The sequence below is a fragment of the Oryctolagus cuniculus genome, chromosome 14 (genome assembly GCF_964237555.1).
Source record: "Oryctolagus cuniculus chromosome 14, mOryCun1.1, whole genome shotgun sequence".
NCBI lineage: Eukaryota > Metazoa > Chordata > Mammalia > Lagomorpha > Leporidae > Oryctolagus > Oryctolagus cuniculus.
The window spans coordinates 34,500,802-34,619,126 of NC_091445.1; the positions used below are offsets into that span (position 1 = coordinate 34,500,802).

The 118,325-nt window shown below is 39.8% G+C and overlaps 1 protein-coding gene and 1 pseudogene across 1 annotated transcript; one reads left to right on the forward strand and one right to left on the reverse strand.

The window, feature by feature from the left end:
• The first annotated feature begins 37,818 nt into the window (after positions 1-37,818).
• Positions 37,819-103,244, forward strand: LOC100353853 (butyrophilin-like protein 3). Its single transcript, XM_051853905.2, has 8 exons — positions 37,819-38,247; positions 42,168-42,515; positions 81,103-81,384; positions 100,791-100,904; positions 101,551-101,589; positions 101,995-102,012; positions 102,096-102,127; positions 102,874-103,244. Exons 1-7 carry the CDS (start codon positions 38,172-38,174, stop codon positions 102,107-102,109), a joined length of 891 nt encoding a protein of 296 aa, XP_051709865.2. The 5' UTR covers positions 37,819-38,171; the 3' UTR covers positions 102,110-102,127; positions 102,874-103,244.
• LOC138845236 (twinfilin-1 pseudogene) lies at positions 54,918-68,738 on the reverse strand (annotated as a pseudogene).
• Positions 103,245-118,325: the final 15,081 nt, after the last annotated feature.

Genomic DNA, 118,325 nt, shown 5'->3' on the forward strand with positions numbered 1-118,325 from the left:
CTCTCTATCTCTCTCTCCCCCCCCGACAAAAAAATACTAAGTTTATGGAAAGAGTGTGGAATGCACCACTCACATAAATGGAAAGACTTAATATCTGACTGACGTCATTTCTCTCTAAATATATAACCATCATGATCCTGTTTTTTTTTTTTTAAAAAAAAAAGCAAATCTTCTTTGATAGCCCACTACTGATTCAGAGGTTCCTTTAGAAAAGTAAACAGGTTTGTGCTTGTTTGTTTCCATCCTGAAAATCCCTGAAAGAAAAAAAAAAAGCTATATGTGATGGTGCTACTTAATGCATATTAATAATTAATCTTGTAATTCTGAGGCATAAATATAAACCCTAGAAATAGGCCTAAATACCATGAGTATTTTGTATCTGATAAAGGCAGCATTTCAAATCAGTGGGGTGTAGGGAGGTAAAGGAAGGAGGTAGAATCAAATGGTGTAGGGACAACTGTAAAACAAAAAATTGAACTAGATCCAAACCTCAATCCTTGTACCAAAATACACTGTAGATTTATCAAAGATGCATCAAATGTAAGATCTGCTACCTCCTCCATTAAAGTGTTAGGAAAAAACCACAGGAGATTTCTTTGATTATATTGAAGTAGAGATGATTTTTCTTTTTTGTGATAACACAAAACCCATAAACCAAAAAAAAACATTTTCAAATATATAATATATTTTTATGTGGTAAAACCTCTATAAGGAAACTGAAACAAACTGGGGAAAAATATATGCACCTTATAAAGGGCAAATTTCCCTAATACACAGAGAACTTCTCCAAAACTGATAAGGAAGTTGAACAACCTGATATGGGATCAGCTGAGCTGGAGATCACAAACCACAAGGCCCTGCCCCATGTAATTCTATCCTATTTGTCAGAACTCCCCTTTCCCAGAATGCCCTATTTTCATTTGGGACCTGGGGAAGGGTCGACATGGAAATATGTGTATTAAGCTCCATGTGAAATTTTATGGAGATGTCATAAACTTCCTAGGTGACTACATCACCTCCTAAAAGGAGGTGCTGGGAGGTACTCACACTCTTCCATCAGAGAAAAGGACTAGAGTTGATGCTGAGGGTGTCCCCCTCTCTCTACTTCCCCTTCTCCACCCACTTCCTTTCTGACCACTCCAACTATGCCCACGTGTGTGTGTGTGTGTGTGTGTGTGTGTGTGTTTGCTTTCTTACCTTCTGAGGAAACTTTTATCACTTTGTGCCACCATATATGTGCCTGTGCTTAAAATACTTTTTAAGTAAAAGACAAGGACCTAGATTAATAAAATCAGACCCCACTTCTCCCATGTCAAACCCAATGGAAAAATGGGTTGTTTATGCACCAATAATTATCCTGCCAAAAGGGAAATCAAGAAAGCAATTCTGGGTTCAATGTTGTGGCACAATGAGATAAACTGCCTCCTTCAATGCAGGCATCCCATATTGGATCTCTGGTTTTAGTCCTAGCTGCTCAACTACTGATCCAGTTCCCTGTTAATGTATCTGGGAAAGCAGTAGAAGATGTCCCTGGTTGGGGACCGGGATGGAGCTCCTAGCTTTGGTCTGGACCAACCCCAGTCATTGTGGCCATTGAGGAATCAATCAGCACATAGAGGATCGCTCTCTGTCTTTCAAATCAATAAATAAATCTTTCTTAGAAAGTTGTTAAAAAGAAAGCAATAATAAATAAAATATTTAGAAATATTTTCAAAAACATTATTTATTTTGAAAGGTAGAGTTACAAAGAGAGAAGGAGAGACAGAGAAAGACAACAGCTGGGTTGGGGCCAGGCCAAAGCCAGGAGCCAGGAGCTACTTCTGGGTCTCTCATGTGGGTGCAGGGCCCAGGGACTTGGGCCATCATCCGCTGCTTTTCCAGGTACATTATAAGGGAGCTGGATTGTAAAGCAGCCAGGACTCAACTGGCACCCATATGGGATACCAGCATTACAGGCCACAGCTTAACTCTGCGCCACAGCACCAGCCTCTAGGAATAAATTTAAACAATTAAGTGAAAGATTTCTACAAATAAAATTATAAACCACCAGTGAAAAATCATACAGGACACACAAAAAATGAAAAAATATTTCATATTCATGGACTGGAAGAATTTATATTGTTAAAATACCCATACTACCTAAAGCAATCTACAAATTCAATCTAATACCTATGAAAACATCAATGATATTTTCTACATAATCAGAACAAAAAAACAATGCTAAAGTTGATATGCAACCACAAAAGACCTAGAATAATCAAAGTGATCCTAAGCAAAAATAAATAAAAAAAGCTGGAGACATCACAATAACTGATTGAAAGTATACTAAAAAGTTGTAATAATTAGGGGCCAGATTTGTGGCATAGTAACATACTGGGATAAGCCACAGCGTGTGATGCTCTTATCCCATATGGGTGCTCATTTGTGTCATGGCTACTTCACTTCCAATTCAGCATCCCTGCTGATGTCCTGGGAAAGCTGCAAAAGATGGTCCAAGTGATTGGGCCCCTGCCACCCACAAGGGAGTCTCTGAAGAAGTTCCTGCCTCTTTGTTCTTTCCTAGCTTAGTCCCAGCTGTTGTGGCTATTTGGGGAGTAAACAAGTAGATAAAAGATTCTATCTCTATCTCTATCTCTATCTCTATCTCTATCTCTGCAACTCTGTCTATTGAATAAATAAATATTTTTTTAAAAAGCTACAATAATTAAAATACTTGGTACTGGTGTAAATTAATTCATATACATACAGTAAGCTGATTTTTGACCAAGATTTTTTTTAAAGATTTATTTTATTTTTCTTAAAAAAGTTACACAGAGAGAGAAGGAGAGGCAGAGAGAGAGAGAGAGGTCTTCCATCCGCTGGTTCACTCCCCAGTTGGCCTCAATGGCCAGAGTTGAGCCAATCTGAAGCCAGGAGCCAGGAATGAGGAGCTTCTCCCTAGTCTCCCATGCAGGTGCAGGGGCCCAAGGCCCATCTTCTACTGTTTTCCAAGGTCATAGCAGAGAGCTGGATTGGAAGTGGAGCAGCCGGGACCTGAACCAGCGCCCAAATGGGATGTCAGCACTGCAGGTGGCAGCTTTACCTGCAATACCACAGCGCCAGCCCCTGACTAAGATTACAAATTGCAATAAGGGTAATCTTGTCAATGAATAATGCTGAGAAAACTCAACATATGTACGTAGAAGAATAGTTCTTGGAGGAGATTACTGTCTTTAGATAAACTATCTTCTTGTATATTTTGTGCAGTTTTTGTCCATTATAAGAACACATTCTGTATTAAAGAAATTCACATTTTGAATTTGTCATGAATGTTGCTATTCTCTTCATCCTTGCCCTTTAATGGCCATGACTTATTTTTTTATTTTTTTAAACTTTTATTTAGTAAATATATATTAGCAAAGTACAGATTATGAATTACAATGTATTCCCCTCCCATAACTTCCCTCTCACCCGCAACCCTCCCATCTCCCGCTCCCTCTCCCATTCCATTCACATCAAGATTCATTTTCTATTCTCTTTATATACAGAAGATCAATTTAGTATACATTAAGTAAACATTTCAACAGTTTGCACCCACACAGAACATGAAGTGTCAAATACTGTTTGAGTACTAGTTATAGCATTAAATCTCAATGTACAGCACACTAAGGCCAAAGATCCTACATGAGGAGTAAGTGCACAGTGACTCCTATTGTTGACTTAACAAATTGACACACTTATTTATGGTGTCAGTAATCTCCCTAGGCTCTAGTCATGAGTTGCCAAGGCTACTGAAGCCTTTTGAGTTCGCCGACTCTAATCTTATTTAGACAAGGTTATAGTCAAAGTAGAAGTTCTCTCCTCCCTTCAGAGAAAGGTACCTCCTTCTTTGATGGCCCTTTCTTTCCACTGGGATCTCACTTACAGAGATCTTTCATTTACGGTTTTTTTTTTTTTTTTTTTTTTTTTTTTTTTTTTGCGACATTGTCTTGGCTTTCCATGCCTGAAATACTCTCATGGGCTTTTCAGCCGGATCCGAATGCCTTAAGGGCTGATTCTGCGGCCAGAGTGTGGTTTAGGCCATCTGCCATTCTATGAGTCTGCTGTGTATCCCAGTACCCATGTTGGATTTTTCTCTCCGTTTTTATTCTATCAGTTAGTATTAGCAGACACTGGTCTTGTTTATGTAATCTCTTTGACTCTTAGACCTATCAGTATGATCAATTGTGAACTGAAATTGATCACTTGGACTAGTGATATGGCATTAGTACATGCCACCTTGATGGGATTGAATTAGAATTCCCTGGCACATTTCTAACTCCACCATTTGGGGAAAGTCAGCTTGAGCATGTCCCGAGTTGTACATCTCCTCACTCTCTTATTCCCAATCTTATATTAAACAGCGATCACTTTTTAGTTAAAATTAAACACCTAAGAATAATTGTGTGTTAATTACGGAGTTCAACCAATAGTATTAATTAGAACAAAATAAATACTAAAAGGGATAAAGTATTAAATTGTACATCAAAAGTCGGGACAAGGGCTGATCAAGTCACTGTTTCTCATAGTGTCCATTTCACTTCAACAAGTTTCCCATTTGGTGCTCAATTAGTTGTCACCAACAGGGAGAACATATGATATTTGTCCCTTTGGGACTGCATTAATTCATTCAGCATGATGTTTTCCAGATTCCTCCATTTTGTTGCAAATGACCAGATTTCATTGTTTTTGACTGCTGTAAGGTATTCTATAGAGTACATGTCCCATAATTTCTTTATCCAGTCTACTGTTGATGGGCATTTGGGTTGATTCCAGGTCTTAGCTATTGTGAATTGAGCTGCAATAAACATTAAGGTGCAGACTGCTTTTTGTTGGCTAGTTTAATTTCCTTTCGGTAATTTCAAAGGAGTGGGATGACTGGGCTGTATAGTAGGGTTATCTTCAGGTTTCTGAGGAATCTCCAGACTGACTTCCATAGTGGCTTGACCAATTTGCATTCCCACCAACAGTGGGTTAGTGTTCCTTTTTCCCCACATCCTTGCCAGCATCTGTTGTTGGTAGATTTCTATATGTGAGACATTCTAACCGGGGTGAGGTGGAACCTCATTGTGATTTTGATTTGCATTTCCCTGATGACTAGTGATCCTGAACATTTTTTCATGTGTCTGTTGGCCATTTGGATTCCCTCTTTTGAAAAATGTCTATTGAGGTCCTTGGCCCATCTCTTAAGTGGGTTGTTTGTTTTGATGCTGTGGAGTTTCTTGATTTCTTTGTAGATTCCGGTTATTAATCCTTTATCTGTTGCATAGTTTGCTAATATTTTTTCCCATTCTGTTGGTTGCCTCTTCACTTTCATGACTGTTTCTTTTGCAGTACAGAAACTTCTTAATTTGATGCAATCACAAATGTTATTTTTGCCTTTGACTGCCTGTGCTTCTGGGGTCTTTTCCAAGAAGTCTTTGCCAGTACCTATATCTTGCAGGGTTTCTCCAATCTTCTCTAATAATTTGATGGTGTCAGGTCATAGATTTAGGTCTTTAATCCATGTTGAGTGGATTTTTGTGTAAGGTGAAAGGTAGGGGTCTTGCTTCATGCTTCCGTACATGGAAATCCAGTTTTCCCAGCACCACTTATTGAATAGACTGTCCTTACTCTAGGGTTTCTTTTGTTTTTACTCTGTTCCATTGGTCTATCCATCTGTTTTTGTACCAGTACCATGCTGTTTTGATTACAACTACCCTGTAGTATGTCCTGAAATCTGGTATTGTGATGCCTCCAGCTTTGTTTTGTTGTACAAGATTGCTTTAGCTATTCGAGGTCTCCTGTGTCTCCATATGAATTTCAGCATCATTTTTTCCAGATGTGAGAGAATGTCTTTGCTATTTTGTTTGGTAACACATTAAATCTATAAATTGCTTTTGGGAGAATGGACATTTTGATGATATTGATTCTTCCAATCCATGAGCATGGAAGATTTTTCCATTTTTTGGTATCTCTTCTTTCTTTCTTTAAGATTTTGTAATTCTCATCGTAGAAATCTTGAACGTCCTTGGTTAAGTTTATTCCAAGGTATTTGATTGTTTTTGTAGCTATTCTGAATGGGATTGATCTTAGCAGTTCTTTCTCAGCCGTGGCATTGCCTGTGTATACAAAGGCTGTTGAGTTTTGTGCATTTATTTATATCTTGCTACTTTCCAAACTCTTCTATGAGTTCCAATAGTCTCTTAGTAGAGTTCTTTGGATCCCCTAAATATAGACTCATATCATCTGCAAGGAGGGACAGTTTGACTTCTTCCTTCCCAATTTGTATGCCTTTAATTTCTTTTTCTTGCCCAATAGCTCTGGCTAAAACTTCCAGAACTATGTTGAATAGCAGTGGTGAGAGTGGGCATCCCTGTCTGGTACCAGATCTCAGTGGAAATGCTTCCAACTTTTCCCCATTCAATAGGATGTTGGCCGTGGGTTTTTCATAGATTGCTTTGATTGTATTGAGGAATGTTCCTTCCAAACCCAGTTTGCTTAGAGTTTTCATCATGAACCGGTGTTGTATTTTATCAAATGCTTTCTCTGCATCTATTGAGATAATCATATGGTTTTTCTTCTGCAGTCTGTTAATGTGGTGTATCACATTGATTGTCTTGCGCACATTAAACCATCCCTGCATACCAGGGATAAATCCCACTTGGTCTGGGTGGATGATCTTTCTGATGTGTTGTTGCATTCTATTGGCCAGAATTTTATTGAGGATTTTGCGTCTATGTTCATCACGGATATTGGTCTGTAATTCTCTTTCTTTTTTTTTTAATTTTATTTAATGAATATAAATTTCCAAAGTACGATTTATGGCATACAATGGCTTCCCCCACATACCGTCACTCCCACCCACTACCCTCTCCTTTCCCACTCCCTCTCCCCTTCCATTCACATCAAGATTCATTTTCGATTATCTTAATATACAGAACATCAGCTTAGTATACATTAAGTAAGGATTTCAACAGTTTGCTCACACAAAAACAAAAAGTGAAAAATAATAGATGATTTTTTAAAATGATGATGAAATCAGATCAGACCTATTGTCATGTTTAATCCCAGTGAGAGTCAAGTTGGGAGTTGACAATTTTTTTTTTTTTACAGAGGATCAGTTTAGTATACATTAGGTAAAGATTTCAACAGTTTGCACCCCCATAAAAACACAAAGTGAAATATATTGTTTGAGTACTCGTTATAGCATTAAATCTCAATACACAGCACATTAAGGACAGAGATCCTACATGAGGAGTAAGTGCACAGTGACTCCTGTTGTTGACTTTACCAATTGACACTCCTGTCTATGGCATCAGTAGTCTCCCTATGCTCCGTTCATGAGTTTCCAAGGCTATGGAAGCCCTCTGAGTTCTCCGATTCTTATCTTGTTTAGACAAGCTCATAGTCAAAGTGGAGGTTCCCTCCTCCCTTCAGAGAAAGGTACCTCCTTCTTTGAAGACCTGTTCTTTCCACTGGGATCTCACTCGCAGAGATCTTTTGCCAGAGTGTCTTGGCTTTCCATGCCTGAAATACTCTCATGGGCTTTTCAGCCAGATCCGAATGCCTTTAGGGCTGATTCTGAGGCCAGAGTGCTATTTAGGACATCTGCCATTCCATGAGTCTGCTGAGTATCTCACTTCCCATGTTGGATCACTCTCCCCTTTATTTATTCCATCGGTTAGTGTTAGCAGGTACTAGACTTGTTTTTGTGCTCCCTTTGACTCTTAGTCCTTTCATTATGATCAATTGTGAACTGAAATTGATCACCTGGACTAGTGAGATGGCATTGGTACATGCCACCTTGATGGGATTGAATTGGAATCCCCTGGTATGTTTTTAACTCTACCATTTGGGGCAAGTCAGCTTGAGCATGTCCCAAATTGTGTATCTCTTCCCTCTCTTATTCCCACTCTTATGTTTAACAGGGATCACATTTCAGTTAATTTTTAACACTTAAGAATAACTGTGTATTAATTACAGAATTAAACCAGTCATATGAAGTAGAACAGACAAAAAAACTACTAAGAGGGATAATGTATTAAGTTGTTCATTAACCGTCAGGGCTATGCTGATCAAGTCACCGTTTCCCATAGTGTCCATTTCACTTCAGGAGGTTTCCTTTTTGGTGTTCAGTCAGTTGTCACCGATCAGGGAGAACATATGGTATTTGTCCCTTTGGGACTGGCTTATTTCACTCAGCATGATGTGTTCCAGATTCCTCCATTTTGTTGCAAATGACTGGATTCATTGATTCTTACTGAGGTATAGGATTCTAAAGAGTACATATCCCATAATTTCTTTATCCAGTCTACCGTTGATGGGCATTTAGGTCGGTTCCAGGTCTTAGCTACTGTGAATTGAGCTGCAATAAACATTAGGGTGCAGAACGCTTTTTTGTTTGCAAATTTAAATTCCTTTGGGTAAATTCCAAGGAGTGGGATGGCTGGGTCGAACGGTAGGGTTATCTTCAGGTTTCTGAGGAATCTCCAGACTGACTTCCATAGTGGCTTGACCAGTTTGCATTCCCACCAACAGTGGGTTAGTGTGCCTTTTTCCCCACATTCTCGCCAGCATCTGTTGTTGGTAGATTTCTGTATGTGAGCCATTTTAACCGGGGTGAGTGAAACCTCATTGTGGTTTTGATTTGCATTTCCCTGATGACTAGTGATCCTGAACATTTTTTCATGTGCCTGTTGGCCATTTGGATTTCCTCTTTTGAAAAATGTCTATTGAGGTCCTTGGCCCATCTCTTAAGTGGGTTGTTGGTTTTGTTGTTGTGGAGTTTCTTGATCTCTTTGTAGATTCTGGTTATTAACCCTTTATCTGTTGCATAGTTTGCAAATATTTTTTCCCATTCTGTCGGTTGTCTCTTCACTCTCCTGACTGTTTCTTTTGCAGTACAGAAACTTCTCAATTTGATGCAATCCCAATAGTTGATTTTGGCTTTGACTGCCTGTGCCTCCCGGGTCTTTTCCAGAAACTCTTTGCCTGTGCCAATATCTTGAAGGGTTTCTCCAATGTTCTCTAGTAACTTGATGGTGTCAGGTCGTAGATTTAGGTCTTTAATCCATGTTGAGTGGATTTTTGTGTAAGGCGTAAGGTAGGGGTCTTGCTTCATGCTTCTGCACGTGGAAATCCAGTTTTCCCAGCACCATTTATTGAATAGACTGTCCTTGCTCCAGGAATTGGTTTTAGATCCTTGATCAAATATAAGTTGGCTGTAGATGTTTGGGTTGATTTCTGGTGTTTCAATTCTGTTCCATTGGTCTATCCATCTGTTTCTGTACCAGTACCATGCTGTTTTGATTACAACTGCCCTGTAGTATGTCCTGAAATCTGGTATTGTGATGCCTCCAGCTTTGTTTTTGTTGTACAAGATTGCTTTAGCTATTCGAGGTCTCTTGTGCCTCCATATAAATTTCAGCACCAATTTTTCCAGATCTGAGAAGAAGGTCTTCGGTATCTTGATTGGTATTGCATTGAATCTATAAATTGCTTTTGGGAGAATGGACATTTTGATGATATTGATTCTTCCAATCCATGAGCATGGAAGATTTTTCCATTTCTTGGTATCCTCTTCTATTTCTTTCTTTAAGGTTTTGTAATTTTCATCGTAGAGATCTTGAACGTCCTTGGTTAAGTTTATTCCAAGGTATTTGATTGTTTTTGTAGCTATTCTGAATGGGATTGATCTTAGAAGTTCTTCCTCAGCCATGGCATTTTCTGTGTATACAAAGGCTGTTGATTTTTGTGCATTGATTTTATACCCTGCTACTTTGCCAAACTCTTCTATGAGTTCCAATAGTCTCTTAGTAGAGTTCTTTGGGTCCCCTAAATAAAGAATCATGTCATCTGTAAAGAGGGATAGTTTGAGTTCTTCCTTCCCAATTTGTATCCCTTTAATTTCTTTGTCTTGCCTAATAGCTCTGGCTAGAACCTCCAGAACTATATTGAATAGCAGTGGTGAGAGTGGACATCCCTGTCTGGTACCAGATCTCAGTGGAAATGCTTCCAACTTTTCCCCATTCAATAGGATGTTGGCCGTGGGTTTTTCATAGATTGCTTTGATTGTATTGAGGAATGTTCCTTCCAAACCCAGTTTGCTTAGAGTTTTCATCATGAACCGGTGTTGTATTTTATCAAATGCTTTCTCTGCATCTATTGAGATAATCATATGGTTTTTCTTCTGCAGTCTGTTAATGTGGTGTATCACATTGATTGTCTTGCGCACATTAAACCATCCCTGCATACCAGGGATAAATCCCACTTGGTCTGGGTGGATGATCTTTCTGATGTGTTGTTGCATTCTATTGGCGAGAATTTTCTTGAGGATTTTTGCATCTATGTTCATCAGGGATATTGGTCTGTAATTCTCTTTCAGTGCTGCATCTTTTTCCGGCTTAGGAATTAAGGTGATGCTGGCTTCATAGAATGAATTTGGGAGGATTCCCTCTTCTTCGATTGTTCTGAATAGTTTGAGAAGAATTGGAGTTAGTTCTTCTTTAAATGTCTGGTAGAATTCAGCAGTGAATCCATCTGGTCCTGTCCTTTTCTTTGTTGGGAGGGCCTTTATTACTGTTTCAATTTCTGTCTCAGTTATGGGTCTGTTTAGGTTTTCTATGTCTTCCTGGTTCAATTTAGGTAGGTTGCATGTGTCCAGGAATCTATCCATTTCTGATAGGTTTCCCTGTTTGCTGGCATACAAGACCTTATAGTAATTTCTGATGATTCATTTTATTTCTGTGGTGTCTGTTGTTACGTTTCCTTTTTCATCTCTGATTTTATTGATTTGGGTCTTTTCTCTTCTTTTTTTAGTTAGTTGGGCCAATGGGGTGTCAATTTTGTTTATTTTTTCAAAAAACCAGCTCCTCGTTTGGCTGATTTTTTGGAATGTTTTGATTCAATCCTGTTGATTTCTTCTCTGATTTTAATTATTTCTCTTCTCCTACTAGATTTGGGTCTGGTTTGCTGTAGGTTTTCTAGATCCTTGAGGTGAATTGAAAGCTCATCTATTTGGTGCCTTTCCAATTTCTTGATGTAGGCACCTATTGATATAAACTTTCCTCTTAACACTGCTTTTGCTGCGTCCCATAAGTTTTGGTATGTTGTGCTGTTATCCTCATTTACTTCCAGAAAATTTTTGATTTCTCTTTTGATTTCTTCTATGACCCATTGTTCATTCAGTAGCATGTTGTTCAATCTCCATGTGTTTGCATATGCTCTAGGGATTCCTGAGTTGCTAATTTCCAACTTCATTCCTTTATGGTCTGAGAATCTGCATGGTATGATTCTAATTCTTTTGAATTTGCTGAGACTTGCTTTATGGCCTAGTATGTGGTCAATCCTAGAGAAGGTTCCATGTACTGCTGAGAAGAATGTAAAATCTTTAGCTGTAGGGTTGAAAGTTCTGTATATATCTGTTAGATCCATTTGGGCTATAGTGTCATTTATATCTACTGTATCCTTGTTGATCTTCTGTCCTATTGATCTGTCTATTTCTGAGAGTGGAGTATTGAAGTCCCCCAGTACTATTGTATTGGGGTCTAAGTCTCCCTTTAAGTCCGTTAACAAATCTTTTAGATAAACCGGTGCCCTGTAGTTAGGTGCATATACATTGATAATTGTTATATCTTCCTGTTGAATTGATCCCTTAATCATTATATAGTGTCCCTCTTTGTCTCTCTTAACGGTTTTTGTGGTAAAGTTTATGTTGTCTGAAATTAAGATGGCTATGCCTGCTCTTTTTTCATTTCTGTTGGCATGCTATATCTTTTTCCAGCCTTTCACTTTCAGTCTGTATGGATCTTTGTTGGAAAGATGAGTTTCTTGTAAGCAGCAAATAGATGGGTTTTGTTCCTTAACCCAATCAGCCAATCGGTGTCTTTTAAGTGGACAGTTCAGGCCATTCACGTTCAATGTGACTAATGATAAGTGGTAACTTTGCCCTGCCATTTGCCAAAGATAAGTTCTAATATATGCTTTGAATTCCCTGTGATCTTTTGCTGTGAGCTTTCCTTCCTTGGTTTCCTTCCTTTACCTTCTTTCATATTGATGACCGTGTTTCTTTGTTTCTGTGTGTAACACATCTTTAAGCATCTTTTGCAGGGCTGGACGAGTGGCAACAAATTCTTTCAATTTCTGTTTGTTGTGAAAAGTCTTTATTTCACCTTCATTCACAAATGATAGCTTTGCAGGATATAATATTCTGGGCTGGCAATTTTTCTCTCTTAGTACCTGGGCTATATCTCGCCATTCCCTCCTAGCTTGTAGAGTTTCTGATGAGAAGTGAGCTGTGAGTCTGATTGGAGATCCTCTGAGAGTAATCTGACGTTTCTCTCTTGCATATTTTAGGATCTTTTATTTATGTTTCACTGTGGAGAGTTTAATTACAACGTGTCGTGGTGAGGATCTCTTTTGGTCGTGTTTATTAGGGGTTCTGTGAGCTTCCTGTACTAGGATTTCTCTGTCCTTCTCCAAACCTGGGAAATTTTCTGCTAATATCTCACTAAAAAGGCCTTCTAATCCTTTCTCCCTCTCCATGCCTTCAGGAACTCCTAGAACCCGAATGTTGGGTTTTTTAATAGTATCCTGAAGATTCCCGACAATATGTTTTAGAATCCTAATTTCCTCTTCTTTTCTTTGGTCTGACTGTATCCTTTCCTGTTCTCTGTCTTCTAAGTCCGATATTCTCTCTTCTGCTTCACCCATTCTGTTTGTAAGGCTCTCTATTGTGTTTTTCATTTGATCTATTGAATTCTTCACTTCAGTCACTATCCCAGTTTCCTGTTGTGCTAGTTGTTTCGTTTCATTTTGATTCCTCCTTAATATTTCATTTTCACGAGAGATTTCTGTAGTTCAAGAATTTGTTTTTGAGAACTTCTTAATGTTCTTATCAATTTTTTGAGATCTGCTTCTTGCATTTCTTCTATCTCATCATCTTCATAATCTTGAATTGGGGTGTCTTTTTCATTCTGGGCATCATGGTGACTTCCTTGTTTTTATTACCTTGGTTTTTGCGTTTGTTATTTGGCATATTGGAGATATTTGGTTTCTTCACTGTGGTGCTTTTTCTTGTTATACTATGACTCTAGATTAAGTGGACTATCTGTTTTTGATGGAGCCTTAGGGCTTGAGATGGGTGTGGCCTGAGAGCTCTGTTTGGTGTGCCAAAGGTGACACTCCCAGGTAAACCTCTCTCTCTCTCTCTCTTTCTTTTTTTTTTTTTTTTTTTTGATTCAAAAGGGAAGTTATTCTGCACAGCTGAACGAAGTTGGAGGTAGTTAGCAGGCAAATGATATACCCACAGGAGCCAGAGATCAGAAGCTCTTTCCCAAGGACCACACAGGGAATCTGTTCGGCCCTCAGAGTGGGCTCAAATTCTCCTTCAGTCTCCAACTGGGTTGCCAAAGTTACGGAATTATAGCGTCTCTGGAGAGTGCTCACGTGAATTCCGTGAGTTCTCTCCCCCACCGTCTCTTTTTTCACAGTCTCAGTTCAGTAGCACCACAAATTTACTAGGTCCTAATCTCCTGTTAATTCGCCCCGCCCAGAGTCAGGTTTTTCTGCTAGGCTCAGGGCCGGTGCAGACCTGAGGTCGCTCTGCTTATGACATATGTCCACAATGGTGCCTGCTCTTTGTCTTGCTCGCCCTTGAGAGGTGAGCGGAGAGAGAGAAACCCGTGTCCGTGCCAGTCACCTTTTTTTTTTTTCCCTCTCTCTCTTCCAGTTAGCCTGGTGAAGTTCCCCACCCCCCGGGGGTCGTTCCCTCTAGTCTCCTCTCTCCGCTTGCCTGCCGGTGTCTCGGGCTATTGAGGTTCGGCTCACCTCGCGTTCCAGCGGCTCGGTCCCGCGGCTCGGCTTGCGCAGCTCGGTCCCGCGGCTCGGCTTCCGCGCGGTGGGCGACCTTGTTCTCCCAGTAGGTCCTCCGATTCATGACCCCTCAATCCAGAAGGGTTTCCTCTGCAATATTTTCCTGGTTCTTTTTTCTGAGGCTACCGTATCTCCCCTTTTATTAAACTAAATTTTCCCGGACTATCGGTGCGTGCCTTCACTATTCCGCCATCTTGGCTCCGCCCTTGGCTGGGACTTTAACAGCAGCCTGTAATTCTCTTTCAATGCCGCATCTTTCTCAGGCTTAGGGATTAAGGTGATGCTGGCTTCATAGAAAGAATTTGGGAGGATTCCCTCTTTTTCGATTGTTCTGAATAGTTTGAGAAGAATTGGAGTTAGTTCTTTAAATGTCTGGTAGAATTCAGCAGTGAATCCATGTGGTCCTGTCCTTTTCTTTGTTGGGAGGGCCTTTATTACTGTTTCAATTTATGTCTCAGTTATGGGTTTGTTGAGGTTTTCTATGTCTTCCTGGTTCAATTTAGGTAGGCTGCATGTGTCCAGGAATCTATCCATTTCTGATAGGTTTCCCTGTTTGCTGGCATACAAGTCCTTGTAGTAATTTCTGATGATTCATTTTATTTCTGTGGTGTCTGTTGTTATGTTTCCTTTTTCATCTCTGATTTTATTGATTTGGGTCTTTTCTCTTCTTTTTTTAGTTAGTTGGGCCAATGGTGTGTCAATTTTTTTAAATTTTTCAAACAAACCAGCTCCTCGTTTGGCTGATTTTTTGGAATGTTTTTCTTGATTCAATCCTGTTGATTTCTTCTCTGATTTTAATTATTTCTCTTCTCCTACTAGATTTGGGTCTGGTTTGCTGCAGTTTTTCTAGTTCCTTTAGATGCATTGAAAGCTCATTTATTTGGTATGGCCATGACTTCTTTTCACACATGGAAACTTTACATGGGTTTGTAAGATCTGTGTGCCTACTATTGATACAGAAGGGAAAATATGTCACCAGCAACTCTGAAAGGCCAACTCACAATCCCTGGAAAAGATCTGGCGGGAACAAGCAGCTTTCCTATGGTTCTTATTTCTGGGTCCTATACAAAAGGAGGAGTGCTTTTTCTTAGAAGTCCTGGCTGAAAGCTGCGTATTAAATTCCAGTCAACAATGGTGAGCACTTTTATGGAGCTTATTTTGCACCAAGCATTGTTTTAAGTGCTTAATGTATAGTCATGTATTGAATCTTCTCAACAATTTTGTAATGAAGGAACTGTATATATCCCCATCACACAGATGGAGAAATGGAGAGGTTAAACAAACCACCCAAGCATACATAGGTGGGCAGACTTGAAGTTTGTATCTTTGACATTTTTAAAATGCTGTGTACTAAAAACATCTTTAGAACATGCAAAACCAAGTCCAGCTGGCTTTTTTTCCCCTGGAGAAGCTGTTCTGTAGCTGTTTTTCACAGACCGCTTGGGATCTAACTCTAGAGGTCACAAGGATGCAGGAAGGCCTCTTCCAACTTGTCAGGGAAAGGGAATTTTTTTTAAAGTAATTTGACTTCTTGCTGTTTACATATAACTCACAGCTTTATGAAACCTTGGGGAAACTGAGAACCAAATAGCTTTCCTTTGCTTCCCTAATTTGGAAGGTGAGTTCTTGGCATATTGGTGCCTTTCTCCATGGTATTTTTGAGTCCATGTTGGATTCTGAGTTTCCTGTGGCACTAGATAGGCAAGTGACCTTAGATATGGCAAGACAGAGTCGCTGTGCTTTTTATGCCCTGTCTATGAAGTTGCACTCCCACTTCCTCTGTATGCCATTTGTTAGAAGCAAATCACTAAGTGTAGCCCACAGTAAAGAGGAGGGGAACCATCTCTTTAAAAAAGCAGTAGGAAAGAATCCTGGACAATTTTTTTTGACAGGCAGAGTGGACAGTGAGAAAGAGAGACAGAGAGAAAGGTCTTCCTTTTGCCATTGGTTCACCCTCCAATGGCCGCCGCGGCCGGCACACCGTGCTGATCCGATGGCAGGAGCCAGGTGCTTCTCCTGGTCTCCCATGGGGTGCAGGGCCCAAGCACTTGGGCCATCCTCCACTGCACTCCCGGGCCACAGCAGAGAGCTGGCCTAGAAGAGGGGCAACCGGGACAGAATCTAGCGCCCTGACCGGGACTAGAACCCAGTGTGCCGGTGCCGCAAGGCAGAGGATTAGCCTATTGAGCCGCGGCGCTGGCCTAAAAAAGCAGTAGGAAAGAATCCTGGACAAGTTTTAAAGCAACCACAATCCTCCTAGAACTTAGATTAGCAAATGAATTTCCCTCCTTGGCAAAGAACTTGTTGAACTATTATCACTTACTGGTTATTTACCTTTCCCATTGACTTGAGCTACCTAATTTTCTCATATCAATATATAGATAGAAAAGAGCCTATTATGGACCACATTATATTTATTTACATTGACCTGTTATTGTCATATGCAAGAAATTTTAATTACTGAAGTATTCATAAAACTTTAAGCCAGGTTACAAACACTTCTATCTTTTAGAGTGACTATAATATGGTATACTAAGTGTAACAATAAAGTAGTAGCAAGCTGAGGAATAGGGGGAGGTGGTTAGTAATGGCTTCCCAAAAAAAGGACGCTGACACCGTCTATCCTTGAGTGCAGTAGCAAGAGAGGGATACAAGCTGTGGCTCAGGGAAGGCCTTGGTCATGCTGAGAGTGAAGTGAACTAGAGTGAGTGTATATTGATGAATTGATGGTAGCAATTGATGGTGTGGATGGATGGCAGGGGATGGAGTTGGGGTGGGGAAGAGTTCAATACACAGGACTTGACGACAAATCAAATAGGGGAAGGGGCCAAGAATTACAGCTGAACTTCATCTTTTGTTAGAATCCCAAACTCTCAGCTTGTGAAGTATAGTGTACTATCTGATTAAAGAGTTGAATTGTGAATACATCATCATCTGTATTCCATAGAGATGGCCTGTGGAACAGTCCAAGACAAAACAAGAAGATGGCCTATGGCAGCCAGCACTGTGGCATAGCAGGTAAAGTCACTGAGTATGAAATACTGGTTTGAGTCCTGGCTGCTGCACTTCCAGTCCAACTACTGGCCTAGAAAAAATAGCAGAAGATTGTCCAAGTACTTGAAACTTTGCTACCCATGTAGGAGATGTTGGTGAAACTCTTGGCTCCTGACTTCAGCCTGGCCCAGCCCCAGCCCCAGCTATTGTAGCCATCTGGGAAGTGAATCAGTGGGATGTAAGATTCTCTCTCTCTCTCTCTCTCTCTCCTCTCTCTGTAACTCTTTCACATAAATAAATCTGAGAGAAAAAAGCAGCAGCAGCAGCAGAGCAAAAAGGTGGCATGTGAGACTGGCAGGAGGCACAGGCATCACATATAAACATATCTAGGACACTTGCTAGGACCAGGGTGAGGTTTATGACTAAAGCAAGGAAGAGACATGCTCTGAGCTGAGTAGTTTGCCCCTGATATTGGGACAGAGCCACAGAGCCACTAAAGCTGATGCTTGGTTCCAGGACCTCTTTCTTCTACCTTGAGAAATTTCAGTTCAGCTATACATGGAGTCCAGAGCAAAATATCCTCCCCCAACCCCATGAAACAGAGAAACAGGAGGAAGAAGGGTAACATCTGACAATTAAAGTATTAAATGTCAGGCATAATAAAGAGAAGCAACTTTTGAGATAATAAGCCCAGAAACTATCTTCAAATATTGTTGAGTTAATAAACACCCCAAACTCCCAAAGAAGCCAAGAGTGTAGACCTGGATCAGGATTTTCTTGGAACTGTGGCTGATGTTATTATTTGCCTCTCCAGTGGACATTCCTAACTCTCTTCTTGGTGAACACAGCCCCAGATTGTAAGAGGCAGAAATATACCCATACCAATCATAATGGGTGTAAGACCACTAAGCACAATGACCCTCATTCTCCTTTTCCAGATGCACATCTTCTTTGGCCCTTGGAGTCATAGGAAGCCAGTTTAGTCAAAGGTGATCAGTTTGGGCTATTGAGATGTGTAGAGAACTCTACTGTAGATTTTAGGAGTTTGTTTTAAATAGAAAAAAGAAAATTAGGGTATAAGAATTGATTGGCACTGCCTCTTCCCTCTTCTTCCTGCTTAGGTTCCTGGATACCTGGAGTTCCTTTAGTCTTATAATTATGAAGCAACACACAGGGAGATCCACAGGCATGCTGGGGATGATGAGAGCAGGTTAGGAAGTTGAGGTATGCTAACCAACTTTATGCATAATTTTGGGTCACAGGGATCACAGGTATTTGGTAAAACCTAATTCTGGGTTTCTGTGAGGGTGTTTCTAGATGAGATTAACATTTAAATCAGTAGACTGCATCAAGCAGATTGCCCTCCCTAAAGTGGATGGCCCCATCCCATAAGCTGAAGGCCTAAAAAAAATAAAAAGGCTTACACACACCCCACATTCATGCAAGAATGTTCTTCTTGCCTGACAGTCTTGGAACTAGGAACTGAAATGTACCCTCTTCCTGGGTCTCAAGCCTACCAGCCTCCAGATAACCACTACATCACTGGCTGTCCTGAGTCTCTGATTACTGACTCTCTGTGCAGATCTTGGAATTCACTGGTCTTCATAACCTTATGAACGAATTCCTTATCATCTCTGTCTCTGTTTCCCACATCTCTCTCTCTCCCCCTCCCGCTGACTTCCATATATGTTATTTGTTTTGTTTCTCTGGAGACTCCTCATTAATACGTGGGTAATCTTGTATCTCTATTGATGCTGCTGGTCTGCTGCAGCAGACCTGACCTACCCATGTCCATTCTTTTGACAAGGACAAAAATTAAGTGTCTTTTTTGTTCTAGCCATTTAGTCAGTCTTTTGTTTCTTCCAATAAAAAAATATTCCTAATGGTCCCTAGTTATTGCACTAACTCTTCTCCAGTGCTCAACTGAGGCATAAAAACCAATCACCCTAGGACTCCATCCTCCAAAAATGTTTTAACAGCTCTGGGTAGTGCCTAAGAATGCATTTGTTATAAACTTCCCAAAGAATTGTTAGCCTCTGAGAATCCTGGACTGCAGAAAAGAGGGAGATAGCAAGCATGATAGTTAAAGATAGAACATATATGTTTAAAAGAACAAGATAAAAGGCTAAATTTACTTCAAATGGTGTAGCTAAATAGTATTCTAAATGGGCAAAAATCTAGAAAGAAATTCAAAGTATTGATCAGTTGCTTCAAAGTGATGTGATTTTGACTTTTTTGTTTGCTTGCTTTTCATTTCCTTTACAAACAAATCTCTCCTTATTCCTGTGTGTGGTTATGCAGGAAGAACCAATATGACCATCAGACAACTAATTCAGTTTCCCAATTACCAAGGAAAATCAAAAGGACTATCTACAAGCTTCTCTATGGAAATAGTTCAGCCTTTTACACATGTTTTCTCACCATAAATTATTAAATTAACACTTATGTTGATATATCAGCTATGTAAGGATAGGAGAGCAGCACAAAGAGGAGATAGAATAGGGACTCCAACCAGACAGGCTTATTTAGAGAATAAACCTGAGAGGGGCTCACTGCAGAGAGCACACTGGGCAAACACATGGCAGAGAGCAGAGCCCCTTTACAGGCTGGAGCTTATAGTAGAGGAAGCCGAGGGCCGTGGTGGGGAGGGTGTTGGGTAGTGAGCCCCTGGCACTGGCTTTTCAAACTTGGCTGGCCTTCCTCTCTGTGGACTGCTTGGTTGGAGAAGAAAGCAGGGGGAAGGGAAGTCCCTTGTGGGAGGGGAGGAGTTGGATCTACTTTAAGTCATTTAGGCAAAGAACTAAAATGGCTCTATGTCAAGCTGTGAGTCAGATAAGAACAAGATTCAGAATCTTACATCTAGACTCTAGCTTGAGGCCAGGTAAGACCTAGAAACAGGGAAGATTGTACACAACATCCCCACTAACTGCAACGAACGTCAGCTAAGCACCTACTACATCACAGATGGTCTCATTTAATCTCTAGGACAACCAGAACTGGACTGGCAACACAGGTTGGGTCAACACATGACTTTGTTAGGAATTACACCACTAATCTCAAAGGTGCAGACTCAGGTGAAAAAAAAAAAAAAAACAAGACAAAACGTTGGAGAAAATGTTAAAACTGCAGAAGTAAGAAAATGTTGGGAGAACAGAAGCTTGGTGGTGGGAGCGGGTGGGAGGTGCAATCTGAGACTGCAGGTAACCAGTGCTCCCTAGCCTGCTAAAGGACCTGTTACAGCATCAGCAAGATTGATCTCTTCTTCAGATGCATCACCCAAAGAAGGCAAAATTCAAAAATCTCTCCTGTGCTTTAGCCCTACCTAATCCTATAACCTTTCAGGAATAAAACTTTAAAAATCTGAGCTGAAGAAGGGAAATTGCAATGCAGTTATCAGAGTAGGGTTGGAGGATTGTCTTCACTACCCATCCAGCTCTCTGCTAATGAACCTGGGAAGGCAGAGGAAAATGGTCTAAGTGCTTGGGCCCCTGCACCTACATAGGAGACCTGGACAGAGTTTCAGGTTCCTGGTTTCCATGGGCCAGGGTATCAGGGCCATTTGGGGAGTGAACCTGCAGGTGGAAGATCTCTTTCTCTCCCTCTTTCTCTGTCACTGTATTTTTCAAATAAATTATTATTTTTAAGTTAAAATGTTGACACTCCATGCTGTCACTGGGAAATTTCTCTAGGACCAGCTAAAGCAGGCCTGAAATGCCAGGTTCTCTTCCTGCCTGGCTCCAGTCCTATCACTGCTGGCCTCCAGGACTTGCAAAGAAGCTTCCAGCTGGGCCCACTCCAACCAGCAAAGATCACAGGCATCACGGAAGGCTCTGTTATGTCCCGGAGGACAAGCCAGAGCCCTACCCTCTTCAGCCCTTCACCCTCCCTCGCCAGCTGTTCCCTCCCTGTACCCTCTAGTAAATTCAGGAGGGCTGGTGCGCGACCCCTACCACGGACCTGCACCCAGACCCGCGCTCCCGGCCCTGCGAATGTGGAGCAAGGCAAACGGGTTGCCATGGCATAAAGCACAAGAGCACCTCCGTCACAGTTCACATTGGGTGCTAGGAGAGTGAGTGGACCGAGGCTCCCTGGTTTGGTTGCCCTGCTGTCTTCTACACTATGCAGGTTGGATCTCTGGTAGTTTCTCTCAGTGAGGATTGCTCCTAATTAAACCGCGAATTCGGGATGGCTGTGCGTAGTTAGAAAAGGACTGAAGTCGTCAAAAGATGTAGGCCGCCACTTTCTGAGTTAGGCCTTGTAGAAATGACGACATATAAACGTGGTTCTTCACGCAAAAGAACTACGGATTCTTGGAGAAATGACTGATTCTGGGTATGGAGAGGAACCGGGCCTGATCCACAGAGCACAGAGGCTCCCAGTGAGCCTGTTTCAAGAAGACAAGTATTTGCAGTGGACCGCAACACACCTAATACGTTTAAATCCACAAACCCCGAATGGCGCTGAAAACTCCTAATAACCGCATTGTCAATCCTATGGAGGGTGCTAAGGAATCGCCTCATTATTTTAAAACTAGGAAAACAGAAAGTGGAGAAAAATCAAGCATTTTTCCCATATCTGAATACAATCAAATATTTTGAGGCGCTCTTATGAAACTTTCCTGATAATCAGTGAGGTAAGTGTTGGGGTTAAGATAACATTGTCACCCATAATGAATGAATGGCTGTAGATACAACAAAAGCAAACATACAAACAAGCAAACAAAATCCCTGAATCCATAAAGCCTCTAAATCCAAGGAAATAAAGAAACTGAGGAACATGTTAAAGATATTTAGCTGGCATCATGGAGACTGGGAAATTACCAAAAAACGACTCTTCAACAAAAAGTTGTAAAGACACTTAAGAGATAATGCAATTAGTTATTAGGTTCGAAATTGATTTGGATGCTGGTTAAACACAAGCTAAATATTTGTGTATACAAGTGTGGAAATGAGAACAATGGCTGCTGGATAATAAGAAGTGTTATTATTATTTTAAACAACGGACAACAGAATTGTGGCTAATTATTTTTTAAATAACTCTAAAGTTATCCATGAAGTATTTAGGGGTGAAATAATTCAAATTTGCTTCAAAAGTATGTGGATGTTTGAGGGGATGTAGGTGGGAATTTAGATGGCATGAGATGGCCAGGAGTTGGTAATCTTTGAAGCTAGTGATGATCTAAGTTCATCATATTTTGCTTTATATATTTGAACATTTTAAAAGTGAAAGTTAAAAACAACTAATTGAAGTTGGTTTGGAGGATGGGCACAATCTAGTTCATGTTACTCAATCAGATGATGATAAAGACAGAGAAACAGCAGAAAGTGCTGGCTCATTACTGTCAGGAATAAGTCCAGGTTCCCCACTCTACTTCCTTGACATCCAAGGTGGGAAGGGGCTCTTCATGACTACGTAACTTCCCACTAGGCTCCACGGATACCACCCTGGTTTCCTTACTGTTCTCAGGCACCCTTCTCTAACACCACCCCAAGAGGAAGGCAAGGGATGCCTCATTAAGGCATGAAATTCCAGGATCTAATCCTGTGGCTATTGAAGGACGTGCTCAGTACTGGTCTTCTGTGCTATTGTTTCTTTTGGAGTGGTGGGAGCACCTCATTACAGCCTGTGAGTAAAAGTTAAAAAAATAAAAAAGGACAGATGGGCTTATGAGGAGTAGATGTTGGTAAAGGCTTACCTACAGCCTCAGCAAGGCACTCGAGGAATTGCACACTTCGGTCTCAGATCCTAAGGTATTTTGACAAAACTCAATCAGTTTGGCTAAGAACTGAAGCAATTACATAAATATATCTGAATCTGTTCCAGTTACTGCTTCTTTTACTTTTGTTCTGCAATTTCACATTTTGAAAGGAATCAGTTTCCTCTCTGTTCCTTCCCCCAAATTTTGGCATCCCAAGAAAATCTCTTTCCTCTTTATTGTGAAGCCAGTCCTGATTTCTTTCAGTAATAAATATCTATATTTTCTATAATGCTTGTTTTGCTCTTCTAAGGATACAAAAAAGATTATTCTTCCTTTTTAAACTTTTATTTAATGAATATAAATTTCCAAAGTACAGTTTTTGGATTACAGTGGTTCCCGCCGCCCCATAACTTCCCTCCCACCCACAACCCTCCCTTCTCTCACTCCCTCTCCCATTCCATTCACATCAAGATTCATTTTCAGTTATCTTTATATACAGAATATTCTTCCTTTTAGTCTGCCTATAGTATTTAATCCTTACATGGGAAAATTATGAAAAGAAGTCGAGAACTGTATTCTGTTATTACATTTATATAAAACTCTAGAAAACTAAAACAAAATAATATTGATAAAGAAAATCAGTGGTCATTCAAGGATGCTTGAATCACAAAGGGGCATTAGCGTGCTTTTAGAAAAACTTGCAGAGTTGTAGAAGAATTGAACAAAATTATCAAGCAATTGACTTAATTCCCATCTCTAGAAAATTCAGACATCAGTAAGAGAATATATGTTACTCTCAAAAGCATATGGGAACAATATCCTGGACATAAACAAACCTTAAAAATTAAAGAGAATTGCAAATATATAAACACTATGGTGTCCAACAAAAATAAAACCAAAGTAGAAATAATAACAATGATATCTGGAAGATTCTAAGTATTTGGAAATTAAACAATGCATTTCTAAATAATCCATAGACTTCACCCCTCACCCACCCCGGCATTTGTCCTCTCACTGGTTTTGTTAAATAGACGTCCTTAATTTTTTTTCCTTTCAACTTTTATTTAATAAATATAAATTTCCAAAGTACAACTTTTGAGTTATAGCAGCTTTTTCCCCCATAACTTCCCTCCCACCCACAACCATCCCAACTCCCACTCCCTCTCCCATCCAATTCTTCATCATGATTCATTTCTTTATATACAGAAGATCAACTTACTATATACTAAGTAAAGATTTCAACAGACTATACCCACAAAGACACACAAAGTATAGAGTACTGTTTGAGTAGTATACACTATACAAAAATTGACACACAATGGATCAAGGATCTGAACGTAAGACCTGAAACTATGAAATTATTAGAGGAAAACAGTTCTTGTACAGGGGAAGTACTGCAAGACATTGAATAGGCCAAGTATTCTTGGGTAAGACCCCAGAAGCGCAAATAATAAAAGAAAATATAGTGGGGAGATTCCAAGCTGGCAGAAGGAAGAGGGAGCTTATTGATCTAGTCCAGGAGAAGATAGTTTAATAAAAATTGTGATAGTGTAGTCTCAGGGAAGAGTTAGGAAAAATCAGCAGAGGAAATTTTTCCATAATTAGAGGGACACAGTGGACCTACGTGGAGGGCATGGGTGCCCACAGCTCGGAACTCCAGCAGCTGAGAGCCTCCACACCAGTGCGGGAAAGTGAGGTGAGATGAGAGCACAGTAGCTCGAGACACTGGCAGAAAAGCAGCAGGAAGAGCCTAGAGGGAATGGGGGTTGAAGCCCTGTGGGGAAAAGTACACCAGCCTAACTAGAGGAGAGAAAAAATAAAAGGGATGGTGCAGACACGATTCTCTCTCCCCAGTCACCTTACAAAGGAATATAAGCCAATAGAGCAGGCACCATTTTGGACATAGGTAACAGCTGTCCAGCTCATGTCTGCACCTGGCAGTCACTCAAGCGGAGAAATCTGACTCTGGTGGGGAAGGAGGCTAAGACCTAGTGATGGTGTGGAGCTTCTGAACTGGGACTGTGGGAAAAAAAGGATCTGCGCAGATCCTTTGTGTATTCCTTGGGACAGAGCATACGAATATTGTACTCACTGGGGCTAGCACTCAGGCACTGATTGCCATCAAGGAGAAGAACTCAGCTGAACAGAATTACTTCCCCTCTGATTAACAAAAAAGAGGGAGAGAAGATTTACCACACCAAACCTGGGTGTATCACCTTAGGCACACACTTAACCCTGAAGAACTAAACAGAGCACTCTGACCACACCCACCAAAGTCTCTAGATTCACTGAAAGCAGGCAGTCCACTTATCTACAAAGTTATAGTGCAATTATAAAAGCAGCCAAGCAGAAAAAAGAAGAAACCAATGAGTACCTCCACAAATGCCGAACAAGAAATGCAACAATCCAAAAAACAAGAATAAGGAAGACAACATAATGCTCCCAAAAGAACATGACACTTCAATACAAGATTATGAAGACAGATGGAAGAAATGCAGGAAATGGAACTCAAAAAATTGATGATAAGAATGCTTAGAAGTACTCAAAAGCAAATGCATGAACTACTGAAATCTATTCAGGACATGAAAGAAAATATCACTCATGAAAATGAAATTTTAAGGAGGAATCAAAATGAAATGAAGAATTCAGTAGAACTTGAAATTGAGATTTTGAAGAGAAATCAAGATGAAATGAAGAATTCAATAGAACAAATAAATCAGTTGAGAGCCTAAAAACAGAATCAGTGAGGCAGAAGAGAGAATATCAGACTTAGAAGACAGAGCACAGGAAAGTATATAGTCAAACCAAAGACAAGAAGAGGAAATTAGAATTCTAAAAAATATTGTTGGGAATCTACAGGATACTATTAAAAACCTAACATTTGGGTTCTAGGAGTTCCTGAAGGCATGGAGAGAGAGAAAGGATTAGAAGGCCTTTTTGAGATACTAGCAGAAAACTTCCTGGGTTTGGAGAAAGAAAGAGACATTCAAGTACAGGAAGCACACAGAACTCCCAATAGATATGACCAGAAGAGATCCTTGCCACAACACATTGTAATCAAACTCACCACAGTGAAACATAAAGAAAAGTTTCAAAAATGTGCAAGAGAGAAATGCCAGATTACTCTCAGAGGATCTTGGATTAGACCTCTCATCAGAAACCCTACAGGCTAGGAGGGAATGGCGAGTTATAGCCCAAGTACTAAGAGAAAAAAACTGCCATCCCAAAATATTATATCCTGCAAAGCTCTCATTTGTGAATGAAGGTGAAATAAAGACCTTTTGTAGCAAACAGAAATGGAAAGAATTTGTCACCACTCATCCAGCCCTGTAAAAGATGCTCAAAGATGTGTTACACAGAGAAACACAGAAACATGGTCATCAATACAAAAGAAGGTAAAGGAAGAAAATCTCTCAGTAAAAGATCACAGGAAGTTAAAACTATATATTAGAAATATTTTTGGAAAAATGGCAAGGCAAAGTCACTACTCATCAGTAATCACATTCTATGTAAATGGTCTCAGCTCTCCAGTTAAAAGACTGGCTGAATAGGTTAAAAAACAAAACCCATCTATTTGCTGCTTACTAGAAACACATCTTTCCAACAAAAGTGCATGCAGACTGAAAGTGAAAGGTTGGAAAAAGATATTCCATGCCAACAGAAACCAAAAAAGAGCTAGCTAGCATAGCCATATTAATATCACACAAAATAGACTTTAACACAAAACTGTTAAAAGAGATAAAGAGGGGCACTATATAATGATTAAGGGGATCAATTCAACAGGAAGATGTAACTATTATAAATGTATATGCACCTAATTACAGGGCACCGGTTTCTTCAAAATATATGTTAAGATGCTTAAAGGGAGACTTAGACTCCAATACAATAGTATTGGGGGACTTCAATACTCTACTTTCAGCAACGGACAGATCAACTGGCAGAAAATCAACAAGGAAACTGCAGGTTTAATTGACACTCTAGACCAAATGGATCTAACAGATATTTACAGAACTTTTCATCCTACACTTGAAGAATACACATTCTTCTCAGCAGTACATGGAACCTTCTCTAGGATTGACCACATACTAGGCCATAAAGCAAGTCTCAGCAAATTCAAAAGAATTTGAATCATACCAGGCAGCTTCTCAGACAACAGTGGAATGAAGCTGGAAATTAGCAACTCAGGAATCCCTTGAGCATATGCAAACACGTAGAGACTGAACACTCCTGAATGAACACTGGGTCATAGAAGAAATCAAAAGATAAATCAAAAATTTTCTGGAAGCAAATGAATATAACTACACAACATTTCAAAACTTACGGGATACAGCAAAAGCAGTGTTGAGAGGAAAGATTATAGCAATAGGTGCCTAAATCAAGAAATTGGAAAGATACCAAATAAATAAGCTATCAGTGCATCTCAAGGATCTAGAAAAACTGGAGCAAACCAGACCCAAAACTAGTAGGAGAAGAGAAATAATTAAAATTAGAGAAGAAATAATCAGAATTGAATTAAAAAATACAAAGATCAACAAAATGAAGGGCTGGTTTTTTTAAAAATAAACAAAATTGACGCACAATTGGCCCACTAACCCAAAAAAGGAGAGAAGACCCAAATACATAAAATTAGAGATGAAAAAGGAAATGTATCACAGACACCACAGAAATAAAAAGAGTCATCGGAAATTACTACAAAGAATTGTATGCCACCAAACTGGAAAATCTAGAAGAAATGGATAGATTCCTGGACACATATAATCTACCTAAATTGAACTATGAAGACATAGAAAACCTAAACAGACCCATAACTGTGTCATAAATTGAATTAGTAATAAAGGCCCTCCCAACAAAGAAAAGCCCGGGACCAGATGGATTCACTGCTGAATTCTACCAGACATTTAAAGAAGAACTAACTCCAATTCTTCTCAAACTGTTCAAAACAATTGAAAGACAGGGAATCCTCCCAAATTCTTTCTATGAGACTAGCATCACCTTAACTCCTAAACCTGAAAAAGATGCAGCAGAGAAAGAATTACAGACCAATATCCTTGATGAACATTGATGCAAAAATCCTTACAAAATTCTATCAGATTATCAAACAATACATCCAAAAGATCATCCACCCAGACCAAGTGGAATTTATCCCTGGTATGCAGGGATAGTTCAACATTCTCAAATCAATTAATATGACACATCACATTAACAAACTGAATAAAAGAAACCGTATGTTTATCTCAATAGATGCAGAGAAAGCATTTGATAAAATACAATACCCTGTCATAATGAAAACTCTAGGAATTTTGGGTATAAAAGGAACATTCATCAACACAATCAAGACAATTTATGAAAATCCCACAGACAGCATGCTATTGAATGAGGAAAAGTTGGAAGCATTTCTGTTGAGATCCAGAACCAGACAAGGATGTCTACTCTCACCATTTCTATTCAATATATTCCTGGAAGTTTTATCCAGAGCAATCAGGCAAGAAAAAGAAATCAAAGGGATACAAATTGCGAAGGAGGAAGTCAAACTATCCATATTTGCAGATTTCATGATTCTATATATAGGGATCCAAAAGACTCCACCAAGAGACTATTGGAACTCATAGAAGAGTTTGGTGAAATACCAGTATATAAAATCAATACACAGAAATCAACAGTCATTTTATACACAGGCAATGCCACATCTAAGAAAGAACATCTAAGGTAAATCCCATTCACAATAGCTAAAAAAATACAGATATCTTGGAATAAATTTAACCAAAGATGGCAAATATCTCTATGACAAGAATTACAAAGCAGTAAAGAAAGAAATAGAATAAGATACAAAAAATGCAAAAATTTTCCACGTTCATGAATTGGATCAATCTCACAAAACGTCCATTATTCCAAAAGCAATTACAGATTCAATACTATAGCAATCAAAATACCAAAGATATTCTTCCCAGATCTAGAAAAAACAATGCTGAAATTCATATGGAAACATGGGAGACGTCAAATAGCTCAAGCCTTCTTATACAACAAATACACAGCTGGAGGCATCACAATACCAGATTTCAAGTCATACTACAAGGCATTTAAAATCAAAACAGCCTTGTACTGGTACAAAAACAGATGGACAGATCAATGGAACAGAATAGAAACACCAGAAATCAATCCAATCATCTTATATTTCATTAAGAAGCTAAAAACAATCACTGGTCCAAGAACAGTCTCTTCAACAAATGGTGCTGGGAAAACTGGATTTCCACATGCAGAGGGATGAAGACCCTTACCTTTCACCTTACACAAAAATCCACTCAAAATGGATTAAAGAATTAAATCTATAAACCAACACAATCAAATTATTAGAGAACATTTGGGAAATCCTGCAAGACATTGTCGCAGGCAAAAGTTTGTGGAAAAGACCCCAGAAGCACAGGTAGTCAAAGCCCAAATTAACAAATGTGATTACATCAAATTGAGAAGTTTCTGTACTGCAAAAGAAATGCTCAGGAAAATGAAGAGGCAAATGACATAATGGGAGACAATATTTGCAAACTATGCAATTGAAAAGGATTAATAACCAGAATATATAAAGAAATCAAGAAACCCTAAACAACAAAACAAACAACACAGTTAAGAGATAGGCAAAGGTCTTAAACAGACATTTTTCAAAAGAGGAAATCCATACGGCCAATAGACACATGGAAAAATGTTCAGGATCACTAGCCATCAGGGAAATGCAAATCAAAACCGCAATGAGGCTTCCCCTCACCCCGGTTAGAATGGCTCACATACAGAAATCAACTAACAACAGATGCTGGCGAGGATATGAGGAAAAAGGCACACTAATCCACTGTTGGTGGGAATGCAAACTGATAAAGCCACTATGATAGACACTTTGGAGATTCCTCAGAAACCTGAATATAGCCCTACCACATGACCCAGCCATCCCTCTCCTCAGAATTTACCCCCCAAAAATTAAAAGAAATAAATAAATGAGCTATCTGCATTTCAATGTTTACTGCTGCTCAATTCACAATAGCTAAGACATGGAATCAACCTAAATGCCCATCAACAGTAGACTGGATAAAGAAATTATGGGACATGTACTCTATAGAATACAGCAGTAAAAAAATGAAATCCTGTCATTCCTCAAATGGAGGAATCTGGAGCACATCATGTTGTGAAATAAGCCAGTCCCAAAGGGACAAATATCATATGTTCTTCCTGATCTATGACAATTAACTAAGCACCTAAAAAGAAACTTGTAAAAGTGAAACTGACACTACTGAGAAACAATGACTTGATCAGCCCTTGTCCTGACTGTCGAGGAACAGCTTACTACTTTATTCTTTTTAGCATTTTCTTGTTCTACTTAATACCATTAGTTGAACTCATTAATTAACACACAATTATTCTTAGGTGTTTAAGTTTAACTGAAAATTGATCCCTGTTAAAAATAAGACTGAGAATAAGAGAAGGTGGAGATGTACAGTTCGGGACACGCTCACTCGGACTTACCCCTACTGGTATAGCTAGAAACTTGCCATGGGACTCCAGATCCCATTTCCTTTGGGTAAATTCTAAGAACTGGGATTGCTGCGTTGTCTAGTAGCGCTATATTCAGGTTTCTGAAGCATCTCCAAAGTGTCTTCCACAGTGGCTTTACCAGTTTGCATTCCCACCAACAGTGGATTTGTGTCCCTTTTTCCCCACATCCCCACATCATTGTGGTTTTGATTTGCATTTCCCTGATTGCTAGTGATTCTGAACATTTTTTCATGTGTCTGTTGGCCATTTGGATTTCCTCTTTTGAAAAATGTCTATTGAGGTCCTTGGCCCATCTCTTGAGTGGGTTGTTTGTTTTGTTGTTTTGGAGTTTCTTGATCTCTTTGTAGATTCTGGTTATTAATCCTTTATCAGTTGCATAATTTGCAAATATTTTCTCCCATTCTGTCAGTTGCATCTTCAATTTTCTGACTGTTTTTTTGTAGTACAGAAACTTCTCAATTTGATGTAATCCCAATTGTTAATTCTGGCTTTGACTGCCTGTGCCTCTGGGGTCTTTTCTAGGAAGTCTTTGCCTGTGCCTATATCTTGCAGGTTTTCTCCAATCTTCTCTAATAATTTGATGGTGAATTAAGGTGATGCTGGCCTCGTAGAAAGAATTTGGACAGATTCCCTCTATTTCAATTGTTTTGAATATTTTGAGAAGAATTGGAGTTAGTTCTTGAAATGTCTGGTAGAATTCAGCAGTGAACCCATCTGTTCCTGGGATTTCTATGTTTGGAGGGTCTTATTACTGATTTAATTTCTGTTGGTAATGGGTCTCTTTAGGTTTTCTGTCTTCATTGCTCAGTTTAGGTACATTGTATGTGTCTAGGAACCACTCCGTTTCTTCTAGGTTTCCCGGTTTTTTGGCATACAGCTCTTTTTAATAATTTCTGATGATTCTTTTTATTTATGTGGTTTCTGTGGTTACATTTCCTTTTTCAAATCTAATTTTATTGATGTGGGTCTTCTCTTTTTTGGTTAGTTGGGCCAATGATTTGTCAATTTGTTTATTTTTGTTTGCTTTAAATATTTTTATATATTTGAAAGTCAGAGTTACAGAGAGAGGAAAGACATAGATCAAGAGAGAGCCCTTCTGTCTGTTGGTTAACTTCCCAAATGGCTGCAACACCCAGGGCTGGACCAAGCTCAGCCATGAGCCAGGAGATTCATCCTGGTCTCCCACATGGGTGGCAAGGGCCCAAGCACCTGGGTGATCCTCTGCCATTTTCCTAGGCACAGTAGCAGGGAGCTGGATCAGAAGCAGTGCAACTGGGATTCTCCAGGGCTCATATGGGGTGGCAGATTTACCTATTGTGCCATGTGGCTGGCCCCTTGGAGCACATCTTTAAGGACCTCAGGCTCAGCTTCCTTGCTGGTGGAGCAGCCCAGGGGGTCTCCCCTCAGTGCTGTCAGCAGGGCCGGGTCAGAGTCCCCTGTGCAGCACATACCTTACCTGTGAGTGGGAAGGACCCAGAGCTAGCCCTCTCTGTTCACCAGTTCTGTCCTAAGGGGATACCCCCATGCTGTCCCCCAGAATCAACACACAAGAGAGCAGGCATCTTGTTCAAGTCTGCAGGGGAGAAGCAAAGAGAACATGGAAGCCTGGATGACTTGGAGAGCTCAGGGCCCCTGTCTAACTTTAAAAGAAACCATATATTTCCTTCAGAGTTTCCTACACTACCCAGAGTTGGGGGGGTGGGGAACATTCCAGCAGGAGACTCCAATTCAGCTCCAACTCTGAGCACAGGACAAGGCCAGTAGGCAGGGCATCTGGGGTAGGGAGAGGAAGAGGTGTATATGGTTTACAGTGGTCTGGATATGACCAATCTGATGGCAAAGGAGAAACTCTCATGACTGCCACAAAGCATTTCTCCAGCCTGATGCCCTTGAACTAGCACCCTGAGGGACTCACTCTGCACACCCAGCCCCACAGACATACCTGCATTGTTCAGAGTGACAGGATCCTCAAATTTTAAAATAAAGCACGGTCTTCTGTAGCTGAGTCTTTTTATGTTTTTCTTGCTTCCGTGTGCCCCTTGATAGATTCTACCTCTCAGGGAAATCAATACAAGCTTTAATCAAGAATTAAATAAAATCCCAAACTGCCAACATTACATGGCAATGCTCACCGAAGCCACTTGGACCTAGAATTTCCTTCCTTTTTTCTTTTTTTTTGGGACAGGCAGAGTGGACAGTGAGAGAGAAAGAGACAGAGAGAAAGGTCTTCCTTTTTGCCGATGGTTCACCCTCCAATGGCCACCGTGGCCAGCGTGGTGCGGCCGGCGCATTGCGCTGATCCGAAGCCAGGAGCCAGGTGCTTCTCCTGGTCTCCCATGGGGTGCAGGGCCCAAGGACTTGGGCCATCCTCCATGCACTCCCGGGCCATAGCAGAGGGCTGGCCTGGAAGAGGGGCAACCGGGACAGAATCCAGCGCTCCGACCGGGACTAGAACCCGGGGTGCCGGCGCCGCATGGTGGAGGATTAGCCTATTGAGCCACAGCGCTGGCAAGAATTTCCTTCTTCTCCTTGACCAGCCTTATAATTTTTAGGAAAATAGATATCATCTTTTGAGTAGTTTGGGACATCTCATCATCACAGAAAACAAGTTCTTAGTGTATTTTATTACAAAGGTGAAAATGAGGCCTCCAATTGTGTCTGCCCCCCAAGAAAGTGATAGGCCATGGACAGCATAAAGAACACAAGTAGAGTAGCTCCAAGTTATGTAATGCACAGCTGCGTGCCATGCTCCTGCCCATGGGCATAGGCTTCGAGAGCTCAGAGTCAATCATGATCAGAAATATTCCTGGAACACAGAGAAACATCCCCCATTATCATGGGACCCAGGGGCGTCTGAGAATGAGGGGCCTGCTTCACACCAGACATGGCTTCCTCAAGCCATCACACACTGCAGTTGGCATTGACCCCAAACAGTGCACCTCTTCCCACCCCTTGTAGGAGGCCAGGCCCCTAGGTGGTCACACCCATCACCACCATCACTCAGCAGCCATGCGTGTCCAGGATTGTGCACCTGCACACAACCTTCATGATGGGTGGGGGACTCTGAGCTCCCTGGGAGTTTCCTAGAGTCTAACTCAGTCTCCCTATGTTTCCTGTGATCGTGTCCTATGTCTTCAGGGTGAGCTTCTCAGGTTGTGCAAGCACTCCTTGGGAAAAGAAAACAGAGGTAGAAAATGGGCCTGGAGAGAGCATAGCAGGTGCCAGCTAGATCAGGAATGGAAGAAGTGAGGACAAAAGATTTAACAAGGATGAAGCCAATGGTGAACCCAGCCAAGGCGAGGGCTCAGAGCCTGCAGTTACCGACTGTGAATCAACAGAGCAGAGTTTGGCACCCAGATCCCACATCAGAGCTATTTCTGGAGTGAGAGTTAAAGGCCAGCAAGGGCTGGGACACTCTCAGAGAGCAGCAGAGGCCTTCATGCTAGCTGCAGCCAGTACCAAGGTATTCCTGGGCTGCCCCTCTTTGTGGCTGGGCATAGCTAGCTCAGGGCTCGGGTGGGGTGGGGTACACACAGGCTGCGGTTTTCTTCCTTTTTTGCCAGCAGAGCACCTGAGCAGCTAACTGGTAGAAAAGAGGACCTTCAGCTACAGCCTTGCAGGTTCAGAGACCAGAGGTCTGCCAAGGGCCTGCGGTAGATGGTAAAACACACAGGGGGTAGGGGGAGGACCACATGGTAAGCCCAGGCCCACACTCAGGTTTGAGAACAGTCCTCTTGGGGCAGCTACGCTGGAGAGCATGCACCCAGTGATTTAGGGACTCCTCCCTGCAGCTAGGACCCACCAGCCACCAGGAGTACCACTCGGGGGGCCAGCCTCTGACATAAGGGCCTATGGGAGGACATTCATCATGCAAACCACAGCGATCACTTAAATTACATCACAAACATGACTTTCTCTTCTGTGGACACACAATGTGACCTGCTCGAATACTCTGAGGGGTCACTCTGAGTTCCCAAGACATCAGAATACCCCACACAAGGGACAAGCTGGGCTCATGAGGGTGAGCAGTGGGGTATGCTTGTTTTCAAGTGTAGACAATTTATAGTCCTCATTCCAGCCCTTGGGGACTGTGTTTTAATGAAAATGTAAGAATGATTTGTAAGTGTGGCATTAATTGCTTACATGTAAATAGCTGATTGTGAAATGCTTAAGTGTTTGTTTGAAACTGGTTTATTCCCTTTAAACCTTGGCCTGCAGATTGATTTGCTTTCACAATTTACTCTACAACCCCTGATTTTGTAGATGACACAAAGGTAAATTTCAACTAACTAGCCATCTAGTCTGGGCTTTTTTTTTGTTGGGAGGGTCTTTATTACTGATTCAATTTCTGTCATGGTTATGGGTCTGTTTAGGTTTTCTATATCTTTCATGGCTCAATTTAGGTAGGTTGTATGCATCCAAGAATCTATCCACTTCTAAGTTTCCCAGTGTGTTGGCATACAGCTTTTTGTAGTAATTTCTGATGATTCTTTTATTTCTGTGTTGTCTATTGTTACATTTCCTTTTTCATCTATAATTTTATTGATTTCAATCTACTCTTTCCCATTTTGGTTTTCTGGTCAATATGTGTCAAATTTGTTAACTTTTTCAAAAAATCAAACCAGCTCTTTGTTTTGCTGATCTTTTGTAGTTTTTTGTTTCCATTCTGTTGCTTTCTTCTGTAATTTTAATTATTTCATTTCTCCTACTAGCTTTGGGCTTGGTTTGCTGTCATTTTTCTAGATCCTTGAGATGTATTGATAGCTCATTTATTTGGTGCCTTTCCAATTTGTTGATATAGGCAGCAATTGCTATAAACCTTCGTCTTAACACTGCTTTTGCTGTATCCCATAAGGCTTTTTTTAATTAATTAATTTTTTTGAAAGAGTTACACAGAGAAAGAAGGAGAGGCAGAGAGAGAGGTCTTTCATCTGCTGGTTCATTCCCCAATTGGCCGCGATGGCCGGAGCTGCACTGATCCGAAACCAGAAGCCAGGAGATTTTTCCAGGTCTCCCACTTGGGTACTGGGGCACAAGGACTTGGGCCATCCTCTACTGCTTTCTCAGGCTATAGCAGAGAGCTAGATTGGAAGTGAAGCAGCAGGGTTTCGAACCGGCACCCATATGGGATGCCGGTGCTTCAGGCCAGGGCGTTAACCCACTGTGCCACTGTGCTGGCCCCAGGTTTTATCTTTGTACTATGACTCTGTCGTTAAGTGGAATATCTGCTTTCAGTGAATATCTACAGACACGTGGTGGGTGTGGCCAGGGAGCTCTGTTCTGTTCTCTAGGGTGAAAGGCCTTTCTAAAGTGACACACCCAGGTTGGTACAATAAATCTCCTCTTTTTATTTTAATCATAAATGAGGCTAATTCTGTTCAGCTGAGCTTCTCTTCTCAAAGGAGACCAGAGCCAGAGTGCTAGCCCCAGTGGGTTTAATATTCATCTGGTCAGTCCCAATGACCACACAAAGGATCTGTGCAGTCCTCAGTGAAAGTTCAGATTCCCCAGCCCTGAGTGTTTAAAGTCTCCCACTGTGACTTCCCCATGTCCCAGCCACACTGTGAATCCTCCCACACAGTCTCAGGTTTTTTTCGCAGTCCTGGCACACAACCTTCCCACAATCACAGGAACAGAGCCCCTGTTAGTCCTCCCCACCAGAGTTAGGTGTCTCCACTAACTTGGCTGGTTGCTGGGCATGGGCATGAGCTGGTGCAGCTGTTATGTCTATCCAAAATGGCATCCATTCTATCAGCTTGTTATAGGACACCATTGTAAGGTGATCAGGGAGAGAGAAATGTGTTCCTCCCTTTTTTTTTTTCTTTCTCTAGTTTGGCAGGTACACTGTACCCCACAGATCTCCAAGCTGAGTTCCCTCTAGGCTCTTCCTGTAGATTTTTTGGTAGTGGCTTGGGCTGCTGCAGTCTGATCTCACCTCATTCACCAACACTGATGGGTAGGCTCTTGGTTGCTGGGGTCTAGAGTTGTGGGTATCTATGCTCTCCACATAGGTCCACTGTGTCCCTCTAATTTGGGTAGAGTTTCCTCTGCCATTTTCTTCCTAACTCTTCCCTGAGACTGCACTCTCTCTACTTTTTTTAAACTATCTTCTTCTAAATAAGGTCCTTCCCTCCTTTGCCATCCTGGAAGCTCTCCCTTTTTTTTTGTTGTTGTTGATTTTCTGTCTTGTAGATGTTTCTGCTGATGAAAGTGAAGTGTTGAAGCCCCCTGTTACTATTGTATTGGAATATATGCCTCCCTTTAGAGCTATTAACATTTCTTTTAAATAGCCAGATGTCCTGTAATTGGGTTCACATATAGTTATTATAGTCACATATTTTTGTTGAATTGATTCCTTGATCATTACATAGTATCCTTCTTTGCCTCTTTTAACAGTTTTCGTGTTAAAGTTGTACAGGGTGTTTTCATTCCAGCTGCTTTCACTTAACAATATATGAGGATACTTCAAAAATTCCATGTGAAAAATGAAATTAAAATCTTATTTTTTTGTGAAAATTGTCAAATACATGAAATTTTTTCATAATACACATTTTCTATTACTTTTTCAAGATATTGCATACATTTAGGTTTCCATTATGTCATTTTGTGGTTTAATGGATAATTTCTTCTTGTCACTGAACATAGTTAAGTGTATCAATGTACTAATTTGCTTTATTGAAGGACATGTTAGTTCTTCCAATTATTGTCAGTTATGGTTAAATCAGCTCTAAACATTTTGTGTTAGCTTTTGAGTGTAGATAAGTTTTCAAGTAATTTAAGTAAAATAAAAAAACATGTTTAACTTTGTATAAAATTGCTGAGCATATTTCCAAAGACTAAGAGTATTTGCATTTCCATTAGCAATAAATGAGAATCCTGTTTCTCTGCAATCCTGTCAAATATTATCATTTCCAGTGTTTGGATTTTAGCCAAATATGTTATTTTCTTATTTTTATACTTACTCCACTTTGTGGTTTTTATTACCATTTATTTTGAGTTATTTAAAACTGAGTTATTTATGATTTCTTAACGTATAAGGTTTTGTATTTTTAAATTGTTTTTGTTTTTAATTGCCTTGTAGTAAGAAAATGTGTTCTTTTTATTGGTAGAATTGTGGTGAAAAATTTAGCTTCTGATCTAGTAAGTGATCAATCCCTGTGCGTTTCCATAAGCTTGAAAAGACTGCATAATCTCTAATTGTGGGCCGGCGCCGCGGCTCACTAGGCTAATCCTCCACCTGCGGTGCCGGCACACCGGGTTCTAGTCCTGGTTGGGGCGCCGGTTCTGTCCCGGTTGCTCCTCTTCCAGTTCATCTCTCTGCTGTGGCCTGGGAAGGCAGTGGAGGATGGCCCAAGTGCTTGGGCCCTGCACCTGCATGGGAGACCAGGAGGAAACTCCTGGCTCCTGGCTTTGGTGCAGCATGCCGGCTGTAGTGGCCATTTGAGGGGTGAACCAACGGAAAAGGAAGACCTTTATCTCTGTCTCTCTCTCTCTCACTAACTCTGCCTGTCCAAAAAAAAAATCTCTAATTGTGGATGTCTTGCTTAGAGTTTCTAATGAGTGACTGACTGATTGATTCTTTGTCTTTCCCCTTACCTGAACCTGAACTGATATCTTCCTCAACATCTTGAGTTCCTTGACACTAAGACTGTTTCATTTTATAAAGTTCTTCCCTGTCTAGTCTCACAATCAGAGTCCTGTCTCTCAACTCAAAACAGGAAAAGAATGAGCAGGACTACCACAGCAACTCGTGGAACACCTCACCTTTCGAATGATTACAATCTTCTGCTAAATCAACCTCCCTTGTTCTGCCGCCACCCAGGACAAAGTCCCCTCAACATTCTTTCTGTTTCCTTGATGGTCTGGCAATAAATGTAGTGACTGAAAGACCAGAGTGTTGATACTCCAAGCACACAGCCATTTCTATGTCCGGAAGACTATGAGGACAGCACAGTTTGCCATCAGCTCACCCGGATCTTCTCCTTGGCTCCTGCACTTGGGACAGCTGTTCTCATTCCTTCTCTCTCACTAAATTATCCAATCCATCCCTGCTGTCATCTGTTTCCATGGCATGAAATCACTGCACTGGAATCCGTATGTGGCCCTTGTGCTGATATTGTTTTTCAGTCTTCTCGAGCTGGGGTCAGGTAAGCTATCCAGAACAATTTCTCTCTATATGCTTTTGAAGACCAACAGATTGAATTCGTTACCTGCAATCATTGTACTGCAATGGAGTTGGGCAGATTTGTTATTTGTATTCTTCCAGCTTCTCCTAACCCGAGCCTGGTATTTACCAATACAAAGGGCTATGGGAGACATGGGGCAGTGGGAAGAACTCAGGCACTAGAGACACTAGTATAGTAGCCCAGAACAAGTTGAGGAGAGTGAAGCACAAAGGTAGGAATGCCATAGAGAGTTGTTAAAGGGTAGGTTAATGCTGAGGGCAACTGGGATTCAGTCTCATTGAGATAATCTGAGAAATTTTTTTGAGGAATTCTGTATACAATGGCTCAGAATAATCTCAGTAAGACCTAAAAGATGTTTGGTGCTCACTTACTGCATGCTGTTCCCCACTGGTTATGATGTATCCTCAGGATGGTTAAAATCTTGGTACTTCTAGGCTGTCCTGCCCTAACTCAGTCCCAAAGAGTAGGAAGGAGGGTTACAGCTCAAAGGTCAGGTTTCTGAGGTGGAGCTTTCAGTGGGCAGAAGAAGCACCAATTGCTATGTAGGGGGACTCAGGTGGAGTTGTGAGTTGAGAAGCAGTTCTGAAGCATCTGCTTCTTCAGGTCAACAGCTGATCAGTTTATTCTGAAAAGTCAGATTTCATTTAGTAACTGCCTCCTTTTCATAGTAATGAATTGTATATCACACGAAGAATTGGAGGATAGGAGCAAATAGCCTCAACACAGTAGAATGTGGGGTGAGGGGAGTTGGAGATGATGATTGGTCATTTAATTAGTTAATGCTGTGTGCACGTGTTGAAATATTATACTGACCCCCACAACATCCAAATACTGCATTTTAATAAAATTAATAAAATAAAAATCATATAATAGGTATTTATATATAATATAAACCCATGTAAGAGGGTGTATATAAAAGACTGTGAAATAAGCCTGTGAAGGATGGGGCTATCAACCCAGAGATTGGGAGCTTCAGTGGTGACTGAGATGGGATGAGGTGAAAGTCTGAGTCAATTACACAGTGCATAGTCTGAGTTCTTGGGTAACTCCTTGTTGGGAAAACTTGGGCAGCCTTGTTCTTCGCTCCCAGGCTGAGACACAGCCAGATATGCAACTGTGTCCAGGTGGTTTTTCTGGTTTGGGTAAGGCAGGTGAATGGCAGCTGGTATGGGTCATGCATGAAGGAGAATCCAAGGCAGGAGGTTAATTGGTAACGATCAGGCTGGGGGAAGTGCTGCAAGTGGCAGATCACACACAATGGGTGTCTGTCCTGTAGTTCTGCAGGGTCCACAGCACATGTAGCACTATTTCTTTCCCTCCAAAATAGAAATTGCAGCTATCTCAGAGCTCTTGGAAAGCTCTAATAAAATAATGACCATAATTATAGGTCTTAAATCACCATCAGTAGTACTTATTATTAATATCAATTAACTTTACTGCCACACATAGTTCACTACTGACCAAAGAAAACCTAGTAGGAATGCTGTGCTGTACTTGGAAAATGAGTGGCACTGCATTCAGGTGCCAGATCTTGGCAATCTCCTCCTCTACCTCCTTTCCCAAATCAATGAGAAAATGAAGGACAGTAACTTTGAATTGAAGTTATATTGTGAAGAAACAAGCACTGATCAAATGCAGAAACTTCCTACCAGCCTTTACTCCTTGACATATGTGCCTAAATGAAGAAAGCTAGACTTGCTGTTCTTTGTTCTCTTTATCCACATCAAATAAAAATACAGGGAAATACTCTGCAAAGTCTTGCTTCTTGGTGGGCATTGTGAACAATGGTAATTTTCTAGAGCATTTAAGTCATTTTTAGAATCAACAAATTATACAGATTTGATTGTATAAATTAAGTTTATAAATTAGCAAAATAAAAGTGATTTAATTCAGACATGAAAAGAATCGTGGAGGGGCCAGCACTGAAGCATATTAGGTTAAGCCTCCCTCATACATGTCCCAGCTGCTCTTCTTCCTATCCAGCTCTGTGTGGCTTGGGAAGGTCTGGAAAATGGCCCAAGTGCTTGGGCCCCTGCACCCACGTGGGAGAAGAACAAGCTCTTGGATCCTGGTTTTGGATCAGTTCCTTTCTGGCTGTTGCAGCCATTTGGGAAGTAAGCCAGCAGAAGGAAGAGATTTCTCTCTGTCTCTCCCTCCTTGATTGTTACTGTATCACTTAAATAAACAAGAAATCTTTTTTAAAAGAAGATTTGTCTATTTATTTGAATGTCAGAGTTACACAGAGAGGAGAGTCAGAGAGAGAGAGGTCTTCCATCCACTGGTCCGCTCCCCAATTGGCTGTTAACAGCCAGAGCTGTGCTGATCTGAAGCCAGGAGCCAGGAGATTTTCTGGGTCTCTGATGTGGGCACAGGGACCCAAGGACTTGGAGGCCATCTTGCACTGCTTTTGCAGACCATAGCAGAGAGCTGGATTGGAAGTGGAGCTTCTGGGACTCGAACTGGCATCCATATGGGACAGCAGCACTGTAGGCAGTGGCTTTATACACTATACCACAGTGCCAGCCCCACAAAAACTCTTTTAAAAAAGAATTATGGAATACATTTCAGAAAGATTTATAAAAATTTAAAGTAAAAAAATGATGGTAAATGTTTTACATTTATTTGGACCCATTTTACCTTCAATTTACATGCAGTGCGCCATATGTACACACATACTTTCATGCATAAATTAGTAAATAAGAACATGTGAATTCACCAAAAGACATTTCCCAAGAGAATGTATACATATACATTGAAGGTAGCAGGCCTTAAAATGCTAATTGTGTTTTTACATCAGGAAAATTACTAAAGTGACCATTAAATAGATGAGGAAGTGAGAGAAGAAAATGCAGTCCAGGAGTCAAACATGTAACCATTGTTTCTGGAGCCAATACTTTGTGCTGGACATAGGAGATATTATGCTGAGCAAAAGAGGTAGGTCCTATCCTCCATGGAGTTGAGAATAATGCAGGAGAGATGCATAGAGAAAATTCTCATCACATTAGAAAATCAATGATGAGGAAATTTCTAAAATGCAAATGAGGTCAAATATGTACCAAGCAATATGAAAGAAATAAAAACAGAATATGTTGATAAGGTATAAAATCAAGTGCTATCCAAGACCAGAAATCTTAAAGTGGAAAAACATTATATAAGTGTAGATAAAAGGTACTTGTTATAGAAAAGATACACCAAACATGAATGCTCGAAAGAACACAGATCTCTGAAATAAAAATCACAGAATCTATTCATCGCAAGGTTGGGTCATGTCTTTCCAACCTTAGTAGAAAAAGTAGATAAAAAATTAAGGAAGCATAGAAATTAAAAAAAAATTAAGGAAGCATAATTACATGTTTAATCTGTGGTCTGAGATATTTACTCCTATATTACACTAATGTAATATTTACAAAACCTAATCATATGTTTGAAGGACACCTAAGCAAATTGCCTTAAACTGGAGATTGATAATGTCATCCATCCCCCTCGAGTTATTGGGAAAAGGGTAGTTCTTTGGTTTTAAACAAAGGAAATAGAAAAGAGGCTGTTTTAAGTTTGTAGTAAAGCGTAGGGACAGAGAGGAGAGAATGTAGATATAGAATCCAGTCTGGCCAGAGAATCTCCATTTGGAAAGTGCCTTCTGGAAAATAAAGTGTCTCTGAGACAGTTTTCTCATCTGGAAAACGGGAATATTAATAAGACACACTTCTAGAGGTGTTTGTAAGGATGAGTAAAGTAATTGATGTTCTATCAAGTGCAAGCCACTGGGTTTGATAAAGATCATAACGACTATACAACCTCATACATCAGCAGTTTATTGCAGCCCTAAGCAGGACACACTGACAAGGGTTTTGCTCTGCTATTTGTTGTGCTTCCTCCTACAGGCCAATGGCAGGTGATTGGGCCAGAAAACCGTGTCAAGGCCTTCGTGGGGCAGGACACAGTGTTCTCCTGCTCTCTCTCTCCTGAGACAAATGCAGAGTTCATGGAAGTGCGGTTCTTCAAGCAACGGTTCTCTGCCATAGTCCACCTCTACCAGCATGGAAAAGACCAGGAAAATAAGCAGATGCCAGACTATCAAAGAAGAACTGAGTTGGTGAAGGACGGCATTGTAAATGGGCAAGTGTTACTGAGGCTAAAGAAAGTCATTCCCTCAGATGCTGGCTTGTATGGATGCTGGTTCAGCTCTCAGACTTATGAAGATGAGGCCACCTGGGAGCTGGAGGTGTCAGGTCAGTTGCTAATTTCAAATGACTTATGACCTAGTTGTCTCATAGTACTATCCTGAACTTTATAAAGAATTTTTCGAAAGTGAGTTTTTTTTTTTTTTGACAGGAAGAGTTAGACAGTGAGAGAGACAGACAGAGAGAAAGGTCTTCCTTCCATTGGTTCACCCCCCAAATGGCTACCACTGCTGGTGCGCTGTGCCAATCTGAAGCCAGAAGCCAGGTGCTTCCTCCTGGTCTCCCATGCAGGTACAGGGCCCAACCACTTGGGCAATCCTCCACTGCTATCCCAGGCCACAGCAGAGAGCTGGACTGGAAGAGGAGCAACCGGGACAGAACCAGCACCCCAACCGAGACTAGAACCCGGTGTGCCGGCGCCACAGGCGGAGGATTAGCCTAGTGAGCCGTGGGGCCGGCAGTTTTTTTTTTTTAATATTTATTTATTCGCTTGAAAGTCAGAGTCACAGAGAGAGGAGAGGCAGAGAGAGAAAGGCCTTCCATCTGATGGTTCAATCCCAATTGGCCGCAATGGCCGGAGCTGCTCTGATCTGAAGCCAGGAGCCAGGAGCCTCCTCTGGGTCTCCCACATGGGCTCAGGGACCCAAGGACTTGGGCCACTTTCTACTGCCTTCCCAGGCCATAGCAGAGAGCTGTATAGAGAGTAGAGCAGCCAGATCTCAAACCGGCACCCATATGGGATGCTGGCACTTCAGGCCAGGGAGTTAACCCACTGTGCCACAGTGCTGGACCCTAGAAAGTGAAGGTTTTTTTAATTTTAGATATTTGCTTAGAAGACATTGCCAACTTGTTACATGTTATATGTGTAGTGCTATGCCATTTTATTATGTACATAAATTTATGCAAAACCACTATCACAACATTGAGCTGTCCCACCACCATAAAAATCTTCCTCTGCTACCATTTTATATTCATGCCCATCCTCATCTGTCCCACCACCCTAGTTAAATCCTGGAAATCATTAATCTGCTTTCCATAACTTAAATTTTAACAATTAAATAATGTTGTACAATTATATAAAAGCATACATATGACCTTTTGAGATTGGGTTTTTAACTTTGTGTAATGACCTTAATTTCCATTCATATCATTGCTTGTATAAGTTTATTCTTTTTTATTGCTGAATATAATAATGTACATATTTTTGCATGGACAAAAGTGTTAATTGTTCTGATAAATGTCCATAAATGTGGTTTCTGGAAGCTACAAATATATATATTTGATTTGTTTTTTATTATAGTGGCTTAATTTGGGCAAGAACAAAATACCATAAAATGGATAGTTAATAAAGAAAAGAAATTTATTCCTCACTTTTCAGGAGACAATAAGTATACCAGCATGGTAACATTCTGGTGAAGGTCCTCATCCAGATTGCAGCCTGCGCAGTTCTTTTTGTAACTTCACAAGGCACTAAGAAAACTCCCTGGGATTCCCTTTGTTAAAGCACTATACCCGGTAATATGTATTCAACCTCCCAAAGACCACGTCCTTAATGCTATTACATTGGAAGTTAGGACTCCAAGAGTATTTTCAGGGAGTGCACTAGTACATTGCTTATAATTTTTATTTTTTTGAGAGGTTTTGTATTTACCAGCAAACTCAAAATATATAATTCTGCTGTACCCAATACTATTGTTTGGCTATTAATGTGTCTCCCTAAGATTAATGAGTTGAAAGTGTGGTGATATCAAGAAGTGATAGGACTTTTAAGAGGTGGTGCCTAATGGAAACTTATTAGCACCACATACTATACTTGGAAAGGATTAATATTCTCATGGCATCCCCATCCCCTGCTTCAGATTCCATCAAGTGGTCTCTCCCTCTCTCACACTCCTGCCATTGTAATGACACCCACTTGTGAATATTTGTGCCATGCTCTTGAACCTCTAGAATTGTGAGCTAAATACTCCTATTTTCTATATAAGGTACCCAGTCTCAGGTATTTCATTATAATAACAGAAAACCAATACATCCCTCATTCACTTCTTCTGTTTCCCCTTTATTGTTAACTTCTTGCATCGTTGTTGTAAATTTATTACAACTGAAGAGTCCATGTTGGTACATTACTATTACTATTGCAATCATTGGATTCAGTTTATGTTTTGTATTCTATGAATTTTTTTTGACAGGCAGAGTGGACAGTGGGAGAGAGACAGAGAGAAAGGTCTTCCTTTTGCCGTTGGTTCACCCTCCAATGGCCGCTGCGGCCGGCGCACCACGCTGATCCGATGGCAGGAGCCAGGTACTTCTCCTGGTCTGCCGTGGGGTGCAGGGCCCAAGCACTTGGGCCATCCTCCACTGCACTCCCTGGCCACAGCAGAGAGCTGGCCTGAAAGAGGGGCAACCGGGACAGAATCCGGCGCCCCGACCGGGACTAGAACCTGGGGTGCCGGCGCCAGAAGGTGGAGGATTAGCCTAGTGAGCCATGGCGCCGGCCTGTATTCTATGAATTTTAAACAATGTCATTGACCTAAAAATCTGTCTATTCATCCCTGCCCCAAATCTCAAGCCTCTGAATATCACTGGTCCTTTTCTGTCTCCAAATAATTGTCTTTACAGAATATCAATTAATGGAATACCATATACAATCTGTAGTGTTGTTAGTTGGGTCCTTTCACTTATCAGCTTGTATTCAAGCTCCTGAATGAGTTATTATAATTTGATAGCTCTTTTTTATTATGGTAAAATAAAGGTAACAAACTGCACCATCTTCATTCTTTTAAAGTGTATAATAAATGGCATTAACTACAATCATGTTGCACTATTATCATCACTACTATCAATACCTAGAACATTTTACAATCTAAACCACTAAAAGATACCCTTTTTTTCTTTAGCCATCTCTGTGGTAATCAATATTTTGTTTTCCAACTTTGTGAATTGAGTATTATAGATACCTCATATAAGTGGAATAATGTAATATTTGTTCTTCTATGTCTAAGTTGTTTCCCCTAGCATAAAGTTTCCAAGGCCCATCCATACTGAAGCATATAACAGAATTCAGTTACTTTTTAAAATTTTTAAGTTTATTTATGTATTTTTTCCATTTTGTTTGAAAAGTAAACGCACATAAAAGAAAGAGACATAGAAAGACATCTTCCACTTGTTGGTTTATTGCCAAAATGCTCCCAAAAACAGGGCCTGGGAGAGGCCAAAGCCAGGATCCAGGAACTTAGTCCATCCCTCCCACATGGGTGATAGGTATCCAACTACTTGAGCTATCACTGCTGCCTCCCAGGGTGTGCAGCAGCAGAAAGCTGAAATTTCAAGTAAAGCTGTGACTAAAACCCAGTAAGTCCCAGATGGAATGCAGGAGTCCCAAGCTGTGTCATAACCACTGTGCCAAATGTCTGCCTCAGAATTTTATTACTTTTGAAGGCTTAATATGATCCTTTAGTATTATATAAGAACTTTTATTCATCAACTCATTCATTAATAGTCATTCGAGTTGTTTCCATCTTTTGCTAGTGTGGATAATGCTACTATGAACACTCGTATAGAAATATCTGTCCAATTCTCGGCTCTCAATGTTTTGGTAATTACAAAGAATTGGAATTTCTAGATCATATAATGATTCCATTTAGTTTTTTGAGGAACCAGAATATTGTTATTTAAAGCAGCATCCCCACCAACAGTTTACAAGGATTCGATTTCCCCCACATTTGCTAAAACCTACTATTTTCTGTTTGGTTTTGGTAATAGGCATTTTAATGGTTGTGAAGGGGTATCTCATTGTGTATTTGATTTGATTTACTCTGTTAATAGTAATATTAAGCACCTTTCATGTATTTTCTGGGCATTTCCATAACTTCTTGGAGAAATATCTTTGAAGAACTTTGCCCATTTTTAAATGGGATTGTTCCTTGTTATAAACGGGATTGTTCCTTGTTAATTTGCAGGAGTACTTTACACACTACAGATTTCGACCATATCAGATGTCTGAATTGCAAATACTTTTGACCATTACATTAGTTTTGCTTTCTTCATAGTGTCTTTGGATACATAATTTCTTATAGTTTCAAAAGTCTAATTTATTATTTGTTCCTTGATTGTGCTTTTGGTACCATATGTAAGAAATAATTGCTAAATCCAAAGTCATGAATTTCTCTCAATGTTTTCTTAAAAGTGATTTATAGTTTTAACTTATATTTAGATTTTTAAACATTCATGATAATTTTTATTTCATATTTTTCACATGTATAAATGTGAAAAAAATTAATTCAGTTTAATTTTTCTCTGTTGATTTTTGTATTTTGTACCTTTTTTATGAAAGTAGATGAAGGATATATCTTTTTTTAAACTTTTATTTAATGAATATAAATTTCCAAAGTACAGCTTATGGTTTAAAATGGCTTTTTCCCCCCATAATTTCCCTCCCACCCACAAACCTCCCCTTTCCCGCTCCTTCTCCCCTTCCATTCACATCAAGATTCACTTTCAATTATCTTTATATACAGAAGATCAATTTAGCATGTATTAAGTAAAGCCTTCAACAGTTTGCACTCACACAGAAACACAAAGTGTAAAATACTGTTTTTTTAACTTTTATTTAATGAATGTAAATTTCCAAAGTACAGCTTATGGATTATAATGGCTCCCCCCCCCCATACCATCCCTCTCACCCGCAACCCTCCCCCTTCCCACTCCCTCTCCCCTTCCATTCACATCAAGACTGATTTTCGATTCTCTTAATATACAGAAGATCAGTTTAGCATACATTAAGTAAAGATTTCAACAGTTTGCTCCCACACAGAAACATAAAGTGAAAAATAATAGATGATTTTTTAAATGATGATGAAATCAGATCAGACCTACTGTCATGTTTAATCCCAGTGAGAGTCAAGTTGGGAATTGATAATTTCTTTTTTTTTTTTTACAGAAGATCAATTTAGTATACATTAAGTAAAGATTTCAACAGTTTGCACCCCCATAGAAACACAAAGTGAAATATACTGTTTGAGTACTCGTTATAGCATTAAGCCTCAATGTACAGCACATGAAGGACAGAGATCCTACATGAGGAGTAAGTGCACAGTGACTCCTGTTGTTGAATTAACAAATTGACACTCCTGTTTATGGCATCAGCAATCTCCCTATGCTCCAGTCATGAGTTTCCAAGGCTATGGAAGCCTTTTGAGTTCTCCGACTCTTATCTTATTTAGACAAGGTCATAGTCAAAGTGGAGGTTCTCTCCTCCCTTCAGAGAAAGGTACCTCCTTCTTTGAAGACCTGTTCTTTCCACTGGGATCTCACTCACAGAGATCTTTCATTTAGGTGTTTGTTTGGTTTTTGTTTTTTTTTTTTTGTTTTGTTTTGTTTTTTTTTTTTGCCAGAGTGTCTTGGCTTTCCATGCCTGAAATACTCTCATGGGCTTTTCAGCCAGATCCGAATGCCTTTAGGGCTGATTCTGAGGCCAGAGTGCTGTTTAGGACATCTGCCATTCTTTGTCTGCTGAGTATCTCGCTTCCCATGTTGGATCACTGTCCCCTTTATTTATTCTATCGGTTAGTATTAGCAGGTACTAGACTTGTTTATGTGCTCCCTTTGACTCTTAGTCCTTTCATTATATCAATTGTGAACTGAAATTGATCACTTGGACTAGTGAGATGGCATTGGTACATGCCACCTTGATGGGATTGGATTGGAATCCCCTGGCATGTTTTTAACTCTACCATTTGGGGCAAGTCAGCTTGAGCATGTCCCAAATTGTACATCTCTTCCCTCTCTTATTCCCCCTCTTATGTTTAACAGGGGTCACATTTCAGTTAAATTTCAACACTTAAGAATAACTGTGTATTAATTACAGAATTAAACCAATAGTATTAAGTAGAACAGACAAAAAAACTACTAAGAGGGATAATGTATTAAGTTGTTCATTAACAAATAGGGCTATGCATAGTGTCCATTTCACTTCTACAGGTTTCCTTTTTGGTGTTCAGTCAGTTCTCACCGATCAGGAAGAACATATGGTATTTGTCCCTTTGGGACTGGCTTATTTCACTCAGCATGATGTGTTCCAGATTCCTCCATTTTGTTGCAAATGACTGGATTTCGTTGTTTCTTACTGCGATATAGTATTCTAAAGAGTACATATCCCATAATTTCTTTATCCAGTGTACCGTTGATGGGCATTTAGGTTGGTTCCAGGTCTTGGCTATTGTGAATTGTGCTGCAATAAACATTAAGGTACAGACAGCTTTTTTGTTTGCCAATTTAAATTCCTTTGGGTAAATTCCAAGGAGTGGGATGGCTGGGTTGAACGGTAGGGTTATATTCAGGTTTGTGAGGAATCTCCAGACTGACTTCCATAGTGGCTTGACCAGTTTGCATTCCCACCAACAGTGGGTTAGTGTCCCTTTTTCCCCACATTTTCGCCAGCATCTGTTGTTGGTAGATTTCTGTATGTGAGCCATTCTAACGGGGGTGGGTGAAACCTCATTGTGCTTTTGATTTGCATTTCCCTAATTGCTAGTGATCTTGAACATTTTTTCATGTGTCTGTTGGTCATTTGGATTTCCTCTTTTGAAAAATGTCTATTGAGGTCCTTGGCCCATCTCTTAAGTAGGTTGTTTGTTTTGTTTTTGTGGAGTTTCTTGATCTCTTTGTAGATCCTGGTTATTATCCCTTTATCTGTTGCATAGTTATTGCAAGTCTTTTATAGCATTAATGTTAAAAAAATGCACCAAAGTGGTGACTTGGAGGACCTACAGGAACAGCAAGGTCGCCCACCGCGTGGAAGCTGAGCCACAGGAGCCGCCAGGGCCACTGGACCCACCTGAGCTGCAGAGTCTGCGTGCCAGCGCTGGAAGGGGAGGTGAGACAAAAACCTCTCTGTTGGTAACCCAAGACATTGGCGGGGAAAGGCAGAAAGAGCCTGCAAAGAACAAGGCCTGAAACCCCATTGGAGAAAGTTCACCAGGCTGGCTGGAGGAGAGAAAAAATTGAATAAATAAAGGGAACTGGCATGGACATTTAGCCTCTCTCTCCACTCACCTTACAAAGCCGAGCAAGACAAAGGGCAGGTGCCATTTTACATAAGTAAAGCAGTCCGTGCCATTTTGCATATGTAAAGCAGGTGTCTCTCATTAGCCAAGCAGAAAAACCTGACTCTGGTAAGCAAACGAATACCCAAAGGGGCCAGATTTCATACATCAGCTACTCTCAATTCCACTCAGCTGTGTGGAATTACTTTGCAACTGAGTAAAAAAAAAAAGACAGAGAGAGAGAGAGAGAAAGAGAGAGCGCGAGAGTGAGCAAGAGAACAATCAGGGTGAATCACCTTTGGCACACCCTTAACCCTGTAGAACCAGAGCTCTCTGGCCACACCCATCACAGACTCTAAGGATCCATCAAAAGCAGACAGACCTCTTAATCTAGAGTCACAGTATAACGAGAAAAAAAAAAAAAACAAAGAATATCTCCCATATGCCAAACAAACGCAAAAGCCGAGGTAACAAGAGCAAGGAAGACACTATGATGCCCCCAAATAAAATAGACACCCCAATTCAAGATTATGAAGATGATGAGATAGAAGAAATGCAAGAAGCAGATCTCAAAAAATTGATAAGAACATCAAGAAGTTCTCAAAAACAAATTCTCGAACTACAGAAATCCTTAATGGACAAGATAGAAAATCTTTCTCGTGAAAATGAAATATTAAGGAAGAATCAAAATGAAATGAAACAACTAGTAGAAAACAAAACTGTGATAGTGACAAGAAATCATAATGAAATGAAGAATTCAATAGATCAAATGAAAAACACATTAGAGAGCCTTAAAAACAGAATGGGTGAAGCAGAAGAGAGAATATCAGACGTAGAAGACAGAGCAGAGGAGAGTATACAATCAAACAAAAGAAAAGAAGAGGAAATTTGAAATCTAAAAAATATTGTTGGGAATCTTTAGGATACTATTAAAAAACCCAACATTCGGGTTCTAGGAGTTCCTGAAGGCATGGAGAGGGAGAAAGGATTAGAAGGCCTTTTTAGTGAGATATTATCAGAAAATTTCCCAGGTTTGGAGAAGGACAGAGAAATCCTAGTACAGGAAGCTCATAGAACCCCTAATAAGCATGACCAAAAGAGATCCTCACCACGACACATTGTAATTAAACTTACCACAGTGAAACATAAAGAAAAGATCCTAAAATGTGCAAGAGAGAAACGTCAGATTACTCTCAGAGGATCTCCAATTAGACTTACAGCTGACTTCTCATCAGAAACCCTACAAGCTAGGAGGGAATGGCGAGATATAGCCCAGGTACTAAGAGAGAACAACTGCCAGCCCAGAATATTATATCCTGCAAAGCTCTCATTTGTGAATGAAGGTGAAATAAAGACCTTTCACAACAAACAGAAATTGAAAGAATTTGTTGCCACTCGTCCAGCCCTGCAAAAGATGCTTAAAGATGTGTTACACACAGAAACACAGAAACACAATCATCAATATGAAAGAAGGTAAAGGAAGGAAATCTCACACCAAAAGATCACAGGAAGTTCAAAACATATATCAGAAAATATCTTTGGCAAATGGCAGGGCAAAGTTACCACTTATCATTAGTCACATTGAATGTTAATGGCCTGAACTGTCCAGTTAAAAGACACCGATTGGCTAATTGGGTTAAGGAACAAACACATCTATTTGCTGCCTACAAGAAACACATCTTTCCAATAAAGATCCATACAGACTGAAAGTGAAAGGCTGGAAAAAGATATAGCATGCCAACAGAAATGAAAAAAGAGCGGGCATAGCCATCTTAATATCGGAAAACATGAACTTTACCACAAAAACTGTTAAGAGAGACAAAGAGGGGCACAATATAATGATCAAGGGATGAATTAAACAGGAAGATATAACAATTATCAATGTATATGCACCTAACTACAGGGCAATTTATGAAAAACCCACGGCCAACATACTACTGAATGGGGAGAAGTCAAACTATCCCTCTTTGCATATGAGATGATTCTTTACTTAGGGGACCCAAAGAACACTACTAAGAGACTATTGGAACTCATAGAAGAGTTTGGAAAAGTAGCAGGATATAAAATCAATGCACAAATCAACAGCCTTTGTATACACAGGCAATACCACTGCTGAGAAAGAACTTCTAAGATCAATCCAAATCACAATAGTTACCAAAAAATAAAATACCTTGGAATAAACTTAATCAAGGACGTTAAAGATCTCTACGATGAGAATTACAAAATCTTAAAGAAAGAAATAGAAGAGGATACCAAAAAATAGAAAAATCTTCCATGCTCATGGATTGGAAGAATCAATATCATCAAAATGTCCATTCTCCCAAAAGCAATTTACAGATTCAATGCAATACCAATCAAGATAGCAAAGACCTTCTTGTCAGATCTGGAAAAAATCATGCTGAAATTCATATGGAGACACAGGAGACCTCGAATAGCTAAAGCAATCTTGTACAACAAAAACAAAGTTGGAGGCATCACAATACCAGATTTGAGGACATACTACATGGCAGTTGTAATCAAATCAGCATGGTACTGGAACAGAAACAGATGGATAGACCAATGGAACAGATTGAAACACCAGAAATCAATCCAAACATCTACAGCCAACTCATATTTGATCAAGGATCCAAAACCAATCCCTGGAGTAAGGACAGTTTATTCAATAAATGGTGCTGGGAGAACTGGATTTCCACATGCAGAATCATGAAGCAAGACTCCTACCTTTCACCTTACACAAAAATCCACTCAACATGGATTAAAGACCTAAATCTACGACCTGACACCATCAAATTATTAGAGAGCATTGGAAAAACCCTGCAAGATATAGGTACCAGCAATGACTTCTTGGAAAACACCCCAGAAGCACAGGCAGTCAAAGCCAAATTTAACATTTGGGATTGCATCAAATTGAGAAGTTTCTGTACTGCAAAAGAAACAGTCAGGAAAGTGAAGAGGCAACCGACAGAATGGGAAAATATATTTGCAAAGTATGCAACAGATAAAAGGTTGATAACCAGAATCTACAAAGAAATCAAGAAACTCCACAGCATCAAAACAAACAACCCACTTAAGAGATGGGCCAAGGACCTCAATAGACATTTTTCAAAAGAGGAAATCCAAATGACCAACAGACACATGAAAAAATGTTCAAGATCACTAGCAATTAGGGAAATGCAAATCAAAGGCACAATGAGGTTTCACCTCACCCCGGTTAGAATGGCTGACATTCAGAATCTATCAAAAATAGATGCTGGTGAGGATGTGGGGAAAAAGGGACACTAACCCACTGTTGGTGGGAATGCAAACTGGTCAAGCCACTATGGAAGTCAGTCTGGAGATTCCTCACAAACCTGAATATAACCCTACCGTTCAACCCAGCCATCCCACTCCTTGGAATTTACCCAAAGGAATTTAAATTGGCAAACAAAAAAGCTGTCTGCACCTTAATGTTTATTGCAGCTCAATTCACAATAGCTTAAACCTGGAACCAACCTAAATGCCCATCAACAGTAGACTGGACAAAGAAATTATGGGACATGTACTCTATAGAATACTATACAGCAGTCAAAAACAATGAAACCCGGTCATTTGCAACAAGATGGAGGAATTTGGAAAACATCATGCTGAGTGAATTAAGCCAGTCCCAAAGGGACAAATATCATATGTTCTCCCTAATCGGCAACAACTAACTGATTATCAAATCGGAAACTTGTTGAAGTGAAATGGACACTATGAGAAACAGTGACTTGATCAGCTCTTGTCCTGACTGTAGATGTACAATGTAATACTTTATCCCTTTTAGTATTTTTTTGCTCTACTGAATACTATTGGTTGTACTCTGTAATTCACAAATTTTTATTCTTAGGTGTTTAAATTTTAACTGAAAAGTGATCCCTGTTAGGAATTTTGAAAGCATATGCTGAGTGAAATAAGCCAGTCCCAAAGGGACAAATACCATATGTTCTCCTGATCGGTGACAACTGAAAACCAAAAAGGAAACCTGTTAAAGTGAAATGAACACTATGAGAAATGGTGACTTGATCAGCCCATGCCCTGTTAATGAACAACTTAATACGTTGTATCTCTTAGTATTTTTTTGTTTGTTCTACTTAATACTTTCGGTTGAATACTGTACTCAATGCACAGTTATTCTCAAGTGTTGAAACTTAACTGAAAAGTGATTGCTGTTAAAAATAAGAGTGGGAATAAGAGAGGGAAGAGATGTGCAATTTGGGACATGCTCAAGCTGACTTACCTCAAACGGTAGAGTTAGAAACATACCAGGGGATTCCAATTCAATCCCATCAAGGTGGCATGTACCAATGCCATTTCACTAGTCAAAGTGATCAATTTCTGTTCACAATTGATAATAATGATGGGACTAAGAGCCAAAAGGAATACATAAACAAGACTGGTGTCCGCAAATACAAGCTGATAGAATAAAAAGGGAGAGAACGATCCAACATGGAAGTGAGATACTCAGCAGACCCATAGAATGGCAGATGTCCTAAACAGCACTCTGGCCTCAGAATCAGCCCTTAAGGCACGCGGATCCAGCTGAAAAGTCCATGAGAGTATTTCAGGCATGGACAGCCAAAACACTCTGGCCAAAAAAAAAAAAAAAAAACTAAATGAAAGATCTCTATGTGTGAGATAACAGCGAAAAGAATAAGTCATCAAAGAAGGAGGTACCTTCCTCTGAAGGGAGGAGAGAACTTCCACTTTGACTATGGCCTTGTCTAAATATGATCAGAGTCGGTGAACTCAAAAGGCTTCCATAGCCTTGGAACCTCATGACAAGAGCCTAGGGTGATTACTGATGCCATAAATAAGAGTGTCAATTTGTTAAGTCAACAACAGGATTCACTGTGCACTTACTCCTCATGTAGGATCTCTGTCCTTAATGTGCTGTACAGTGTGATTTAATGCTATAATGAGTACTCAAACAGTATTTTTCACTTTGTGTTTCTGTGTGGGAGCAAACTGTTGAAATCTTTACTTAATATATGCTAAACTGATCATCTGTATATGAAGAGAATTGAAAATGAATCTTGATGTGAATTGAAGTCTGGAGGGAGAAGGAAAGTGGAGGGTTGTGGGTGGGAGGGAAGTTATGGGCGGGAAGCCCTTGTAATCCATAAGCTGTACTTAGGAAATTTATATTCATTAAATAAAAGTTTAAAAAATGCACCAAAGTGAAAAAATGCTATTTTTAAAAGGCACAATTTTCCCAAAAGCACAATTTTCCCCTAATGTGTAGCAACATGAAATGATTTTGCTTCTCGTGTAGTAAACATTAAACTTTTGAAAAATGAGTATTGCAATGTTTAATGCAGCAATATTAATTGGCAGTGGTTTCCATTTCAGCTGGAAACCTAATTAGTCTTTCGATTCCTCAGTTAGACCCCTAATTAGACTTTGGATTCTTCTTTTTCCTGTAGAACCTGTTGGTTTTTACAAAACTCTGCTTGTGTGGGTGCTGCTTGGGGTGCACTTCTTCATAAAAGGAAATCTGCAGTCAGCTTATCCCCACTGTCTATCTCCATCTTTCATATTACATCTATTTGTAGTTGTCTTTCTACAATTTTCAGCAGAGGGTTCTTGCAACTGGAATTCAGCATCCATTCTCTTATACTGCATGTGTGCCTAGGTACTGAACAAATAAAACTATGGACTCTGAATAGTCTCCTTCATGGGAATGCTTATACAGAAAGAAATGATCGTGTACTGAATCCTTTGAAATCCTGTTTGGCAAATCGTTTAGTTCACATTTCTTCTGTTGGCCAAAATTATAATTTTATTTTTATATCTATTTCCAACTGGACATAGTTGAGCTGTCTTATTTCAGCTTTTCCCAAAGCCTGGAAACTTTTCAAGAAATAATAAATACTACTCCTTGTAGTGTTTGATGCTTAGTGTTCACACCTACATCAATTTGTATCTCATTGATTTTTTTTATCTTTTATTTAATGAATATAAATTTCCAAAGTACGACTCATGGGTTACAATGGCTTCCCCCCCATACCGTCCCTCCCACCCACAACCCTCTCCTTTCCCACTCCCTCTCCCCTTCCATTCACATCAAGATTCATTTTCGATTATCTTAATATACAGAAGATCAGCTTAGTATACCTTAAGTAAGGATTTCAACAGTTTGCTCCCACACAGAAACATAAAGTGAAAAATAATAGATGATTTTTTTAATGATGATGAAATCAGATCAGACCTATTGTCATGTTTAATCCCAGTGAGAGTAAATTAGGGAATTGATAATTTCTTTCTTTTTTTTTTTTACAGAAGATCAGTTTAGTGTACATTAAGTAAAGATTTCAATCGTTTGCACCCCCATAGAAACACAAAGTGAAATATACTGTTTGAGTTCTCGTTATAGCATTAAGCCTCAATGTACAGCACATTAAGGACAGAGATCCTACATGAGGAGTAAGTGCACAGTAACTCCTGTTGTTGACTTTACAAATTGACACTCCTGTTTATGGCATCAGTAATCTCCCTATGCACCAGTCATGAGTTTCCAAGGCTATGGAAGCCCCTTGAGTTCTCCGACTCTTATCTTGTTTAGACACGGTCTGTATCTCATTGATTTTAATCTGCTGTAACTCTTCCTCAGCTGCAGTCAATGAAACATGAGAAGACTTTAATAGCAAATATTTTTTGTATCCATGTAAGAATAAATCTTTCACTGTTCCAAATACTTCATCTTTAATGTGGAGTTGCTTTTGTTGCTATATATAATTTTGATGAACGTGAGAATGATTTGGAGCTCATACAATGGAATATCTTCCACATGCCCTGGGCATTCTGAGAATCTAACCTCAATAATATGTAGAATAGCTGTTGGTCTTCCAACAGAGGCAAAACAAGAGGTTCTGATTGGATTAAGATGGCAGAGTAGGGAGGGAGCTTACTGCTCTAATCTAGGAGAAGATAGTTTTAAAAAAAGTGGAGACAGTGCAGTCTCAGAGAAGTGTTAGGGAGAAAATGGCAGGGGAAATTCCATGCAAATCAGAGGGACACTCGACCTATGTGGAGGGTGTGGACATGCACAACTTAGGACCCTAGCAGCTGAGAGCCTCTGCACCAGTGTAGAAGAGTGAGATAAGTCCATACTGCAGCAGCCAAGCCACTGTTGATAAAGCTTCAGGAAGAGTCTGGAGGGGACCCAACTTGGAGCCCTATAGGGGGATAGTGTACTTGCCAAACGAGAGGAGAGAAAAAAAGGGGGACATTTTTTCTCTCTCCCAGATCACCACACAATGTCACCCTGAAACAAATTGATAGAGAGCAGGCACCATTTTGGACATACATAACAACTGTTCCAGGTCATGTCTATGCCTGGCAATAAGCCTAGCAGAGATGCCTGAGTCTGGAAAGAACTGACAGGGGCATGGGTGCTTGTATTGTGGAAGGCTTGTGTGCCAGGACTTTGAAAATACTGAGGCTACATAGGAGGTCTCAGGCTGTGGCTACAACTTTGGGCAATCACTGTGGGATGCTCCACATGCTCAGGGCTCCAATGTCACCAAGTGAGGGACACTGCTGGGGGATATGTGCTTACACTGAAGACTGTACATATCCTTTGCTTGGTTCATGTGGCAGAGCAGAGGACTTATTATACCCACTGGGCTAGCACCGACACTGATCTCTATTGAGGAGAGAAAATAAGCTGAGTCTATGCCAACAGAGCAGAGGAAACCTCCCCTCTGGTTAAAAAAAAGGAGATTTATCATGCCCAACCTGGGTGTGTCACCTTAGACACACCCTAAACCCTGAAGAACTGAACAGGGATCCCTGGCCATACTCAACACATGCCTCTAGGTATTCAATGAAAACAGACACTCCACTAATCCACAGAGGTACGGTACAAAGATAAAAGCCACCAGAGTGAAAAAAAAAAAAAACAAAGAAACCAGTGAGTATCTACACAAATGCCGAATAACAAACACACCAATTCAAGAATTAGACAGCATGACACCTCCAAAAGAACACAACAATTCATTATTACATTGTGAAGATGAAGATACTGAAAAAAATGCCACAAATGAAATTCAAAAATTGGTCATAGGATTCCTTAGAAGTAATAAGAAGCAAATGCACAAACTAATGAAATCAGTACATGACTAGAAAATTTCACCAACAAAATAGAGAACATAAGGAAAAATCAAAATGAAATATTGGAAATGAAGAATTCAATAGAAAAAATAAAAATGTAGTGGAAAGCCTTAACAGCAGAATCAGTGAAGCAGAAGAATGAATATGTGACTTCGAGACAGATCACAAGAAATTATACAGTCAGACCAAAAACAACAAGAAGAAATTAGAAAACTGAAAAACACTATTGGGAATATATAGGATACTACCAACATACAGGTTCTGAAAGTACCTAAAGGTGTGAAAAGAGAGAAAGGATTAGAAGGACATTTTAGTGAAATAATAACAGAAAATGTCCCTAATTTGGAGAAAGAAAGGGACATCCAAGTACAGGAAGCACATACAACTCCTAATAGAGATTTGCAGAAAGATCATCACCATGACATATTGTAATCAAAATTTCCACAGGAAAAAAACATAAAGGAAAGATTCTAAAATGTGCAAGAGAGAAATGCCAGATTACTTTCAGAGAATCTTCAATTCGATTTACAGCTGGCTTCTCATCAGAAACTCTACAGACTAAGAGAGAATGATGAGAGATATTCCAAATTAAAAAAAAAGTCAACCCAGAATACTGTACCCTGAAAAGCTCTCATTTATGAATGAAAGTGAAATAAAGACCTTCCATAACAAAAAGAAATTTAAAGAATTTGTGACCACCCATTCAGCCTTGCAAAAGATGCTTAAGGATGTGCTGAACACAGAAAAATAGAAACATGGTCATCGCTATGAAAGAGGAAGTTAGAAAATCTCTCAGTAAAAGTGTAATCCAGAGAAAATAGCAGGAATATTTATGGAAAATTTGCAGGGCAAAGTCCTTACTTATTAGTAGTCACCTTGAATGAAAATGGCCTGAACTCTCCAGTTAAAAGACACAGACTGGCTGAATGTATTAAAAAACAAAACCCATATTTTTGCTGCTTACAAGATACACATCTCACTAACAAAGATGTATGCAGACTTAAAGTAAAAAGATGGAAAAATTATTCCATCCTAACAGAAACCAAAAAAGATCTGGTATAACCATCCTAATATCAGACAAAGTAGACTTTAATACAAAAACTCTTAATAGAGACAAAGAAGGGCACTATGTAATTATTAAGAGGTACCTTTCTCTGAAGGGAGGAGAGAACTTCCACTTTGACCACGGCCTTGTCTAAATATGATCAGAGTTGGTGAACTCAGGGGGCTTCCATAGCCTTGGCAACTCATGACAAGAGCCTAGGGTGATTACTGATGCCAAAAACAAGAGTGTCAATTTGTTAAGTCAACAACAGGAGTCACTGTGCACTTACTCCTCATGTAGGATCTTTGTCCTTAGTGTGCTGTACATTGAGATTTAATGCTATAACTAGTACTCAAACAGTATTTTTCACTTTATGTTTCTGTGTGGGAGCAAACTGTTGAAATCTTTACTTAATGTATGCTAAACTGATCTTCTGTATATAAAGAGAATCGAAAATGAATCTTGGTGTGAATGGAAGGGGAGAGGGAGTGGGAAAGGGGAGGGTTGCGGGTGGGAGGGATGTTAATGGGGGGGGGGGAAGCCATTGAAATCCATAAGCTGTACTTAGGAAATTTATATTCATTAAATAAAAGTTAAAAAAAGAGATCAATTCAAAAGGAAAACGTAATGATTATAAATGTATATGCACCTAATTACAGGGCACCAGGTTATTTAATACAAATGTTAAGGCATCTAAAGGGAGACATACACTCAATACATTAGAAATGGGTGAATTCAATACCCGAATTTCAGCAATGGACATAAGAACCAGATAGAAAATCAGTAAGGAAAACACAGAATTAATTGACACTATATAACAAATGAGTCTAACATTTATCTTCACAACTTTCCATCCCAAGCCACAGTATACACATTCTTCTCAACAGATGATGGAACCTTCTCTAGGATTGATCTTATGCTAGGCCATAAAACAAGTCTCAGCAAATCAAAAAACTTGAAATCTTACTAAGCATCTTTTCTGACCACAATGCAATGAAGCTGGAAATCAGCAACTCAGGAATCTCTAGAACATATGGAAACACATGGAGACTGAACTACATGCTCCTGTATGAACAGTGGGTCATAGAAGAAATCAAAAGAGAAATCAAATAAATTTCTTGAAACAAAATGACAATGCAACATATCAAATTTATGGGATACAGCAAAAACAGTGTTAAGAGGAAAGTTTATAACAATTGGTGCCTACATCAAAAAATTGGAAAGGCACCAAATAAATAAGCTATCAATGCATCTCAAATATCTAGGAAAAAACAGCAAGCCAATCCAAAACTAGTAGGAGAAAAGATATAATTAAAATTAGAGTTGAAATAATCAAAATTGAAATAAAAAATAGAAAATATCAGCAAAACAAAGAGCTGGATTTTTGGAAAATAAACAAAATTGAAACACCATTGGCCCATCTAACCAAAAAAAGGAAAAAGATGACCCAAATTAATAAAATTAGAGATGAAAAAGGAAATGTAACAACAGAAACCATAGACATAAAAAGAATCATCAGAAATTACAACAAATAGCTGTATGCCAACAAACTGGGAAACTCAGAAGAAATGGATACATCCTGGACACATACAATTTACCTAAATAGATCCAAGAACACAGAAAATCTAAACAGACCCATAACCAATATGGAAATTGAATCAGTAATAAGGACCCTCTCAAAACAGACATGCCCAGGACCAGATGGCTTCACTGCTGAATTCTACCAGATGTTTAATAAAGAAATAACACCAATTCATCTTAAGCTACCCAAAATGATTTAAGGGGGGGGAATCCTCCCAAATTCTTTCTATGAAGCCAGCATCACCTTAATTTCTAAACCTGAAAAGATGCAAAAGAGAAAGAGTACTACAGAACAAGTTCCGTGATGAATATATATGCAAAAATCCTCAATAAAATTCTAGCCAATCATTCCAACAACACATCCAAAAGATCACTCATGTGGAACAAGTGGGATTGATCCCTGGTATGCAGAGATGGTTCAACATTTTCAAATCAATGATGCATCACATTAAAAAACTGAGAAACAAAAACTGTATGTTTATCTTAATAGATGCAGAGAAAGCATTTGATAAAATTCAACACCCTGTCATGATGAAAATTCTAAGCATTTTGGGTATAGAAGGGACATTCCTCAATCAAGGCAATTTATGACAAACCAATGGGCAGCATCATTTTGAATGGGGAAAAGTTGGATGTGGTCAAATGAGAAGGCCATGCCAAGATGGCTGCTGGCAACAGAAACTTCCTGGCAACAGGCTGTAATTGGATGGCTTCAGAAAGCACATGACAATGGAGTCTGACTGGCAACAGGCTGTGATTGGTTAGGGCATAGACCACCCCTTGACTGGATTGGCTGCCTTGGCTATATAAGCTGCTGTACCAACTGAAATAAATGAGTTTGCAGGCTTCTCGCCTCTGGCCCGCTTTCACATGATTCCTGGGGTCTGTGTGGTGACTCCACACCTCTTGTCCCTCTCATTCCTCCTCTCAGAACTAATCCACTGTAACAGTTGGAAGCGTTCCCACTGAGATCTTCTACCAGACAGGGATGCCCACTTTCACCATTGTTATTCAATATAGTACTGGAAGTTTTAGCCAGAGCCATTAGGCAAGAAAGAATAATCAAAGGGATACAAATTGGGAAGGAAGAAGTCAAACTATCCCTATTTGCAGATGACATGATTCTTTATACAGAGGAACCAAATAACTCCACTAAGAGACTAATGTAACTCATAGAAGAGTTTGATAAATTAGCAAGATATAAGATCAATACACATAAATCAACAGCCTTTGTATACACAGACAATACCATGATTGAGAAAGACTTCTAAGATGAATCACATTCACAATAGCTACCAAAAAATCAAATACCTTGGAATAAATTTAAGCAAGGATGACATAGATTTTTATTATGAGAATTGCAAAACATTAAAGAACATTAAAGAAAGAAATAGAAGAAGATACTAAAAAATGGAAAAATCATCCATGTTCATGAATTGGAAGATTCAATATCATCAAAATGTCCATACTTCCAATAGCAATTTACAGATTCATTGTAATACCAATTACATACCAAGGACATTCTTCTCATATTCAGAAAAAATGAGGCTGAAATTCATATGAAAACACAGGAGTCCCCCAAATAGTTAAAGCAATGTTAGACAACAAAAACAAAGCTGGGGGAATCACAATACCAGATTTCAAGACATACTACAAGGCAGTTAATAACAGAATAGAAATGTTAGAAATCAATCTAAGCATCTACAACCAACTTATCTTTGACAAAGGAGCTAAAACTAATCTCTGGAGCAAGGACAGTGTCTTCAACCAATGGTTCTGGGAAAACTGGATTTCCACATGCAGAAGTATGAAGAAAGACCCTAACTTACACCTTATGCCAAAATCCACTCAAAAGGGATTAAAGACCTAAATCTATGACCTGATACCATCAAATTATTACAGGCCATTGGGGAAAGCCTGCAGGCTATTAGCATAGGCAAAGACTTTTTGGAAAAGACCCCTGAGGCACAGGCAGCCAAAGACAAAATGAACAAATGGGATTACATCAAATTGAGAAGCTCTTGTACTGCAAAAGAAATACTCAGGAATGTGAAGAGGCAACTGAAAGAATGGGAAAGTTTCCAAAAAATGGAAAAATCATCCATGTTCATGAATTGGAAGATTCAATATCATCAAAATGTCCATACTTCCAATAGCAATTTACAGATTCATTGCAATACCAATTACATACCAAGGACATTCTTCTCATATTCAGAAAAAATTTACATTTTATTTGTAAACTATGAAATTAAAAATGATTAATAACCAGAATATATAAAGAAATCAAGAAACTCCACAACAACAAAACAACCACTTATGAGATGGGGAAAGGACTTAAATAGATATTTTTCAAAAGAGGTAATCCAAGTAGCCAACAGACACATGAAGAAAATGCTCATGTTCACTAGCTTTCAGGAAATGCAAATCAAAACCACAATGAGTTTTCATCTTACCCCAGTTAGAATGGCTTTCATACAGAAATCAACAAACAAAAATGATGGAATACATAATATGGACTAATTTCTAAGTGTACAGTTTAAAAATTTGCCATGAGACCCCAAACCCCCTTAAGCTGGTGGTAAAAATGCCATCTTCAGTGTTAGCATTATCCTAGGAATAGGATTAAGTTTTAAAGTGATCATATAGATAGGATAAGAGTTAATGTGATCATATAAATGGGACTAAGTGTTTGGTAATAATAGATAGAATTAAAAAAGAGTGAGTGCACCAAATGGGAAGCAATCCATACAGCAGACTCATAGAATGACAATCAATTTAAATAGCATTCTGACCTCAGAATCAGCCCTTAAAGCATTCTGGTCTTGTTGAAATGTCCATGAGAGCATTTCAGGCATGGAAAGCCAAGACACTGTGGCAAAAAAAAATCCTACATGTAGGACCTTGGTGGGTGAAACCCCAGTGAAAAGAAGTGGTCATCAAAGGAGGTACTTTTCTCTGAAAGCAGACAATTTCTACTTTGCTAATGGCCTTGTCTAAAAACCGATGGAGTTTGTGGATTCAAAAAGCTTCCATAGCCTAGGTAGCTCATGTCAAGGGCCTTGGGTGGTCACTGATGTCATATTGTTATATTAAAAACAGGAGTCACTGTGCACTAACTTCCCACACAGGACCTCTGTCCTGAAATAGTTGTATTATAATTATGTCTACGTGCTTGCAAAAGATGCATCATTCTTGCATGCTTCTTTAACATTAATTAAGTTTCTAAAAGAAAGAAATGAAATTAACTTCAAGATACAATGACTTCAAACAGCCCTTGACTGTTGAGGAACAGTTTTTATTTTTCGTGTGACTTGTTGAATTCTTTACTTAGTATAGAGTTGGTCTTCTCTGTGTAAAGTTAATTAAAATTGGCTCTTAGTGGAGAATGGGATTGAGAATGGGAGAAGGAGGAGGGGTGAGCATGTGGTGGGAAATCACATATGCTGGGAAGAATCACTATATTTCTAAAGTTGTACTTACAAAGTGCATGAAGTTTGTATTCCTTAAATAAAATGTTTCTTTGGGTGGAGAAAAAGGTTTATAATCCTTAACCCTGCAGTCTGAATATTGAGGCCTTGGGCCAATAACAATTTGCTCATTCTCCATATGTATCTTTAGGAGCCTGTAGTTTCCATTCTGGCTCTGGCAAAGAATTCTTTAACATCATTTCCTTGGATGCAGTCTGGTGGGATATGGCAGCAACTGCAGGCTCCCAAGTCTGGAGTCCAGCACAGAGAGCTGTTTACACCTTTTTAGATTATCTGTCATCAGTAAGTTAATATAGCAACATTTTTCTCTTTTGGTGTTTTTTTACTACATTTATAAACTACTTATACGCTACCAATCCAGAATTAGAGTATTCTGAATTTGACAACATATTTACCTTTAGCAGTGAATTTTATACTTTCAAGTGTTTTCCTGTTGTTAATTAGCAGCTTTTAGTTCATCTTTTTTTAACTTTTATTTAATGACTATAAATTTCCAAAGTAAAGAATATTGGTTACAATGGCTTCCCCCCCATAACGTCCCTCCAACCCACAACCCTCCACTTACCCACTCCCTCTCCCCTTCCATTCATATCAAGATTCATTTTTGATTCTCTTTATATACAGAAGATAAGTTTAGCATACATTAAGTAAAGATTTCAACAGTTTGCTCCCACACAGAAACATAAAGTGAAAAATACTGTTTGAGTACTAGTTATAGCATTAAATCTCAATGTACAGCACACTAAGGACAAAGATCCTACATGGGGAGTAAGTGCACAGTGACTCCTGTTGTTGACTTAACAAATTGAAACTCTTGTTTTTGGCATCAGTAATCACCCTAGGCTCTTTTCATGAGCTGCCAAGGCTATGGAAGCCCCCTGAGTTCACTGACTCTGATCATTTTTAGACAAGGCCATGGTCAAAGTGGAAGTTCTCTCCTCCCTTCAGAGGAAGGTACCTCCTTCTTTGATGACCCATTCTTTCCACTGGGATCTCACTCACGGAGATTTTTCATTTAGGTTTTTTGTTCCCCCAGAGTGTCTTGGGTTTCCATTCCTAAAATACTCTCTGTCGCTCCCCCTCTTCGTGGAGGAACGACACAGGACCCTGCGCTGTTCTTTCGTCTGCTCGGCCCTCCCCGGGTTTGCTGCTGGTTCTTCCCGGGTTGGCTACTATCCCCTCCACCTCCGTGGAAGGGCAGTTCCCCCTGGCCACATTCCCCACTTCCGCAGGGGAGCGGCACACCGCCGGCCGGCTCGTCTCGGGGGCTGCACAGGTGTTCCTTCAGCTAGATGTTCCCCTTAGATGTTCCTGGTGCATGCCGTCTCTCTCCTCCTTTATAGTCCTCCTCCGCCAATCCCAACTCAGCTGCCCACACGCCGAGTACGCTGCTCTCCTCCAATCAGTAGCAAGTCCTACAGTTTATTAGCTGAACTGGAGGCAGCTGTGTAGAAGCTGTTTACTTCTCTCCCAGCGCCATATTGTGGGAGAGCAGATGCATAGAATAAGTCTTAATTCCAGTAACTTAGTCCAGTCCGGATTGCTCCCCACACTCTCATGGGCATTTCAGCCGGATCCGCATGCCTTAAGGGCTGATTATGAGCCAGAGTGCTGTTAGGACATTTGCCATTCTATGGGTCTGCTGTGTATCTCACTTCCCATGTTGGATCATTCTCTCCCTTTTTGATTCTGTCAGCTAGTATTTGCAGACACTATTCTTGTTTATGTGATCCCTTTGGATCTTAGTCCTATCATTATGATCAATTGTGAACAGAAATTGATCACTGGGACTAGTGAGATGGCATTGGTACATGCCACCTCAATGGGTTTGAATTCGAATCCCCTGGTATGTTTCTAACTCTACTGTTTGAGGTAAGTCAGCTTGAGCATGTCCCGAATTGCTCATCTCTTCCCTCTCTTATTCCCACTCTTACATTTAACAGCAACCACTTTTCAGTTAAGTTTCAGCACTTAAGAAGAATTGTGTATTGATTACAGTATTCAACCAAAAGTATTAAGTAGAACAAACAAAAAAAAATACTAAGAGGGATAACATATCAAGTTGCTCATCAACAGTCAGGGTGAGGGCTGATCAAGTCACCGTTTCTCATAGTGTTCATTTCACTTTAACAGGTTTCCTTCTTGGTGCTCAGTTAGTTGTCACCTATCAAGGAGAACAAGTGGTATTTGTCCCTTTGGGATTGGCTTATTTCACTCAACATAATGTTTTCCAAATTCCTAACAAGGATCACTTTTCAGTTAAAATTTAAACACCTAAGAATAATTGTGTGTTAATTACAGAGTTCAACCAATGGTACTAGAACAAAAAAAAAATACTAAAATGGATAAAGTATTACATTGTACATCAACTGTCAGGACAAGAGCTGATCAAGTCACTGTTTCTCACAGTGTCCATTTCACTTCAACAAGTTTCCCCTTTGGTGCTCAGTTGTCGCCAATCAGGGAGAACATATGATATTTGTCCCTTTGGGACTGGCTTAATTCACTCAGCATGATGTTTTAAATTTCCTCCATCTTGTTGAAATGACCGGGTTTCGTTGTTTTTGACTGCTGTATAGTATTCTATAGAGTACATGTCCCATAATTTCTTCATCCAGTCTACTGTTGATGTGCATTTGGGTTGGTTCCAGGTCTTAGCTATTGTGAATTGAGCTGCAATAAACATTGAAATGGAGACAGCTTTTTTGTTTGCCAATTTAATTTCCTTTGGGTAAATTCCAAGGAGTGGGATGGCTGGGTTGAGTGGCAGGGTTATCTTCAGGTTTGTGAGGAATCTCCAGACTGACTTCCATAGTGGCTTAACCAGTGTGCATTCCCACCAACAGTGGGTTAGTGTCCCTTTTTCCCCACATCCTCGCCAGCATCTATTGTTGGTAGATTTCTCAATGTGAGCCATTATAACTGGGGTGAGGTGGAACCTCATTGTGCTTTTGATTTGCATTTCCCTGATTGCTAGTGATCTTGAACATTTTTTCATGTGTCTGTTGGTCATTTGGATTTCCTCTTTTGAAAAATGTCTATTGAGGTCCTTGGCCCATCTCTTAAGTGGGTTGTTTGTTTTGATGCTGTGGAGTTTCTTGATTTCTTTGTAGATTCTGGTTATCAACCCTTTATCAGTTGCGTAGTTTGCAAATATTTTTTCCCATTCTGTCGGTTGTCTCTTCACTTTCCTGACTGTTTCTTTTGCAGTACAGAAACTTCTCAATTTGATGCAATCCCAATAGTTGATTTTGGCTTTGACTGCCTCTGCTTCTGGGGTGTTTTCCAAGAAGTCATTGCTGGTACCTATATCTTGCAGGGTTTTTCCAATGCTCTGTAATAATTTGATGGTGTCAGGTCGTAGATTTAGGTCTTTAATCCATGCTGAGTGGATTTTTGTGTAAGGTGAAAGGTAGGGGTCTTGCTTCATGATTCTGCATGTGGAAATCCAATTTTCCCAGCACCATTTATTGAATAGACGGTCCTTACTCCAGGGATTGGTTTTGGATCCTTGATCAAATATGAGTTGGCTGTAGATGTTTGGGTTGATTTCTGGTGTTTCAATTCTGTTCCATTGGTCTATCCATCTGTTTCTGTACCAGTACCATGCTGATTTGATTACAACTGCCATGTAGTATGTCCTGAAATCTGGTATTGTGATGCCTCCAGCTTCCTTTTTGTTGTACAAGATTGCTTTAGCTATTCGAGGTCTCCTGTGTCTCCATATGAATTTCAGCATGATTTTTTCCAGATCTGAGAAGAAGGTCTTTGCTATCTTGATTGGTATTGCATTGAATCTGTAAATTGCTTTTGGGAGAATGGACATTTTGATGATATTGATTCTTCCAATCCATGAGCTTGGAAAATTTTTGCATTTCTTGGTATCCTCTTCTATTTCTTTCTTTAAGGTTTTGTAACTTTCATCATAGAGATCTTTAACGTCCTTGGTTAAGTTTATTCCAAGGTATTTGATTGTTTTTGTAGCTATTGTGAATGGGATTGATCTTAGAAGTTCTTTCTCAGCCATGGCATTGCCTGTGTACAAAGGCTGTTGATTTTTGTGCATTAATTTTATACCCTGCTACTTTGCCAAAACCTTCTATGAGTTCCAATAGTCTCTTAGTAGAGTTCTCTGGGTCCCCTAAATAAAGAATCATATCTTCTGCAAAGAGGGATAGTTTGAGTTCTTCCTTCCCTATTTGTATCCCTTTAATTTCTTTTTCTTGCCTAACAGCTCTGGCTAAAACCTCCAGAACTATATTGAATAGCAGTGGTGAGAGTGGGCATCCCTGTCTGGTACCAGATCTCAGTGGAAATGCTTCCAATTTTTCCCCATTCAATAGGATGTTGGCCATGGGTTTTTCATAGATTGCTTTGATTGTATTGAGGAATGTTCCTTCCAAACCCAGTTTGCTTAGAGTTTTCATCATGAACGGGTGTTGTATTTTATCAAATGCTTTCTCTGCATCTATTGAGATAATCATATGGTTTTTCTTCTGCAGTCTGTTAATGTGGTGTATCACATTGATTGTCTTGCGCACATTAAACCATCCCTGCATACCAGGGATAAATCCCACTTGGTCCGCATGGATGATCTTTCTGATGTGTTGTTGCATTTATTGGTGAGAATTTTATTGAGGATTTTTGCATCTATGTTCATCAGGGATATTGGTCTGTAATTCTCTTTCAGTGCTGCATCTTTTTCCGGCTTAGGAATTAAGGTGATGCTGGCTTCATAGAAAGAATTTGGGAGGACTCCCTCTTCTTCGATTGTTCTGAATAGTTTGAGAAGAATTGGAGTTAGTTCTTCTTTAAATGTCTGGTAGAATTCAGCAGTGAATCCATGTGGTCCTGTCCTTTTCTTTGTTGGGAGGGCCTTTATTACCGTTTCAATTTCTGTCTCAGTTATGGGTCTGTTGAGGTTCTCTATGTCTTCCTGGTTCAATATAGGTAGTAGCTTGAATGTGTCCAGGAATCTATCCATTTCTGGTAGGTTTCCCTGTTTGCTGGCATAGAAGTCCTTGTAGTAATTTCTGATGATTCTTTTTATTTCTGTGGTGTCTGTTGTTATGTTTCCTTTTTCATCTCTGATTTTATTGATTTGGGTCTTTTCTCTTCTTTCTCTTCTTTTTTTAGTTAATTGGGCCAGTGGAGTGTCAATTTTGTTTATTTTTTCAAAAAACCAGCTCCTCGTTTGGCTGATATTTTGTAATTTTTTTTAATTCAATCCTGTTGATTTCTTCTCTGATTTTAATTATTTCTCTTCTCCTACTAGATTTGGGTCCGGTTTCCTGCAGTTTTTCTAGACCCTTGAGATGCGTTGAAAGCTCATCTATTTGGTGCCTTTCCAATTTCTTGATGTAGGCACCTATTGATATAAACTTTCCTCTTAACACTGCTTTTGCTGCGTCCCATAAGTTTTGGTATGTTGTGCTGTTATCCTCATTTACTTCCAGAAAGTTTTTGATTTCTCTTTTAATTTCTTCTATGACCCATTGTTCATTCAGGAGCATGTTGTTCAATCTCCATGTGTTTGCGTATGCTCTAGGGATTCCTGAGTTGTTTATTTCCAACTTCATTCCTTTATGGTCTGAGAATCTGCATGGTATGATTCTAATTCTTTTGAATTTGCTGAGACTTGCTTTATGGCCTAGTATGTGGTCAATCCTAGAGAAGGTTCCATGTACTGCTGAGGAGAATGTAAAATCTTTAGCTGTGATTGAAAGTTCTATAGATATCTGTTACATCCATTTGGGCTATAGTGTCATTTAAATCTACTGTATCCTTGTTGATCTTCTGTCCTGTCAATCTGTCTATTTCTGAGAGTGGAGTATTGAAGTCCCCCAGTACTATTGTATTGGGGTCTATGTCTCCCTTTAAATCCCTTAACAAATCTTTTAGATAAACCAGTGCCCCGTAGTTAGGTGCATATACATTGATAATTGTTATATCTTCCTGTTGAATTGATCCCTTAATCATTATGTAGTGTCCCTCTTTGTCTCTCTTAATGGTTTTTGTGGTAAAGTTTATGTTGTCCAATATTAAGATGGCTACGCCTGCTCTTTTTTCATTTCTGTTGGCATGCTATATCTTTTTCCAGCCTTTCACTTTCAGTCTGTATGGATCTTTCTTGGAAAGATGTGTTTCTTGTAAGCAGCAAATAGATGGGTTTTGTTCCTTAACCCAATCAGCCAATCGGTGTCTTTTAACTGGACAGTTCAGGCCATCAACGTTCAATGTGACTAATGATAAGTGGTAACTTTGCCCTGCCATTTGCCAAAGATAAGTTCTAATATATGCTTTGAGTTCCCTGTGATCTTTTGCACTGAGGTTTCCTTCCTTTACCTTCTTTCATATTGATGATTGTGTTTCTGTGTTTCTGTGTGTAACACATCTTTAAGCATCTTTTGCAGGGCTGGATGAGAGGCGACAAATTCTTTCAATTTCTGTTTGTTGTGAAAAGTCTTTATTTCACCTTCATTCACAAATGATAGCTTTGCAGGATATAATATTCTGGGCTGGCAATTTTTCTCTCTTAGTACCTGGGCTATATCTCGCCATTCCCTCCTAGCTTGTAGGTTTTCTGATGAGAAGTCAGCTGTGAGTCTGATTGGAGATCCTCTGAGAGTAATCTGACGTTTCTCTCTTGCACATTTTAGGATCTTTTCTTTATGTTTCACTGTGGTAAGTTTAATTACAACGTGTCGTGGTGAGGATCTCTTTTGGTCATGTTTATTAGGGGTTCTGTGAGCTTCCTGTACTAGGATTTCTCTGTCCTTCTCCAAACCTGGGAAATTTTCTGATAATATCTCACTAAAAAGGCCTTCTAATCCTTTCTCCCTCTCCATGCCTACAGGAACTCCTAGAACCCGAATGTTGGGCTTTTTAATAGTATCCTGAAGATTCCTGACAATATGCTTTAGATTTCTAATTTCCTCTTCTTTTCTTTGGTCTGACTGTATCCTTTCCTGTTCTCTGTCTTCTAAGTCCGATATTCTCTCTTCTGCTTCACCCATTCTGTTCGTAAGAGTCTCTATTGTGTTTTTCATTTGATCTATTGAATTCTTCACTTCATTATGATTTCTCGTCACTATCACCGTTTCCTGTTGTACTAGTTGTTTCGTTTCATTTGATTCCTCCTTAATATTTCATTTTCACGAGAGAGATTTTCTATCTTGTCCATTAAGGATTTCTGTAGTTCAAGAATTTGTTTTTGAGAACTTCTTAATGTTCTTATCAATTTTTTTAGATCTGCTTCTTGCATTTCTTCTATCTCATCATCTTCATAATCTTGAATTGGGGTGTCTTTTTCATTTAGGGGCGTCATGGTGACTGCCTTGTTTTTATTATCTCGGTTTTTGCGTTTGTTATTTGGCATATTGGAGATATTTGGTTTCTTCACTGTGGTGCTTTTTCTTGTTATACTATGACTCCAGATTAAGTAGACTGTTTTTGATGGAGCCTTAGAGGCTTGAGATGGATGTGGTCTGAGAGCTCTGTTTGGTGTGCCAAAGGTGACACTCCCAGGTTAGGCGTGGTAGATCTCTCTCTTTCTTTCTTTTTTTGATTCAAAAGGGAAGTAATTCCGCACAGCTGAACGAAGTTGGAGGTAGTTAGCAGGCAAATGATATACCCACAGGAGCCAGAGATCAGAATCTCTTTCCCAAGGACCACACAGGGAATCTGTTCTGCCCTCAGGGTGGGCTCAAATTCTCCTTCAGTCTCCCACTGGGTTGCCAAAGTTACAGAATTGTAGCGTCTCTGGAGAGTACTCACGTGAATTCCGTGAGTTCTCTCCCCCACTGTCTCTTTTTTCACAGTCTCAGTTCAGTAGCACCACAAATTTACTAGGTCCTAATCTCCTGTTAATTCGCCCCGCCCAGAGTCAGGTTTTTCTGCTAGGCTCAGGGCCGGTGCAGACCTGAGGTCGCTCTGCTTATGACATATGTCCAAGATGGCGCCTGCTCTTTGTTTTGCTCGCCCTTGAGAGGTGAGCGGAGAGAGAGAAACCCGTGTCCGTACCAGTCACCTTTTTTTTCTCTCTCTCTCTTCCAGTTAGCCTGGTGAACTTTTCCCCCCCCAGGGGTCGTTCCCTCTAGTCTCCTCTCTCCGCTTGCCTGCCGGTGTCTCGGGCTATTGAGGTTCGGCTCACCTCGCGTTCCAGCGCTGGTGTGTTGAGTCTGCCGCTGGTGTCCCGAATTGTGGGCTCCCACGCTCTCCACGCAGGTCCACTGTGAATCACGCATTCCGGAAGAGTTTCTTCTGCTGTTTCCTCCCCTACTCTTTCTTGAATCTGCAGTATCTCCACTTTTATTAAACTGTCTCTCCCCGGACTATCAGTGTGCTCCCTTCCTATTCCGCCTTCTTGCCTCCTCCTCTAGTTCATCTTGAAGAACTTCTTTACCATTTATTGTAAGAAAGCTCTAGTGATAGATTTTCTGGACTTCTATTTGTATGGAAAATTCTTCTTAAGATTAAATATCATTGGCAAGCTGTGAGCTTTATGTACGTGAATGTTAACATCTTTCCCCATTAGGGAAAATTTTTTGCCACTATTTTCTTCGTCATATTTTAAATAATTGTTTTATTTTACAAATTAATTGTACATATATTTGGTGCACAGCATGGCTTTTTACATGTGAATACAATAAAGTCATTAAATCAAGCTAATACATGATTATCCCATTACCTATGTGTAAGATTATAGCACAAAATCCATTTTAGTAATTTTTAACTTTTATTTAATAAATTTAAATTTCCAAAGTACGACTTTTGGATTACAGCAGGTTTTTCCCCCCATAACCATCCTGCCACCCACAACCATCCCATATCCCACTCGCTCTCCCAACCCATTCACATTAAGATTCATTTTCTATTATCTTTATACACAGAAGATCAATTTAGTATATACTAAGTAAAGATTTCAACAGTTTGCACCCACACAGAAACACAAAGTATAAAGTACTATTTGAGTACTAGTTATGCCGTCAGTTCACATAGTACAACACATTATGGACAGAGATCCTACATGGGGAGTAAGTGCACAGTGACTCCTGTTGTTGATTAACAATTGACACTCTTATTTATGACATCAGTAATCACCCTAGGCTCTTGTCATGAGCTGCCAAGGCTATGGACGCCTCTTGAGTTCACCAACTCCGATCTTATTTAGACAATGTCATAGTCAAAGTAGAAGTTCTCTCCTCCCTTCCAAGAAAGGTACCTCCTTTTTTGATGGCCCGTTCTTTCCACTGGGATTTCAATCACAGAGATCTTTGATTTAGTTCATTTTTTTCCACAGTGTCTTGGCTTTCCATGCCTGAAATAGTCTCATGGGCTTTTTAGCCAGATCCGAATGCTTAAGGGCTGATTCTGAGGCCAGAGTGCTGTTTAGGACATCTGCCATTCTATGTGTCTGCTGTGTATCCCGCTTCCCATGTTGGATTGTTCTCTCCTTCTTAATTCTATCAGTTAGTATTAGCAGACACTAGTCTGATTTATGAGATCCCTTTGACTCTTAATCCTACCATTATGATCAATTATGAACTTAAACTGATCACTTTGACTAGTGACATGGCATTGGTACATGCCACCTTGATGGGATTGAATTGGAATCCCCTAGCTCTCCCATTAGGGGTAAGTCCGATTGAGCAGGTGCCGAACTGTACATTTTCTCCCTCTCTTATTCCTACTCTTATATTTAACAGAGATCACTTTTCAGTTAAATTTAAACACCTAAGAATAATTGTGTGATAATTAAAGAGAGTTCAACCAATGGTATTAAGTAGAACAAAAAATACTAAAAGGAATAGATTCATAAGTTGTCCCTCGACAGTCAGGACAAAGACTGATCAAGTCATTGTTTCTCATAGTGTCCATTTCACTTCAACAACTCTGTGTTAAGTGAAATAATTCACTCACAAAGAGACACAGCTTAATTCCCCTGCTCTTATAAGTTCAGGAATTTTAGATTCCATGTATAAGTAAGATTAGACTGCATGTGCTTTGTGGACATGAATTATTTTACTTAACACAGAGTGTCTTCTAGGTTCATCAAATTGTGCAATTTCATTCCTTTTTTAAGGCTAAATAGTAATCCATGCTTCATCCAGTTGCTTGAAACATGGAGTGACAAACAGCAAGATACATAGAGAGATATATTCCTTCTACTGGTTAATTCCTCAAAGAACATCAACAGCAGATCTTGGCCAAGCCAAAACCAGGAGCCAGAAACTCCATTGTGCCCTTCCACTTGGGTGGCAGCAGATCAAATATCTGGACCATGCTCTACTGCCTTCTCAGGCATATTAGCAAGAAGGTAGATCAGAAGTGTAGCAGTCAAGATTCAAACTGGCATGCCAATATGGGATCCTGTCATCACAAGCAGCGGCTCAAACCACTGTACCACAATTTGGCTCCTTGAGTTGAGTTCTGTGTATTGTCAGTCCCAAGGGTATAACTTTTTAAAAAGTATTTTCCTTGTTTTTAAGAATCAATTAATTCTATTGTTCTATACTCATTTTTATTGATTCTAGCCTATGTCATCTCCACACAATTACTAATCCCATTCAATACATTTTTTAGTTATATAATATATCTGGTTCTTTTTTGTAACATCTTTTTATAACCAATTCTATTTTTTTCTTGTTTAAAAAGAAAACAATATTTATTAGAGCATTTTATGATAGTTATTTGATATCATTTGTCATATAATTCCAACATCTGATTCATCTTAGTTTTGCTAGCAGTTGACTGTCTATTCTTGATAAAGTTGATATTTTCTAGTTTTTCAGTATGATGAGTGATTTTTAATGAAATGTGGACATTTTGACTATTATCTTAGAAAATTATGGATTTTAATTAAAATTTTTCTTTCATTAGATGTTTATTTTTTATTCTCAGGTTATAGTCTAGTTTCATCTGTTGTAGTTCCAAAGATAATTTATCTTCAGAATTTTGTTGATTATTTTGTATGTTTGACTAATTTTCTAACCCTGAGGTTCCTGACATCATTTGTAGTGTTACCTGTAGGAATAGAACTCACTTTGAAAAAAATATTTAGCTGGCACCGCAGCTCACTAGGCTAATCCTCCACCTTGTGGCACCGGCACACTGGGTTCTAGTCCCAGTCGGGGTGCCGGATTCTGTTCCAGTTGCCCCTCTTCCAGGCCAGCCTCTGCTGTGGCCAGGGTGTGCAGTGGAGGATGGCCCAAGTACTTGGGCCCTGCACCCCATGGGAGACCAGGAGAAGCACCTGGCTCCTGCCATCAGATCAGCGTGGTGCGCCGGCCACAGTGCACTGGCCGCGGCAGCCATTAGAGGGTGAACCAACGGCAAAAGGAAGACCTTTCTCTCTGTCTCTCTCTCTCTCACTGTGCACTCTGCCTGTCAAAAAATAAATAAAAAATAAAAATAAAAATATTTATTTATCTATTTGAAAGAGTTACACAGAGAGAGAAGAGAGGCAGAGAGAGAGAGAGAGAAAGAGGGGGGGGTCTTCCATCTACTGGTTCACTCCCTAATTGGCTGCAACAGCCAGAGCTGCGCCCATCCAAATACAGAAGCCAGGGGCTTCCCATGGGTCTTCCCACACAGGTGCAGGGGCCCAAGGATTTGGGTCATCTTCTACTGCTTTCCCAGGCCATAGCAGAGAGTGAATCAGAAGTGAAGTAGCCGGGACATGTACTGGTGCCCATATCAGATGCCAGCAGTGCATGCTGAGACTTTACTCACTACGCCAGAGTGCAAGCCCCCAGAACTCACTTTCTTGATCCACTTTATGATGTCTCTAGGTAATAGAGGGGAGATTCAAAGGTGCAAATGGTACTCCCCTTGGGTTTTGGAAGTGAGGCTTCTGCTTATTCCATTTGCCAGTACCACTGGATCTACTTGGTATTGTGCAAAATCTGAAGTGAGGCAACCCACTCCAATTCCTGTTGCTGAATGTGGGATATATGGTAAACTGCTCAGCTGCTGTGTTTTACCTCCAGTTCTAAGTTTCTAATCATTCTGCCTTTCTCTTTTCCCATTTCACAATTCCCTCTGTGGCTGTTTTCTGTGTTGTTGTCTGGTTTTACGTAGAAGCAAAGAGAGATATGATTGTGTACAACTTACATGGACTCTCTTCCTTAGAACTTACACACTTTATTCATATATTCACTCAAAATTTATAAACTTTGTGCACTGGTCAACACCTGGGAAATGGCATAGAAAAACATGTGAAGGGTGAATTATATCTGGAATAGAGAGATAGGTAATAACAAATGATGAATTAGTTATTAACTGTGTAAAGAGTGCTCACCTAAGTTTCCCAAATAAAAATGGCTAAACTCTAGATTTCTATATGTGAGCCATTCTAACGGGGGTGAGGTAAAACCTCATTGTGCTTTTGATTTGCATTTCCCTGATTGCTAGTGTCCTTGAACATTTTTTCATGTGCCTGTTGGCCATTTGGATTTCCTCTTTTGAAAAATGTCTATTGAGGTCCTTGGCCCATCTCTTAAGTGGGTTGTTTGTTTTGATGCTGTGGAGTTTCTTGATCTCTTTGTAGATTCTGGCTATTAAGCCTTTATCTGTTGCATAGTTTGCAAATATTTTTTCCCATTCTGTCGGTTGTCTCTTCACTTTCCTGACTGTTTCTTTTGCAGTACAGAAACTTCTCAATTTGATGCAATCCCAATAGTTGATTTTGGCTTTGACTGCCTGTGCTTGTCGGGTGTTTTCCAAGAAGTCATTGCTGGTACCTATATCTTGCAGGGTTTTTCCAATGCTCTCTAATAATTTGATGGTATCAGGTCGTAGATTTAAGTCTTTAATCCATGTTGAGTGGATTTTTGTGTAAGATGAAAGGTAGGGGTCTTGCTTCATGATTCTGCATGTGGAAATCCAGTTCTCCCAGCACCATTTATTGAATAAACTGTCCTTACTCCAGGGATTGGTTTTGGATCCTTGATCAAATATGAGTTGGCTGTAGATGTTTGGATTGATTTCTGGTGTTTCAATTCTGTTCCATTGGTCTATCCATCTGTTTCTGTACCAGTACCATGCTGATTTGATTACAACTGCCATGTAGTATGTCCTGAAATCTGGTATTGTGATGCCTCCAGCTTTGTTTTTGTTGTGCAAGATTGCTTTAGCTATTCGAGGTCTCCTGTGTCTCCATATGAATTTCAGCATGATTTTTTCCAGATCTGAGAAGAAGGTCTTTGCTATCTTGATTGGTATTGCATTGAATCTGTAAATTGCTTTTGGGAGAATGGACATTTTGATGATATTGATTCTTCCAATCCATGAGCTTGGAAAATTTTTGCATTTCTTGGTATCCTCTTCTATTTCTTTCTTTAAGGTTTTGTAATTTTCATCGTAGAGATATTTAACGTCCTTGATTAAGTTTATTCCAAGGTATTTGATTGTTTTTGTAGCTATTGTGAATGGGATTGATCTTAGAAGTTCTTTCTCAGCCATGGCATTGCCTGTGTACAAAGGCTGTTGATTTTTGTGCATTAATTTTATACCCTGCTACTTTGCCAAAACCTTCTATGAGTTCCAATAGTCTCTTAGTAGAGTTCTCTGGGTCCCCTAAATAAAGAATCATATCTTCTGCAAAGAGGGATAGTTTGAGTTCTTCCTTCCCTATTTGTATCCCTTTAATTTCTTTTTCTTGCCTAACAGCTCTGGCTAAAACCTCCAGAACTATATTGAATAGTAGTGGTGAGAGTGGGCATCCCTGTCTGGTACCAGATCTCAGTGAAAATGCTTCCAACTTTTCCCCATTCAATAGGATGTTGGCTGTGGGTTTTTCATAGATTGCCCTGATTGTATTGAGGAATGTTCCTTCCAAACCCAGTTTGCTTAGAGTTTTCATCATGAATGGGTGTTGTATTTTATCAAATGCTTTCTCCGTGTCTATTGAGATAATCATATGGTTTTTCTTCTGCAGTCTGTTAATGTGGTGTATCACATTGATTGTCTTGCGCACATTAAACCATCCCTGCATACCAGGGATAAATCCCAGTTGGTCTGGGTAGATGATCTTTCTGATGTGTTGTTGCATTCTATTGGTGAGAATTTTATTGAGGATTTTTGCATCTATGTTCATCAGGGATATTGGTCTGTAGTTCTCTTTCAATGCTGCATCTTTTTCTGGCTTAGGAATTAAGGTGATGGTGGCTTCATAGAAAGAATTTGGGAGGATTCCATCTTTTTCGATTGTTCTGAATAGTTTGAGAAGAAATGGGATTAGTTCTTCCTTAAATGTCTGGTAGAATTCAGCAGTGAATCCATCTGGTCCTGGGCTTTCCTTTGTTGGGAGGGCCTTTATTACTGTTTCAATTTCTGTCTCACTTATGGGTCTGTTGAGGTTTTCTATATCTTCCTGTTTCAATTTAGGTAGGTTGCATGTGTCCAGGAATCTATCCATTTCTGGTAGGTTTCCCTGTTTGCTGGCATACAATTCCTTGTAGTAGTTTCTGATGATTCTTTTTATTTCTGTGGTGTCTGTTGTTATGTTTCCTTTTTCATCTCTGATTTTATTGATTTGGGTCTTTTCTCTTCTTTTTTTAGTTAGTTGGGCCAATGGGGTGTCAATTTTGTTTATTTTGTCAAAAAACCAGCTCCTCGTTTGGCTGATTTTTTGTAATTTTTTTTTGGATTCAATCCTGTTGATTTTAATTATTACTCTTCTCCTACTAGATTTGGGTCTGGTTTGCTGTAGGTTTTCTAGATCCTTGAGGTGAATTGAAAGCTCATCTATTTGGTGCCTTTCAAATTTCTTGATGTAGGCACCTATTGATAGAAATTTTCCTCTTAACACTGCTTTTGCTGCATCTCATAAGTTTTGATATGTTGTGCTGTTATCCTCATTTACTTCCAGAAAGTTTTTGATTTCTCTTTTGATTTCTTCTATGACCCATTGTTCATTCAGGAGCATGTTGTTCAATCTCCATGTGTTTGCGTATGCCCTAGGGATTCCTGAGTTGTTAATTTCCAACTTCATTCCTTTATGGTCTGAGAATCTGCATGGTATGATTCTAATTCTTTTGAATTTGCTGAGACTTGCTTTATGGCCTAGTATGTGGTCAATCCTAGAGAAGGTTCCATGCACTGCTGAGAAGAATGTAAAATCTTTAGCTGTAGGATTGAGAGTTCTGTATATATCTGTTAGATCCATTTGGGCATAGTGTCAATTAAATCTGCTGTTTCCTTGTTGATCTTGTGTCCTGTTGATCTGTCTACTTCTGAGAGTGGAGTATTGAAGTCCCCCAGTACTATTGTATTGGGGTCTAAGTCTCCCTTTAAGTCCCTTAACAAATCTTTTAGATAAACCAGTGCCCTGTAGTTAGGTGCATATACATTAATAATTGTTATATCTTCTTGTTGTATTGATCCCTTAATCATTATTTAGTGTCCCTCTTTGTCTCTCTTAACAGTTTTTGTGGTAAAGTTTATGTTGTCCAATATTAAGATGGCTACGCCTGCTCTTTTTTCATTTCTGTTGGCATGCTATATCTTTTTCCAGCCTTTCACTTTCAGTCTGTATGGATCTTTCTTGGAAAGATGTGTTTCTTGTAAGCAGCAAATAGATGGGTTTTGTTCCTTAACCCAATCAGCCAATCGGTGTCTTTTCACTGGACAGTTCAGGCCATCAACATTCAATGTGACTAATGATAAGTGGTAACTTTGCCCTGCCATTTGCCAAAGATAAGTTCTAATATATGCTTTGAATTCCCTGTGATCTTTTGCTGTGAGGTTTCCTTCCTTTACCTTCTTTCATATTGATGACCGTGTTTCTGTGTTTCTGTGTGCAATACATCTTTAAGCATCTTTTGCAGGGCTGGACAAGTGTCGACAAATTCTTTCAATTTCTGTTTGTTGTTAAAGGTCTTTATTTCACCTTCATTCATTTGAGAATTTGTTTTTGAGAACTTCTTAATGTTCTTATCAATTTTTTTAGATCTGCTTCTTGCATTTCTTCTATCTCATCATCTTCATAATCTTGAATTGGGGTGTCTTTTTCATTTAGGGGCGTCATGGTGACTGCCTTGTTTTTATTACCTCGGTTTTTGCGTTTGTTATTTGGCATATTGGAGATATTTGGTTTCTTCACTGTGGTGCTTTTTCTTGTTATACTATGACTTTAGATTAAGTGGACTGTCTGTTTTTGATGGAGCCTTAGAGTCTTGAGATGGGTGTGGCCTGAGAGGTCTGTTTGGTGTGCCAAAGGTGACACTCCCAGGTTAGGCGTGGTAGATCTCTCTCTTTCTTTTTTTGATTCAAAAGGGAAGTAATTCCGCACAGCTGAACAAGGTTGGAGGTAGTTAGCAGGCAAATGATATACCCACAGGAGCCAGAGATCAGAATCTCTTTCCCAAGGACCACACAGGGAATCTGTTCTGCCCTCAGAGTGGGCTCAAATTCTCCTTCAGTCTCCCACTGGGTTGCCAAAGTTACAGAATTGTAGCGTCTCTGGAGAGTACTCACGTGAATTCCGTGAGTTCTCTCCCCCACTGTCTCTTTTTTCACAGTCTCAGTTCAGTAGCACCACAAATTTACTAGGTCCTAATCTCCTGTTAATTCGCCCCGCCCAGAGTCAGGTTTTTCTGCTAGGCTCAGGGCCGGTGCAGACCTGAGGTCGCTCTGCTTATGACATATGTCCACAATGGTGCCTGCTCTTTGTCTTGCTCGCCCTTGAGAGGTGAGCGGAGAGAGAGAAACCCGTGTCCGTACCAGTCACTTTCTCTCTCTCTCTTCTAGTTAGCCTGGTGAACTTTTCCCCCCCGGGGGTCATTCCCTCTAGTCTCCTCTCTCCGCTTGCCTGCCGGTGTCTCGGGCTATTGAGGTTCGGCTCACCTCGCGTTCCAGCGCTGGTGTGTTGAGTCTGCTGCTGGTGTCCCGAACTGTGGGCTCCCACGCTCTCCACGCAGGTCCACTGTGAATCACGCATTCCGGAAGAGTTTCTTCTGCTGTTTCCTCCCCTACTCTTTCTTGAATCTGCAGTATCTCCACTTTTATTAAACTGTCTCTCCCCAGTCTCTCAGTGTGCTCCCTTCCTATTCCACCATCTTGCAATAAATCAATCTTAAAAAAAATTAAGGGGACTTACCTGAGGTTCCTCAGAAATGATGGACAGTGATGGGGTCCAAGCTCTAAACCAAAACAGTTGGACCCCAATATTCCCCTCACCTCAATAAAAGGGGTATGAAAGGACTATAAGAAGTGTTATAAATGTACATTTTGTGTAAAACAGAGATAGAGAATAGTTAAGTTGAAGGAACTGATGAACTTGGCTTGGTTTAGCTGTGGCATTGATATATGATGTTTGTTTTTAATCTTTTCTGTTTTCTTCCTAGACATGGAGATGACTTTAACTCCTCTCATTTCTGTGATGAGATATGTTGATGGAGGCATCCAGCTACACTGTCAGTCCTCTGGTTGGTTATCCCAGCCCATAGTGAGATGGAAAGGCTCAGAAGGAAATGATTTACCTTCAGACTCAAAAGTTATTAGAAACATGCATGGCCTGTTTGATGTGGAGACATTCCTTACAGTCAGAAAAAATTCTGGAAGCATATCATGTTCCATCCAACTCTCTGACAAGAGTCTAGAAGTGAAAGCCAGGATATTCATTGGAGGTAAGTAGGAGCTAGGATCAGGGAGGGTTGAGTGGATGCTACTGTAACAGTCCAGAGGAAAGGAACCTCTATTACAGAATTGTTTAACATTGCTACATTTTAATTATTACTTTTGAAAGTCAAAGTCAATGAAATATTGGAAGGAAATCATAAAAATTTTTATTAGGTGGAAACAGAATTATTTACAATTCCTAGAATTGGAATTAAATGTTTCTCTTATCAAAAAGTAAGTCCGTGGTACAGAGTTTCAAATTTTTTAAAATTTTATTTAAGGTATACAAATCTCATGTATTTCATAAAATTTATTTTAAGGTATATAAATTTCATGTATTTCATATATGCAGTTTAAGGCACATAGTGATATTTCCCACCCTATTCTTTCTTCCAACCTTCTTCCTCCTTCCTCTCTTCATCTCTCTCTTAAAACAGAAAGAAAGGCTGGCGTCATGGCTCAACAGACTAATCCTCCGCCTTGTGGTGCCGGCACACCAGGTTCTAGTCCCATTTGGGGTGCTGGATTCTGTCCCGGTTGCCCCTCTTCCAGGCCAGATCTCTGCTGTGGCCTGGGAGTGCAGTGGAGGATGGCCCAGGTGCTTGGGTCCTGCACCCCACGGGAGACCAGGAAAAGCACCTGGCTCCTGCTTTCGGATCAGCACGATGCACCGGCCATGGCAGCCATTGGAGGGTGAACCAATGGCAAAAGGAAGACCTTTCTCTCTCTCTCTCTCACTGTCCACTCTGCCTGTCAAAAAAAAAAAACAGAAAAGTATTACTATGATCAACAAAAACATTATTTTTACCCATTTTCATTCTTTGGATCATCTCTTTTTTTCTTTTTTCTCTTAATTTTTAATTAGCTTTTAACAGATTTCAATATAGTTTGTAGATATAATTCTGAGAATTACATGATATTCCATTTTCACTTAAAATTATACTTTATAACTGAAGAGGGGCACTATATAATGATTAAGGGATCAATTCAACAGGAAGATATAATGATTATCAATGTATATGCACCTAATTACAGGGCACCAGTTTATTTAAAAGATTTGTTAATGGACTTAAAGGGAGACTTAGACCCCAATACAATAGTACTGGGAGACTTTAATACCCCACTCTCAGAAATAGACAGATCAACATGACAGAAGATCAACAAGGATACAGTAGATTTAAATGACACTATAGCCTAAATGGATCTAACAGATATCTACAGAACTTTTCATTCTACCATTCTACACAGAAAGCATTTACATTCTTCTCAGCAGTACATGGAACCTTCTCTAGGACTAACCACATATTAGACCATAAAGTAAGTCTCAGCAAATTCAAAAGAATTAGAATCATACCATGCAGCTTCTCAGACCATAAAGGAATGAAGTTGGAAATTAGCAACTCAGGAATCCTTAGAGCATATGCAAACATATGGAGATTAAACAACATGCTCCTGAATGAAAAATAGGTCATAGAAGAAATTTGTCGCTCCCCCTCTTCACGGAGGAATGACACAGGACCCTGGGATGTTCTTTTGTCTGCTCGGCCCTTCCCGGGTTTGCTGCTGGTCCCTCCCGGGTTGGCTGGCAACCCCTCCACCTCCATGGAGGGGCGGTTCCCCCTGCCACTTTCCCCACTTCCGCGGGGGAGCGGCACACTGCCAGCCGGCTCTCTCGGGGGCTGCTCAGATGTTATCCGGATGTTCCCTTTAGATGTTCCTGGTGCATGTTGTCTCTCTCCTCCTTTATAGTCCTCTTCCACCAATCCCAACTCTGCTACCCACATGCCGAGTACGCTGCTCTCCTCCAATCAGGAGCAAGATCAGCTCCTGCAGCTCATCAGTCAAATTGGCGAGAGGCAGCTGTGTAGAAGTTGTTTACTCCTCTCCCAGCGCCATATTGTGGGAGAGCAGATGCATAGAATAAGTCTTAATTTGAGTAACTTAGTCTAGTCCGAGTTGCTCCCCACAAAATTAAAAGAGAAATCAAAACTTTTCTGGAAGTAAAGGAGGATAACAGCACAACATACCAAAACTTATGGGACACAGCAAAAGCAGTAAGAGAAAAGTTTATATCAATAGGAGCCTACATCAAGAAATTGGAAAGGCACCAAATAGATGAGCTTTCACTGCATCTCAAGGATCTAGAAAACCTACAGCAAACCAGACCCAAATCTAGTAGGAGAAGAGAAATAATTAATATCAGAGAAGAAATCAACAGGATTGAATCCAAAAAAAAAACACTACAAAAAAATCAGCTAAGTGAGAAGCTGGTTTTTTGAAAAAATAAACAAAATTGACACCCCATTGGCCCAACTAACTAAAAAAGAAAAGACCCAAATCAATAAAATCAGAGATGAAAAAGGAAACGTAACAACAGACACCACAGAAATAAAAAGAATCATCAGAAATTACTACAAGGACCTGTATGCCAGCAAACAGGGAAATCTATCAGAAATGGATAGATTCCTGGACACATTCAACCTACTACCTAAATTGAACCAGGAAGACATAGAAAACCTAAATAGACCCATAACTGAGACAGAAATTGAAACAGTAATAAAGGCCCTCCCAACAAAGAAAAGCCCAGGAACAGACGGATTCACGGCTGAATTCTACCAGACATTTAAGGAAGAACTAATCCCATTTCTTCTCAAACTATTCAGAACAATCGAAAAAGATGGAATCCTCCAAAATTCTTTCTATGAAGCCACCATCACCTTAATTCCTAAGCCAGAAAAAGATGCAGCATTGAAAGAGAACTACAGACCAATATCCCTGATGAACATAGATGCAAAAATCCTCAATAAAATTCTGGCCAATAGAATGCAACAACACATCAGAAAGATCATCCACCCAGACCAAGTGGGATTTATCCCTGGTATGCAGGGAGGGTTTAATGTGCGTAAAACAATCAATGTGATAGACCACATTAACAGACTGCAGAAGAAAAGCCATATGATTATCTCAATAGACACGGAGAAAGCATTTGATAAAATTCAACACCCTTTCATGATGAAAACTCTAAGCAAACAGGGTATGGAAGGGCCAATCCTCATTTGGGATTGCATCAAATTGAGACGTTTCTGTACTGAAAAAGAAACAGTCAGGAAATTGAAAGGCAACCGGGGGGTGGAGCCAAGATGGCGGAATTGTGAGGGCGCACACCAATAGTCTGGGAAAATTTAGTTTAATAAAAGGGGAGTTACGGTAGCCTCAGAAAAAACAACCAGGAAAATATTGCAGAGGAAACACTTCTGGATCGAGTGGCTGTGAATCAGAGGACCTACTGGGAGAACAAGGTCGCCCACTGCGCGGAAGCCGAGCTGCGGGAGCCGCGGGAGCCGTGGGAGCCACAGGGTCTGCACACCAGTGCAGGAAGGGGAGTGCATGTCACACAGACACCAGCGGGGAGAGTTGGGACGTCCAGGGCTCCAAGTCCACACATCGTCATTGGAAGGGGAGGTGAGCTCAATAACCCGAGACATTGGCGGGGAAATGGGGGTCAGAATCTAGAGGGGGGCCGGAAAGTGCAGCAGACTCACTACTGGAAAGAAGGAAAAAAAAAAGCTTGGGGGTTTCTCTCTCAGCCAACCTTGCAAAGGTTGCAAGACTGCAAGGCTTGAAGAATTCACAAGAAACAAAGAGCAGGCCCCATCTCTGGATTTACATATCAACAGGGGAGAGCTAAGGAACTGAGTCACTACAATTCAGTAGCATAGGCAACCCAGTGGGAGTCCAGAGGAGAAGCCTACACAGACTCCTTGGGTAGAAGCCACAGATCAGAAGCTAAATACCACCAATTATGCACAGCGGTGCCGTGCGGTATTACTTACCCCCTGAATAAATAAAATAAATAAATAAATAAATAAATAAATAAATAAATAAAAAGAGAGATTTACCACGCATAACCTGAGGGTGTCACCTTTGCACACCCGTAACCAGGAAGAACTAAGCAGAGTTCTCAGGCCACAAACATCTCAAGCCTCCAAGGCTCCTCCAACAGCAGGCAGTCCACTTAACACGGACATAGTATAAAATAAAAAAAAATTAAAAAAAAACACACAGTGACGAAAGAAGAATTAACTATGCCAAGCAACAAACACAGAAATCGAGGGAACAAGATCAACGATGACACTATGATGCCTCCAAATAAACAAAACACCCCAAGCCAAGATTATGAAGATGATGAGATAGAAGAAATGCAAGGTACGGATTTCAAAAAATTTATGATAAGAACATTTAGAAGTTTTCAAAAGCAAATCCTTGAACTACAGAAATCCTTATTGGACAGGATTGAAAATCTCTCTCGTGAAAATGAAATTTTAAGGAAAAATCCAAATGAAATGCAGAAACTAGTAGAACAGGAAAGTGTGATAGTGAAGAGAAATCAAAATGAAATGAAGAGCTCAATAGATCAAATGACAAACACATTAGAGAGCCTTAAAAACAGAATGGGTGAAGCAAAAGAGAGAATATCAGACTTAGAAGATAGAGAACAGGAAAACATACAGTCAAACCAAAGAAAAGAAGAGGAAATTAGAAATCTAAAAAATATTGTTGGGAATCTACAGGAAACTATTAAAAAAAAAAAAACAACATTCGAGTTCTAGGAGTTCCTGAAGGCATGGAGAGAGAGAAAGGATTAGAAGGCCTTTTTAGTGAGATACTAGCAGAGAACTTTCCAGGTTTGGAGAAGGACAGAGACATCCTAGTACAGGAAGCTCACAGAACCCCCAATAAACATGACCAAAAGAGATCCTCACCACGACACGTGGTAATTAAACTTACCACAGTGAAACATAAAGAAAAGATCCTAAAATGTGCAAGAGAGAAACGTCAGATTACTCTCAGAGGATCTCCAATTAGACTAACAGCAGACTTCTCATCAGAAACCTTATAGGCTAGGAGGGAATGGCGAGACACAGCACAGGTGCTAAGAGAGAAAAATTGCCAGCCCAGAATATTATATCCTGCCAAGTTCTCATTTGTGAATGAAGGTGAAATAAAGACCTTTCATAGCAAACAGAAATTGAAAGACTTTGTGGCCAATCGTCCGGCCCTGCAAAGATACTTAAAGATGTGCTACACTCAGAAACACAGAAACACGGTCATCAATATGAAAGAAGGTAAAGGAAGAACACCTACCAGTAAAAGAGCATGGGAAGCTCAAAGCATATACTAGAAAATATCTCCGGGAAAATGGCAGGGCAAAGTCACTACGTATCAATAATCACATTAAATATTAATAGTCTGAATTCTTCAGTTAAAAGACACCGTTTGGCTGATTGGCTCAAAGAACACAACCCAACTATTTGTTGCCTACAAGAAACACATCTCTCTAACAAAGATCATGCAGACTGAAAGTGAAAGGTTGGAAAAAGATATTCCATGCAACAGAAACCAAAAAAAAAGCAGGTGTAGCCATATTAATATCAGACAAAATAAACTTTAATACAAAGACTGTTAAGAGAGACAAAGAGGGACACTATATAATCATTAAGGGTTCAATTCAACAGGAAGATGTAACTATTATAAATGTATATGCACCTAATTACAGGGCACTGGTCTATTTAAAAGATATGTTAAGGGACTTAAAGGGAGACTTACATTCCAATACAATAGTACTGGGGGAATTCAATACTCCACTCTCAGAAATAGACAGATGATCCGGACAGAAGATCAACAAGGAAACAGCAGATTTAATTGACACTATTGCCCAAATGGATCTAACAGATATCTACAGAACTTTCAATCCTACATCTACAGACTTCACATTCTTCTCAGCAGTGCATGGAACCTTCTCTAGGATTGATCACATACTAGGCCATAAAGCAAGTCTCAGCAAATTCAAAAGAATTAGAATCATACCATGCAGCTTCTCAGACCACAGCAGAATGAAGCTGGAAATTAGCAACTCAGGAAACCCCAGAAAGTATGCAAACACATGGAGACTGAAAAACATGCTCCTGAATGAACACTGGGTCATAGAAGAAATCAAAAGAGAAATCGAAAACTTTCTGGAAGTAAATGAAGACAACAACACAACATATCAAAACTTATGGGATGCAGCAAAAGCAGTGTTAAGAGGAAAGTTTATATCAATAGGTGCCTACATCAAGAAATTGGAAAGGCACCAAATAGATGAGCTTTCACTGCATCTAAAGGACCTAGAAAAACTGCAGCAAACCAAACCCAAATCTAGTAGGAGAAGAGAAATAATTAAAACCAGAGAAGAAATTAACAGGATTGAATCCAAAAAAAAAAACACTACAAAAAAATCAGCTAAGTGAGAAGCTGGTTTTTTGAAAAAATAAACAAAATTGACACCCCATTGGCCCAACTAACTAAAAGAGAAAAGACCCAAATCAATAAAATCAGAGATGAAAAAGGAAACGTAACAACAGACACCACAGAAATAAAAAGAATCATCAGAAATTACTACAAGGACCTGTATGCCAGCAAACAGGAAAATCTATCAGAAATGGATAGATTCCTGGACTATGCAATCTACCAAAATTGAACCAGGAAGACATAGAAAACCTAAATAGACCCATAACTGAAACAGAAATTGAAACAGTAATAAAGGCCCTCCCAACAAAGAAAAGCCCAGGACCAGATGGATTCACTGCTGAATTCTACCAGACATTTAAAGAAGAACTAATCCCATTTCTTCTCAAACTATTCAGAACAATCGAAGAAGAGGGAATCCTCCCAAATTCTTTCTATGAAGCCAGCATCACCTTAATCCCTAAGCCAGAGAAAGATGCAGCACTGAAAGAAAATTACAGACCAATATCCCTGATGAACATAGACACAAAAATCCTCAATAAAATTCTCGCCATAGAATACAACAACACATCAGGAAAATCATACACCCAGAGCAAATGGCATTCATCCCTGGTATGCAGGGATGGTTCAACATTCGCAAATCAATCAATGTGATTCACCACATTAACAGACTGCAAAAGAAAAACCATATGATTATCTCAATTGATACAGAGAAAGCATTTGACAAAATTCAACACCGTTTCATGATGAAAACTCTAAGCAACTTGAGTATAGAAGGAACATTCCTCAATATAATCAAAGCAATTTATAAAAAACCCACAGCTAGCATCCTATAGAATGGGGAAAAATTGGAAGCATTTCCACTGAGATCTGGTACCAGACAGGGATGCCCACTCTCACCACTGCTATTTGACATAGTTCTGGAAGTTTTAGCCAGAGCCATCAGACAAGAAAAAGAAATCAAAGGAATACAAATCAAGAAGGAAGAAGTCAAACTATCCCTCTTTGCAGACGATATGATTCTTTACTTAGGGGATCCAAAGAACTCTACTAAGAGACTATTGGAACTCATAGAGGAGTTTGGCAAAGTGGCAGGATATAAAATCAATGCACAAAAATCAACAGCCTTTGTATACACAAGCAATGCCATGGCTGAGAAAGAACTGCTAAGATCAATCCCATTCACAATAGCTACAAAACAATCAAATACCTTGGAATAAACTTCACCAAGGACGTTAAAGATCTCTATGATGAGAATTACAAAATCTGAAAGAAAGAAATAGAAGAGGATACCAAAAAATGGAAAAATCTTCCATGCTCATGGATTGGAAGAATCAACATCATCAAAATGTCCATTCTCCCAAAAACAATTTATAGATTCAATGCAATCCCAATCAAGATACCAAAGACATTCTTCTCAGATCTAGAAAAAATGATGCTGAAATTCCTATGGAGACACAGGAGACCTTGAATAGCTAAAGCAATCTTGCACAACAAAAACAAATCCGGAGGCATCAGAATACCAGATTTCAGGACATACTACCGGGCAGTTGTAATCAAAACAGCATGTTACTGGTATAGAAACAGATGGATAGACCAATGGAACAGAATCGAAACACCAGAAATCAACCCAAACATCTACAGCCAACTTATATTTGATCAAGGATCTAAAACCAATCCCTGGAGCAAGGACAGTCTATTCAATAAATGGTGCTGGGAAAACTGGATTTCCACGTGCAGAAGCATGAAGCAAGACCCCTACCTTACACCTTACACAAAAATCCACTCAACATGGATTAAAGACCTAAATCTACGACCTGAAACCATCAAGTTATTAGAGAACATTGGAGAAACCCTTCAAGATATTGGCACAGGCAAAGAATTTCTGGAAAAGACCCGGGAGGCACAGGCAGGCAAAGCCAAAATCAACTATTGGGATTGCATCAAATTGAGAAGTTTCTGTACTGCAAAAGAAACAGTCAGGAAAGTGAAGAGACAACCGACAGAATGGGAAAAAATATTTGCAAACTATGCAACAGATAAAGGCTTAATAGCCAGAATCTACAAAGAGATCAAGAAACTCCACAGCATCAAAACAAACAACCCACTTAAGAGATGGGCCAAGGACCTCAATAGACATTTTTCAAAAGAGGAAATCCAAATGGCCAACAGGCACATGAAAAAATGTTCAAGGACACTAGCAATCAGGGAAATGCAAATCAAAAGCACAATGAGGTTTTACCTCACCCCCGTTAGAATGGCTCACATCCAGAAATCTACCAACAATAGATGCTGGCGAGGATGTGGGGAAAAAGTGACACTAACCCACTGTTGGTGGGAATGCAAACTGGTCAAGCCATTATGGAAGTCAGTCTGGAGATTCCTCACAAATCTGAGTATAACCCTACCATTCGACCCAGCCATCCCACTCCTTGGAATTTACCCAAAGGAGTTTAAATTGGCTAACAAAAAAGCGGTATGCAGCCTAATGTTTATCGCAGCACAATTCACAATAGCCAAGACCTGGAACCAACCTAAATGCCCATCAACGGTACACTGGATAAAGAAATTATGGGATATGTACTCTTTAGAATAGTATACCGCAATAAGAAACAACGAAATCCAGTCATTTGCAATAAAATGGAGGAATCTGGAACACATCATGCTGAGTGAAGTAAGGCAGTCCCAAAGGGACAAATACCATATGTTCTCCCTGATTGGTGACAACTGACTGAACACCAAAAAGGAAACCTCCTGAAGTGAAATGGACACTATGAGAAATGGTGACTTGATCAGCATAGCCCTGACTGTTAATGAACAACTTAATACATTATCCCTCTTAGTAGTTTTTTTGTCTGTTCTACTTTATATGACTGGTTTAATTCTGTAATTAATACAGAGTTATTCTTAAGTGTTGAAAATTAACTGAAATGTGATCCCTGTTAAACATAAGAGTGGGGATAAGAGAGGGAAGAGATGTACAATTTGGGACATGCCAAGACACTCTGGCAAAAAGATCTCTGTGAGTGAGATCCCAGTGGAAAGAACAGGTCTTCAAAGAAGGAGGTACCTTTCTCTGAAGGGAGGAGAGAACCTCCACTTTGACTATGACCTTGTCTAAACAAGATAAGAGTCGCAGAACTCAGAGGGCTTCCATAGCCTTGGAAACTCATGACTGGAGCATAGGGAGATTACTGATGCCATAGACAGGAGTGTCAATTGGTAAATTCAACAACAGGAGTCACTGTGCACTTACTCCTCATGTAGGATCTTTGTCCTTAATGTGCTGTACATTGAGATTTAATGCTATAACGAGTACTCAAACAATATATTTCACTTTGTGTTTCTATGTGGGTGCAAACTGTTGAAATCTTTACTTAATGCCTACTAAACTGATCTTCTGTAAAAAAAAAAAAAGAAATTATCAATTCCCAACTAGACTCTCACTGGGATTAAATATGACAATAGGTCTGATCTGATTTCATCATCATTTAAAAAAAATCATCTATTATTTTTCACTTTATGTTTCTGTGTGGGAGCAAACTGTTGAAATCCTTACTTAATGTATACTAAGCTGATCTTCTGTATATTAAGATAATCAAAAATGAGTCTTGATGTGAATGGAAGGGGAGAGGGAGTGTGAAAGGGGAGGGTTGTGGGTGGGAGGGACGGTATGGGGGGGAAGCCATTGTAATCCATAAGTCGTACTTTGGAAATTCATATTCATTAAATAAAAGTTAAAAAAACAAGTAAGGAAACCAAAAAAAAAAAAAAACAAGTAAGGAAACCAAAAAAAAAAAAGTCAAGGGTTCACATAAATAAGACCAGTGTCTGCTAATAACAAGATATAATTAAAAAGAAAGGAATTATCCAACTTGGGAAGCAGGACACACAGCAGACTCAAAGAATGACAAATGCCTTAAACAGCATTCTAGCCTCAGAATCAGCCCTTAAGGCATTTGATATGGCTAGAAAGCCCATGGGAGCATTTCAGGAATGGAAAGCCAAGACATTGTTGCAAAAACTGATCTACAAGAATCTCTGTTTGTGATCCTGGTGGAAAGAAGAGGGAGATACCTTTCTCTGAAGGGAGGAGATGTCTTCCACTTTGATTATGGCCTTGTCTAAATAATGTCAGAGTTTGGAACTCAAAAGGCTTCCTTGGCATCTCATTACATGAGAGTCAGATTGGCTGGCGCCATGGCTCAATAGGCTAATCCTCCACCTGCAGCACTGGCACCCTGGTTTTGGTCCTGGTCGGGGCGCTGGATTCTGTCCCGGTCACTCCTCTTCCTATCCAGCTCTCTGCTGTGGCTTGGGAGTGCAGTGGAGAATGCCCAAGTCCTTGGGCCCTGCATCTGCATGGGAGACCAACAGAAGCAACTGGCTCATGGCTTCGGATCAGCATGGTGCGCTGGCCGCAGCACGCCAGCCGCAGCAGCCGTTGGGGAGTTAACCAACAGAAAAGGAAGACCTTTCTCTCTGTCTCTCTCTCTCTCTCACTGTCCCCTCTGCCTGTCAAGAAAAAAAAAAAAAACAAGAGAGTCAGGTGATCACTGACATCATAAATAATAGTGTCAATTGTTAAATCAACAACAGGAGTCACTGTGCACTTGCTCCCCACATAAGATCTCTGTCCTTAATGAGTTGTTCTATGAGAATTAATGGTAGAACCAGTCTTCAAACAGTACTTTATACTATGAGTATCTGTGTGGGTGTAACCTGTTGAAAACTTTATTTAGTATAGAATTGACCTTCTGTATATAAAGATAATGAAAAATAAACCTTAATAAAGAATGAGATGGGAGAAGGAATAGGAGGTATGATGGTAGTGTGGATGGGAGGGCAGGTAGGGGGAGAAGAACCACTATATTCCAAAAAGCTGTGTGTATGAAATTTATATTTAGAAAATAAAAGCAAAAGAGGAAAGGAAATGAACAAAATGAATGTTTTCATATGAGCTATATCTCTACTTTTATCTGTTTACTGTAGTGTCTTTCATTAAAATTTGATAGTTCTGATAGATGAGATAAGTTATGGCTGAGGAGGGTTCTAAGATGGTGGAATACGGAGGGAGTATATTGATAGTCCAAGAGAAGATAGTCTAATAAAAATAGAGATAGTGTAGTCTCAGGGAAGAGTTAGGGGAAAAAATGGCAGGGGAAAATCTTCCATAATTAGAGGGACACGGTGGATCTATGTGGAGGGCATGGGCACCAATGGATCAGGACTCCAGCTGCCGAAAGCCTCTGCACCAGCACTGGAAAGAGAGGTGAGGTGAATCTGCAGTAGCCCGAACAACTGGTGGAAAAGTGGCAGGAAGAGCTTAGAGGGAATGAGGCTTGAAGCCCCATGGGTGAAACCCTTGACATTTATTCCTATCTTTATGATTAGTTATGCACTTAAAATGATCACTTTACTTAGTACGGTGTCGCTCCCCCTCTTCGTGGAGGAACGACACAGGACCCTGCGCTGTTCTTTTGTCTGCTCGGCCCTTTCCGGGTTTGCTGCTGGTTCTTCCCGGGTTGGCTGCCAATCCTTCCACCTCCATGGAAGGGCGGCTCCCCCTGCCACTTTTCCCACTTCCGTGGAGGAGTGGCCCACCACCGGCCGGCTCTCTCGGGGGCTGCTCAGATGTTATCCGGATGTTCCCTTTAGATGTTCCTGGTGCATGTTGTCTCTCTCCTCCTTTATAGTCCTCTTCCACCAATCCCAACTCTGCTACCCACATGCCGAGTACGCTGCTCTCCTCCAATCAGGAGCAGGATCAGCTCCTGCAGGTCATCACTCAAGTTGGCGAGAGGCAGCTGTGTAGAAGTTGTTTACTCCCTTCTCAGCGCCATATTGCGGGAGAGCAGATGCATAGAATAAGTCTTAATTCCAGTAACTTAGTCTAGTCCGAGTTGCTCCCCACAGTATGGTGGCATTAGTACCTGTCAACATAATTGGATTTAGAGTCCCATGGCAAAGTTTTTAGCTTTACTATTAAGTAAGTAAGTTTGTGGGAACATGTGCTGAACTATTCATTTACTCCTTCTCTTATTTAAAGACTCATTTTTCACAGGGATCAACTTTCAAATGAATTTAAACACCTAAGAATAATTCTGTGTTAAGTAAAGAGTTCAACCAAATGTATTAATAAGAAAAAGAAAATAGCAAAAAGAATAAAATAGAACACTGTTCCTCGACAGTCAGGACAAGGGCTGATCAAGTCATTGCTTCTCATGGTGTCCATTTAGTTTCTAGAGGTTTCCTTTTAGGTGCTTAGTTAGTTGTCACAGATCAGGAAGAACATATGATATTTGTCCCTTTGGGATGGACTTATTTCATTCAGTATGATGTTTTCCAGTTTCTTTCATTTTGTTCCAAATGACCAGATTTCATTTTTTAACACTATGTAGTATTCCATAGAGTACATATCCCATAATTTCTTTATCCAGTCTTCTCTTGATGGGCATTTAGATTGATTCTTTGTCTTAGTTATTGTGAACTGAGCTGCAATAAACATGTAGGCACAGATAGCTCTTTAATTTGCTGATTTCATTTCCCTTGGGTAAATTCCAAGGAGTGGTATGGCTGGGTCATGTGGTAGGGCTATATTCAAGTTTCTGAGGAATCTCCAAACTGACTTCCATGGTGGCTTTACCAGTTTGCATTCCCACCAACAGTGGATTAGTGTACCTTTTCTCCCACACCTCCCCAGCATTTGTTATTTGTTGATTCAGTATGAAAGCCATTCTAACTGGGGTGAGGTGAAACCTCATTGTGGTTTTGATTTGCAATCCCCTGATTGCTAGTGATCCTGAGCATTTTTTCATGTGTCTGTTGGCCATTTGGATTTCCTCTTTTGAAAAATGTCTATTGAGGTCTTTGGCCCATCTCTTAAGTGGATTTTTTGTTTTGTTGTGGAGTTTCTTGATCTCTTTGTAGATTCTAGATGTTAATCCTTTATCATTTCCATAGTTTGCAAATAATTTCTCCCATTCTGTCGGTTTTTCTTCACTTTCCTGACTATTTATTTGGCAGTACAGAAACTTCTCAATCTGATGTAATCTCAGTTATTAATTTTGGATTTGGGGTCTTTACCAAGAATTCTTTGCCTGTGCCAGTATGTTGCAGGGTTCCTCTGATGTTCTCTAATAATTTGATGGTGTCAGGTCATAGATTTATATCTTAAATCCATGTTGAGTGGATTTTTGTGTAAGGTGTAAAGTAGGGGTCTTGCTTCATGCTTCTGCACATTGAAATCCAGGTTCCCCAGCACCATTTGTTGGATAGACTGTCCTTGCTCCAGGAATTGGTTTTAGCTCCTTGATCTAATATAAGTTGACTGTAGATATTTCGATTGAGCTCTGGTGTTTCTATTCTGTTCCATTGGTCTATCTGTCTTGTACCAGTATTGGACTGTTTTGATTATAACTGCCCTGAGGTATACCTTGAAATCTGGTATTGTGATGCTTCTGGTTTTGCTTTTGTTGTATAAGATTGCTTTAGCTTTCTGAGGTCTCCTGTGCCTCCATATGAATTTCAGCATCATTTTTTCCAGGTCTGAGCAGAATGTCTTTGGTATTTTGATGGGTATCACATTGAATTTGTTAATTGCTTTTACCCCTTGCCCCACCGTGGGCATGAGCTGACCTCAACCTCTCTCCCATATAGATGTTCCTTCAGCTGCTTTTAGAAGAATGCGCATTTTGTGATGTCGATTCTTCCAATCCACCAACCTGAAAGATTGTTCCATATTTCTTCTTCTATTTCTTTAATGTTTTGCAATTCTTATCATAGAGTTCTTTGACATCCTTGGTTAAGTTAATTCTAAGATATTTGATTTTTTGTTGCTATTGTGAATGAGATTCATTTAGAAGTTCTTTCTCAGTCATGGAATTGGGTATACAAATTATGTTGATTTTTGTGTATTGATTTTATATCTTGATACTTTACCAACTCCTCTATCAGTTCCATTAGTCTCTTAGTGGAATTATTTGGTTCCTCATATAAAGAATCGTGTCATCCACAAATGAGGATAGTCTGACCTCTTCCTTCCCAATTTGTATCTCTTTGATTACTTTTTCTTGCCTAATGGCTCTGGCTAAAACTTCCAGGACTATATTGAATAGCAGTGGTGAAAATGGGCATCCCTGTCTGGTGTCATATCAGACCTCTGGGGGATTGCTTCTAACTTTTCCCATTCAAAATGATGCTGGCCATGGGTTTGTCATAAATTGCCTTGATTATTTTGAGGAATGTTCTTTCTATATCCAAAATGCTTAGAGTTTTCATCATGACAGGGTGTTGCACTTTATCAAATCCTTTCTCTCTATCTATTGAGATAATCATATGGTTTTTCTTCTGCCATTTGTTAATGTGGTGTATCACATTGATTTATTTGTGAATGTTGAACATCCCTACATACCAGGGATAAATCCCACTTGGTCTGGTTGGCTGATGTGTTTTTGGACTCTATTGGCTAAAATTTTGTTGAATTTTAGAGTCTGTTCATCAGGCAAATTTGTCTGTAAATCTCTTTCTCTGTTGCATCTTTTTCAGGTTTAGGAATTAAGGTGATGGTGGCTTCATAGAAAGAATTTGGGAGGATTCCCTCTCTTTCAAATCTTTTGAATAACTTGAGAATAATTGGAAATAGTTCTTTAAATGTCTGGTAGAATTCAATAGTGAATCCATCTAATCATGGGCTTTTCTTCGTAGGAAGGGCCTTTACTACTGATTCAATTTCTGTCTCAGTTATGGGTCTGTTTAGGTTTTCTATGTCTTCATTGCTCAATTTAGATCAGGTGTATGTGTCCAGAAATCTATCCATTTCTGCTAGGTTTCCCAGTTTGTTGGCATACAACTCTTTGTAGTAATTTCTGATGATTCTTTTTATTTCTGTTAAGTCTGTTGTTACATTACCTTTTTCATATCTGATTTTATTTTTTTATTTTTTAACTTTTATTTAATAAATATAAATTTCCAAAGTAGTTTATGGATTGAAATGGCTTCCCCCCATAACTTCCTTCCCACCCACACCCTCACATCTCCTGCTCCCTCTCCAATTCCATTCACATCAAGATTCATTTTCAATTATCTTTATATACATAAGATCAATTTAGTATAAATTAAGTAAAGATTTCAACAGTTTGCATTATAGCTTTAATTCACATTGTACAACACATTAATGACAGAGATCCTACATGAGGAGTAGGTGCACAGTGACTCCTGTTGTTGACTTAGCAAATTGACACTCTTGTTTATGGGGTCAGTAACCACCCTAGGCTCTTTTTTATTTATTTATTTTTGACAGGCAGAGGGGACAGTGAGAGAGAGAGAAACAGAGAGAAAAGTCTTCCTTTTCCATTGGTTTACCCCCCAGTGGCTGCTGTGGTCAGTGCACTGTGACCGGCACACTGCACTGATCCGAAGCCAGGAACCAGGAGCCAGGAGCCAGGTGCTTCTGTTGGTCTCCCATGCAGGTGCAGGCCCCAAGGACTTGGGCCATCCTCCATTGTACTCCTGGGTCACAGCATAGAGCTGGACTGGAAGAGGAGCAACCAGGACAGAATCCGGCACCCTGACCGGGACTAGAACCCGGGGTGCCAGTGCCACAGGCCTATTTTTTTTTAACTTTTATTTAATGAATATAAATTTCCAAAGTACTGCTTATGGATTACAATGGCTTCCCCCCCATATCGTCCCTCCCACCCACAACCCTCCCCTTTCACACTCCCTCTCCCCTTCCATTCACATCAAGACTCATTTTTGATTATCTTAATATACAGAAGATCAGCTTAGTATACATTAAGTAAGGATTTCAACAGTTTGCTCCCACACAGAAACATAAAGTGAAAAATAATAGATGATTTTTTTAAATGATGATGAAATCAGATCAGACCTATTGTCATGTTTAATCCCAGTGAGAGTCAAGTTGGGAATTGATAATTTCTTTTTTTTTTTTACAGAAGATCAGTTTAGTATGCATTAAGTAAAGATTTCAACAGTTTGCACCTCCATAGAAACACAAAGTGAAATATATTGTTTGAGTACTCGTTATAGCATTAAATCTCAATACACAGCACATTAAGGACAGAGATCCTACATGAGGAGTAAGTGCACAGTGACTCCTGTTGTTGACTTTACCAATTGACACTCCTGTCTATGGCATCAGTAGTCTCCCTATGCTCCAGTCATGAGTTTCCAAGGCTATGGAAGCCCTCTGAGTTCTGCGACTCTTATCTTGTTTAGACAAGGTCATAGTCAAAGTGGAGGTTCTCTCCTCCCTTCAGAGAAAGGTACCTCCTTCTTTGAAGACCTGTTCTTTCCACTGGGATCTCACTCACAGAGATCTTTTGCCAGAGTGTCTTGTCTTTCCATGCCTGAAATACTCTCATGGGCTTTTCAGCCAGATCCGAATGCCTTTAGGGCTGATTCTGAGGCCAGAGTGCTGTTTAGGACATCTGCCATTCTATGAGTCTGCTGAGTATCTCGCTTCCCATGTTGGATCACTCTCCCCTTTATTTATTCTATTGGTTAGTATTAGCAGGTACTAGACTTGTTTATGTGCTCCCTTTGACTCTTAGTCCTTTCATTATGATCAATTGTGAACTGAAATTGATCACTTGGACTAGTGAGATGGCTTTGGTACATGCCACCTTGATGGGATTGAATTGGAATCCCCTGGTATGTTTCTAACTCTACCATTTGGGGCAAGTCAGCTTGAGCATGTCCCAAATTATACATCTCTTCCCTCTCTTATTCCCACTCTTATGTTTAACAGGGATCACATTTCAGTTAGTTTTCAACACTTAATCCACGGCGCCAGCCACCACCCTAGGCTCTTGTCATGAGTTGCCAAGGCTATGGAGGCATTTTGAGTTCGCCAACTCCGATCTTATTTAGACAAGGTCATAGTCAAAGTGGAAGTGTTCTCCAAAAGTGGAAGTTCTCTCCTCCCTTCAGAGAAAGGTACCTCCTTTTTGGATGGTCCATTCTTTCCACTGGGATCTCACTCGCAGAGATCTTTTATTTAGGTTTTTTTTTTTTTTTTGCCAGAGTGTCTTGGCTTTCCATGCCTAAGTTACTCTCATGGGCTCTTCAGCCAGATCCGAATGCCTTAAGGGCTGATTCTGAGGCCAGAGTGCTGTTTAGGACATCTGCCATTCTATGAGTCTGCTATGTATCCCACTTCCCATGTTGAATCATTCTCTCCTTGTTAATTCTATCAGATAGTATTAGCAGATATTAGTCTTGTTTATGTGATCCCTTTGACTCTTAGACCTATCATTATGATCAATTGTGAACTGAAATTGATCACTTGGACTAGTGAGAAGGCATTGGTACATGCCACCTAGATGGGATTGAATTGGAATCCCCTGGCACATTTCTAACTCTTTCCCTCATGGGGCTTCAATGCTTGTTCCCTCTAGGCTCTTCCTGCTGCTCTTTTGCCATTGGCTTGGGCTGCTGTGGTCTAGTCTCACCTCACTTTCCAGTGCTGGCTCTCAGCTATAGGAGTTCCAAGCCATGGGTGCCCACGCCCTCCACGTTGGTCCACCTTGTCCCTCTAATTTCAGTAGAGTTTCCTCTGTCATTTCCGCCACTAACTCTTCCCTGAGACTACACTATCTCTACTTTTTAAAACTATCTTCTTCTTGGCTAGAGCAATAAGTTCCCTCCATATTCCACCATCTTGGAAACTACTCAGATTCATTTTTATAAGAAATATTAAAAACTTGTTTCTGTTTTTTTTTTGTGAGATACCCCCTTTGCATTTCAGGTAGCTTTTCATAATTGTGATTTCTTTTTAAAATTTTTTATTTATATATCCAAAAATTCATATTTTAATTTCATTATACTATACAGGATTGATTTACAGATTTACTTTTATTTGAAAGGCAGAGCCACAGAGAGAAAGGGAGAGACATAGACATAGAGAGATATCTACCATCTGCTGGTTCACTCCTCAAATGGAAGCAATAGTCCAGACTGTGCCAGGCCAAAGTCAGGATCCTAGAATTTCTTCCAGGCCTCCCACAGAGGTACAGAAATCCAAGCACTTGGGCCACACTCTGCTGCTTTCTGAGGTAAATTACCAGGAAGCTGGGTTCAAATTTGAGCATCTAGGTCTCCAATCAGTGACCATATGTAATGCTAGCATGGCAGGTGGTGGCTTGACCCACTATGCCACAATGCTTGCCCCTCATCTACAGATTTAATGTAATCCTATATAAAACCTGATCAGAGTATTCCTACATTCCAGAAATCAATTGGAATTGACAAGTCAATTCTAGAAATTTATGTGACAGAGAAAATGGTCAAAAATTGTCCAGGAGCAGGCATTTAGTCTAGCAGTTAAGATGCCTGCCATCATATCAGATTATATTGGTTCCATTCTTGCTGTAGCTTGTGATTGCAGCTTCCTGATAATGCAGACCCTGGGAGGCAGTGGTGATGTCTCAAACAATTTTGTTCCTACTAAATCAAGTATGTGGGAGATTTCAATGGTGTTCTCAGGTCCTGGTTTTTTTTTTTGGCTCTGGCTGTTGTGGGCATTTGGTGAGTGAACCAGTGAATGGTCTGTGAGCGCTCTCTCTCTCTCTCTCTCCCCCTTTCTTCCCTCCCTCCTTTCTTCTTTCCTTCTGTGTCCCTGATGTATAATATATAAATGTTTTAAGGAAATAATTGTTTAGATACTTCTAAATAAAAACATTCAGAGATTATCAGTTTAGAGTATGTATCAAGACATATCACATTCCTGTGATAATTAAACCAGTCAAAAGTTTGTTCACAGAGACAGGCAAGTGAACAGTGGCACTAATCAGAGGGCCAGGAAACATATCCAAACCCAGAGAGAAATTTGATTAACATAGAGGTAATATGGCATGTAGCAATGAGTAAAGGCAAGTATTCGAGAAATAATGCTGGGACAGTATTGCATATAGGAGAAAGTGAAATAGAACTCTACCTCTTCTTATTTAAAAAGATAAATTCCATATTTAGAAAAACAAAGTTTTATCTTGTAGAAGAAATTATATGAAAAAAGTTCTTTTTATGTTGAGACAAGAGACTATATAGAAATCAAATTCCTTCACTTTTAGCAAACACTTAGGAGATCTATGAAACTGTTTTTCAGAGCTCTTTTTCCAGCAGTCACCCTGGCTTTTTGTCTCCATTGCACTGATTATTATCTGCTGTGCTGTATTCTGTATTCTACTTTGGATGAGAATCTCATTCTCCAGATCCCGGGGTAAGTGAGAAAAAAGAGATGCTTGGGACCAGGGCTGATTTATTGTCCAATAGGACCAGAATTCGGGACTCTTACCTCTTCTGGGACTGTTCTTACACCTTGGCTGTGAGGAACATGGTCCTTTTTCTCCTCCATGTTTACCTAAAATGACTCCCCAAGGAAACATCAGCTCAGCCAGGCCCTTTCTACATAAGAAATATCTAAATGTTGCATTAAGATTTTATTTTAAAAAAGTTTCATTATAGTTGGAAAGAATTTATACAAGAAGAAATAATAGTGAAGACAACAATATAAAATAATATTTCATCTAAAATGAATTTTCACCCACAAGGACCAATATTTTCTTCCTGGGTGGTAACACTCACTTTCCAGATACAGACTATAGTCTGTATCCCCCCACCCAGCCACCTTCTCCTTGATAACCTCCATCTCACCTCTACAGGGTCCTAAAATTCCACCTCTGTCTTCAGAGTGAGCAAAGCTGTTATCTTGTTTTGCCTCAGAAAAAGGCTAAGTGTGGGGACTGGAAATGGGGCATAAAAGGAGAAATCTAGGTGAGCTTCTGACTCCCAACAGGGTGAGGAGACAAGTTTGTCAGTACCTTTCATATTTCTTTTCTAACCACTTAAAATTCTTTGTTTTTCAGAGAAACTTCAGAAAGAATTGAAAGAACTAAGAGAACTAAGTAAGTAACTTGATATATTTGGAACCTTCCACTCCTAGCTTTAAATCCCTTCCTGTTCCACAATTTGAACTCTTTTCCATATCTTGTTGGAAAGAAAGATGGGGAAGACAATGAGATCAGCTGGTTTATACTTAGCATTCTTTAATAAGGAGCTGATTCTTAGATACTTGGGAACTTTAGGATAGGAATCAGAGCTTGAGAACAACCTAAAATTATTTACAAATTTTGTTTATTGGTACTTTTGTAGGGATAAGAATAATCATTTATGTGAACCCTCTAAGGGTATGTTGCCCAAGAATGTTGAAGTACCTCTGTAACATCACCCTCAGCTTCCCCCTGGTCTGATTATTTGAGCTTTTATCCAGGCCTGTGTCAAAAACTGACTATTCTGCTTTTTTATTTTAGAACAACACCTGGAACCAGGTAAGAACATTATCACACACAGAGATTTCCTCTCATTCCCTGCTGGGCCTCTGTTCTGTGATTTTGATCTTCTGTGTTTTTAGTTTCAGAGTGGTGAAGATGCACAGAAGAGCAGGTGAGAAGGGTCATTCTTCCCCAAGTATCTCCTCTCTCTCTCTCTCTCTCTCTCTCTCTCTCTCTCTCAATGAGTTCCTGTATTACAATTGCTGGAACAAGGACATAAGCTTTGTTAGCTTATGCTGGAACAAGGACATAAGCCTTTTCCATGCCAGCTCATTGACCAATAGTAGATAAAATCAGAATTTACCCCTTATCCCTGCATCCTTTGAAATCTGGAATTTACCGCTTATCCTTAAATCCCTTCAAGAGGCCAGTTCAGTCACACACTCTGTATTGTTCCCACTCCATTCCCTGCATTCTTTTCCAGGATTGAAAACCTCCTGGAAAGCTTAAAAACTTGTATGGAGAAACTCATTCTGCCTATCATGCCTCCCCACTCTGGACCCTTAGCCCACCCTAAGATTTTTAAGGCCCAGCCCACTAAGGACTGTACTGTATGCCATGTGTTCAGTTTGGCATGCTGGCAGTTGACTACTTTGCAAATAAATTCATTTTGGCTGTGAGTTCACATCCTGTCTCCTCTCTGTTCTGAATCCCATTTTCTTACAACAAGCTTGAAATGGGCTTTTGGGCTATGGGGATTTTGCATCTTCTTGCAGGCACACTTTGTAGAAAAACCTCATAAACCCTCATCAGATTTATCATGGAACCCTGGCCCAAAAGAGAAACTGCCTTTGCTCTCCCCTCCCTCCCTGCCTCCTATGTGAGTACTGAAATGAATATTCTTTTTGTTGTTTTCAGAATGGAAGGAAGCCCAGAAAAATGCAGATACAAGGGACCAGCATTGTGGCACAGTGGGCTAAAGTCCCAGCCTGTAGTGCCAGGATCCCATATGGGTGCCAGTTCAAGTTCTAGCTGCTCTATTTCAGATTCAGGTCCCTGCTAATGTGCCTGGGAAATCAGCAGAGGATGGCCCAAGATCTTGGGCCCCTGCACCTACATTGGAGACCTGTAAGAATCTCTTGACTCCTGGCTTTGTATTGGCTCAGCTCAGACCGTTGAGGCCACTTTAGTGAACCAGCAGTTGAAAGAACTCTCTCTCTTTCTGTCTCTATCTCTCTTTGTAACTTTGTCTTTTGAATAAACAAAAATAAATCTTAACCAAAAAACAATGCAGGTACAAATGGATGAATGGGTGACAGTGGACAGAGGCTTGGGTGAACATGGGAGAGGGAGCAGACTACTGAAAGACATGGGAGTTACTTAATGCAGGTTCTCATGAACTTCAGATAATGAATCTGTGATCAACCCCAGGGTACAGACAACCTCAGACATACTTCTCAACCTAGATCTAGAAGGTGAGATCTTCAGCCTGGGTGTCAATCACAGTAAAATCTCCAGGAAATTGAAGGGACTAGCTACTAGCCAGGAGAAAATACGTGAAATTGGGCAGGACCTGACAGATGGGAGAATGTTGGATAGCAAGGTCATCCAAACTCCCACAAAGTAAAATAAAGGGTTTATATGAGGGATAGTGGTAGGGTTAGGGTGATATTCAGGAATTTATGAGTTCATAGCTGGACTTCTCCAGGAGCTGGTGAGTACCTGGCCTGCACTGAAGATAAAGTAAGGGTCTGAATGGCCTGTGTCCAAAGCAGACTATCTCCTGGACTTCATCTAATCCCAACATGAGTCAGCATGCAACAGTTTGAGTCCCTCTCCCACGCAGTAATTTATGTTCTTTCTCTTTCCTTTGATTTGACCATTGAGTATAACTTTGCAGGGAGATACAACTTATCCACAATTCTATATTTCTGATCTTAGATTTGTAACCTATAAGAATAAGAGATGTATAAGGAAGTGGGTGGTGACTGTGGAGAGTTTTCAAGCAGGGGAACATTACTGGGAAGTGAGTGTGGTACATAATGAGCATAGTACTTGGGAGTGTGCTGAGAAGATTTGGACAGGAAAGCAAGGAATGTGACTTTATCTCCAGACAATGGGTACTGGGTCCTTGGACTAGAGACAGGACATTCATATTTTGTAATTAACCCTCACAGAATCAACCCCTTTCCAACACTCCCCCTTACATGAGTGGGGGTTTTCCTGGACTACAATGGTGGGATCATATCCTTCCTCAATGTAAATGATAAGTCCCTGATTTTACCCTGAAACATTAATTTAAAGGCTTATTGAGACCCTTCATCCAATGTGAGGCCTGTGATAAGGAAAATATGATTCCATAGCCATCTGAGGAATGACTACCATAGTTATTTTTGTGAAAAGACAGAGAATTCCCCTTCTGAGTGTCTCCAAACCTTCCCATGTAGGAAAATGAGAGCCCTCCTTACAAGTTACCATGGCATTCATCTGCAGGAATGACGCCCAGAGGGAATAATTATTCTCTCTCACCATTAGGCTACTAAAGTTTATTTCCTGGACTCATAGTCTTGCACATGTACCAACAGTGTTCCACTGTTGGTGGAAATGTAAGCTAGTATAGCCATTGATTGTCAAAGATGGTATGGCAAGCCTCAGCAAGATGAAAATAGATCTACCATATGACCCAGCCATCCTTAGCCTGGGAATTTACCCAAACAAAATGAACGCAGCATATGAAAGAGTTATCTGTACCCCCATGTTCATTGCAGCTCAATTTGTCATAGCTAAGATATGCAATCAACCTGGATGTCCATGAACTGATGACTAGATAGAGAAATTTATATATATATATATATATATATATGTGTGTGTGTGTGTGCATGTGTGTATGTATATATGTAGGAACATTCCTCAGCCATATAAAAGAATGAAATCCTGTCTTTTGCAATCAAATGAATGCATCTAGAATTCATCACACTTAGTGAAATAATCCAGCACCAAAAAGACAAATGTCGTATTTTTTCTCTGATTTGTGGTAACTATTATAGTACCAAAGAATATAATCTGCATGAATGAAATTGATAGTTTCAGATTTGATGGTTGTTTACAGCCCTTGCATTTACTGTTGAGAAGCAGTTTTATTCTTCTTAATATTTGGTGAAATCTTTTTTTAGTGTAGGGTTAATTTCATGACTGTAAAATAGAGTAGATAACTGTAAAAATTAAAGGAGGGAATCATAAAGGAAGGAAGAAGGAGTATGAGAGCCTGGAAAATATCACTATGCTCCTAAAACTGTATATATGAAATGCAAGAAACTTGTTCACCTTAAAAAAGTTTAAAATAAAATTCTTATGAAAAAAGAAAAAGAAGGACCTTTACTTCCCTTGGTCAGTGGGGAAATTTTCCAGTTACACAGTTGATTTTTTATCCACCAGCCCACATTCTGCAGTCATTTGAGAAAATATTGGAGTTGGGGAGGAGAGGAGCAGGAGAAGCCTTTTCCTCAACAAAGTCCATTTCCATACAAGGGGTGCTGGAGGAGATGGAGTGAAAATCCATGCCAAACTTACAAGCATATGGGTGAATCCCTTTCTGTTAAGGAAGAAAGCAAAGTAGAGCTGCTTTTATGGGGTCAGCACTGGCACAGTGAGTTATGCAAGCCTGCTGGACAGACAATACACATGGGCTCCAGTTTGATTTCTGGATGCTCTACTTCCCATTCAGATCTCTGCTAATGTGCCTGGGAACACAGTGGAGGACAGCCCTAGTCCTTGGGCCATGAACCCATGTGGGAGACCCAGAAGAAGCCCTTGGCTCCTGGCTTTAGCCTGGTCCCTCCTCAGTCATCATGGCCTTTTGGTGAATGAACCAGTGGGTAGTGGGTGGAAGACCTCCCTCCCCCAACCTGTGAGTGTGTGTGTGTGTAACTTTGCCTTTCAAATAAATAAATCTTATTTAATAAAAAATAACTGCTTAAGATAAAATTGTAGAAACAAGTATGGACTTGGGAGATGGAGGATCTGACCTCTTCTTTCAACTTCAAAAAATAAACCATTTTCTGGAGGAGCAGCAAGATGGCGGAATAGGAAGGGAGCACACTGATAGTCCGGGGAGAGACAGTTTAATAAAAGTGGAGATACTGCAAATTCAAGGAAGAATAGGGGAAGAAACAGCAGAAGAAACTCTTCCGGAACGAGTGATTCACAGTGGACCTGCGTGGAGAGCGTGGGAGCCCACAGTTCGGGACACCAGCAGCAGACTCAACACACCAGCGCTGGAACGCGAGGTGAGCCGAACCCAAATAGCCCGAGACACCGGCAGGCAAGTGGAAAGAGGAGACTAGAGGGAACGAGGCCTGAAACCCCGTGGGGAAAAGTTCACCAGGCTAACTAGAAGAGAAAGAGAAAAAAAAAAGTGACTGATACAGACACCAGTTTCTCTCTCTCCGCTCACCTCTCAAAGGCGAGCAAGACAAAGAGCAGGCGCCATCTTGGACATACGTCATAAGCAGGGCAACCTCAGGTCTGCACCGGCCCTGAGCCTAGCAGCAAAACCTGACTCTGGGCGGGGCAAATTAACAGGAGATTAGGACCTAGTGAATGTGTGGTGCTACTGAACTGAGACTGTGAAAAAAGAGACAGTGGGGGAGAGAACTCACGGAATTCACATGAGTACTCTCCAGAGACACTACAATTTGGTAACCTTGGCAACCCAGTGGGAGACTGCAGGAGAATTTGAGCCCACACTGAGGGCAGAACAGATTCCCTGTGTGGTCCTTGGGAAAGAGCTTTTGATCTCTGGCTCCTGTGGGTATATCATTCACCTGCTAACTACCTCCAATTCTGTTCAGCTGTGCAGAATTACTTCCCTTTTAATCAAAAAAAGAAAGAAAGAGAGAGAGATCTACCACGCCTAACCTGGGAGTGTCACCTTTGGCACACCCTTAACCCTGAGGAACCAAACAGAGCTCTCAGGCCACAGCCATCTCAAGCCTCTAAGGCTCCATCAAAAGCAGACAGTCCACTTAATCTAGAGTCATAGTATAACAAGAAAAAACACCACACCGAAGAAACCAATGAATATCTCCAATATTCCAAACAACAAACGCAAAAACCGAGGTAACAAGAACAAGAAAGACACTATGACGCCCCAAATGAAATAGACACCCCAATTCAAGATTATGAAGATGATGATATAGAAGAAATGCAAGAAGCAGATCTCAAAAAATTGATAAGAACATCAAGAAGTTCTCAAAAACAAATTCTCGAACTACAGAAATCCTTAATGGACAAGATAGAAAATCTTTCTCATGAAAATGAAATATTAGGGAAGAATCAAAATCAAATGAAACAACTAGTAGAACATGAAACTGTGATAGTGACGAGAAATCATAATGAAATGAAGAATTCAATAGATGAAATGACAAACACATTAGAGAGCCTTAAAAACAGAATGGGTGAAGCAGAAGAGAGAATATCAGACTTAGAAGACACAGCAGAGGAGAGTATACAATCGAACAAAAGAAAAGAAGAGGAAATTTGAAATCTAAAAATATTGTCGGGAATCTACAGGATACTATTAAAAAACTCAACATTCGGGTTCTAGGAGTTCCTGAAAGCATGGAGACGGAGAAGGGATTAGAATGCCTTTTTAGTGAGATACTTGCAGAAAATTTCCCAAGTTTGGAGAAGGACAGAGACATCCTAGTACAGGAAGGTCATAGAAACCCCAGTAAACATGACCAAAAGAGATCCTCACCATGACACGTGTAATTAAACTCACCACAGTGAAACAGAAAAAGATCCTAAAATTTGCAAGAGAGAAATGTCAGATTACCCTCAGAGGATCTCCAATTAGACTCACAGCTGACTTGTCATCAGAAACCCTACAAGCTAGAAGGGAATGGCGAGACATAGCCCAGGTACTAAGAGAAAAAAACTGCCAGTCCAGAATATTATACCCAGCAAAGCTCTCATTTGTGAATGAAGGTGAAATAAAGACTTTCCATAGCAAACAAATTGAAAGAATTTGTTGCCACTCATCCAGCCCTGCAAAAGATGTTTAAGATGTGTGGCACACAGAAACACAGAAACATGCTCATCAATATGAAAGAAGGTAAAGGAAAGAAATCTCACACCAAAAGATCACAGGGAATTCAAAGCATATATTAGAACTTATCTTTGGCAAATGGCAGGGCAAAGTTACCACTTATCATTAGTCACTTTGAACGTGAATGGCCTGAACTGTCCAGTGAAAAGACACCGATTGGCTGATTGGGTTAAGGAACAAAACCCATCTATTTGCTGCTTACAAGAAACACATCTTTCCAACAAAGATGCATACAGACTGAAAGTTAAAGGCTGGAAAAAGATATAGCACGCCAACAGAAATGAAAAAAGAGTGGGCGTAGCCATCTTAATGTTGGAAAACATAAACTTTACCACAAAAACTGTTAAGAGAGACAAAGAGGGGCACTATATAATGATCAAGGGATGTATTAAACAGGAAGATATAACTATTTTCAATGTATATGCATCTAATTACAGGGCACCGGTTTATTTAAAAGATTTATTAAGGGACTTAAAGGGAGACTTAGACCCCCAATACAATAGTACTGGGGACTTCAATACTCCACTCTCAGAAATAGACAGATTGACAGGACAGAAGATCAACAAGGATACAGTAGATTTAAACGACACTATAGCCCAAATGGATCTAACAGATATCTACAGAACTTTTCATCCTACACAGAAAGCATTTACATTCTTCTCAGCAGTACATGGAACCTTCTCTAGGATTGACCACATACTAGGCCATAAAGCAAGTCTCAGCAAATTCAAAAGAATTAGAATCATACCATGCAGCTTCTCAGACCATAAAGGAATGAAGTTGGAAATTAGCAACTCAGGAATCCCTAGAGCATACGCAAACACATGGAGATTGAACAACATGCTCCTGAATGAAGAATGGGTCATAGAAGAAATTAAAAGAGAAATCAAAAATTTTCTGGAAGTAAATGAGGATAACAGCACAACATACCAAAACTTATGGGACGCAGCAAAAGCAGTGTTAAGAGGAAAGTTTATATCAATAGGTGCCTACATCAAGAAATTGGAAAGGCACCAAATAGATGAGCTTTCAACGCACCTCAAGGATCTAGAAAAACTGCAGCAATCAGACCCAAATCTAGTAGGAGAAGAGAAATAATTAAAATCAGAGAAGAAATCAACAGGATTGAATCAAAAAAAAATTACAAAATATCAGCCAAACGAGGAGCTGGTTTTTGAAAAAATAAACAAAATTGACACCCCATTGGCCCAACGAACTCAAAAAAGAAAAGACCCAAATCAATACAATCAGAGATGAAAAAGGAAATGTAACAACAGACACCACAGAAATAAAAAGAATCATCAGAAACTACTACAAGGACTTGTATGCCAGCAAACAGGGAAACCTATCAGAAATGGATAGATTCCTGGACACATGCAACCTACCTAAATTGAACCAGGAAGACATAGAAAACCTCAACAGACCCATAACTGAGACAGAAATTGAAACAGTAATAAAGGCCCTCCCAACAAAGAAAAGCCCATGATTTGATGGATTCACTGCTGAATTCTACCAGATATTTAAAGAAGAACTGACTCCAATTCTGCTCAAACTATTCAGAACAATTGAAGAAGAGGGAATCCTCCCAAATTCTTTCTATGAATCCACCATCACCAAGCCAGAAAAAGATGCAGCATTGAAAGAGAATTACAGACCAATATCCCTGATGAACATAGATGCAAAAATCCTCAAGAAAATTCTCGCCAATAGAATGCAACAACACATCATAAAGATCATCTACCCAGACCAAGTGGGATTTATCCCTGCTATGCAGGGAGGGTTTAATGTGGGTAAAACAATCAATGTGATACACCACATTAACAGACTGCAAAAGGAAAACCATATGATTATCTCAATAGATGCAGAGAAAGCATTTGACAAAATTCAACACCCTTTCATGATGAAAACTCTAAGCAAATTGGGTTTGGAAGGAACATTCCTCAATACAATCAGGGCAATCTATGAAAAACCCACGGCCAACATCCTATTGAATGGGAAAAGTTGGAAGCATTTCCACTGAGATCTGGCACCAGACAGGGATGCCCACTCTCACCACTGCTATTCAATATAGTTCTGGAAGTTCCAGCCAGAGCTTTTGGGCAAGAAAAAGAAATTAAAGGGATACAAATTGGGAAGGAAGAAGTCAAACTATCCCTCTTTGCAGATGATATGATTCTTTATTTAGGGGACCCAAAGAACTCTACTAATAGACTATTGGAACTCATAGAAGAGTTTGGAAAAGAAGCAGGATATAAAATCAATGCACAAAAATCGAAAGCCTTTGTATACACAGGCAATGCCATGGCTGAGGAAGCACTTCTAAGATCAATCCCATTCACAATAGCTACAAAAACAATCAAATACCTTGGAATAAACTTAACCAAGGACGTTCAAGATCTCTACGATGAAAATTACAAAACCTTAAAGAAAGAAATAGAAGAGGATACCAAGAAATGGAAAAATCTTCCATGCTCATGGATTGGAAGAATCAATATCATCAAAATGTCCATTCTCCCAAAAGCAATTTACAGATTCTATGCAATACCAATCAAGATAGCAAAGAATTTCTTCTCAAATCAGGAAAAAATGATGCTGAAATTCATATGGAGACATAGGAGACCTCGAATAGCTAAAGCAATCTTGTACAACACAAAAAAAGCTGGAGGCATCAGAATACCAGATTTCAGGACATACTACCGGGCAGTTGTAATCAAATCAGCATGGTACTGGTACAGAAACAGATGGATAGACCAATGGAACAGAATTGAAACACCAGAAATCAACCCAAACATCTACAGCCAACTCATATTTGATCAAGGATCCAAAAACAAACCCTGGAGCAAGGACATTCTATTCAATAAATGGTGCTGGGAAAACTGGATTTCCACGTGCAGAATCATGAAGAAATACCCCTACCTTACACTTTACACAAAAATCCACTCAACATGGATTAAAGATTTAATCTATGACCTGAAAAAATCTATTTATTAGAGAGCATTGGAGAAACCCTGCAAGTTATAGGTACCGGCAAAGACTTCCTAGAATAGACCCTGGAGGTGCAGGCAGTCAAAGCCAAAATTAACATTTGGCATTGCATCAAAGTGAGAAGTTTCTGTACTGCAAAAGAAACAATCAGGAGAGTGATGAGACAACCGACAGAATGGGAAAAAATATTTGCAAACTATGCAACACATAAAGGGTTGATAACCAGAATCTACAAAAAATCAAGAAACTCCACAACATCAAAACAAACAACCCAATAAGAGATGGGCCAAGGACGTCAATAGACATTTTTCAAAAGAGAAAATCCAAATGACCAAAAGACACATGTTCTGGATCACTAGCAATCAGGGAAATGCAAATCAAAACCACAATGAGGTTTCACCTCACCCCAGTGAGAATGGCTCACATTCAGAAATCTACCAACAATAGATGCTGGCGAGGATGTGGGGAAAAAGGGACACTAACCCACTGTTGGTGGGAATGCACACTGGTTAAGCCACTATGGAAGTCAGTCTGGAGACTCCTCAGAAACCTGAATATAACCCTACCATACAACCCAGCCATACCACTTCTTGCAATTTTCCCAAAGGAAATTAAATTGGAAAACAAACAAGCTGTCTGCGCATTAATGTTTATTGTGGCTCAATTCACAATAGCTAAGACCTGGAACCAACCCAAAGGCCCATCAACAGTAGACTGGATAAAGAAATTATGGGACATGTACTCTATAGAATACTATACAGCAGTCAAAAACAATAAAATCCGGTCATTTTCAACAAGATGGAGGAATCTGGAAAACATTATGCTGAGTGAAATAAGCCAGTCCCAAAGGGACAAATATCATATGTTCTCCCTGATTGGCGACACTAACTGAGCACCAAAGGGGAAACTTGTTGAAGTGAAATGGACACGGTGAGAAACAGTGACTTGATCAGCTCTTGTCCTGACGGTTAATGTACAATGGAATCCTTTATCCATTTTAGTATTTTTTTTTTGTTCTAGTACCATTGGTTGAACTCTGTAATTAACACACTAAAAAGTGATCCCTGTTAGGAATTTGGAAAACATTATGTTGAGTGAAATAAGCCAATCCCAAAGGGACAAATACCACTTGTTCTCCTTGATAGGTGACAACTAACTGAGCACCAAAAAGGAAACCTGTTAAAGTGAAATGAACACTATGAGAAACAGTGACTTGATCAGCCCTCACCCTGACTGTTGATGAACAACTTAATATGTTATCCCTCTTAGTATTTTTTTTTGTTTTTTTTCTACTTAATACTTTGGTTGAATACTGTAATCAATACACAATTCCTCTTAAGTGCTGAAACTTAATTGAAAAGTGATCGCTGTTAAATATAAGAGTGGGAATAAGAGAGGGAAGAGATGTGCAATTCGGGACATGCTCAAGCTGAATTACCTCAAACGGTAGAGTTAGAAACATACCAGGGGATTCCAATTCAATCCCATCAAGGTGGCATGTACCAATGCCATCTCACTAGTCCCACTGATCAATTTCTGTTCACAATTGATCGTAATGATAGGACTAAGAGCCAAAGGGATCACATAAACAAGACTAGTGTCTGCAAATACTAGCTGATAGAATCAAAAAGGGAGAGAATGATCCAACATGGGAAGTCAGATACATAGCAGACCCATAGAATGGCAAATGTCCTAACAGCACTCTGGCCTCATAATCAGCCCTTAAGGCATGCGGATCTGGCTGAAATGCCCATGAGAGTATTTTAGGAATGGAAAGCCAAGACACTCTGGGGAATAAAAAAAAAAACCTGAATGAAAGATCTCCACGAGTGAGATCCCAGTGGAAAGAATGGGTCATCAAAGAAGGAGGTACCTTTCTCTGAAGGGAGGAAAGAACTTCCACTTTGACCATGGCCTTGTCTAAAAATGATCAGAGTCAGTGAACTCAGGGGGCTTCCATAACCTTGGCAGCTCATGACAAGAGCCTAGGGTGATTACTGATGCCATAAACAAGAGTGTCAATTTGTTAAGTCAACAACAGGAGTCACTGTGCACTTACTCCTCATGTAGGATCTTTGGCCTTAGTGTGCTGTACATTGAGATTTAATGCTATCACTAGTACTCAAACAGTATTTTTCACTTTATGTTTCTGTGTGGGAGCAAACTGTTGAAATCTTTACTTAATGTATGCTAAACTGATCTTCTGTATATAAAGGGAATCAAAAATGAATCTTGATATGAATTGAAGGGGAGAGGGAGTGGATAAGGGGAGGGTTGTGGGTTGGAGGGACGTTATGGTGAGGAAGCCATTGTAACCAATATTCTGTACTTTGGAAATTTATATTCATTAAATAAAAGTTAAAAAAATAAAAAAAATTCATATCATTTCAAAGAGGGATAGTTTGACTTCTTCCTTCTCAATTTGTATTCCTTTAATTTCTTTTTCTTGTCTGATGGTTCTGGCTAAAACTTCCAGAACTATGTTAAATAGCAGTGGTGAGAGTTGGCATCCCTGTTGGTGCCAGATCTCAGTGGAAATGCTTCCAACTTTTCCCCATTCAATAGGATGCCGGCCGTGGGTTTTTCATAAATTGCTTTGATTGTATTGAGGAATCTTATTTCTATACCCAATTTGCTTAGAGTTTTCATCATGAAAGGGTGTTGAATTTTATCGAATACTTTCTCTGCATCTATTGAGATAATCATATGGTTTTTCTTCTGCAGTCTGTTAATGTGGTGAATCACATTGATTGATTTGCATACCAGGGATAAATCCCACTTGGTCTGGGTGGATGATTTTCCTGATGTGTTGTTGTATTCTATTGGCTCTCTAATGTGTTTGTCATTTGATCTATTGAGCTCTTCATTTCATTTTGATTTCTCTTCACTATCACACTTTCCTGTTCTACTAGTTTCTGCATTTCATTTGGATTCTTCCTTAAAATTTCATTTTCAAGAGAGAGATTTTCAATCCTGTCCAATAAGGATTTCTGTAGTTCAATGATTTGCTTTTGAAAACTTCTAAATGTTCTTATCATAAATTTTTTGAAATCCATATCTCGCATTTCTTCTATTCATCATCTTCATAATCTTGGCTTGGGTTGTTTTGTTTATCTGGAGGCATCATAGTGTCATCACTGATCTTGCTCCCTCGATTTCTGTGTTTATTGCTTGGCATGGTTAATTCTTTTTCCCTCACTGTGAGGTGTTTTTTTTTTAATACAATGTCTGTGTTAAGTGGACTGCCTGCTGTTGCAGGAGCCTTGGAGGCTTGAGATGTGTGTGGCCTGAGAGCTCTGCTTGGTTCTTCAGGGTTATGGGTGTGCAAAGGTGACACCCTCAGGTTATGCGTGGTAAATCTTTCTTTCTTTCTTTATTTATTCATTTATTTTATTTTATTTTATTTTTCATTCAGGAGGTAAGTAATACTGCAAGGCTGAACAGAATTGATGGTATTTAGCTTCCGATCTCTGGCTTCTACCCAAAGAGTCTGTGAAGGCTCGGTTTCTCCTGCGGACTCCTACTGGGTTGCCTAGGCTACTGAACTGTAGCCTTAACTCTCCCCTTTTATTATGTATATCCCAAGTGGGTCTTGCTCTTTGTCTCTTGCTCACCTTTGCAAGGTTGGCAGAGAGAGAAACTTGTCTGTACCAATACCCCCCACCTTTTTTTTTCCTTCTATCCTGTAGTCAGTCTGGTGAACTTTCCCACTTCAAAGCCCGCTTCCCTCTAAAATTCTGTCTGCCGTTTCCCCGCCAATGTCTCCGGTTACTGAGCTCACCTCCCCTTCCAGCGCTGATGTTTGGACTCAGAGCCCTGGGCGTCCCTCCTCTCTGCACTGGTGTCTGTGTCACATCCACTCCCCTTCCCGCACTGGCGGGCAGACTCTGCAGCTCCTGCGGTTCCGATTTAGTATATATTAAGTAAAGATTTCAACAGTTTGCACCCACACAGAATATAAAGTGTAAAATACTGCTTGAGTACTAGTTATAGCATTAATTCACATTAGACAACACATTAAGGACAGAGATCCTACATGAGGAGTAAGTGCACAGTGACTCCTGTTGTTGACTTAGCAAATTGACACTCTTGTTTATGGGGTCAGTAATCTCCCTAGGCTCTTGTCATGAGTTGCCAAGGCTATGGAATCCTTTTGAGTTCGCCGACTTCGATCTTATTTAGACAAAATCATAGTCATCATAGTCAAAGTGGAGGTTCACTCCTCCCTTCACAGAAACTAGCTCCTTCTTTGATGACCCATTCTTTGAACGGGATCTTACTCGCAGAGATCTTTTTTTTTTTTTTGATGGTCCTTTTTTTTATTTAGTAAATATATATATCCAAGGTACACTTAATGGATTACAATGGCTTCCCCCCCATAACTTCCCTCCCACCCTCAACCCTCCCATCTCTGCTCCCTCTCCCATTCCATTCACATCAAGATTCATTTTCAATTATCTTTATATATGGAAGATCAATTCAGTATATATTAAGTAAAGATTTCATCAGTTTGCACTCACATAAAAACACAAAGTGTAAAATACTGTTTCAATACTAGTTAAAGCATTACTTCACAATGGACAACACACTAAGGACAGATCTCACATGAGGAGTAAGTACACAGTGACTCCTGTTGTTGATTTAACAATTTGACACTCTTGTTTATGGCATCAGTAATCTCCCTAGGCTCTAGTCATGAATTGCCAAGGCTATGGAAGGCTTTTGAGTCGCCAGCTTTGATCTTATTCTGGCAGGGTCATAGTCAAAGTGGGAGTTCTCTCCTCCCTTCAGAGAAAGGTACCTCCTTCTTGGAGGCCCCGTTCTTTCAACTGGGATCTCATTTGCAGAGATCTTTCATTTAGGTCTACTTTTTTTTTCCAGGTTGTCTTGGTTTTCCATGCCTGAAATACTCTAATGGGCTCTTCTGCCAGATCCCAATGTTTTAAGGGCTGATTCAGAGGCCAGAGTGCTGTTTAGGACATCTGCCATTCTATGATTCTGCTGTGTATCCCGCTTCCCATGATGGATCATTCTCTCCCTTTTTTATTCTATTGGTTACTATTTTCAGACACTAGTCTTGTTTGTGTGATCCCTTTGACTCTTAGACAGATCAGTGTGATCAATTGTGAACTGAAATTGATCACTTGGACTAGTGAGATGGCATTGGTACATGCCACCTTGATGGGATTGTATTGGGATCCCCTGGCAAGGTTCTAATTCCACTATTTGGGGCAAGTCCGATGGAGTATGTCTCAAATTGTACATCTCCTCCCTCTCTTATTCCCACTGTTATATTTAACAGGGATCACTTTTCAGTTAAAATTTAAACACCTAAGAATAATTGTGTGTTAATCACAGATCTTTCATTTAGTTGTTTTGTTTTTTGTTTGTTTGGTTGGTTTTTTTTTTTTTTTTTTGCCAGAGTGTCTTGGCTTTCCATGCCTGAAATACTCTCATGGGCTTTTCAGTCAGATCCAAATGCATTAAGGGCTGATTCTGAAGCCAGAGTGCTGTTTAGGACATCTGCCATTCTATGAGTCTGCTGTGCCTCCTGCTTCCCATGTTGGATTGTTCTCTCCCTTTTTTATTCTATCAGTTAATATTAGCAAACACTAGTCTTGTTTGTGTGATCCCTTTGAGTATTTGTCCTATCAATATGATCAATTGTGAACTGAAATTGATCACTTGGAATAGTGAGATGGGATTGGTACATGCCATCTTGATGGGATTGAATTGGAATCCCCTGGCACATTTCTATCTCTACCATTTGGGGCAAGTCAGCTTGAGCATGTCCCGAATTGCACATCTCTTCCCTCTCTTATTCCCACTCTTATATTTAACAGAGATCACTTTTCAGTTAAATTTAACCACCTAAGTATAATTGTGTGTTAATTACAGAGTTCAACCAATAGTATTCAGTAGAGTAAAAAAATACTAAAAGGGATGAAGTATTGAGTTGTACATCAGCAGTCAGGACAAGGGCCAATCAAGTCACTTTTTCTCATGGCGTCCATTTCATTTCAACAGATTTCCTTTTTTATGCTCTGTCATTTGTCACCAGTCAGGGAGAACATATGATATTTATCCCTTTGGGACTGGTTTATTTCACTCAGCATGATGTGTTCCAGATTCCTCCATTTTGTAGCAAGTGACAGATTTCATTGTTTTTTCTGCTGTATAGTATTCTATAGAGTACATGTCCCATAATTTCTTTATCCAGTCTACTGTTGATGGGCATTTAGGTTGATTCCAGGTCTTAGCTATTGTGAATTGAGCTGCAATAAACTTTAATGTGCAGACAGCTTGTTTGTTTGCCAATTTAATTTTCTTTGAGTAAATTCCAGTGAGTGGTATGGCTGGGCTGTATGGTAGGGTTATATTCAGGTTTCTGAGGAATCTCCAGACTGACTTCCATAGTGGCTTGACCAGTTTGCATTCCCACCAACAGTGGGTTAGTGTCCCTTTTTCCCCACATCCTCACCAGCATCTGTTGTTGGTAGATTTCTGTATGTGAGCCATTCTAACGGGGGTGAGGTGAAACCTCATTGTGCTTTTGATTTGCATTTCCCTGATTGCTAGTGATCTTGAACATTTTTTCATGTGCCTGTTGGCCATTTGGATTTCCTCTTTTGAAAAATGTCTATTGAGGTCCTTGGCCCATCTCTTAAGTGGGTTGTTGGTTTTGATGTTGTGGAGTTTCTTGTCTTTGTAGATTCTGGTTATTAACCCTTTATCTTTTGCATAGTTTGCAAATATTTTTTCCCATTCTGTCGGTTGCCTCTTCACTTTCCTGGCTGTTTTTTTGCAGTGCACAAACTTTTCTTTTTGATTCAACCCCAAATTTTAATTTTGGCTTTGAATGCCTGTGCTTCTGGGGTCTTTTCCAAGTAGTCTTTGTTGGTACCTATATTTTTCAGGGTTTCTCCAATGTTCTCTAATAATTTGATGGCGTCAGATCATAGATTTAGATCTTTAATCCATGTTGAGTGGATTTTTGTGTAATTTGAAAGGTAGGGGTCTTGCTTTATGCTTCCGTACGTGGAAATCCAGTTTTCCCAGCACCATTTATTGAATAGACTGTCCTTACTCCAGGGATTAGCCAAAACCCACATTTCTTCTTTTTCCAAAGCCCCAAACCCATACTACTATAGAAAAGCCCTCCCTGCTAAACCCCATTGTGTCTTACGTGACAGCAGACAGAAGACAATAAAGTGAGGTGTTTAATATGGCAGAGAGCAGGCCCTGCTGCAAGATGCAACTCACAGTTTCTTTCCTT

What these genes read in the sequence shown, in the direction of transcription:
- LOC100353853 (XM_051853905.2), top strand. Translation starts at nt 38,172, where the DNA reads ATGAAATCACTGCACTGGAATCCGTATGTGGCCCTTGTGCTGATATTG. An exon ending in AGCCAGGATATTCATTGGAG is followed by an intron (nt 81,385 to 100,790) that starts GTAAGTAGGAGC and finishes ACTGTTTTTCAG; the next exon opens with AGCTCTTTTTCCAGCAGTCA. An exon ending in CTCATTCTCCAGATCCCGGG is followed by an intron (nt 100,905 to 101,550) that starts GTAAGTGAGAAA and finishes TTTGTTTTTCAG; the next exon opens with AGAAACTTCAGAAAGAATTG.